Here is a 144,179-nt window from a genome sequence, read left to right on the forward strand (position 1 = left end):
TAAGAGCCCTAAAAACGTTTCTGATTTGCATTGTTGCCTGCTTTTAACTCTCTCTGACAGGCCCAGGGACAACATTACTTTGTGGCGCAAATTAAATGGCCATTCCAGTGGGGGGAGCTCTGCTGGTTAGAGCCGGATTAACCAAGTCTTAACCCCGCTTCTGCTAAATGGTTTAAGATGGTGCAGGTGAAGCCCAGTGGCTACTTGCTGGTGGTAAGCGAAACAAAGAGCACAACTAAGTACTCAACTAAGTAATGCATGTCATTAAGCAGTGAATTTCAAAGTTTTGGCAGGAACTGGCTTGTTTGATTATAATAAGCTTGACAGACTAGTTTGCCTTCGATCCTTTTTGCATACCCAGGTGTGAAACTAAAGTTAAATTTACTGTCGTATGCGTAAGGACATTATGTGTGAGTGGAGTCAGAAACTTACTCGCAGCAGCATTTCAGGCGCATACCGTAAACGGAATTCAAAAGACACATCAAGTATGAATTCAACGTAATTTCTACAGGAGAAAACAGATAGCAGGAAAAAGACGAAGGGTCTCGGCCTGAAACGTCGACTGCACCTCTTCCTATAGATGCTGCTTGGCCTGCTGCGTTCACCAGCAACTTTGATGTATGTTGCTTGAATTTCCAGCATCTACAGAATTCCTGTTGTTTGAGCAGGAAAAAGAGGTTGATTTTAGTGCAAAATTAACAAAGTGGTCAGAGTGTTGCCATGGTAACGTAGTGGGTAGTGTGACGCTATTACAGCTCGAGGTATTGGAGTTTGGAGTTCAGCTCTGATGCCACCTGTAAGGAGTTTGTACGCTCCTCACCGTGAATGTGTGGGCTTTCCTCCAGGTGCTCCCGTTTCCTTCCGCATTCTAAAGGTTTGCCAGTCAGAAGGCTAGCTGATCATTGTAGATCGTCCTGTGATGAGGCTAGGGTTAAGCCGGTGGGTTGCTGGGTGGTGAGGCTCACTGGGCCGGAAGGGCCTGTTCTGCATTGTACCTCTAAATGAAATAAGTAAATAAAAGCAAATGTAGTGATTGCTTCTGTGCTGGCTGGTTCAAAACCTGAATGGCTGAAGGGAAGTAGACGTTCATGAACCTTGTAGAATCAGGTTTATCATCATGGACATGTTAGAGTGAGTTTTTTTTGGGTAGATGATTTGTTTACACTTAAATGACTTTGGCCACCAGACTTCTATTTGACCAAGTGCTGTGGATTGAGTCCACAACAATGCGCTTCCTAAAAAGGTGTGAATACCAGATGCTTCAGGCGCCGTAGTTCGACCTGATGCTGTACTTTCAAAGATGTATTATCTATACATTATAAATATTAATTGTCTTCTATGTTAGCACGGAAAATGCCAAATAAGTGTATCGTAGACTTAACTTGCATTCCTCAAGGCTGTGGATACCAACCCAGACATGTTGGCATCGGGAGGAAAGGATGAAGTCCGAAGGTGTGATGTTTTGTATGTAGCTTCAACAGGAAGCATTGTCTATAACTTTTTAAGTAGCGATTGCCTTTATGTTTAGCATATAAACATCGAGCCCACATTGAGCTAGCAGACCTTTCTCCCGAAAGCGTCTCCATCCGTATGATGCCTGCTTGTTGTGTTGAATAAAGAAGCTGCTTTGTATCTACTAATGACTCTGTCTCTCCGGTGATTTCGTCCATGCAACAACAGACACATATCATGGAATTGGTTGTTTTGTGGTAGCAGTACAGTATGAACAACACAAACACCACTGCAAGTTACAATAATAACTAAATAGTGCAAAGGAGGAATATTTTGTAAGTTAAGTTGAGTTTCGCACGGGAATTATGGGAACTGAGAGACAAAGGATATGAGGAACATTCTGCAAATTTCCCTTGAAGGGATAGACGTTGGAATAAGCTAGTCAGAAGGGATGGTGCCTGAACAAAAACCCAACAAAATAGACTGGCAATGCAGTAAAGAAGGACGTACAAATGATTTGCATTTACACAAAAATACAGGAAAATGGGAGCATGAATGAACCACTTGACTTGAGTTTATGGGTACTCTATGCTGGTCTGATCTGGCACCCTTGGGAGCATAAAATTCCAGAAATTCGCTACCCCCTAGAAAGAAATTTCTACCCATCTCAGTTTTAAATGAGTATATTTGTAGTTACGTTCCTTTGTTTGTGACTCTGCCAATAGTGGAAGCATCTCAACATTTACCTCGTCAAACCCCCTTCAGATCTTATATGTTTAAATTGGGTCACCCTTTATGCTTTTAAACTCCCAGGAACACAAACTTAAAGTGTCCAGCATCTCTTAGCAGCTTCTCCTGGGAATTAGACTGGTGGATCTTCTTTGGAGATCCTCGAATACACCACTATCCTCTTCTAGGGAAGAGGACTAAACTGTGCATAATGCTCCAGTTCTGTCCTCACCAACACCCTGTAAAAATGTATCAAAGCCTCCTTGTAATGAACTAACAATCCTGCGTGGCATTGGCAGCTTAAATTTCATTAAAAGAGCATTTTCTATAAAAGCGAATTATGCACGGTTCAGCTACTACAAGTGTAGCTGTGTCATTTGTTTTGTGTACCAATCTGTTGCAACATGAATTAATTTGAGTTTTCCTTTTTCAAAGCAGGAATACTCGTGGTAGTGCAACATGACTTGGCGAGGGACAAGATTACAACTGAAGCAATGGATTGGAACATGACTGTAAACAAGGAAATAATGAGTCACGGGCATCTGTAACCACGGATTCCCTAGCCAGGATTCATGTTGTGTTTGTGTAATATATCTCATTCTGTTTGGAAACTGGACCCGGGAGCTCTGTCTGGGGAAATGAAGTGAGAGCAGGGACAAGGGGAACAGCAAGTTATCAATTAAGGGCTCCAACCACAATGATACAGGGGTAAATGAAGTTCAGAAAAAAAGGGAAAATTTTGGAGAATCTGCATGCAAACGCATTATTGGAGCATATGTAATGGAAATGGAAGATCTGGCAGAACGGAATGGACTCCCTACAGGAGGCCCACAGAAAGGATGGATAACTGAACAAGTCTGTGGGTTTATAATGAATGTTTGTGGATACAGTGTTGGCGCGTGGCCAAGTGGTTAAGGTGTCGGTCTAGTGATCTGAAGGTCGCTAGTTTGAGCCTCAGCTGAGGTAGAGTGTTGTGTCCTTGAGCAAGGCACTTAACCACACATTGCTCTGCGATGACACTGGTGCAAAGCTGTAGGGGTCCTAATGCCCTTCCCTTGGACAACATTGGTGGCATGGAGAGGGGAGGCTTGGAGCATGGGCAACTGCTGGTCTTCCATACAACCCTGCCCAGGCCCACACCCTGGAAACCTTCCAAGGCTGCAAATACATGGTCTCACGAGACTAACGGATGCCTATATTGTGTATACATTGTCCTGACTAGGAGATGGAGAGATTCAGAAAGGGAAGGCTCAGAGATGAATCATTCAAAAATGAAGATTAGCAGGAAAAAGTAATGAAGTTCACAGATACTGTATGAGCGAAACAACAAATTTCATAACATATGTCAGTGATAATAAAACCTGATTCTGATTCAAGGTGCTAGAAAGAGTCAACAAAGTGCAAGAATGGAAAATCTTATTTGCAAGATTCAGGAAAGTCCTGAATCCTGTGGTTCAGTCCAGCCCATCACAGGCAAAGCCCTCCCCACCATTGAGCACATCTACAAGGAGCACTGCAACAAGAAAGCAGCATCCACTATCAAGGACACTGACAAATTCAGGTCACACTCTCTTCTCACTGCTGCCATCAGGAGGAGGTACAGGAGCCTCAGGACTCACCACCAAGTTCAGGAACAGTTATTTACCCCTCAGCCACCATGTTCTTGAACCTATCCCATATCCTACAGACACACTTTCAATGACTCTCAAACTTATGTTCTCAGTATTATTTAATACTTATTGTTATTATTTTTTTCTATTTGCTCAATTTGTCTGATTTTGCACATTGGTTGTTTGTTTTTGCTTGTGTGTAGCTTTACAATAATTATATTATATTTATTTGTATCTTCTATAAATGGCCAGAGAAAATTAATCTCTGAGTAGTATATGGTGAAAATTTCACACTTCGATAATTAATTTACTTTGAACTTTGAATTTTGAAGTTGGCAATACATTTCAAAAGGAGTTGATTACATTGTCTTGTGTGGGTCTTAAGTAACCACTTGCTCCAATCATTGAGAAAAAGTGTAGCTTCTCAAACACTGGTAGAAGGAAATGTTATTTCAATAAGACTGATTATCAGACTGGATTACTTATTAAACCGAGGAGGAAATAGAATTCGAAAAATACTCGATTCACCTTGGAAAGCTATAGTCCAGATACCCGATAATGTTTTGCATAATTGTAGTGTGCTTTTATTTTGCAACCTACAGTACCTATAAAAAATATTCACCCCCTTGGAAGTTCTCATGTTTATTGTTTTACAACATTGAATCACAGTGAATTTAATTTGGCTTTTTTGACATTGATCAACAGGAAAAGACTCTTAGATTTTAGATTATGAGGACACTCAGTCCTCGTTTATTGTCATTTAGAAACGCACGCATTAAAAAATGATGCAATATTCCTCCAGAAAGATATCACAGAAACACAGGACAAACCAAGACTAAAACTGACAAAACCATATAATTATAACATACAGTTACAACAGTGCAAAGCAATACCGTAATTTGATAAAGAGCAGACCATGGGCACGCTAAAAAAAAGTCTCAAGTCCCGATAGCCCCATCATCTCGCGCAGGCGGTAGAAGGGAGAAACCCTCCCTGCCATGAACTCCAAGCGCCGCAAACTTGCCGATGCATTGGAAGCACCCGACTGCAGTGGACTCTGAGTCCGTCCGAAAACTCTGAGCCTCCGACCAGCCCTCCGACACCGAGCACCGAGCACCATCCTCTGCTGAGCGCTTCGACCCCACCCCAGCTGCCGAGCAACAAGCAAAGCCGAGGACTCGAGGCCTTCCCCTCCGGAGATTCTGGATCACATAGTGGCAGCAGTAGCAAAGCAGGCATTTCAGAAGTTTCACAGATGTTCCTTCATACTCTCACGTCTGTCTCCATCAAATAAGGATTGTGCACGGCACCCTACTTGACAGATAACAGATATCATTCACCGGAGTGGGCGCTGCGAGCTGTGTCGCACCGCCATCTTCTCCTCCAGCCTCAAAATGCCAAAATGAAAACATATCTCTACAAAGTGATATAAACATATTACAAATATAAAACAAATAATAATTGAATGCTTAAGTATTCAAACCCCTTTAATATGACACACCAGCTCATCAGTGGCACAGCCAATTGGTGTTAGAAGTCACATAATTAGTTAAGTGGAGATCTGTTTTGGAAACCTATTTTTGGAGACGTGTACAGTCAAGGTGTTTCAATTGATTGTAGTAAAAGTACACCCGTATCTGGAAGGTCCAACTGCTGGTGAGTCAGTATCCCGGCAAAAACTACACTATGAAGACAAAAGAACACTCCAAGCAACTCTGTGAAAAGGTTGTTGAAAAGCACAAGTCAGGAGATGGACACAAGAACATTTCCAAGTCACTGAATATACTTGGAGCACAGTTAAGTCAATCATCAAAAAATAGAACCAATATGGCTCAGCCGTAAATCTGCCTAGAGCAGACCATCCTCAAAAACTGAGTGACCGTGCAAGAATGGGACTAGTGAGAGAGGCCACCAAGAGACCTATGACAATTCTGGAGGAGTTACAAGCTTCAGAGGCTGAGATGGGGGAGACCGTGCATACATCAACGGTTGCCTGGGTGTTTCACCAGTCACAGCTTTATGGGAAAGTGGCAAAGAGAAAGCCACTGTTGAGAAAAACTCACATGAAATCTGGGGGAGAGTTTGCCAGGCGGCATGTGGGAGACTCTGAAGTCAGCTGGAAGGAGGTTCTATGGTCTGGTGGCCATCAGACTAAACACTATGTTTGGCATAAGTCAAACACTGCACCTCATCAAAAACAAACCATCCCTACCGTGAAGCATGGTGGTGGCTGCATCATGCTGTGGGGATGCTTCACTGCAGCAGGCCCTGGAAGGCTTGTGAAGGTAGAGAGTAAAATGAATGCAGCAAAATACAGGGATATCCTGGAGGAAAACCTGATGCAGTTTGCAAATCCAATTCCATTTTTCAATATACTACTTCACAAACTTTAATTCTTGTTTAAAATTCTTCATTATCATAAATGTTATTTCAAAGAAATACCATCATAATTGTAAATTATTTACTTCCCTCTACAGGTGAGCACCACGTTCTCAAAGGAACCTGAAAGTGGAGTTATAGTCACCTCTCAGGTGGGTGCAAAGAGCAGTGAGCGGAGGTAGCCCCTCGCTTTTAAAACGATGGATAAGTAGATCTAGATAAGTGAATAGTTAGGGGGAGTTAGCAGGCTATGGACCAATTACAGGCAGAAGGGACAAACAGGCTGGGCAACAATGAAGCAAAGTCAAAGCAAATTTATTGTCAAACTACGAATATGTCACCATATACTACCTTGAGATTCATTTTCTTGCAGGTGTTTGGAGGAAAATAAAGGAATACAATGGAATTTTTGAAAAACTATGCATAAACAGAGACTAACAAACAACTAATGTGCAAAACAAGGCGCGCAAATAATAAACAAACAAGTAAATAAATACTGTGAACAAGATTTATAAAATCCTTCAAAGTGAGTCCATAGGTTGTGGAATCAGTTGTGTTGAGGTGAGTGAAGTTGTCCACTATGGTTCAGGAGCCTGATGGTTGACGGGTAATAACTATTCCTGAACCTGGTGTTGTGGGAGCTAAGGCTTCTGTACCTCCTACCCAACAGTAGTAGTGAGAAGAGGGCATGGCCTGGAGCCTTGTTAAGGGGTCATCAAAGATCAAGGATCAAGAATCAATTTTATTTGCCGTATACATTTCCATGTATTACGAATTTGTTGTGGATGACTTGCATGGATGAGATGGGCCAAAGGGCCAGCTTCTATGCTCTATGACTGAATATAGTGCTATATAAAAACCTCCAAAGCTGATAAAATATATGATGTGTGGACAGATTTTTGGTTGCAGTGTTATCAGCGTTAATTGGCTCAGGGTGTCATGAAAGCTTGTTGAGAACAAACATCAATATACATATATTTTCTGCTTTTGAGTCACTGGAGAGCTCAATGAGAATTTTTTTCACCATATTAACTGATCGTTTACTGGTATTGCCAGCAAGCCCAACACTTGTACAAGTGTTAGGTCTTGAAGAAAGGTCTCGGCCCAAAACGTCGACTTTTTATCCATTTCCGTACCCACTGCCTGACCTGCTGAGTTCCTCCAGCATTTTGTGTGCACTGCCTTGGATTGCCAGCATCTGCTGACTTTCGAGTGTTTATAACTTGTTGTACATCCCAAGTTGCTTTTGAGAAGGTAGCAATGAGCTTCATTTGTTGGCCAGTGCAGTTCACTCGGTGAAGATGTTTCCTACAGCACTCGTAGGAGGCTATGCTGGGACTTCAAACCTATAACCCCAACATATGGCTAAGCTGATGGTGTACAGCAGAGAGAAACTCATAAGTAGCAATGTTCCTGTGCTACTGCCCTTGCCCTTCTGAGTGGCAGCCGCAAATATAGAAGGCATTGCCAAGAAGTCCTGGTGGCCTGGTGCTATTAGCTATATGTTGTTGGGGTGGGTGTGAAGTTCAATCATGTAAATGAGTAGCAGATCAAATGCATAAATATACATCTATGATTGCACACTGTAGCACAGTAAATAGATAAATGTTTCTTCGCTGGGAGAAACTTCTACTGAGTGGCAGTAAGGCAGTTGGTGTTGAGAAAGGACTTCAGAGGGGAGAGAATTAGCATGGTGAAGGTTGTGGGGGAGGAAATTTCAGAAAGGTATGGAGCTGAAGGATAAGACAGATCAACTGAAATCAAGGTGGACTGAGTCCCAGAAAGCAAAGACCATAATTTGTAGGAGCAGAATTAGGCTAGTTGGACCATCAAACCTGCTCCACCATTCTATCTCTCAGTCCCACTCTCCTGCCTTCTCCCTGAGCTGAACACCTGATTAATCAACAGCCCGTGAACTTCCACTTTAAATATGAAAGAAAATAAGGAAATAGGAAAGGATATTGAATCAGTTGTCCACGCCAGATTTTTTTTGAAGTTGTATGAATTCAACCAATAACAATTGCTGTTAGTTCCATCACATAACAGGCAGCCAATGAAACTGATGAAAATATTTCACCTAGTCATTAGCTACTGACTAATTACAGGCTGTTGCTTGTCCCAATTTTGTATGTTCCATTTCTACTTTTCATCTTTGAAGTCCCACACTCAGAATCATCAACTGCCTTCCAGTCTTTAACCTGAAGAAAATTCAAAAGAACTGTATGTTCCATTCCTAAACTCAAACATCCACATCCAGGGCTGTAGATATATGGAAGAGCTATACTGTATGTCATATTCCAAAACTCAAGTTTCTACGCCCAAGGACTAAAAATAACACTTACTTATAACCTTTACAATAGCTTAATGAAATAGCAGAATATATCAATATGCAGTCATTTGGCATCCCCCATTCATATACATTGCACGCCTTGTGAAAATTTAAATAGCATCAAGTGGGCAGATGGGATTTGTTCCTTTAAGCCTTGCAGTTGCTGTTCCTCTCTGCGCCTTCTGGCACAACGGGCAGCAACCTTGCTGTTTCTGTAGCATTTGTCTGTTTTTTTTAAACAAGGCTCAGTCGCTAGCTCGATGCTCAACACAGCATGGAATTAAAGCATGCAAGGAACCAGCTGGATTTGAACCTGGGACCACTCACCTGGAAGTCCAGTGCAGATGCCACTACACCACCGGTCAGCTCAAGCCTTTCAACGATTGGTGTTTAATACTCAACACCAATTGCTCTTCAGAGGAACAACTTGCTAGGACATTTCAAAGAGTGGTTCAGTCGATCACATTGCAATGGGACCAAAGTCACATGCAAAGCAGATCAAGTAATGGTACCTTTCTATCCTAAAGGAGAATAGTGAACCAGGTAGATTTTTTACCATGATCTAGCAGTTTCATTATCACTTATTGATACACTTTTTTCATTCTGGATTTGTTGACTATGGCAAGACGGCAGCACACTCAGACACAGCAGCTTTATTGTGATCACAAGACCGTTGAATGCTAGGAACATTAAGTGCTGTGGGTCTACCCCGTCAATGAGCTGATCAATAGCAATGGAACTGGATTTACTGAGTACCATTGCTCCTTTGTTGTCTGGACCTGAGTATCGCTGTTATGCCGAGGCGGTGTGCGGTCCAACAAACGATGCGAGTGATCATCTTGTACGGTTTTCTTGCAATCGCAAGACCCTGATGGACATTGGCAATGTAGAATACTGCAAGTCCAGTTCGCTGGTTCATTGGTGAGGCTGACGGCAGGGGAGCTGCATTGCCTCAGTTGTGGCGAGTATTAGGCTTTCATGCCATGGGTTGCCTGTTGCAGCTGCCCGGAGGTAGTGTGGGAGCAGAGGCTGGAATCCATATAGGGCTGGTGGCTGGCCGTTCCCATCGGTGTGCTCGCCATGTTCACTCAGTGCTGCCCTCTAGTATTCGCTCAGTGGGAGAACAAGCTGGACCAGGACAACATCTGATGCACCATCAGTCTACAGGCCATGCCATTCATATTATTTTTAGTGACTGTATGTTTTTCTGCTTTCATAACCATGTGTGTTATTTGTGCTAGGTGCTCTGCATTTTACACCTTGGCTGCAGAAGAGCACCATTTCACTTGCAGTATTCATGATGGTTGAATAATAATTAAACTTGGATGTAACATCAGTAAAGGTCATTAGCTGTGTCATTCATCACTGCAGGACTTGTCCGGGACAAAGAAGCTGGCAGGAAAAATCATTGTGGACACTACCTACCCTGCAGACTACCTTTTCCAAATCTTTCATTCTGAAAAAGCTATAGGGCTATTAAAAAAATTCATGCCATCTAAAAAGTTTCTTCCACCAGGCAGCTAATTGGATTAACTTTTGTGATTTTCCCCCAACACTCCCTCTGTCTATCACCTCAGTCACTGCACTGCACTCTAAACACTTTAGACCATTTTTTATAATGCTGTTGACATTGTAAATACATACTGGCATTTATGCACGTTTTACTCCATATCCTTCCTTCTACCATTATTTTATATAATTCTATATTTTTTTATAATCGTTGAATGTTTAATATCACATGTTGTGCCGACACACTGCAGCAAATTCCTAATATGTGTCAATGTACCCTCAGTGGCCACTTTATTAGGTACACCTGTGCACCGGCTTGTTGATGCAAATATCTAATCAGCCAATCATGCTGCAGCAACCCAATGCAGAAAAGCATGCGGACATGGTCAAGAGGTTCAGCTGTAGTTCAGAACAAACATCAGAATGGGGAAAGAAATGTGACATGGTGGTTTGAGTATCTCAGAAACTGCTGATTTCCTAGGATTTTCACACTCAACAGTCTCTAGAACTTATAGAGAATGGTGCAAGAAACAAACAAAAATCCAGTGAGTGGCAGGTCAGTGGGCGAAAACTGCTTGTTAATGAGAGCAGTCAGTGGATGAGTTAATGAGAGCCCAGTTGGTTCAAACTGGCAGGAAAGCGATAGGAACTAAAATAAGAAGAGGTACAGTCGACGTTTCGGGCTGAGACCCTTCGTCAGTACTAACTGAAAGAAGAGCTAGTAAGAGAATTGAAAGTGGGAGGGGAGGGGGAGATCTGAAATGATAGGAGAAGACATAAATAATGGATGGGGTACAAGGGGAAGGTGGGGCATTAGCGGAAGTTTGAGAAGATCTCCTCGTGTTTGCGAGGAACTAAAATAATCAGGTATTAGAACATGGTGTGAAAAACTTGAAAAGCATCTGGTGGCAGTTCTGAAGGTGAAAGCACCTTGGTAATGAGAGAGGATAGAGGAGTTTGGACAGAGCGGTTCAAGCTGACAGTAACTCAAATAACCACATGTTACAACAGTAGTAGTGTGCAGAACAGCATCTCTGAATGCACAACATATCAAACCTTGAAGTGGATGGGCTACAGCAGCAGAAGACCGTAATATATAAATATACAGGAGGTGCCTAATAAGGGCCACTGCGTGAATAAAGTTGATGTGTGATCCTTGAGCCTTTATGTAATTGAATTTAAGTTTGCCAGCTACATTGCAGTATTTAGGAAGGGGAAAAAAGATTATGAGAGAAAACTGGCAGGGAACATAAAAACAGACTGTAAAAGCTTTTATAGATATGTAAAAAGCAAGGACATGGCAGACCAATTGAATAATTACTTTGGTTCTGTCTTCACTAAGGAGGACATAAATAATCTTCCAGAAATAGCAGGGGACAGAGGGTCCAGTGAGATGGAGGAACTGAGCGAAATACATGTTAGTAGGGAAGTGGTGTTAGGTAAATTGAAGGGATTGAAGGCAGATAAATCCCCAGGGCCAGATGGTCTGCATCCTAGAGTGCTTAAGGAAGTAGCCCAAGAAATGGTGGATGCATTAGTGATAATTTTTCAAAACTCGTTAGATTCTGGACTAGTTCCTGAGGATTGGAGGGTGGCTAATGTAACTCCACTTTTAAAAAAAGGCGGGAGAGAGAAACCGGGGAATTATAGACCGGTTAGCCTAACGTCGGTGGTGGGGAAACTGCTGGAGTCAGTTATCAAGGATGTGATAATAGCACATTTGCAAAGCGGTGAAATGATCGGACAAAGTCAGCATGGATTTGTGAAAGGAAAATCATGTCTGACAAATCTCATAGAATCTTTTGAGGATGTAACTAGTAGAGTGGATAGGGGAGAACCAGTGGATGTGGTATATTTGGATTTTCAAAAGGCTTTTGACAACGTCCCACACAGGAGATTAGTGTGCAAACTTAAAGCACACGGTATTGGGGGTAAGGTATTGGTGTGGGTGGAGAATTGGTTAGCAGACAGGAAGCAAAGAGTGGGAATAAACGGGACCTTTTCAGAATGGCAGGCGGTGACTAGTGGGGTACCGCAAGGCTCAGTGCTGGGACCCCAGTTGTTTACAATATATATTAATGACTTGGATGAGGGAATTAAATGCAGCATCTCCAAGTTTGCGGATGACACGAAGCTAGGTGGCAGTGTTAGCTGTGAGGAGGTTGCTAAGAGGATGCAGGGTGACTTGGATAGGTTGGGTGAGTGGGCAAATTCATGGCAGATGCAATTTAATGTGGATAAATGTGAAGTTATCCACTTTGGTGGCAAAAATAGGAAAACAGATTATTATCTGAATGGTGGCCGATTAGGAAAAGGGGAGGTGCAACGAGACCTGGGTGTCATTATACACCAGTCATTGAAAGTGGGCGTGCAGGTACAGCAGGCGGTGAAAAAGGCAAATGGTATGCTGGCATTTATAGTGAGAGGATTCGAGTACAGGAGCAGGGAGGTACTACTGCAGTTGTACAAGGCCGTGGTGAGACCACACCTGGAGTATTGTGTGCAGTTTGGTCCCCTAATCTGAGGAAAGACATCCTTGCCTTAGAGGGAGTACAAAGAAGATTCACCAGATTGATTCCTGGGATGGCAGGACTTCCATATGAAGAAAGACTGGATGAACTGGGCTTGTACTCGTTGGAATTTAGAAGATTGAGGGGGGATCTGATTGAAACGTATAAGATCCTAAAGAGATTGGACAGGCTAGATGCAGGAAGATTGTTCCCGATGTTGGGGAAGTCCAGAATGAGGGGCCACGGTTTGAGAATAGAGCAGAAGCCTTTTAGGACCGAGATTAGGAAAAACTTCTTCACACAGAGAGTGGTGAATCTGTGGAATTTTCTGCCACAGGAAACAGTTGAGGCTAGTTCATTGGCTATATTTAAGAGGGAGTTAGATATGGCCCTTGTGGCTACGGGGGTCGGGGGGTGTGGAGGGAAGGCTGGGGCGGGGTTCTGAGTTGGATGATCAGCCATGATCATAATAAATGGCGGTGCAGGCTCGAAGGGCTGAATGGCCTACTCCTGCACCTATTTTCTATGTTTCTATGTTTCTATTTAAATTCAAGTTTCCAAATTATTATTCTAGGCTGGCAATACAATCACAAACATAGTCAGACTGCTGAGGTGGTTATGAGTCACCAAACACTTCAGGATTACACCATCCAAGCAGCAGTGAAATGTTGTTCCAGCAGTCTTTATATCTTTAGTGGGAAACTCCAACTATGCAAACTTTTCACTGAGATCCAGACACTCACGTCAAGAAAATCTTGTTTTGATGATTCAATGGCTTGAATTTACATTCTTTCTCACAGGCAAATGTAGATGACACAAAGTGGAACAAATGACAAGAAAGCAATTTCCAATTTTATTTGATGAAAATTTAGACCATTTCCTTAATGAAAATAAAAAGGAAACGGAAGCACCCAAAGGAAACCCACACAGTCATGGGGAGAACGTAGAAACTTCTTACAGTGAGTGGCAGGAATTGAACACTGATCGCTGACTGCTCGCACTGTAAAGCATTGCACTAACAGCTACTCTTAATAGTATTGTAAAAAATCATGACAGTAAATATTTTACAATTATTTAATCTACATTAGAATGCTGTGAGTGATAATAAGAAGTCTTCAAGTTACAGAAAATTAGGAAAGCTAATTTTCGAATTCTTTGAATACTTGAATGAAAGCCCAAAAAGTGAAAGATTTAACTTCTTCCAGATGGTCATTTATTTCTTTGCAAGATTCTGTAAAGATAGAGATTCCATCATTTATATATTTATCTATTGAGATACAGCAAGGAATGGGCCCTTCCAGCTCTACAAGACACGCTGCCTGGCAATCTCTCAATCTAATCCAAGCCTACTCACGAGACAATTTACAATGAACAATTAACCTACCAAAAGCAAGTCTTTAGACTGTGGGAGAGAACTGTAGCACCCAGAGGAAACCCACGCACTCACAGGGAGAACAGACAAACTCCTTACAGGCAGTGGCAGGAATTGACCCAGATTGTCTGTGCTGTAAAGCGTTGTGCTGACCACTACGCTATTGTTCCGCCCTCTGTATTGGTTAAGGGAATCATACTTCTCCCATACGAATAACATCCTAATGCCGTTGCATGTTTAATGTGTACGCGACCATGCCATAAGTGACCCTGGGTTTAGCATGTCAATATTGAAGTTTTACTAACCATCTCTGAAGAACAACAAGTATTACTTGGTTCAAGAATGAAATGGAAATGTTTATATCTTGGCAGCTGATCTTAGCAGACAAATAATGACCATAAATTGTATTTATTGTGTAACGTTTGCAGCAATAGAAAATGCCAGTTGCCAGTTTACAGAAAGCATACTGCCATTATGCCCTTATATTGATGCTGGCTGAGGAACGAGCATTGAATAAGACACCAGGAAATCTCTTCTGTTGTATTTCAGAATGGTGGCATGAGACCTTTTAACATCATGAAGGAAGGCTAACAGCCTGTGCTGAAAGGCACTTCCTCTGACCACGGCAATACTCTGCAAGTGTTAGTCTGCAAACTGTGAGACCATTACTGCAGATATGAAAATGGCATTTAATAGGCTTTAAGATAGGAATATACATACACAGGGAATGGAGGGATATAGATCAAGAGCAGGCATAAAGATAAAGACTAACCTTATTTGTCATGTGTATTTGACACATGCAGTGACTGTGCTGTTTGCATCAAATCAAATCAGTGAGGTTTGTGCGGGGCAGCCCACAAGTGTCGCCATGCTTCCGGCGCCAACATAGTATGCCCACGTCTTACTAACCCTAAGCCATACGTCTTTGGAAAGTGGGAGGGAACTGGAGTAGCTGGAAGAAGCCTATTCGGTCACAGGGAGAACGTACAAATTCCTGACGGATAGCGGTGTGAATCAAACCCCATTCTTACAGTTGGTGCAGTAAAGTGTAATGTTAACTGCTGTGCTGCCATGCTGCCCTGTAAGAGGCACGCACGGTAGGGTAGTGGTCAGTATAACACTTTACAGTACAGGTTCAATTCCCGCCGCTGCCCGTAAGGAGTTTGTACGTTCTCCCTGTGACCGAATGGGTTTCCTCCAGGCGCTCCAGTTTCCTCCCACAGTCCAATGGTATACCGGTTGGTAGGTTAATCAGTCATTGTCCTGTGATTAGGCTCGTATTAAATCGGGGGGGGGGGGTTGCTAGGCGACGTGGCTCGAACAGCCAGAGGGGTCTGCCCTGCGCTGTTTCCCAATAAGTGAAAATAAAGCGCAAGAGATAAGTTTAATCAGGCACTGTGCTCAGCACAGGCATCATCGGCTGAAGGGCCTGTCCACGTGCTCTACTCTTCTATGTTCCCTTTGGTTTGAGGAAGCACTTACATAAAAAAAAATGATGTTGCACCTTTAAGGAAGCCATTACCAAGAGAACACCGAATCCTTGTAAAAGAGTATAACTAGAAACTGGCTATTTGTTCATGAAACTTAATAATATAATGAATGTCAGCATTAATCACTGTCCATCATTTTTAATTATGAAAATTCAAAGAAGGCACAACAAGTAATACTAGCAGGCGTCAATTATCAAAGTCACCCATTAAGGTGGTTGCTACATAACCGATAAGCTGAAAATAAGCCAAACAATAGCTCAAAAGCTTTTATTGTACTCCATTTCCAGGCACCGTTTCCATAAAAGACTTAGGGCACATTTGTCTCGGCACAAAATGAACTTCCATATATAATACACAGACATGCCAATCTCATAATCTGTAAAGCAAAGAACAGTTTACAGTCATAGAAGGAAGAAATGACTGCCAAAAATAGCAAGAATTTGCCTTTGCGTAATTTTTCTTTCCAGAAATGTAAGGTGAAACAATTCTTGTTGTTTACAGTACAGTACGCAATGATCTTTGTTTCTGAAGCACACAAAAATGCAGATGCTGGAATCTGGAGCAGCAAGCGATCTGCCGGAGGAACTCAGGAGGCCAACCGGCATCTGTTGGGGAACTGGAAATGTCGATGCTTCAAGTTGAAGCCCTGCATCAGGACTCAGAGAAGGGTCCCATTCGAAATACTGATCTTTCCTTCCCTCCCACCCACTCTGCAGATGCTGCCTGAACACTGAGTCCCTACTGCACACTGCCACTTTTTAATTGTATTTTCTGCCAAGCAACCGGAATTTCACAGGTTTCCTCAAAATTTTAGCATGTGGAATGGATATCAGTGAAGAGCATTTGTAACTAACAACAGGTTACCTACTGGGAGGACTTGGTGGATCTGTTGGGAGAAAAGAACTGTAGACAACTTCTAGGTAGTCTCCAGCCCCCTTGGTATGAACATAGAATTCTCCAACTTCGGGTAATTCTTTCCCCCTCCCTTCCCCTATCCCTATTTCACTCTGCCCCCTCCCCCAGCTGCCTATCACCTCCCTCATGGTTCCGCCTCCTTCTACTACCCATTGTTTTCCTGCCTATGATGTCGATGCTTCCCCTCCCCCACTCCTTTGTCTTTCAAATTACTGGCCTTTCAACCGAACCTACATGCCTTCTTCAAATCCTTCCCCATTCTTCATTCTTCAGTCCTGACGAAGGGTTCCGGCCTGAAACGTCGACTCATCGTTTCCACGGATGCTGCCCGACCTGCTGAGTTCCTCCAGCGTACCGTAAGAGTTGCTTTGATCCCAGCATCTGCAGATTATTTTGTGTTTACTTCCCCATTCCCTCCCTTCACAGATGCTCCTTGACCCACTAAGTCTCTCCAGCAGATTGTGTGTTGTTCCAGATTCCAGCATCTGCAGTCTTCTTTTTTTTGTCAGAATTTACAACAAATTTTACATCGGTTAATAAATTTTCAAGAAATATAGCATGTGACCGTGCGCATTGTACATTGCTAGAGACTGTAAGCCCACTGCTCTACACCCATGACTGTGTGGGTAGGTGTAGAACCAATGCCATCAATCAATTTGCTGATGACGCAACTGTTGTCAGCAGAAATTCGACGTGGCGACAAGGAGGCATACAGGAGTGAGGTAGATCAGCTGGTTGAGTGATGTTGCAACAACAACGTCACACATGAGGTCAGTAAGACCAAGGAGTTGATTGTGGACTTCAGGATAACACACGGCAGCCCTCAAAAAGGGACCCACAATGGGAAGGGTGAGCAGCTTCAAGCTCCTGGGAGACAACATCTCTGAGGATCCATCCCTGGGTCCATCATACTGATGCAATTACGAAGAAGGCACAACAGCCCTACATTTCATTAGGAGTTTGAGGAGGCTCTGTCAAATTTCTACAGACGTAGTCTAACTGGTTGCTTTGCCATCTGGTATGGAGAGACAACTGCACAGGACCAGAAAAAGCTGCTTCATGGGCACTTAGCTCCCCACCATAGAGGACACCTTCAAAAAGGCGATGCCTCAGAAAGATGGCATCCGTCACTATGGATGATCATTATCCAGGACATGCCCTCTTCTCATTACTACCATCAGGGAGGAGGCAGAGGAGCCTGAAGACACATACTCAATGTTTCAGAAACAGCATCTTCTCCTGTACTATAAGATTTCTGAACAGACAATGAACCTATGAACATTACCTCACTATTTCTGCTCTCTTTTTGAACTATTTATTTAATTTGTTATACACCTGTATATTTTTACTGTAATTTACAGTATATTTTATGTATACTGGGGTATACATAAGATATACCAGGGATGGAGATACATCTCTATCAAAGGAGGTGTGAGGTGCTCCTTTCCTCTGCTAGCCTGCAGGTCACCCTTGGGCAAGGTGTAGCACTTGCTTAGCCCAACCCCCCCCCAGGCCAGCTGGTGGCGCAGTGGTATCAGTGCCGGACTCCGGAGCGAAGGTTCCCGAGTTCCAAATCCAAGTTGGGCGCCCCCCCCCACCCCCGAGCACGCTTCCCATCCGTGCCAGGTTGAGCGTCGAGCTAGCCTCTTGGCCTTGTAAAAAACAGGGGTTGAGTCAGGAACGTTCATATCGTGACCCGGTTAATCCGAAAGGAGACCAATCCTGACACCACGCGCCAGACAAGAATGGCTGACTGTCTGGAGCGACGCGTTAAGAAGGAAGCCCCCTCCCCTCACCACCCCCGGATCAGGGTCACGTGAAACCATGGGAGCAGGTGGTGGATGGTCGTAAGAGCAGCTGGTGCATATCACAAGTCCTGGTTACACGACCACTGACACCAGACAGACAATTTCTGAAGAGAATCTTGTAAAGACAGAAGAAGGCAATGGCAAACCACTTCTGTGGATAAATTTGCCAAGAACAATCATGGTCATGGAAAGACCAGGATTGCCCATGTCCTACAACTCGACACATAATGATGATGAAGATGAAGATGATAATATGTATTGCTCTGTACTACAACAAATTTCACGACGTATGTCAAAGATAATAAACCTGATTCTGATTCTGCCAAAGCTTCCTGAAGGGGTCTTTCTGTGTAAAGAAAACCACGAGAAGAATTGCTGCCTCACTTTTTGCAAGTTCTTTTATAAAGTACTTCTGTGAAATTACCAGCTATTTTCCAATATCTTCGAGAGTGAATGAGGGAGGGAAGCTACTGAAAACACTTTGAGACGTGAGGAGATTGTGAAATTTGAAATCTGGGTGCAACTCCACGCAGCTGAACAATCGGGTGTGCCCTGATAAAGAAAGAAGTAACTTTATTTCACTTCAGATAGTACTCCGTGGAGCAAGCCACTCGGGCTGCTGGGTTTCCAGTCATGCAGAGAATGGAGACGTTGTCTGGAGAGTTCACAGCCTGTACCTAACTGGAATTTGTTGATGAATGAGACAAAGTGAAAGCAAAGATATTAATGATTTCATAAAGGGCAGTCAAAAGTCCTGAGCTGAAGCCCTGGTGCACTACATGTGCACGCAGAGGCCACTTTATTAGGTACACCTATGCACCTGGTCATTAATGCAACTATTTAACCAGCCAATCATGTAGCAGCAACTCAATACATAAAAGCATCGAGAGATAGCCAAGAAGTTCAGTTGCTGTTCAGATAAGACATCAGAATGAGGAAGAAACATAATCTAAGTGACTTTGACTGTGGAATGATTGTTGGTGCCAGATGGGGTGGTTTGAGTATCTCAGTAACTGCTGACCTCCTGGGATTTTGATCCACAATGATCTCTGGAGTTCACGGGGAATGGTGCGAGAAACAGAAAAACTAACATCCAGTAGGCAGCAGTTCTATGGGCAAAAATGGATTGTTAATGAGACAGGCCAGACTGCTTTAGGCTGACGGTAACTCAAATGATCACACACTACAACAATGGTGTGTAGAAGAACACATCTGAACGCAGAACACATCAAACCTTGAAGTGATTGGGCTACTGCAGCAGAAGACCGTGAACATACACTCAGTGGCCACTTTATTAGGTACAGGAGGTATCTAATAAAGTGGCTACTGAGTATATATTGTACCCCGGCTATAAGTGACCTTCATGGATTCCTTGCACACAACCAGATGACTCTTTAGATACAGTACTGTGCAAAAATCTTAGACACACATATATATAGCCAGAATGGCAAAGACTTTTGCATAGTACCATAGTAATTTTATGTACTGCACCATACTACTGCCACAAAAATAAAAACATTTCATGACCGATGTGAGTGATGATAAACCTGATACTGATCTGGGTCTCCATTGTGGACTGAGAGTGGGAGAATGGGTAAGGGAGAGAGGAATCATGGCTGGGAAAAGGGGAAGGGAGAGGGGAGGGAGTGGAAAGCACCAGAGAGATATTCTGTATTGATCAATAAACCAATTGTTTGGGATCAATGACTTTGCCTGGGTGTCTGAGGGCTGGGTGTGTCTACACTCTTGCCAAAACCCCTGCACCTGGCGCTCCTTATATAAGAGCTTAAGACTTTTTCTGAAGAACCTGAAGAATGAAAGGGCAGAAAAGGGAAAATGCTGATGAGGTTGCTAAGGCAATGCAAGTGCATGGATGGTAACACAAGGAGTTAGATAACAAACCTCTCGTGTCAGAGGAAAATGCTCGATGTGGGTTCAACAATCATTTCTACTGTGCACAATGAAGAGGGCATCAAAATCAAATGGTGAGGATGAGATAGAGTCCTGGAATGACAGAGATAGGGTCAGCTTCTGAGCACCAGATGGGCACTATGTTAGCATAGTGGTTAGCACAACGCTAATACAGCCCGGGGCGCCGGAGTTTGGAGTCCAATTTCACCGCCGTCTGTATGGAGTTTGTACATTCCCCCGTGACCTCGTCGGATTCCTCAGAGCGCCCTGGTTTGCTCTCACTGCCCAAAGCTGTACCGGTTAGTAGGTTCATTGGTCATTGTAAATTGTTCTGGGTTAAATCTGGGGTTGCTGGACAGCATGGCACATTTGGGCCAGAAGGGCCTGTTCTGCTCTGTATCTCAAAATAAATCAATAAAGAAATAAACCTGATTCTGCCAAATGGGAGAAGGGAGAATGTCTAGGGTGGGTGTGCTCTTTGATTATGTCGGCTACTTTACGGAGGCAGTGAGAAGAGTAGACAGAGGAAGGCCTGAATCATTAAAGATCTCCCAATCATGAGGTCAACTTTGAGATGTCAACCTCACATTGCCGTCGGTGAGTTGTCTTCCTCTCGCAGTCCAAGGACGTGCCGGTAAGAAGGTTAATTAGTAATTGTAAATTATCCTGTGATTAGGCCAAGGTTAAGTCAAAATCAGGTTTAATACCACCGGCATATGTCGTGAAATTTGTTGTTGGGCAGCGCGTCTCATGGGCTGGAACGGCTGTTCCGCACTGGATCTGTAAATAAATAAATAAACACATGGTACTGGTGTCAATTGAGATCTGTTCTGTGGAAGGAACACTCATTAGATACATCAATGTACTGTAGTGTAGGGATTAGTGATCGTCGATCGGAGTTCAATTTCTGTGGCTGCACATAAGGAGCTTATACCTTCACCTCATGACAAAATGGGTTTCCTCTGCATGCTCTGCCTTCCTCCCACTTTTCAAAAACAGATGGGTTAGAGTTAGTAAGTTGATGGTGCTGGAGGGCTGCCCCCAGAACAATCCTTGCTGACTTGATTTGACACAAAAGCAAGACATTTCACAGTGCGTTTCAATGTGCATGTAACAAATAAAGCTAACTTTTAAAAGACCTTTAATTCTTTACACAAAGATCTTGGTGCAAGGGAGACCAGTGACATTCAGGAACAATGTGTAATGTCCTGCCAAAGTCAGCTACGGGTTTTCAGATGCTGCAGTTAAAACAAATTAATTGTAAATTGTTGCTGACAAAGGAAGACTAATTGAATTTGACTCCAAGGTGCTCTTTGTAGGTGGTGAACCTGAAGAATCAAAAGAACTATGGGGAGGTCTTCATTGCAATAGATCAAGTTTAAGTTCAAGTTTATTGTCATTTCAATCATATACATGTATACCGCCAAATGAAACAACATTCACCGGACTAAAGTGCACACCGCAATATGTATAACTCACACACAACATATAAAGTAATATCACCACAAATAATTTAACAAATAATAACGTGCATTTAGGACACAAGTTAAAAAATAAACAGTATAATGCTACTGGCGGTTCATACGTGATGAGACATGGTTGGTGGCAGGGAGATGAGTAGTCTCACGGACTGGGGGAGGAAGCTGTTCCCATCCTAACAATCCTTGTCCTAATGCTTAGGTACCTCTTGCCTGATGGTAGAGGGTTAAAGAGATTGTTGGATGGATAGTGTTATGCTCTGTAACTTCAAGACATTAAACTAATTCAAAGGAAGACACAGGAGTCCAAAATGTGCGTCTAACTCCGAGTTTGTTTTAAGCAAGGTGTGCACGTATCATGTGGTAGAGTGATGACATATGCAATTCACGTATTTTTACATATAAATCGTAATGAGTTATTTAAATGAACCAGGATACAGGTTTCCTCCGCCATCCAAAGGTACAGCGTTCCTATGAAATGGTTCATAAGCCGGAATGTCGTAAAGTGAAGAAGAAATTACCATTTATTTATATGGGAAAAATTTGTGCGTGTTCGCAGACCCAAAAAATAACCTACCAAATCATGCCAAATAACACATAAAACCTAAAATAACAGTAACATATAGTAAAAGCAGGAATGATATGATGAATACACAGCCTATATAAAGTAGAAATACTTTTCTACAATTGCCGCACTGTTCTCCGTAGCGAAAATCTCACGCAAGCGCTCTCGGTAGAAACTCTTAAGCTATGAAGCTGCCAAATCATACCAAATAACACATAAAAATACACAGTCTATATAAAATAGAAATAATTTATGTACAGTGTCGTATCACTTACGGGAATCGGGAAGACAAGCTTGCCGAGCACACTGATGATGGTGTGTTAGGCTGAGTCGTCGGAGGTTGGGGTGGTGCAGTGGCCCCCACCCTCTGGGCAGCAACCCAATAACGATCCACGAAGCATGCAGGGGTACAGCAGTGGCCGGGGCGCACCCAGCACATCTTTAAGAAAAAAGCCGAAATAAGCAAGCTAATTAATTAGGTGCCACCCGACACGTAAATGTTGGTCAAGATCAGAGGCGACACAATTGAAATCTGGAGGAGAAGCTTAGGAGGATTAATGGCGCCTAACGACAACTCCTTTGCTTGCATCTTCGGAAATAGCTCTATTTCCATCTTTAATATCTCTATATTTCCAATTTCAGGGTTCTTTTGAAACCCTAACCTGGAGTTACACGCTGACTACGGTTCTTTGCAGGTATGGCGCCAGCTTACGGGGGTTTCACAACTGGCTGTTATTCAGCACACCAAGGGCTCAGCCCAAGAACTTAGTTTGCCTTCAGAGGGCCGAGATCTTGTGGCCCTAGAGACTGGTGGATCGAAGGTCGGCGTCCCGGCAGATCGGTGTGTTGTGGGAGATGGAACATCTAAGGCTGTGTGCCCAGAGACCAGAGATCTTTGGGCATAGAGCTTGAAAAAGATGATGCAATGGACTTTTAACATCGTAAGCCAGCGAGTTGCTTGTTATGTCTCCCCTCTCGCTGTGAAACGGAGACACCTCTTCCTTCCTTATTAGGGAGAGAGAGCCTGTGGTATGTCGAATACCGGGTGAACAAGTGGCTTTGCTCACGTTTGAGTGCTTGGTGGCGGGTGCCAATGCTTTTTTTTGCCGGTGGGGGGAGGGGGGCTTGTTCCTTGCTGCCACTTATGTGCAGGAAGCAGGGGAGCTGGGGGGAGCTTTGGGGTTCTAACATTTAACTGTCATTCATTCTTTGGGAGCATTTTGTGGATGGTTGTGAAGAAAAAGCATTTCAGGATGTAAATTGTACACATTTCTCTGACATTAAATGTACCTTTGAAACCTTTGAGTATTAAATACACAACTAATGAGAAGGATCATTGACAATGCTAAGGGCCCAGTGTATACAGCAGTCCGGGTAAGTATACAGGTGGAAGAGAGACCCCATAGTCCTTCTAGCAGTCCTCACAATCCTTTTTTAGGGGGTTGTGGTCAGATACCTTGCAATTCCTGTACCAGATGGTGATACAGCTGGTCAGGACACTGTCACTGGCGCATATGTAAAACTGGTTAGAATGGGGGTGGGGGGGGGCTCGCTCACCTCAATCTCCTCAGGAAGTGGCTATGCCTCTCTATGCTTTCTTGACTAAAAAGATGCTGTTGAAGAACCAGGTGAGATCGCCCATTACGTTCACTCCCAGAAACTTGGTGCTCCTAATTCTCTCCACAGAGGTTCTGTTTATAAGCAGTACGGAGTGCTCAGCCAGCACCTTCCTGGAGTCCACAATCTCTTCTTTACTCCTGGTCCACATTGATGCGCTTTCAACATTCTACCAGTCAATAAATTGTCGCATCTATACTTACCACTGGAGTACAGCTGATCACGAGAGGATCATTAAGATTCTATTGTATTTCTGTATTTTTCCTGTAAATGCATGAAAAAAAATGAATCTCATGGAAGTATATGGTGACCGGCATCCGGTGCTCCCAATGCATATTGTGTCCAGTGATCCTGAAGCAACCTCCTCGACGTTGGTGAGACCTGTCGTAAACTGGGGGACAGCTTCGTCGAGCGCCTCCACTCTATCCACCGAAAGTGTAACTTCCTGATGGTCAAACATTTGAATTCCCATTTCCGTTCCTGTTGTGACATGTCAGTCCATGGCCTCCTCTTGTGGCATGATGCATCTACTCTAAGGCAGAAGAACATCACCTATATTCCATCTGGGTAGGCTCCAACCTGATGGCATGAACATTGATTGCTCCTTCTGGTTAAAAAAAAAATTCCCTCCTTGTCCCCTCTTCTTCTATTCCCCATCCTAGCCTCTTACCTCTTCTCACCTGTCTATCACTTCTCCCTTGGGTCGTCTCTACTCTCCTTTCAGATTCTTCTCCAGCCCTTTACCTTTCTCATCCACCTGGCTTCACCACCTCTCCTCATTCCTCTCCCCCCACCTTTTTATCCCTCTTCCTTTCCAGTCCTGAAGAAGGGTCTCGGCCTGAAGCATTGACTGTTTACTCACTTCCATACATACTACCTGATGTGCCGAGTGCCTCCAGTATTTTGTGTGTGTTGCATATGGTGACAGATGCAAACTTTGACAATAAATTTTACTTTAAACTTAAGATTGGTTCAATGCAAACTATCACTTCCATTTCAAATTTACGGATGATATGCAGAAATCTTTCAAGGAACTGAGAAAATGGAAGGCATATACGATATAGCTTTACACCCAGTGGCCACTTTATTAGGTATCTCATGTACCTAATAAAATGTCCATTGAGCATACATTCATGATCTTCTGCTGCCGTAGCCCAACCACTTCAAGGTTCAATGTGTTTTGTGCTCAGAGTTGCTCTTCTGCACACTACTGTTGTAACGTCAAGTTATTTGAGTTACTGTTGTTCTCTTGAACCAGTCTGGTCATTCTCCTCTGACCTCTCTCATTAACAATGTATTTTTGCCCATACTGCCCCTCACTTGATGTCTTTTTGTTTGTTTTTTGCACCAATCTCTGCAAATCCTAGAGACTGTCGTGTGTGAAAATCCCAGGAGATCAGCAGTTTCTGAGATACTCAAACCACCCCATCTAGCACCAGCAATCATTCCATAGTCAGTCACTTAGATCACTTTTCTTTCTTATTCTGATGTTTAGTCTGAATAACAACTGAACCTCTTGACCATGTCTGCATGCTTTTATGCATTGAGTTGCAGCCAGATGATTGGCTGATTAGATACTTGCATTAATGAGCAAGTGCACCTAATAAAGCGGCCACAGAGAGTATTCCTGTCACTATGATTCCATTCTCTTTTCAAGATTCGATATTCATTATTGTTTATTGTCATTCTTCAGTACACAAGTGAACGAAATGATTGTTATTGTGGATCTGACACAGTATAAAAAACACAATTAGCTCAAAGAACTTAATAAAAAAACAAAAATAAACACAAATGGAAAAGCAATCCTATAAAACACAATGTCCAAATAACTGTTATATACACAGATTGTATGTACATGAAGTGACACTAGGTGATGTGACAGTGGTGGTGATGAGGGGTTTTGGGGTGGGTTATTGTGAAGGTGTTGATCACCCTGATGGCTTGGGAGTAGTAACTGTTTTTCAGTCTGGTAGTCTCTTTCCGATGGCAGTGGGACAAACGGTCCATAAGCATGTGTGGGTGGGATCCTTCCTGATACCACTGCCCATTGATCTCCCTCCTGGCACTTATCCTTGTAAGCGGAACAAGTGCTACACATGCCCTTACACTTCCTCCCTTACCACCATTCAGGGCCCCAGACAGTCCTTCCAGGTGAGGCGACACTTCACCTGTGAGTTGGCTGGGGTGATATACTGCGTCCGGTGCTCCCGATGTGGTCTTTTATATATTGGCGAGACCCGACGCAGACTGGGAGACCGCTTTGCTGAACACCTACGCTCTGTGTCCGTCAGAGAAAGCAGGATCTCCCAGTGGCCACACATTTTAATTCCACGTCCCATTCCCATTCTGACATGTCTATCCATGGCCTCCTCTACTGTAAAGATGAAGCCACACTCAGGTTGGAGGAACAACACCTTATATTCCGTCTGGGTAGCCTCCAATCTGATGGCATGAACATCGACTTCTCTAACTTCCGCTAATGCTCCACCTCCCCCTTGTACCCCATCCGTTATTTATTTTTATACACACATTCTTTCTCTCACTCTCCTTTTTCTCCCTCTGTCCCTCTGACTATACCCCTTGCCCATCCTCTGGGCTTCCCCCCCACCTTGTCTTTCTCCCTAGGCCTCCTGTCCCATAATCCTCTCATATCCCTTTTGCCAATCACCTGTCCAGCTCTTGGCTCCATTCCTCCCCCTCCTGTCTTCTCCTATCATTTTGGATCTCCTCCTCCCACTCCCACTTTCAAATCTCTTACTAGCTCTTCTTTCAGTTAGTCCTGACGAAGGGTCTCGGCCTGAAACGTCGACTGTACCTCTTCCTAGAGATGCTGCCTGGCCTGCTGCGTTCACCAGCAACTTTGATGTGTGTTGATACTGCTGGGCTTTTTTCAGCGCCTTTCTGTATATACTGTGTGTCCTTGAAGGCGGGCAGGCTGGCTCCAGTGACACGTTGAGCACCGTTGTAGAGCCTGCCTGTCCGCCGCGGCACAGTTTCCGTACCATGCAGCGATGCAGCGTGTTCGGATACTGTCAGCTCCGCTTCTGTTCAAGGTCGTGAAATGCTCACGAGAAGATCGTGAGCAGGATGTGCACCCACACGCTAAATATATCCCTCACTTACACTTCCTGCAGAAATTCCAAGAAGTGGAAACAAGCTGTCTGAATAAGTCCATCCTATCATACTAAGAAATCATTCAATAGTCTGCAGGGGATAACACCTCTCCTCTCATATTCTCTGATAAAAGAAGAAGAATGACCCTTAACTCGGCAGTGGAGTTATCGGGGCACCATCTTTTGATGGTGTTCCTGTAGCAAGCTATTTTTGTTTTACGAGGCCGAGTTGCTAGCTCGACGCTCAACCCAACTTGGGTTCGAACTCGGGAACCTTCGCTCCGGAATCCAGCGCTGATATTATTGCGCCACCGAGCGGGACATATTCTCTGATACCTCAGGTGTTAACGTGCATAGAAGGAACACATTAGCTGGCCGGTGGTGTAGTGGCATCAGCACCGGACTTCGGGGAGAGTGGTCCCAGGTTCGAGCCTGGCTGGCTCCCTGTACGCTTTCCATCCGTGCTGGGTTGAGCGTTGAGCTTAATTAAAAACAGACCCAAAAAATGTTAAAGAAACAGCCGGGTTGCCGTCCGACATGCAGACAGGAACAACAACAAGTAGGAACACATTCCAAAGAGGCATCTTCAAAGCAGCAACAAATACCATGTGATGAGCTCATTATTCAAAACAACAGTAAGGTCTCCAAACACTATCTTATAAAGGCAAGTGCCGGAAAAAGAGCCTGAAGATCTTAACCTACTGGGTGCAACAGTAGCTTAATATAGGCATCTGCTAGTCTCGTGAGACCATGGATTTGTGCCTTGGAAGGTTTCCAGGGCGCAGGCCTGGGCAAGGTTGTATGGAAGACCGGCAGTTGCCCATGCTGCAAGTCTCCCCTCTGCACACCACCGATGTTGTCTAAGAGAAGGGCACTAGGGCTGATACAGCTTGGCACTGGTGTTGTCGCAATATGTGGTTAAGTGCCTTGCTCAAGGACACAACATGCTGCCTCAGCTGAAGCTCGAACTAGTGACCTTCAGATCACTAGACTAACGCCTTAACCACTTGGCCACGCGCCAACTTAGCAACTAGTTTAACACTATTACAGTACCAGCAATCAGTGATCTAGGTTCAATTCCCGTCACTGTCTGTAAGAAATTTGTACATTCTCCCCATGACTACATGGGTTTCCTCCAGGTACTCTGGTTTCCTCCCACATTCCAAACACGTATGGGTAGTGTTAGTAAGTTGTGGACATGCTATGTTGGCCCCAGCACATATTTGGACTGTGTTGTTTGTTGATTCAAATAACGCATTTCACTATATATTTCAATGTATATGTGACAAATAAAGCTAATCTTTAATCTTTATATCTTTAACTGTTAAGACAACTAAAGTTTGTCCTTCCCTCGGAAATCACTGATTGGAACGAAAATCATAATGCTGGAGGAATAGCAGGTCAACAATATCTGTGGTGGGGGGGATGGTGTGGAATTGTCAATATTTCCGGCTGTGACCTTGCATTAAAGGTTCAAAGGTTTAAGGTTCATTTTATTATCAAAGTATGCATGCAGTATACAACTCTGAGATTCATCTTCTCCAGATGACCACAAAACAAAGAAAAGCAATACCCTCCCCCCAACTCTCCCCACAAAAAGCTAACAAACCGCAGATAAGAAAGGCAACATGGTCATCGAGCCACATCCCCCGCCCATGCAAGAAGAAAAAAAATTGCGCAACAGCAACGAGCAACAAACACCCCCTTTGCAGAAAAACAAATCGTGTAAACTGCAAGAACATCGGACCCCAACCGCCCTCCACACAAAAAAACCTACAAATCACGCCAAATTAAATCTCAACAAGAAAGAACGGATGAAAAACCCAGGATATAAAAAACATAAAAAATGAAAAGAGTCCAGTCTGTTCCATAAGTTGCAGAACTTCGGTAACAGACTCGAGAGAGGAAGACCACTCAAACACAGAGGCATAGCAGCATGAGAGATAAGCCATTACACACAGACGCCTTATCTGGTACCAGTGAGTGACAGGCGGCCACTCACAGACACCTTATCTGGCAGAGATCTATCACAGCACAGCAACAGACTGAATATTTGCTTGCTTTCTGCATTCGCCTCAATGTTTCAATCTTCCTCAACGCTTCGATTGGCGATTAATGGATGCTTTATTCAGCGAAATGGAGTCAATCATGGGCTCAAGCCCCATCTCTAAGCTTCGCCTCGAGGTCCATGCTCATCTCCTGGAATTTTCTCAGAGACAGCAGAGCTCTAGATCACTCACTTCATCTCCAAACTATAAATTACAGCCTATAACAGTTCCAGAAACATATTTAAGATAAAAATAAGATGTACAGGAAGTGGAATAAACAGCTCTGTGGACTATCTGGAAGATGTCACCCAAAGACTCATTGTTCACTGGCACTATCTTGACTGGAAATATTGACTGGTACCCCGTGCAAGGCTTATTGAGAAAGTAAGGAGGCATAGGATCCAAGGGAACATTGCTTTGTGGATCCAGAACTGGCTTGCCCACAGAAGGCAAAGTGTGGTTGCAGATGGGTCATATTCTGCATGGAGGTCAGTGACCAGTGGTGTACCTCAGGGATCTGTTCTGGGACCCCCTTCTCTTTGTGATTTTTATAAATGACCTGGATGAGGAAGTGGAGGGATGGGTTAGTAAGTTTGCTGATGACACAAAAGTTGGGGGCGTTGTGGATAGTCTGGAGGGCTGTCAGAGGTTACAGCGGGACATCAAGAGGATGCAAAACTGGGCTGAAAAGTTGCAGACAGACTTCAGCCCAGATAAGTGTGAGGTGGTTCATTTTGGTAAGTCAAATATGATGGCAGACTATAATATTAATGGTAAGACCCTTGGCAGTGTGGAGGATCACAGGGATCTTGGGGTCTGAGTCCACAGGACACTCAAAGCGGCTGCACAGGTTGACTCTGTGGTTAAGAAGGCATATGGTGCATTGGCCTTCATCAACCGTGGGATTGAGTTCAGAGCCGAAAGGTAATATTACAGCTTTATAGGACCCTGGTCACACCCTACTTGGAGTACTGTGCTCATTTCTGGTCCCCTCACTACAGGAAGGATGTGGAAACTATAGAAAGGGTGCAGAGGAGATTTACAAGGATGTTGCCTGGATTGGGGAGCATGACTTACGAGAATAGGTTGAGTGAACTTGGTCTTTTCTCCTTGGAGCGATAGAGGATGAGAGGTGACCTGATAAAGGTGTATAAGATGATGAGAGGCATTGATCATGTGGATAGTCAAAGGCTTTTTCCCAGGGCTGAAAGGGTTAACATGAAATGACACAGTTTTAAGGTGCTTGGAAGTAGGTACAGAGAAGATGTTAGGGGTAAGTTTTTTATGCAGAGGGTGGTGAGTGTGTGGAATGGGCTGCCTGCAATGGAGGTGGGGGCAGATACGATAGGGTCTTTTAAGAAACTCCTGGATAGGTACATGGAGCTTAGAAAAATAGAGGGCTATGGGTAACCCTAGGTAATTTATGAACTAAGTACTTGTTCGGCACAGCACCGTGGGCCGAAGGGCCTGTATTGTGCTGTAGGTTTTCTATGTTTCTATTAAGTACTGACACAGGATCTCGACTAGCGACATCAACAATTCCTTTCCCTTCAACAGATGGTGCTCGACTTGCTTTTTTCTCCCCCTCAGATTCCAGCTTCAGCAGTCTCTTGGGTCTCCATTGATTTAGCATTTCATGAAGTCAAAGGTTTGATTTACCACCAGAAAAATTCTTGTTGTCATGGTTATTTGCAAACCAAATCCAGAGAGAGTGGTTAACATGTTCATATATTGTTATCATTGATTGCGGTTTTATGAACGCTAACTGATAAATTTGCTGATGAGAATGATTGTGCGCCTTCATGAGATGAAATGGTAAATATTTACAATCTTCTGCTGCTGGAGTTATGAAATCTGGTATTGAAATATTTTCTGTTAATAATAGCTAGTGGGAATTCTTGAAAAGTCCATCAAAGCCAGAAGAGAGTAAAAGCTAATGAATCAAGTTATAGGAGTTTCCCAAATTAGACTATATCATATTTACCTCTGTTATGAACAGTGATAAGTGTTTGTGAAGTAATTTAATATAGGTTAAGACTGATGATCTTAATGATGAGATGGCTTACAGAATGAGACCTCTTCCTTAATGTCAACGAGACAAAGGAGACAGGTGTCGACTTCAGGAGAACTTGTAGCACTCACACTCTCCTTTCCATTAGCAGCACAGCAGTGAAAACCGAAGCCGGTTCAAACTCCTGGGAGTGCACCTCACACATAACCTCTCACGGTGCCAGATCACATCCTACACAATCAAGGATGCTCACTAACATTCCTACTTTCTGAGGAGAGCTGGACTTTGCACATCCTTATTCAGGTCCTTCTACAGATGTGCATTGGAGAGCATCCTAACAAACTGCATCACTGCTTGGTACGGGAACTGCACGGTGGAGGACAGAAAGGCTCTACAACGGGTGGTCAAAACTGCCCAATGTGTCACCGGCTCCAGCCTACTCACCATCAAGGACATATATAGAGAAAGGTGCCAGAAAAGGGTTAATAACGTCTTGAAGGATCCTAGACACCCTGCTCGTGGACTGTTTATCCCACTCCCCTCGGGGAGGAGGCTAAGTAGTATCCATGCCAGGACCACTAGACTCAAAAACAGTTACTTTCCCTAAGCAGTAAGGCTGATCAACACCTCCAACCATTAACTCTGCCAGTACTTTATTTCCTGTCAGTCACCTTATGTACAGCCTCCCATCACTTTATAGACTTATAATCAACCTATATATATAAGCTATCTTATGTATTTATATTTATTGTGTTTTTTATTATTATTGTGTTCTTTAGGAGGGTTAATGACACCTAACAGCGACTCTTTTGCTTATATCTTCAGAAACAGCTCTATTTCCGTCTTTAATATCTCTATTTTTCCCTTTCAGGGTTCTTTTGAAGATCTGTGTGTCGTCGGGGGAGTCGTAAAACCCTACGGCTGTGTGCCCAGAGACCCGAGACCTTTGGGCACAGAGCTCAACAAAAAGCGACGCAATGGACTTTTAACATCGTAAACCAGTGAGTTATTTGTTATGTTTCCCCTCTCGCTGTGAAACGGAGACACCTCTTTCTCCCTTATTAGGGAGAGAGAGAGCCTGTGGTATGTCGAATACCAGGTGAACAAGTAGTCTTTGGGGTACTGCAAGTCTATGTCTTTGCTGTTGCTTTTCTCACGTTTGAGTGCTCGGTGGCGGGAGCCGATACTTCTTTTGCCCGTGGGGGGAGGGGAGATTGTTGCTTGCTGCTGCTTACGCAGGGGAGGGAGGGAGGGGAGCTGGGGGGGGGGTACTTTGGAGTTCTAACATTTAACTGTTGTTCGTTCTCTGGGGGCACGCCTTTGTTTTTGTGGATGGTTGTGAAGAAAAAGCATTTCAGGATGTATATTGTATACATTTCTCTGACATTAAATGTATCTTTGAAACCTTTGAAACCTTTATCTTTTGTGCTGCATTAGATCTGGAGTAACAGTTATTTGGTTCTCCTTTACACTTGTGTATAGGGAATGACATTAAACAATCTTCAATCTTGAATTACTTGGCCATCATATATGTTTTGCAAATTCATATGCAAACTAAAAGGAAGTTTTACATGAGTCAAATTAACTACATCTTACTTATACAATTTAAAGGATATTAATTTAAGAATTACATTATTGAAGGGTGTGCAATGCAACCACATACGACAAACAGCTTGAAAGGTGTTATTCATTTAACATAATCTTCAGATACTGAATGTTCTAATGATTCATTAAGAGTACGGAGGACACTGTTAGCCAAATGTAATCTGGAAGGCATAATGCCTAGAAAAACAAACCCAATACGAAAAATTTGATTAAGATTCCTTTACATGGCAGTCCTCTGTACTCTTAACGAATCATTGAAACATTCAGTATCAGAAGATTATACAGCACAGCAGCAGGCCCATCATTCAGTCCATGCTGACCAAGATGTCCCATCCAAGCTAGTGCAATTTGCCAGCATCTGACCTAAATCTTCCAAACATTTCCAATCCACGTACCGGTCCAACTGTCTTCTAAAAGTTGTTATTGTACATGCCTCAACCAGATTCTCTGGCAGCTCATTCCACCTCACTACCCTTTTTGTAAAAAAAGTTGCCCCTCAAGCCCCTATTAAGTCTTTCCCACTCACCTTAAAATTCTAGTACTTGACTTGCTAACCTTAGGTGTTGTGTATTTAATGTTTAAGCAATATTCAAGTAATCTTGTAGACATATTGGTTCATTAAGCTTAAATACATGAATTGCACCTGTTATCACACTACCACATGATACATGTGGGCCTCACTTAAAGTAAACACAAAGTTCGACCCACATTCCGGACTCCCGTGTCTTCCTTTGCATCAGTTTAATGTTTTCAAGTTACAAAACATAACACTATGAAAAAGACTGAGTGCATTCACCCTATCTATGCCCTCATGAATTTATACACCTTAATAAACAAGGTTTATTTGTTTGTTTCTCACAAACAAGAGAAAATCTGCAGATGCTGGAAATCCAAGCAACACACACAAAATGCTGGAGGAACTCAGCAGGCCAGGCAGCACCTACGGAAAAAAGTACAGTCGACGTTTCAGGCCGAAACTCTTCAACAGGACTGGAGGAAAGAAGGCTGAGGAGTAGATTTGAAAAGTTGGGGGGGGGGGGAGGGAGAGAGAAACACCAAGCGATAGGTGAAACTTGGAGGGGGAGGGATGAAGCAAAGAGCTAGGAAGTTGATTGGTGAAAGAGACAGAAGGCCATGGAAGAAAGGAAAAAAGGGGGATGGGTGGAGCAGCACCAGAGGGAGGTGATGGGTGGGCAAGGAGATAACATGAGAGGGGGACAAGGGGATGGGAAACGGTGAAGGGGTGGGGGGAAATTATGCCTCCACAGTGGCTCTACACCCTCACCATTCCCAACATCCTTTGCTCCCACCAGATTTGCAAACTCATTCTCTTCTCCACACTGACAAATACATCACCTTGCAAAAGTCTTAGGCACTCTAGCTATATATACAGTATGTTCCTAAGACTTTTGTACAGTACTGTAGTTGAGAGAAGATTCCTGGACTGATTCTTGGACTGGTTGGGTTGTTCTAGATTGGACAAGCTAGGCTTATGGAGTATGGCAGGTCAATGGGCGAATTGATAGGATCCTGGAGTATTTCAACAGGAAGGATATTTCTTCTTGGAGTGGATCTAGAATTTGGGATCACTGCACTATAAAGTTCAATATATTGCAATGCTTGTTCTTTCTACCAGTCTTGGACTGGTAACCTGGAGGGAGTGAATGTTGTGTCGTTATTTAAGAAAGGTGGCAAAATACCTGGGTGGCATGGTAGCACAGCAGCGACAGTAACGCTTTACAGCGCGAGCGGTTGGGATTCAATCCCAAGGAGCTTGTGCTCTCCCCGTGACCCTGTGGGTTTCCTCTGAGTGTTCTGATTTCATCCCAACGTTCCAAAGACATACAAAGGAGGAGGAGAAGATGGCGGCACGACGCAGCTCGCGCGGCCACTCCGGTGAATGATATCTGTAATCTGTCAAGTAGGGTGCCGTGCACAATCCTGATTTGATGGAGACAGACATGACAGAACGGAGGAACATCTGGAGAAACTTCTGAAATGCCTTTTTTGCTGCCGCTGTTACTGTGTGATCCAGGATCTCCAGAGGGGAAGGCCCGAAGTCCTCGGCTTTGCTTGTTGCTCGGTTGCCGGGACGGGGTCAAAGCGTTCGGCAGAAATGGTGCTCTGTGCTCGGTGCTCGGTGTCGAAGGGCTGGTCGGAGGCTCGAAGTTTTCGGACGGACTCAGAGTCGGTTGTGGTCGAGTGCTTCCAATGCATCGACAGTTGTCGGTGCCTGGAGGTTTATGGCAGAGAGAGTTTCTCCCTTCTGCCACCTGCTATTGGGGACTATCAGGAGTCGATCGGAACTTTGAGACTTTTTTTTACTGTTCCCATGGTCTGCTCTTTATTAAACTATGGTATTGCTTTGCACTGCTGTAACTATATGTTATAATTATGTGGTCTTGTCAGTGTTAGTCTTTGGTTTGTCCTGTTTTTTTTGTGATTATCACTCTGGAGGAATATTGTATCATTTCTTAATGCATGCATGCATTTCTAAATGACAATAAACGAGGACTGAGTGTCCTCATAATCTAATCTAATCTAATCTAATCTAATTAGTCAGGGATAGTAAATTATGGGCATGCTACATTGGCATTGAAAGCATGGCAATGCTTGCGGGCTACCCCCAGCAGATATTCGGACTGTTTCGGTCATTAAAGGAAAGTACGCAGTTCACTGTATGTTTCAATGTGCATTAAGTTGGTTGGTTGAATTCCCTTTGCACTGTCCTCCTCAGAGGGCTGTGGTAGCAATATTTTTTTAACTGTTTTTATGGTGGACTTTCGTAGAAAGTTGTTTGGCATGAGGGTGAATGGTAACTGACAGCAAACAGAAGAGTGTGATTGAGGTTACCTAAAAATGGTTAATCGCCACGTCTTGTGCTTTAGCCTGTGTGGGATGGAGAAGTGCATAATAACTGGCCTGTCAGTAGCGTCGGGTGGCAGGGTGGAGATACGTCTCTGTCAAAGGAGGTGTAAGGTGCTCCTTCCCTTGGCTAGCCTGATCATCTTTGTACAAGGTGTAGCACTTGTTTATCCTCCCTCACATCCGAATCAGGGTCACGTGAAGCCACGGGAGCAGGTGGTGGATGGCTGTACGAGCAGCTGGTGTATATCACATCCTGGTTATGCGACCACTGACGCCAGGCAGACAATCTCTGAAGAGAATGGCTGGGGGTCACCTGTCTTGTAAAGGCACTGCCCGGAAGAAGGCAATGGCAAACCACTTCCGAAGAAAAATTTGCCAAGAACGATCATGGTCATGGAAAGACCGTGATCGTCTACATCATATGACACATCACATATTGAACAAACGATCTGTAGAGTGGATACAAGAGACTGAGTGGCCTACTCTCGCTTGTTATTTCTGTGCTCTATGAAGTATTCTGTGTGATGCATTCCTGTCAGTAGAGTGTACACGTGTGGGTGGGACGGAGACACGAAGCTTGTTTTGCTGCTGTCGTTTCGCTGTTTGTTGTGTTCTGTGTCGTTCTGCTCACCTTTGTGGGCATGCTACGTTTGCACCAGAATGTGTGGTGATACTTATGACGGGTTGGTTGTTAGTGCAAACAAAGTGTTTCCCTGTATGTACGTGTGATCAATAAATCTGAATCTCAAATCTTGAAAATTTTTGGATCTAGAATCTCTAATCTTACACCATCTTAAATGCATGCACTCATATAAGAAAAAATGTATTCTAATTACTTTTCATTTAAACTTCCAGCTGAACTTGCTACTATTGGCAGTGAATTCTTTCCCGTATATTCCCCCAGCATTCCTGGTGCTCTGTATTGTTAAAAATATTTATTATATTATCGAATGTATTTCCCAGCCAAATGGCAGAAGTGAGCTGATAGATCCAGAATGTAAATCCAATGAAATGAGAAAAATATAATCTAATCTTCCAATCTCCACTCTGGCTCTTCCATTCCCCATTCTGACTCCCCTCTTACCCCTTCTCTTCTTCTCACCTGCCCGTCACCTCCCACTGTTGCCCATCCCCCTTCCCTTTCTTCCACTCTCCTATCAGATTCCTTCTTCAGTTCTTTCAACTTTTCCACCTATCACATCTCAGCTTCTTACTTCATCTTCCCGCCTCCCTCCCACCTACCTCCCTCCTCACCTTCTAGCTTGTAGTCCTTCCCCCCCACCCCCCACATACCTTGTTATTCTGGCTTCTTCCTCCTGCCTTCCGAGTCCTGATAGCAGGGTCTTTGCCCCAAACGTCAGCTCTTTATTCCTCTCCATAGATGCTGCCTGATCTGCTGTGTTCTTCCAGCTTTTAATATGTGTTACTCTGGATTAGAAGCATCTGCGGAATCTCTCATTTTTTTAATCTGATCAAGCCCGACTCAAAACCAGTGCTTAATGTGTGGCGCGTGGCCAAGTGGTTGGGGCATTGGACTGACAATCTGAAGGTCGTGAGTTCGAGCCTCAGCCGAGACAGCGTGTTGTGTCTTTGAGCAAGGCACTTAACCACACACTGCTCCAGTCTACCAAGCTGAAAATGGGTACCAGCAAAAAAGTGTTAGGGGTTAACCTCGCGATAGACTGGTGTCCTATCCGAGGGGGACTCTCGTACTCTCAGTCACTTCACACCATGGGAACTGGCATAAGCACCGGCCTGATGAGCCTATAAGGCTCGGGACAGACTTTAACTTTAATGTTACCACTGTAGATGCAGGAATCTGGAACAACAATCTGCTGGAGGATCTCAGCATCTGTGGTGGGTCGATGGAAACTTTGAGAAACCTCTATAGATGCAGAGTGAAGAGTATCCTAACTGATTGCATCATGACCTGGTATGGAAACACCAATGCCTGGGTACAGAAAAGTCTTCAGAAAGTGGGGGTCTACAGTCTACAGTCAATCACAGGCAAAGCACTTCTCACCATAAAGCATATTTACATGGGACATTGCCACAAGAAAGCAGCATCCATCATCAAGGACACCTCCACCCCCACCATCCAAGCCACCTTCACTTCTCGCTATTACCATCGGGCAGGAGGTACAGGAGTCTACAACCTTAGGTACCTTCAACCATTAGGCTCCTGAATCGGCGTAGATGAAGATAAGATGGCGGCGCAACGCAGCGCGCAGCGGCCACTCCGGAATGAATATCTGGTATTTGTTAAGTAGGATGCCGTGCACAATCCTGATTTGATGGTGATGGACTTGAAAAGCGTGGAGGAACATCTGGTGAAACATCTGAAATGCCTGTTTCGCTGCCGCTGCTACTGTGCGATCCAGAATCTCCGGAGGGGAAGGCCCCGAATCCTTGGCTTTGCCGGGGTGGGGTTGAAGCGCTCGGCAGAGATGGTGCTCAGTGCTCGGTGTCGGAGGGCTGGTCGGAGGCTCGAAGTTTTCGGACGGACTCAGAGTCGGCTGTGGCCGGGTGCTTCCAGGGTGCTGCATCAGCAAGTTTGCAGCGCTGGAGGTTCATGGCAGGGAGAGTTTTTCTTCCTTCTACCGTCTGTGTGAGATGATGAGGCTATCGGGACTTCGAGACTTTTTTTTTACCATGCCCATGGTCTGCTCTTTATCAAATTACGGTATTGCTTTGCACTGTTGAAACTATATGTTATAATTATGTGGTTTTTGTCAGTTTTAGTCTTGGTCTGTCTTGTGTTTCTGTGATATCACTCTGGAGGAACATTGTATCATTTCTTAATGCATGCATTACTAAATAACAATAAATGAGGACTGAGTGCCCTCATAATCTAATCTAATAACTTCAATCATCACTACTCTGAAACGATTCCACAACCTGCAGACTCACTTTCAAGGACTCTACAATACACGTTCTCAGTAATAAATCAATACTTATCTATTTATTTATTTATTGATTAGTACAATGTGTCTTCTTGTGCACACTGGTTGTTTGTCAATCTTTGTTTATGCATAGCTTTTCATAAATTATACTGTATTTCTTTATTTTCTCGTAAACGCCTGGAAGAAAATGAATTGCAAGGTAGTATTTAGTAACAGATATGTACTTTGATAATAATAAATTTAATTTGACTTTGATGCAGAATTTCAACCAGAAGCATCGACAATTCCTTTCCCCTCACAGATGCTGCTTGGCCTGCTGGGTTCTTCTGGCAGACTGCTTACTACTTGTGCTTTATATTACCACATTATATTCACTTTATCATCAATGGAACCAGAGGGTCTGACATACTAGCACAAGTTACTACACAATTAATAACATTCCCATCAACGCACACTATACTAATGATGGGAAATGCATCAACCAGAACATCTTATAGAAACACAGAAATCAGGACTAGGATTAGGGGACTTGGTCTCAGATGCAGCTACAAATTTCAGTATACAAGGCCAGAAGACGCTAAGACATGAGAGCAGAATTAGTCCATTCGGCCCATTGAGTCTACCCTGCCATTTGATCATGGATGTGCCCTCTGGTCCTAGACCCCCCCCCCCTTATAGGAAACATCCTCTCCACATCCACTCTATCTAGGCCTTTCTAACCCCTGGTCTAGGCCTTTCAACATTTCAACAACGCTCTGTCCGCCAGAGAAAGCAGGATCTCCCAGTGGCCACACATTTTAATTCCCCATCCTATTCCTATTCTGATATGTCTATCCGTGGCCTCCTCCATTGTAAAGATGAAGCCACATTCAGGTTGGAGGAACAACACCTTATATTCTGTCTGGGTAGCCTCCAACCTGATGGCATGAACATTGACTTCTCTAACTTCCGCTAATGCCCCACCTCCCCCTCGTACCCCATTCGTTATTTATTTATATACACACATTCTTTCTCTCTCTCTCCTTTTTCTCCCTCTGTCCCTCTGACTATACCCCTTGCCTATCCTCTGGGTATTTCCCCCCTCCCCCTTTTCCTTCTCCCTGGGCCTCTTGTCCCATGATCCTCTCACATCCCTTTTGCCAATCACCTGTCCAGCTCTTGGCTCCATCCCTCCCCCTCCTGTCTTCTCCTATCATTTCGGATCTCCCCCTCCCCCTCCCACTTTCAAATCTCTTACTAACTCTTCCTTCAGTTAGTCCTGACGAAGGGTCTCGGCCTGAAACGTCGACTGTACCTCTTCCTAGAGATGCTGCCTGGCCTGCTGTGTTCACCAGCAACTTTGATGTGTGTTCCTTTCAACATTTGTTGGGTTTCAATGAGATCCCCCTTCATTTTTCTAAATTTCAATGAGTACAGGCTCAGAATCATCCAGTGCTCCTCATATAATAAGCCTTTCATTCCTGGAATCATTTAGGCATGTAATAATTAATTTCCTTTTATGTAACATGGATACTTAAGTAAGATTATGCAAATGTTAATTTATGAATTTATTCATTCGTTTCAAATCTTATTATGCTTAATGTACAGTATGACTGCTGACAGCAGCAAATAATATTGACTGACAAGTTCTAAAAGTATTGGCTGTCGAAGATAAAGAGCTGGTTACAGTGCAACTTCCCCATCAATCACAGGCTGAAAACTTGGCAACCAAACATCTTCAGTGTTGTAAGAGGCTTGTTGTGTTTCACAAGAGATTAGATTAGATAGCAATCTGTTTTACAAGAAGTTGTAAAAGATGCACACATCTTACTTCTTGTTCATGACTTGCAGGGACTGAGGAGAACCTATTTCCATTTCCTGTTGGGCAGGCTGTGAGGTAGACAATGAGACCAATGTGAAGCTTCTTCTGTCATTTGGTGCCTTGGTGTACTTCAATGCATGCACTCAAGGTGCTGCTGTCTGTAAGGAGTTTGTATGTTCTCCCCATGGCTGCGTGGGTTTCTATAAGACCATAAGACCATAGGGCATCAAGTCTGCTCCTCTTTTGATCATGGCTGATCCAGTTCCCTCTCAACTCCGTTCCCCTGCCTTTTCCCCTGACTTATCACGAATCCATCAACCTCTGCCCTAAATACTCCCAGGTTTCCTCCACGTGTTCCAGTTTCCTCCCACATTCCAAAGATGCATGGGGTAGAGTTATTCAGATGTGGGCATGCTATGTTGCATTGGAAGTGTGGCGACACTCATGGGCTGCCAGCAACACAGTTCGGGCCGATTTGACACAAATAACACATGTTTCAATGTGCATGTGACAAACAAAGCTAATAGTCATCACGGCATGGTAGTGTAGCTGCTAGCTCAATGCTTTTCCGTACAGATATTCTGTGTTCAATTCCCACTGCTGCCTGTAAGGAATTTGTACGTTCTCCCCCTGACCACATGGGTTTCCTTTGGGTGCTCCGGTTTCCTCCTGCAGTCAAGGATATATCAACTGGTAGGTTACTTGGTCATTATAAACTGTCCTGTGATTAGGCTAGATTTAAATTGGGGAATTGCTGGGCGGTGTGGCTCAGAGGGCAGGAAGGGCCTACTCCATGCTGTATCTCAAAAAATTATTTAATAGATTAATTAATAGATAGATAAATTTATCACAGGTACATCGAAGCATACAGCGGATTCCATCATTTGCTTTAACAGCCATCAGCCTGCAAGTGCCACTACACGTTCCAGTGCCAACATAGTGCAGCATGCCCACAACGTTCAGCAAAACAACACAAGCAGCAACAACAACAAGTCAACAGCAGCAAATCAAGCCTCTTTCCAACCCTCCCGTACAGATAGGCCTCCAGCCTCAGGACAGGCCACCTCCAGGCCTCCAGTCCTTAGCCCCGTACTTTCAACCTCGAAGGAATCGGGCCTCCAACCTCCAGTTCATTGCCTGGACTTACAACCATTGGGCCTCTGATGTCTTCTTTGCCTTCTGGACTGTGCCAACCTGAGTTTGCAAACTGAGTTGATATTTTCCGACCAACCTCTCCTTCAATCAGAATACTCTGGGAAGGTTCCCAAAGCCAGTAAGTATCCTTCTCCTTCTTAGGCAGTCTCTTGGATAGAGAATAACCTGCTTTCTCTCCAGTTTTGTGGGTTTGGAAGAAACTGATAAGGCCAACATAGAATTAGCAGACTTTTCCACAGAGGTGCAGAGTAGGTGTTTTGTCCTTTACTCCCACCATTCACACTATGCTTCTGTGTGCCACCCTGAATGTTTCTTCCCCACTCTAAGAAGCTGTATACTAGTAAAAAGTAATGTTAACTGCCCATAGGGTTGCCAACTTTCTCACTTCCAAATAAGGTACGAAAGTAGCAGTCAAATATGGGACACTTGTGTTTACCCTGAGAAAGACTACCATGACCATGAAGCCTTGCACTAGCACCTGTGTGCGCAAGCGTGACGTATGCAAACATGATGTGCACATGCGCGTATGTGCCAATTTTTTTTTTCTACAAATCCGTTTTGGCTTAATCTTCCTGATTCTGTTCAGTGAAACAACACTGTACATACATTATTTCTACTTTATATAGGCTGTGTATTTATCATATCATTCCTGCTTTTACTATATGTTGCAACACACATCAAAGTTGCTGGTGAACGCAGCAGGCCAGGCAGCATCTCTAGGAAGAGGTACAGTCGACGTTTCAGGCCGAGACCCTTCGTCAGTCCTGATGAAGGGTCTCGGCCCGAAACGTCGACTGTACCTCTTCCTAGAGATGCTGCCTGGCCTGCTGCGTTCACCAGCAACTTTGATGTGTGTTACTTGAATTTCCAGCATCCGCAGAATTCCTCGTGTTTACTATATGCTAGTGTTATTTTAGGTTTATGTGTTATTTGGTATGATTTGGTAGGTTATTTTTTGGGTCTGGGAATGCTCAAAAATTTTTCCCATATAAATTAATGGTAATCGCTTCTTCGCTTTATGCCATTTAGGCACGAAAGGTTTCATAGGAACCCTCTACCTTAGCAGGGGAAATACGGGACAAGGGCAATCCCGTATGGGACAAACCAATTTAGCCCAATATACGGGATGTCCCAGCTAATACGGGACAGTTGGCAACCCTAACTGCCCAGTCCATCACGGGCAAAGCCTTCCCCATCATTGAGCACATCTACACGAAACATCACACACCCTGGTTTGAACTTGTCATAAAATTTGCCCTTCCCTTATCCTCCTTGTAGCTTTACAAGCCTCTTCTCTCTCCTAAACGCCGGCCCAGAGAGACCGGCAAGTCTGAGTTCGCTCGCTCACTCGCTCATGATGTTCATTCTTCTCTGGGGCGCTGAGGCTGTGAACTGATCCGGCGGCTGTCGTCTCTGCAAGTTGCGCCGTGTTTTTTGCCCCACTAATACGATGAACTGATAGCGAGGCTTGGGCCTGCTCCGGCGAGCAGACCTGAAGACTCAGTTTGGTTTGGAATGCTGTCATTTGCACCTCTGCTGTGATGTGTGTGCGAATCTCTCCAATTTTGTTGAAGGTGTCAACCTGAAACATCAAATCTCTTTCACTTCCTACAGATGCTGCCTGACATGCTGAACATTCCTAGAATTTTCCTTTTTTATTTATGTGAATGACGTGGCCTTCCAAAGACACAACCCCCAGAATGTAACTAGGGTGCCACATGCTGAATATGTTGTCCCGGGCTAGAACATCTGGTTCCTTCTTCTTTCCAATAATTGAAGAAGCATTTTCCTGTGCTTTGAGATGCCTTGTATAGTTGGTCCAGATCTCTGGGAAACCATGGTTCCGCCCGAGGTCTCGTTCCTCCGGGCGCCCTATTGCACAATTTCCCAAACTGGCACATGGAAGTGGTGAATTTCATCATCAATGACTACCCTCTTGAAATAGGAGAAGTAAAAGTCAGAGGAAATTAGGTATGCCCCAGAGACTCTGGCAACTTTCTACAGAAGTACTGTGGAGAGCATTCTATCCGATTGCATCACCATCTGGTTCAGAAGGGCCAATGCAGAAGGTCAGAAAAAGCCGCAGAGGGCTGTAAACTCAGCAGGCTCCACCAAGGTCACTTGCCTCTCCAGCCTTTAAAAAGCAATGCCTCAAGAAGGCAGCATCCAACAATGAAGACCCTCGCTACCCAGCAAATGGCCTCTTCTCATTGCTATCATCAGAGGGGAAGTACAGGAGCCTGAAGCCACACACTCAATATCTTAGAAACAGCTTCTTCCCTCCCTGCCATCATATTTCTGAAAGGTCCATGAACCCACGAGCACTACCTTACTGTTGCTTTGAGGCCTCCATCAGTCAGGGTCGACCATGGATATTGTGTCCCTGCTGACTAGATACGCAAGCCTGGGCAGTACGATACAGAGAGCAAGCTGTTGCCAACGTAGCAAGCTCCCTCTCTCCATGCAGCCGATGAACCCAAAGGAGCGGCAGAGACCGAGACAGTTTGGTACCAGAAGCATTGCAGGAGTTGCCAGTCTGCATTGAACTCAATGTTCAATGTTAGGGGCTCCAGCTCTGGATTTTTCCCTCAGGATTTACTCCCAGAGGCTTCCCCATGAATGGGTATAGCTGCAAGGCAGCAGATGTTTGAGATCAGAGTTTTCCTTCTCGTAGATGAGCTACCAAGCCCCACCTGCCCAAAGTGACTAGTTTTAAGGCGCCGGTGCCCCTTCTCCTGTCAGTATAAATGGTTCCACCAGGCTTAGTAGCTAAGACACACATGAAGGAGCTGGACTTGGCTGTCAGAGGCTACTTGAGGCATACGCCATTGGGAGCATTTAATAGGTAGTGGGAGCTTGTCTCCATTACCACCCCTGGCTATAACAGCCTTAAGCAACCTTACAAGTGCTATCTTTTAGTTATAGATACTTTATACTTTATTGTCGCCAAACAATTGGTACTAGAACGTACAATCATCACAGCGATATTTGATTGTGTGCTTCACACTCCCTGGATTACAAATATTAAATATTAAAAATAGTAAAAATTGGTAAATATTAAAAATTTAAATTATAAATCATAAATAGAAAATAGAAAAATGGAAAGTAAGGTAGTGCAAAAAAACCGAGAGGCAGGTCCGAATATTTGGAGAGTATGGCCCAGATCCGGGTCAGGATCGGTTCAGCAGATTTATATTTGTATAAAGTACTGTGTTAAATTCTTAGGCACCTTAGCTCTATATATATAGGTTCAAAGGTTCATTTATTATCAAAGTATTATGCAGTATACAACTCTGAGATTCGTCTTCTCCAGATAGCCATGAAACAAAGAAAACCATTGATGTTATTCAAAGCAGAACATCATCACATCACCCAAACAACACCCCCACCACACACACGCACACACACACACACACAAAACAAAAGTAACAAAACACACCAACTGGCAACAAGAAGGAATGACAACATGACCACTTTCAAGTACATTTTATGTATTGCACTGTACTGCTGCCACAGAACAAAAAATCATTAACTTATGTCTGATAATAAACCTAATTCTGGTTCAATTTTCTTGAGTCTTGCTGTAAAGCTTTATTATTTCAGGACAGTGTTGCACAGTGGAGGCAGGTTAGTACAGACCTTTTAACTTGAGGGGTTTAAGATTAAGGTTCATCCTTTTAGCCTCAGTAAATGGGTGGACAGTAGCTGGAGACCAGCATTTGAGAATTTACAGATGCAGCTCTGCTGCTGACCTTCGGGTGACCTTGGTTTTGCAATGTAGTTTCAGATTAGTTTTTAAAATTAATTATACAGCTATTGAGTCAGAGAGCTATAAAGCAAGGAAATAAGCTTTTTAACTTAACTTGTCTGTGCCAACCAAGTTACCTGTCTGAGCTTACCTCATTTAGAACATAGAACATAGTACAGTACAGGCCCTTCGGTCCACAAGGTTGTGCCGACCCTCAAACCCTGCCTCCCATATAAGCCCCCACCTTAAATTCCTCCATATACCTGTCTAGTAGTCTCTTAAACTTCACTAGTGTATCTGCCTCCACCACTGACTCAGGCAGTGCATTCCACGCACCAACCACTCTGAGTAAAAAACCTTCCTCTAATATCCCCCTTGAACTTCCCACTCCTTACTTTAAAGCCATGGCCTCTTGTATTGAGCAGTGGTGCCCTGCGGAAGAGGTGCTGGCTATCCACTCTATCTATTCCTCTTATTATCTTGTACACCTCTATCATGTCTCCTCTCATCCTCCTTCTCTCCAAAGAGTAAAGCCCTAGCTCTCTTAATCTCTGATCATTTGACTGTGCTTGGCTCATATTCCTCTAAAGCTTTCCATATAACTATCAAAATTACTTTTAAACATACCTGCCTCTACTATTTGCTCTGGCATTTCATTCTATCTAATCATCAGCTTCTGTGTGAAAAGGTTCTCTCTCTGGTTTGAATTAAATCTTTCCCCTCTCACCATACCCAACCATCCTCCTTCCACAGTCAGAAGTGGTGGAGCTTTTAGACTTCCTGCCCTTGAGAAAAGACTTTGGCAATGTACTTTATCTTTTACCCTTCTGGATTCATAATCTTCTATAAGGAGACCCTTGCCTCCTTTGCTCCTGAGAAAGCAGTCCAAGTGTTTTCAGCCTCTCCTTATAACCAAAGCCCTCTAGTCCTGGGAACATCTCCTTTGCAACCAAAGTCAAAGTTAAGAAAAGCTTTATTTATCAAAGTCATCATCATCAAATTCATTATGTGCCGTGTCATATGACATGGACAATCATGGTCTTTTTACCATGATTGCTCTTGATAAATTTTTCTACAGAAATGGTTTGCCATTGTCTTCTTCTGGGCAGTGTCTTTACAAGATGCGCGAGTCCAGCCATTATCAATACTCTTCTGAGATTGTCCGCCTGGTGTCAGTAGTCGCATAACCAGGACTTGCGATATGCACCACGGTAATAACTGCTCCTAATCCTGGTGGTGTGAGACCTAAGTACCTCCTGCCCGATGGTAACAGCAAGAAGAAAGCATAGCCTAGATGGTGGGGGTCTTTGATGATAGATGCTACTTTCTTGTAGCAACCTCTCCAGTCCCACCCCACGTGGAATTTGTGGGAAGTGAGATGAAGCAGTGAGTTGAGAAAAATAGAAAACATGTTGGGTTGCAGCCTTGATTTACTCTGGCTTGGTACTGCTGTGGACCCATTGGTTAGGATGTTAGTTTGCATGGTGCCATGAGAAAAATATAAAGTGAGGGTGAATTTGATAAAGTTGCTCCACAGTCCTTTGCAGCTAAAGGGATGAATGAAAAGGCCATACGCACATTTCCCTTGATGACGATCACGTCTGCAGTGACTGTGGAAAGGCAGAACCCATCCTGTGATATGGAGAACAGCTTTTTGGCCACTGGGTGGAGACAGTCGAGCAGGACCCCGGAGATGCCTTTCCCTATGGCTGACAGGAGGGAGATGCTTCTTTAATACCACTCGGAATCTGCTCCCTTTCTTGAAGCTGATCACCACTGCGGAATCTGCCTCCTCGCTATTGACTCCCTCTACACTTTCCTGTTGCCTCGGGAAGACAATCAACATAATCAACCCCCCATTCCCTCTTGTCCCCTCTCTTGTTTAATAGATGATACAAAACTTGAGAAAACATATCACCAAAGTTAAGGACAATGACTTGGCTTCCACAGCTATCTGGGTCAATAAAATCCTCAGGTTAACTAGTCTCGGGCTAAAGAAATTCCTCTTCTCTGTTCTAAAAGGGACATCCTTGTATTCTGAGGCTGTGACCTCTGGTCATAAACATTGATCATATTAAAGAGGAGGACGGTATATAGCTATTGGTTTATTATTGTTAAGTGTACTGAAATACAATGAAAAGCTTTTGTTTTTGTGCCATCCAGACAGATCATTCCATACATAATTACACTGAGGTGGTAAAAAGAAAACACAAAATAGAATATGGGTATATTTAAAGTGGAGGTTGATAGGTTCTTGATTAGCAAGGGCATTAAAGATTACAGGGAGGATGAGGTTGAGAGGGAATATAAATCAGCTATGATGGAATGGTGCACGGTCTCAATGGGCCAAATGGCCTATTTCTGCTCCAATCTCTTATGGTCTTATCGTCTGGTTACAGACACAGTAAAAGTGCAGTGCAGACAGCCAAGTAAAGTGCAAAAGTCATGAAGAGTAGACTGGGAGATCAAGAACTCATCTGTTAACATACAAAAGGTCCCTTTAAGAGCCTTAGAATACAAGGATGTTTGAACTGAAATGTATTAACTTTATTTCTTACATCCTTCACATACGTGAGGAGTAAAAATCTTTATAAATCTTTAAGTTACGTCTCCATCTAAATGTGCCATGTGCAATCAAAGTAATTTATAATAAATAGAACAGTCAATGTAACATAGAAATACACTCAAATCAGCATGAGTTCATCAGTCTGATGGCCTGGTGGAAGAAGCTGACCCAGAGCCTGTTGGTCCTGGCTTTTGTGCTGCGGTACCGTTTGCTGGATGGTAGCAGCTGGAATAGATTGTGGTTAGGGTGACTCGTGTCCCCAATGATCCTTTGGGCCCTTTTCTCACACCTGTCTTTTTGAACGTCCTGAATCATGGGAAGTTCACATCTACAGATGTGCTGGGCTGTCCACACCACTCTCTGCAGAGTCCTGCAATTGAGGGAAGTACAGTTCCCATACCAGGCAGTGATGCAGCCGGTCAGGATGCTCTCAATTGTGCCCCTGTAGAAATTTTTTAGGATCTGGGGGCCCATATCAAACTTCCTCAACCGTCTGAGGTGAAAGAGGCACTGTTGTGCCTTTTTCACCACACAACTGGTGTGCACAGATCACGTGAGGTCCTCGGTGATGTGGATGCCGAGGAACTTAAAACTGTTCAGTTTGGGTGGCAGCAAGCTGCAGATGTCATTCTTGACCATCCTCTCAAAGTATTTGCTTATTATTGTGGTGAGTGCAATAGGGCGCCAGTCGTTCAGACATGTTACCTTGGTTTTTTTGGACAGGGATAATGTTGGATAATTTGAAGCAGGAGGGCACTCTGCACTGGGAGAGAGAGAGATTAAAAATGTCAGTAGACACACCTTTAGACGTCCCTTTAGAACAGAGATAAGGATGAATTTCTTTAGCCAGAGAGCAGTAAGTCTGTGGAAATTATTGCCACAGATGGTTATGGAAGCCAAGTCATTGGTATATTTAAAGTGGAGGGTGATAGGTACTTGATTAGTTAGAGGGTCAAAAGGTGTGGGGAGAAGGCAGGAGAATGGGGTTGTGAGGGAAAAAATATCAGCCATTTTCAAACTGCGGAGCAGGCTCAATGGGCCAAATGGCCTATTTTTCCTATTTCTTTTTCTATTACATATGGTCTAATGATCTTATAGCCTTATGTGGTTAAGAACCCACCGACTCCTCATAATTGTGAGTTATCCCTTATTTTATCTTATAATGTATTATAGTGCTGGTAAAAAAAATCCATGTCACTTCGGCTTTGTGCCTGAGAAACAAATTTGCTTTTAAACACGTTGATAGTAGTTAAACAAATGCTCAAAGTGACTAAGGCACCTATTCAAGGGAGGCTTCACCAATGATGTTGCTCCAACAAATTTGAAATATTAAAACACAAATGAAAGATTATTAGAAATCGGGGTAGCAAATAAACTCTTTCAGCCTAACAAAGTGGTATTTCATAAACTGATGTGTCACAGATTAAGTACCTACACATTTAACTCCTGCGCTAATATGTGTAAGTGATAATAAATATGATTTGGAAGAAATTGCAAGGCATCTGACTGCAAAGCCCTACAAAGGATTGCAAGGACTACTGTGAGGGTCATCCGAACCTCCCTTCATCTGAGCAAGATATTTATCAGGAGCGCTGCGTACACAGGGCCATTAGCATGGTCAATTATCTCTCCCATCTGTCCCACAATCTCATTGACCCCCTACCATCAGGCAGCATTAAGACAAGGACTGTTAGGGTGAGAAGCAGCTTCTTGCTGCAGGCTGTGAGTCTACTGAACTCCCTGACACCACACAGGTCTCATCACGTATGAAGCTCCAGTAGCATTATACTGTTTACTTTTGAACTTATGACATAAATGACATAATTATTTGTTAATTTATTTGTAGTAATATTACTTCATGTATTGCCTGTGAGTTATATGTACTGTGTTGTGACTTGGTCCGGAGGAATGCTGTTTCGTTTGGCAGCAATAATGGGTATGTTTGACATGACAAGAACTTGATGTTGTGAAATGTTTTGTTACTTGATTTAAATACAGATGGACTGACTTTAGAACTGGGGCAGACTGTTGGGTTCTCCTTCCTTTCAGTAAGTGTTCCAACTTTAGTACACAGAAATAATCTATGGGCTTTTCAGGTTACAGATTGCCTAAATTACATAAGTTTCAATTTCTCCCGTGCAACTTTCAAACTAGTAGTAATAGTAAAACATTTCATGGTATTTAGTAATGATTAGATACAAATATAGTCCATTAGTTTAAATATTGGTAGAGTTAGTGTGATTATTCAATGAAATATAGTTATAACAGGTGCTTGTAGAGCAATACAATATGGGTTAGCGTAGAAAATCAATATTTCTTACTTACAGAAAAATTGGCTTATCGATAGTTCTCAGCAACAGAGAACGTAACCTTGGGACTGCCTGTGCTAGTATAACAGAATATTGCACATAGTCTAACCTCTAATAACTACAACAAATAAGAGTTATGTACTTATAAAATACACTTGAAGAAATTTAAGTAGAAACAAGACGACCATACCAAGTGCTGTGTCTGTTATCATTATCACTTCACTTAATTCCAAAACTGATTTACATTTGAGACTAAAAAGTCTGGTTTGTCTGCAGAGCTGTTAGAGATCCTGTGAAATTCACGAAGAGATTGCAGCATCTCAGGAATGCTTGAATGAGGAGCAAAATCCTTATTTACACAACAATTTTAAGGTTCCAAGATACATGAGTATTATCATTATCATCGTGTGCCATGTCGTATGACGTGGGCGATCATGGACTTTCCATGACCATGATTGTTCTCGGCAATTTTCTCTACAGAAGTGGTTTGCCATCGCCTTCGTCTGGGCAGTGTCTTTACAAGACGGGTGACCCCAGCCATTATCAATACTCTTCGGAGATAGTCTGCCTGGCGTCAGTGGTCACATAACCAGGACTTGTGATGTGCACCGGCTGCTCATACGACCGGCCATCGCCTGCTCCCCTGGCTTCATGGGACCCTGATCGGGGTGCAGCAGGTGCTACACTTTGCCCAAGGGTGACCTGCAGGCTTCCAGAAGGAATAAGCATCTTACACCTCCTTCAGTAGAGATGTATCTCCACCCTGCCATCCATACATGACTACAATGTTTCAGAGTTCAGCTTTGAAGGGTGTTTCTCCTGTAATAGTCAACCCAAAACTAATAAAGATGTGTAAAAATAATTAGAACCAAAGTTCTTACATGAAAGCAATATTTTAACATGAATATAGCGTGACACATCAAGGAGTTTCCACGTCTTTTGATCTATTATTATACAATGAGATCGTCAGCAAATAATATTAACAAATATTTTCCTTTTCCTCATGAAGTACAGTACTAGTTCTGGCACATTTCTTGCACCTTCAGAAACAGGAGGTGGTTAAAGGAGATAATTAGCAGAAAGTTCCTTGAGGGAAATATTAAAATAGAAATAGATATTCACACACATGAGGTACAATTTTCTGCTGGTTGATGGGAAGCCCTGCCTAATACAAATCTGTACATAAACAAGTTCGATAATAAAGCAATCACACAGAGCTTTAGTTCAACTGGCAGGTGTGTTTACAGACATTTGTTATCTCTCCGCCCTCCTGCTTCAAAATATCCACCATAGTTCCTGTACCTAAAAAGACAAAGGTAACATATCTGAATGACTGGCGTCCTGTCACACTCACCTCAATAATAAGCAAATGCTTTGAGAGGCTGGTCAAGGATTACATCTGCAGCATGCTACCACCCACACTGGAACCCCTACAATTCACCTACCGACACAACCGATCGACAGATGACCCAATAGCCACTGCTCTACATACCGCCCTTACACATCTGGAAAAAGAGGGATGCTGATGTGAGAATGCTGTTCTTGGACTACAGTTCAGCATTCAACACCATAATTCCCTCCACAGGAAGAAGCTCAGAGACCTTGGCCTTCTCCCTGCCTTGTGTAGCTGGATCCTGGACTTCCTGGCAGATCGCTGGCACGTGCTAAGAGTGGGTTCCCTCACCTCTGTCCCTCTGACCCTCAACACAGGTCCTAAGCATACTCCTTTACTCTCTGTATAGCCATGACTGTGTCGCCACCCACAGCTCCAATCTGCTAATTAAATTTGCTGACGATACTACATTGATTGGCCTAATCTCAAATAATAACAAAGCAGCCGACAGAAAAGAAGTCGTTACTCTGACACAGTGGTGTCAAGAAAACAACCACGACTTCAATGTTGCAAAAACAAAGGAGCTGGTTGTGAACTACAGAAGGAATGGAGACGGGCTAACCCCTATTGACACCAATGGATCTGGGGTTGAGAGGGTGAACAGCTTTAAGTTCCTCAGCATACACATCACTGAGGATCTCACGTGATCTGTCCATACCGGCTGTGTGGTGAAAAAGGCACAACAGCGCCTCTTTTACCTCAGACGGTTGAAGAAGTTTGGTATGGGCCCTCAAATCCTAAGAACTTTCTACAGGGACACAATTGAGAGCATCCTGACTGGCTGCATCACTGCCTGGTATGGGAACTGTACTTCCCTCAATCGCACGACTCTGCAGAGAGTGGTGAGGACAGCCCAGCGCATCTGTAGATGTCAACTTCCCACTATTCAGGACATTTACAAAGACAGGTGTGTAAAAAGGGCATGAAGGATCATTGGGGACCCGAGTCACCCCAACCACAAACTGCTACCATCTGGGAAATGGTACCACGGCATAAAAGCCAGGACCAACAGGCTCCAGGACAGCTTCTTCCACCAGGCCATCAGACTGATTAATTCATGCTGACACAACTGCATTTCTACGTTATATTGACTGTCCTGTTGTACATACTATTTATTATAAATTACTATAAATTGCACATTGCACATTTAGACAGAGACATAGCATAAAGATTTTTACTCCTCATGTATATGAAGGATGTAAGTAATAAAGCCAATTCAATTCAATTCAACTCCTGGAAAGACTTTAATCGGATTCTAAGCTATTTAGATAAATACTTACCTTTAGGCGAAGGTGACCATCCTTTCTACTTCTTAAAGTTCAAAGTAAATTTATTACCAAAATATGTATACATTACCATATACAACTTTGAGATTCATTTTCTTGAAGACACTTACAGTAGAGCAGACAAATACAATAGAATCAATGAAAACTACACACAAAGACTCCTTTCAATTCTAGTTGTGGTTCACTTATTTACACTCCAGCTTCTGAACCGCAAGGTTGTGGGTTCACGTACTACTCCATAAGGGTCAACTCAGTGATCTAGAGGTTACAAAATTAGCTCAGCATAATTTCTTACAGTTAAATGCCTGCATTATTCTTCTCTAACTTCATAGCCTTTAGAGTTGTCCCCATCTTAATTGTTTTGAAGATGCATTTTCCTTTAGTTTTAGTTTTACTTATTGTCTTTATTCAACCGTGATCTTTTATAATTAGCTAGCATTCTTCCAACCCATCCATCCTTGTCATCCCTCAGACAAATATTCCAATTAAACTCTTAGATATTCTTTCAATTCTTTCCCCTACTGATCTACCACACTCACCTCTTGTATTCTCCACGCAATGAATTTCATTTTCATCATACATCTCACATTGCCTTTCGGGTTTTGCTCACCCCATCAGTTGGGCGCCATGGCAGCATAATGGTCAGCATGCCGTTCTTACAGCTCTGGGCGTTGGAGTTTAGAGTTCAATCCCAGCGTCCTCTGTAAGCAGTCTCTGGACCTCCTCCCCTACGGAATGTGTGGGTTTCCTCTGAGTCCTCTGGTTTCCTCCCAGAGTCTAAAGAAATACCGGGTAGGTTAATCGGTCATTGTAAAATTGTCCCATGATTGGTTTAGGCTAAATCGAGGTTGATGGGGGTTGCTGGGCATTGCAGCTTGAAGGGCCAGAAGGACCTCTACCACACTGCATCACTAAATAAAATAGATAAAGTCAGTAAGTGATTCCATTTGTAAATCAAAATTTGGTTCTTAACTTCTATTATTCATAGAACATAGAACATTACTATCTGAATGGTGTCAAGTTAGGAAAAGGGGAAGTACAGCGAGATCTGGGTGTCCTTGTTCATCGGTCACTGAAAGTAAGCATACAGGTACAGCAGGCGGTGAAGAAAGCTAATGGCATGTTGGCCTTCAGAACAAGGGGAGTTGAGTATAGGAGCAAAGAGGTCCTTCTGCAGTTGTACAAGGACCTGGTGAGACCCCACCTGGAGTATTGTGTGCAGTTTTGGTCTCCAAATTTGAGGAAGGACATTCTTGCTATGGGGAGAGTGCAGCATAGGTTCATTGGGTTAATTCTAGGAATGGCGGGAATGTCATATGTTGAAAGATTGGAGCGACTGGGCTTGTATACACTGGAATTTAGAAAGATGAGAGGGGATCTGATTGAAACGTATACGATTATTAAGGGATTGGACACGCTAGAAGCAGGAAACATGTTCCCGATGTTAGGGGTGTCCAGAATCAGAGGCCACAGTTTTAGAATAAGGGGTAGACCATTTAGAACGGAGCTGAGGAAAAACTTTTTCACACAGAGGGTTGTGGATCTGTGGAATGCTCTGCCTCAGAAGGCAGTGGAGGCCAATTCTCTGGATTCTTTCAGGAAAGAGTTAGATAGAGCTCTTAAAGATAGCGGGGTGAAGGGATATGGGGAGAAGGCAGGAATAGGGTACTGATTGTGGATGATCAGCCATGATCACAGTGAATGGCGGTGCTGGCTCAAAGGGCCGAATGGCCTACTCCTGTACCTATTGTCTATTGACTATTACAGCACATGATGTTGTTCATATCCTTTCACCTACTCTAAAATCAATCTAATGCTTCCTTCCTACTTTGTCTTCCATTTTCCTATCATCCAAGTGCCTATCTAAGAGTACCTTAAATGTTCCTAATGCATCTACTTCTATTACCACCCCTAGCAGTCCGCTCTGCCCATTCGCCACTCTCTGTGTAAACAGCTTACTTCGGACATCTCCCCTAAACTTTCCTCCAATCACCTTAAAATTATACCTTCTCCTATTACCAACTTCTTCCCTGAGAGAAAAGTCTCTAGCTGTCCACCTGATCTAGGGTTCTTATCATTTTTACACCTCTCTCTCACCACCTCTCATCTTCCTTCGCTCCAAAGAGAAAAGCGTTAGATTTCTCAACCCATCCTCATAAGACATGCTCTCCAATTCAGGCAGCAGTCTAGTAAATCTCCTCTGCACCTTCTCTAAAGTTTCCACGTTCGTCCTATAATGAGATGACCAGAAATGAGTCAAGTCATTCTTTAGTCGGACTCATATTTACCATGTGTCAGCATGGACCCTGACAACTGAACCTTCTTCCCCTTCTCATTTTAAATTCAAGGTTCAATGTAAATTTATTATCAAAATACCCATATGTCACCATATACAACCCTGAGATTCATTTTTTTTATCAATAATAGAATAATAACCATAAGACATTCAATGAAAGACCACATCATTTTAAATTTCAGCCTATTGTTCGGTTTCCAATTCAATTACAGAGAATTTCAATCATTTCTGTTACTCAATGTTGATTACACATTTTATTCATTTAAACACTCCATCTTTTCTTTCATCTACCTTCTACTGACATATAATCTGCAGGATTAACTCAGTTTCCTCAAACCAGGCATATTTTATTTTTAGTTTCGTACCAGACATGACTCAGTTGCTACTACCACAGCGTTATTATTTCTATTATAGTCCCATCTATCCACCCACTTTTTCTTTCCCATCATTTCCTGATACTTTCTTCTTTTCAATAGTTAACTGCTTGTTTTGTAATTTATGTAGATAAGTATCAGTTATCCCGACTGCATCTCACTCCTTCCTGTAATTTACTACCTTCAGGTCCCTGTTTTATCTGAATGGTGTGCACTAAAGATGTGAAGTGTCTAATATGGTAGTGCAGTGGGTAGGGCTTGTCGCTCTCACTTTCAGCTTCCACTGCAGACTTGCGGAAAGGAGAGCTGAATGTGTAAGTCTCTCCCTGCCAGTACACAGCCTCTCCAACAGCAAGCCTCATGTAGTGCCTCCTCGCCGGCGACACACGGGAACTGAACTCCTTTCGGACTCGGGCTGAACTACAGAGGACGGGGCGGAGGTCTGGCCCCTGCACACGTGGCATGCAGGTCTACCGCTGTGGAAACTTGCCCTGGTGCTCGTGAACCAGATCCACAGTTATGGCTAAATAGCTCCATTGCCTTGTGGGCAGCCTCGGAAGAGACGAAGGCTACGGGAGTAATCCCAGACAGCAAATCTGCAGTGGAGCCCCTAAGGCGGTTGGACGTCATTGAAATCCTTCCGGCAACTCCTGTAGCCACTGGAGCCAAACGTATTGCTTCATAAGCTTTCCTTTGGACTACACTGGTGAAGTCGAGAGGGGGATCGTGACGACTGGGCATCTCAGGATCTCCATACCTTCCGCCCAGGCTTGTGATGATGATCATCATCGCCCATTGTCCTTCGAGACAGATGGATGCCAATCTGTGCACATTAGTATAGTCAAGTTAATACAAGTTCAAGTTCAGGAATGTTGTCATTTCGATTACACAAGTATAAACGAGAATTAAATAGTTGTTACTTCAGATTGGATGCAGCATAAAAACAGATAATAAGATAAAGAACACAATAATAAAAGGCACAATTAATATAAATACATTAGCTAACTTATATCCATAGGTTGACTGTATGTCCATAAAGTGATGCTAGGCACAGGAGTGTCTGTACATAAGGTGAGTGACAGGAAATGATAAAGTAGTGGAGGTGGGGGTTATGCAGGGGTGGGTTTGTGGGAGGAGATGCTGATCAGCCTTACTGCTTGGGGAAAGCAACTGTTTTTGAGTCTGGTTGACTTCGAACTTTGTAATAAATTACTTTGAACTTTGGTGGCCCAGGATTGGATGCTAAGTAGTCGACTCCCTAATGGGAGTGGGACAAAGAGTCCCTGCGCAGGGCAGGTGGGATCCTTCATAATATTGCTGGCCTTTTTCCGGCTCCTCTCCGTATAATGACATGAAGGAAATCTGGAAGTCGAACCTGACCAGAGGGCTTAAAAAGAGGATTTTCATAGCAGTCATAGAGTCCATTCTCACGTACGGATGCGAGACGTGGACACTCACCAAGACGATGTGAAAGTCTCTAGATGGTTGCCATACATGAATGCTCCGGATGGCTCTGGACGTGAGTTGGCAACAGCACATGACGAACGTAGAGCTCTATAACAACCTACCGATGCTCACCACTAAAATCGAAGTAAGAAGATTGCAACTAGCAGGGCACTGTCTATGCCACCCCGAGCTACCTGCCAGCCTAGTCATCATATGGGAGCCCAAGCATGGGAGGATGAATCCTGGGTGCCCTCCCAAGACTATGGTCAACACGCTCCTAGAAGACAGTGGCGCGGCTAATGTAGATGAACTGAACACACCGATGAGGGAGAGGGAGAAGTGGAGAGTCCGTCATCGTGCCCGACACCGGCCCCCTAGGCCTGAGTCGACGTAGTAGTGGTAGTATTTTCTGTGTAAATGTCCCTGCTGATAGGTAGGTTAGTGCCAATGATGTGTTGGGCAGTTGTAGAGCCTTCATGCCTGCGGCAGTTCAGTTTTCATACCATACAATGATACAGTATGTTAAGATGCTCTCAACTACGCATTTATAGAATGATGTGAGTTTAGATGTGCATAGTCCACCTCCCTTCAGCTTTCTCAGAAAGTAGTGGCATTGATGGGCTTTCTTGATTGATTTATTTATTTATTTAGTTATTCTATCGATTACAGTGGTGGTCAAAAGTTTGTGAACCCTGTAGAATTTTCTTTATTTCTACATAAATATGACCTAAAATGTGATCAGATCTTCACATAAATCCTAAAACTAGATGAGGAGGCCCCAATTAAATAAATAACATTAAAAAAATTATATTTGTTCATTTATTTTATTGAGTAAAATGATCAAATATTACATGTATTTGTTAGAAGAAGTATGTGGACCTCTAGGATAAGCTATTTGGAGTCAGGTATTCCAGTGAAAGAGATGGGATTGGAGGTGTGGGTTGTGGTGCCCTGCCCTATGAAAAAGATGCACAAAACCAGATTACTGACAGAGCCTGCTCTTCTCAAGAAAGATCTGTTTATGTGCACCGTGCCTCAATCCAAACAACTTTCAGAGGACCTTAGAAGAAGAATTGTAGCGATGGAAAAGGCTGCAAAACCATTTCTGAAGGCCTGAGTGTTCATCAGCCCACCGTAAGAGAAATTGTCTACAAATGGAGGAAACTCAGTACTGTTGCTACTCTCCCTAGGAGTGGGCATTGTGCAAAGATCACACCAAGAGCACAATGTGCAATGTTGAAGGAGGTGAAAAAGAACCCAAGGGTCACAGCAAAAGACTGCAGAAATCTCTAGAACTTGTTAAAGTCTCTGTTCATCTGTTCACTGTAAGAAAAGCACCGAATAAGAATGGTGTTCATGGAAGGTCACCACGGAGGAAACCACTGCTGTCCAAAAAAAACCATTGCTGAACATCTCCTGTTTGCAAAAGTACACCTACAATCCTTCTGGGGCAATGTTCTTTGGACAGATGAGACAAAGGTTAAACTTTTTGGCAGAAATGCACATTGCTGTGCTTGGAAGGAAAAGAACACTGCACACCAAAACCAAAACCTCATCTCAACTGAGAGGCTTGGTGGAAAGAGCATCATGGTTTGGAGTTGCTTTGCTACTTCAGGGCCTGGACAGCTTGCAATCACTGAGGGAACAATGAATTCAAAATTCTATCAAGACATTTTATGGGAGAATGTCAAGGTACCAGTCTGTCACCTGAAGATTAATAGAAGTTGGATAATGCAACAAGATAATGATCCAAAAGACACGAGTAAATCAACAAACGAATAGTTTAAAAAGAAAGTGTGTTTTGGAATGGCCTGGTCAAAGTCCTAAACTTAATCCTATAGAAATGATGTGAAAGGACCTGAAGCAAATGGTCCATGCAAGGAAGCCCACCAACATCCCAGAGTTGAAGCAGTTTTGTAAGGAGGAATGGCCTAGAGTCCTTCCAAGCCGATTTACAGAACTGATCAACAGTTACCAGAAATGTCCGGTTGAAGTTATTGCTGTACAAGGGGGTCACACCAGTCACTGAAAGCAAAGGTTCACATACTTTTTCCAACAAATAAATGTAACATTGAATCATTTTTCTCAATAAATAACTGAACAATTAGGATTTTTTTGTGTTATTTATTTAATTGGGCTCTCTTTAGCTAGTTTTAGGACTTGCGTGAAGATCTAATCACATTTTAGGTTATAGTTATGCAGAAATAGAGAAAATTCTCAGGGTTCACAAACTTTCTAGCACCACTGTATGTTCTCCATGTTTTTTGTCCACTGTAATTACACTTCTGTTCTATCACAGTATTTGTTGCCAGTGAACCATGGCAATGTTCTGCGGTTTACGAACAATACTTCTAAACATATCTCTTTTGAATTACTCTCACTGCAACCTGCTGCACGTAATTTCCCTTTAAGCAATGTACTTTCAAATCAACTTGATGAACTACAGATTTCATGATTTTCTATGGCACCTTTAAGTGGATGAAGGTTCATCACCATGGCTGAGGCAGGACAAGTGGGGGGGGGGGGGGGAAATTCCAATTCAGGTTGAAAAACTGAGGAATGAGACCCCCACCCTACCCAGCATCTTGTTAGCAAATGTGCAGTCTCTGGAGAACAAAACTGAGGATCTGAAGTCAAGATTGCTGTATTGGAGGGAAATGAGAGATTGTTGTGTTCTATGTCTGATCGGGACATGGCTTACTCCCAGCATGCCAGATACAGCAATTAGACCTGAAGGTTTCTTGATTCACAGGGTGGACCAAACTGCTGATCCAGAAAAGGGAAAAGGCAGAGATGACTGTTCCTGAGAAACTCTCAGTGGTGCTCTGACGTGGTGGTTTTGTGAAATTTGTGTTCCTCTGACCTTGAACACCTGATGATCAAATGCTGTCCGTTCTACTTACCTAGGGAGTTGTCATCTATGATCCTCACCAGAGTTTACATACCACCACCAGCCAACTACAATCAAGTGCTTGAGACACTGCATGATGCAGTCTCCAAATAAGAAACAGTCCATCCCCAAGCATTTCAAACCATAGGTGGGGATTTCAGCCAGGCTTACTTGAAGAAATCCCTGCCTAATTACCATCAAAATATAACCTGTAGCACCAGAGGTCCCAACACACTAGACCATTGTTATATTAAGATAAGGAATGCCTACCATCCCATTCCCAGACCTCTCTCAAGCTACCTCTCATCTTCCTTCGCTCCAAAGAGAAAAGTGCTAGATTTATCAACCTATCCTCATAAGACATGCTCTCCAATTCAGGCAGCAGTCTGGTAAATCTCCTCTGCACCCTCTCTGAAGTTTCCGCATCCCTCCTATAATGAGATGACCAGAAATGAGTCAGTCAATCTTTAGTCAGACTTCTTGTATTTACTATCAGTGTCAGCATGGATCCTGACAACTGAACCTTATCTCCTTACCTGCCTGTCACCCAGTCCAAACGTGCACATGCGTTGGAGCTCATCTTGAAGTTATCTTTTTATGTACACGCTGGACCCACGGTCTGTGCGAAAACACGCATCACATTCCGAACATCACTCAAAATCCATCTCGAAGCATGGGCTCTCTCTCTCAGGAGTATTGGCCCTTCCTCCTTGGAGCCAATCATCTGCACAAAGCACTTCATGCAACAGGGATGTTTCTTCCCACGGCATCCTCAGCCATCTTCCTTCCTGCCCTCCCCGCAGCTCGTGCCAAAAATAAACCCGCGAACCACACTGCCTGTCACAAATCTCTCTCTGCCCAGCTTTCTCTAGAACCTTCTCCCAATTCCACCATCCTGATTGGCTGACACAACATTCCTAAGGTGAACGTTATAGCCCTTACCTTGCAGCCAAATCCAAAACATTCTAAAAGCAGAAAACACTGCTTTTACAGAACTGCTAAAATGTAATACCTACAGCATAGCAGTAGAAATCTTAACCAGGGGTTGTGTTAAAGGCCAGCTGCTCATATGACCCTTCACCTCCTGCTCCCATGGCTTCACGTGATCATGACTGGGGAGCTAAGCTTGTGCTACACCTTGTCCAAAGGTGACCTACATTCTAGTGGAGCGAAGGAGCACCTTACACCCCCTTTGGTAGAGACGTATCTCCACCCCTCCACTCAAATCCTGTAATAACAAAAAAAAAATCCTGGTCTACGCTTTTAAACTATTTTCTAGATGCAAAGAACACAAAGAGATATTTTATTTATGATGTATGATTTGGAAATAAATGCCTACCAGTGGGTGTTTGATGTGAATTGTTTCAACAACAATCAAGGCTAAGCAGGAAACCTCAGAGTAAAACATAAATGCCAAGAGACCCCAGAAAAAATCCTGTGTTTTTGGTAGGTTAATGTCATCACCTTATGGAAATGCAAGTCTTTTGTTTAACTTCCTAGTTTGGACATAGATTTCAAATACTGATTAAAGATAAGAGAAATTAAATTTATGGAAGGATTTCTGGAGTTATAGAGTCATAGGGCCCTACCGAACAGAAACAGGCCCTTTGGCCCATCTAGTCTGTGTCACACCATTAATCTCCCCAGTCCCATTGACTCGTATCCGGACTATAGACCTCTATACCCCTGCCATCCATGTATCCATCCAAATTTCTCTTAAATGTTGGAATTGACCCTGCATCCACCACTTGCTCTGGCAGCTCATTCAACACTCTCATCATCCTCTGAGAGAAGTTGTTCCCCCTAATGATTTCCTTAAACATTTCCCTTTTCACCCTTAACCCATGACCTCTAGTTGTCCTCACCCAACTTCAGTGGGAAAAGCCTGTTTGCATTTACCCTATATATGGCCCTCATAATTTTGTATATCCCTGTCAAACCTTCTATGTTTCAGGGAATACAGTCCTAACCTGTCCAACCTTTTCCTAGAACTTAGGTCATATAAGTCCTGGCAACACCTTTGTAAATTTTTTCTGCACTCTTTCAATCATATTGGTATTTTTCCTGTTGGTAGGTGAACAAATCTGCACACAACACTTCAAATTAGGCCTCACCAACATCTTATACCATTTCAACATCATATTCCAACTCGTGTTCTCAATACATTGATTTATGGAGGCCACTGTGCACAAGCTTTCTTTAGAATCTATGTGATGCCACCTTCAAGGAATTATGGACCTGTATTCCCAGATCCCTCTGTTCTACTGCACTCCTCAGTGCCCTACCATTCACTGTGTAAGACCCACCCTGGGTGGTCCTCCCAGAGTGCAACACCTTGCATTTGCCTGCATTAAATTTCATCTGTCATTTTTCAGCCCATTTTTCCACCTGGTCCAAATCCCACTCTAAACTTTGTTTCCTTTGCTATCCACTACACCCCTAATCTAGGTATCATCCGCAAACTTGCTGATCCAGTTTACCACATAATCATCCTAATCGTTGATGTAGATGACAAACAACAAGGGACCCAGCACCCATCCCTGTGGCACACCATTAGTGACAGGCCTCGAGTCAGAGAAGCAACCATCTCCAACCAACGTCTGGCTTCTTCTGTAAAGCCAATGTTTAATCCAATTTACTACTACATCTTGAATGCCAAGTGACTGAAGTTCTTGACCAATCTCCCATGTGGGACCTTGTCAAATGCCTTGCTAAAGTCCATGTAGACAACATCCACAGCCTTGCCTTCATCAGCTTTCCTGGTAACTTCTTCAAAAATCTCTGTAAGATGGGTTAGACACAACTTACCACACACAAAGCCATGTTGACTATCCCTATTCAGTGCCTGTCAATCCAAATACTTATATATCTGGGGTGTATAGGGTGTCAGGGAGGGGTAGCACCTCTGGTGGGGGAATAGGTTGCATCCTTTTCAAGGCGGTTAGTCCACCTTTGGTCCCCACCTGGCACTCATCTCTCACCTGTGGCTCCCCGTAGTTGTTTGCATGCAACAGTGGCCACACCAGGGGGCAATGGCTTCGACAAGGTGGCTAAACCAGGTGAGGGTAGCCGATGGGTCTCAAACCCTCGGTGAGATAGGGAGTTGTCTACCCCAGCATGTGAAGACAGACACCGGCGGACTGAGCGGACGAGACCAATGGAAGGTCCAATGGTCAAGAAGGTGGTCTCTGCAAGTGTCATGGAACGTGTAGAGCAGGACAAGACACAGAAGACGTCCTGGTCATCCACTGCACCTAGTCCCATCTCCAGCCGTCTCGACTCTGTCTTGCCACTCGATCCAGATGGAAATTGGGAAGAGAGAGTGAGGCTGACGCTGCGCAACTCTCCCTCACTTAAGTCCAAATCATGCGCTAGTCTTGACACCATCATAATGGTGTCGAGGTCCTCATCGACGTCGATGATGGACGAACACAACTTATATATCTGGTCCCTTAGAATACCTTCCAATAACTTTCCCACTACTGATGTCAGGCTTACCAGCCTGTAATTTCCTGGCTTATTCTTAGAGCTTTTCTTATACAACAGAATAACATTAGCTATCCTCCAATCCTCTGGCAACTCACCTGTGGCTAAAGATGTTTTAAGTATCTCCGTTAGGGCCCCTGCAATTTCTGCACTAATCTCCCACAGGTTCCAAGGGAATGCCTTGTCAGGCCCTGTGGATCTATCCAACTTAATTTGCCTCAAGACAGCAAAACCCTCCTCCTCTGTAACCTGTATCGGGTCCATAACCTCATGGCTGCATTTCCTCACATCTATAGACTCTGTATCCACCTTCTGAGTCAACATAGATGCAAAAAAAAACATTTAAGATCTCCTCCACCTCTTTCAGATCTCCCCTGTCTCTTTTGGGTTGTGTAAATACAGTGAGATTACAAATTTGTGGGGCAGTGAGAAATTTATTGCAAAGGAATACCTCAGCACAGGTGTGGCTGTGGATGTTATAATGGATAAATATTAACACCAGGTGTGTAACAAGAACTACAGCATGGAGAGTCAAAGATTGACACTGAAAATAAGTACAGAAATAAAATCTGTAACTTATTACAGTATAGGAAAATGCCATTTAATTCCAAGTTTGTTAGGTAGTCATTCACTGGCTAAAAGCAATGCTTTGCAGCTCCAGTGATCAGCAGTCGGGATTCAATTCCCATCTGTAAAGTATTTGTATGTTCTCTCCGTGACTGCATGGGTTTCCTCCGGGAGCTCCATGTTCCTTCCACATACAAATGACATACAGATTAGGGGGCATGCTATATTTGTGCTGGAAGCATGACAACACCTGCAGGCTGCCCCCACATATATTCAGACTGCGTTGGTTGTTGACTCAAACAATGCATGTCACTGCATGCTTTGATGTACATGTGACCAAACTAGTTTTTTGAACAAATCTTCCTTTGTTAAAATGCATAAGTATCACGCACCCAGATTTTTTGGAGATCTGCATCGCCAATTATGTAATATTTCCTGTGATTATACCTCTATGACTTTAAGCTCTTTGGTTTATCTTATGGGTCTTCTGGATAATTGGAGAAAAATGTTGATGTCCATGATCCTCTGTAAACCCTTCATTTCACCACTCAAAGTTCTGTTTTTTATTAGGTCTGTTCCCTTTTGTACATGGTACAGAGTTACAAAGATGGGGGAAAGTATGGGTGGAAAATCTTCATGGAATAATGCCTATGTACAACTGACAGAAACCCAACTTAGTCTTCTCTAAAGAGAGAGTGGTGCCTGTGGAAGAGTAACTTTACTATTAGTACGCTATGCAAACAGGGTTTGATGAAATTGCAAGATAATCAGAGGTCACAATTCTAAAAAGACAATTAAAACTTAAACAATTATACATCACATAAAAATCCGGTAAAAACAATTAGTGTACATTAGTAGTTCAACTATTCACTACTTCAATGTTTTCTCAGCTTTCGATGAAATGAGTGGGCTTGGTGCAGTGATATCAGCTTCTCAACATCAGGCTGAATGTCAGTCAGGAGTCTCAGATCCCCACGTTCAGTAATTTACAGTCTGTTTTGTTACCTTGAAGGAAGTTGGATGACTGCACCAAAACCACACCCCACTAACCATGTTGTTGGAAGAGCAATAAAGAACATCTTGACCTTTTTCCACAGTGCAAGATAGCATTCAGAGATGTCTTTCTGCGTCCAAAAGTCTGACACAATTTCTTTTTTGGAGCTCAAAGTCATTTTGTGGTGAGATCAGTTCTAACTCCATGCTTCCTGATAATTCCTCATTACAAGTGTTCAGGAAGGGAGTTATTACCCAAACTGGAATTTGGATCGAGAGAAGATCCTGAAATCTCCCTGACATGTCTTTATGCAGCTCATCCAGGTAGGCACCATATACTTGAAGATCATCATCTTGTGTTCTGTCTCTTTCAACTCAGAGAGGTTTGGCAAATGGCAAGGATCCTGAAGGCCAACGTTGCATTTAAATACAGTTAACTTGATTAGAAATATGGAGGTGACTGATTTGACTCTGGTAAGATTCACATCATTTTCTTGAAATTGAAGATTGAGTTCATTAAACAGTGCGAATAATTCTGACAAATAAGCAATGCCATGCATAATATTCTTGAGATGATTACTGAATGAAGAATTTGAGTCTTTGAAGAACTTTATCACTTTCAAAACTCACATCAAATATCTCAAGCAGTTTCCTTTTGAGAGCCATCTGACCTCATCACCCTTATACAAAGCTCTCAAAATAGTTGAGAGTTGACAGCATGATTTGTGCAGCCGATCACTTGGGTTTTTTGCAACAAGATGCTGTCTGTGAATGGTAAATATGTTAGATACAGCTTTTTTTCAAGAAAGTAATGACATGTGGTATCCTGTCACTGTGGTGTCCCATCTGTTGCACAAGCAAGATTGCTGGTAAGCGGAATGTCTTTCTCTTTGAAAAACTGCTTAACAACCAAAATATTGACTACTCTTCATATCTGTTTCTAGTTCCTTTTCAAACAACAACTCTTGAAACATGTTTTCATCTTTTATGAAGCAACCATAACCAAGGAGCAAGGGTTTGTCGCCTGACAAAGTTGACTCATCCAACCGCAGGGCAAATTCTGTTGTCCTAATTATGATGCTCAATGTTTTCCACATTCTCAGACATTTTATCTATTCATCTTTGAACAGAGTTGTCACTGCATGGAATCACAATAATTATTTGGTCTGGTAACCAATGCAAAACTGCACTCATAACCTCCCTTACTGCTGGCAGAATCAGTTCTTCTCCAATTGTATGGAAAGTTCTGGATTTAGCAATGAGCAATGAAATGTTATATGAAGCATGCAAACCTTCACTGTTTTGTTGTGAAGAGCTGGCAAACGTTTTGAAGTGTTTGCCGTTTCTGAAAGTTTTCACAAAGCAAGTGAAAATGAGCTAAATTATTGTTTTCTTTATCAGAGTGTATTCTCTTCAAATGCTCAAGGAGCCGGACAATTTCAGTGCCTCATTTAAAAAAAACCTTTTCACACAACAGGCACATTGGCTGCTGTTGGCTGCTTGGTGCTGAAATAAATCCGTATTTCAGATACTCCGCACTACACTGTCTGCACTTCTTTTTCATTTAGTCTGCATCTGCGATTTTGCTTATGGATTAATGACCACGGTCAATCACCTATTGTTTGGAAGTCCAACATCAAATGCTGCAACCAATAAAGGGGTTAAGTTATGATGTCATTATAGCTGAGGGAAAACTTGACCCTCTGCCTGAAGGTACTTAAGCAGGGCAACTATGTCTCGGTTGAGCCATGGACTAGAGAAACACAGTCAAGACCATTTGAAAGGGCAGATTCTGAACTTTACCCTGTTGAATGCCATACATAAATTCACAGGAACTGCGTCATTTTATCATTAGAGCATGGAAATTGTACTAGCTAACACAGTACTACTGTAGAGAACGATAATGCGCAGGCCAGACCCAGAAATAACACAATTTCTTCAGTCCAGATTTCCCATGATATGCCAGATACAGAAGTGTCACATTGCTTTTCAACAACTATAACGTGCTTCAAGCAAAGTCCTGGAGAATACCGAGTTATTTATTTAGAAATACAGCATAGAATAAGCCCTTCCAGCTCTTTGAACCACATCACCCAGCAACACCCACCATCCTACAACAGCCTTGATTTAACTCTAACCAAATCAAGGAACAATTTACAATGACCAATTACCCTACCCAGTACATCTCTGGATTGTGGGAGGAAACCAGAGCACCCGGAAAAAACCTACACATTCCATGGGAAGGATATGCATAGATTCCTCACAAAGGACGCTGGGATCGAACTCTGAACTCTGATGCCCCAAGCTGTAATAGCGCTACACTAACATGGCACGCAAATAATAACAGCATAGTAACAGGCCTATCTGGCCTAACAAACCCAATTATTCCCAGGCAGCCAATTAACCTACTAACCTGTATGCCCTTGAAACGTGGGAGGAAACTGGAGCACCCAGAGGAAACCCACGTGGTCACAGAGAGAATGTCAAATCACTTTACAGACAGTGGCAGTAATCAAACCCATGTTGTTGGTGATGTAATAGCATCACGCTACCGGATTAGCAACAGATGGGGTGATTATTGCTCCGCCTAAGAAGGCAGTGGAGGCCAATTCTCTGGATTCTTTCAAGAAAGAGTTGGATAGAGCTCTTAAAGATGGCGGAGTCAAGGGATATGGGGAGAAGGCAGGAAAAGGGTACTGATTGTGGATGATCAGCCATGATCACAGTGTATGACGGTGCTGGCTCAAAGGGCCGAATGGCCTACTCCTGCACCCATTGTCTATTATGAGGCACTGAGCACTAATTCCTTATAAGTAATTCATTTCTTAAATTAGCTCTGTCATCCCTTAGGTACACCCCCCCCTCCCCCCGGTTGATACCACCCATTTTGGAAACCACTGATCTAGAGGCACGGCAAGGGGATAGATCATTCAGCTCACAACAACCCGGCTGAGAAGTAAGGACCTGACCGGATTACTTACATCCTCCCGCACTTGGCCCATAGCCTACCGTGCTGAGGTGATACAAGTGTTTGTCTGCACGCTTCTCAAATTCTGTCAGTGTCTTTGTGACTCTCTGGCAGTGTATTCCAGAAACTCATCACTTTTAGGGTGTAAGAAAGGTCTCCCTCAGATCTCCTTTAAGTCTCTTACCCATTGTTGTTGTTGTTCCTCCCCGCACCTTGTGGCACCTCGGGCGGAAACCTTGCTATTTCTTTAGCATTTTACTGTTTTTTACGAGGCCGAGTTGCTCACTCGATGCTCAACCGAGCACAGATGGAAAGCATGCAAGGGGCCAGCCAGGCTCGAGCCCATTATTCTACATTTGTGCCCTTTCGTGTTTTCTACCTCTTATATGAGGTAATGTTTCTTGCAGTTTAACCTATAGTTTATACGAGGGGTGATTGATAAGTTTGTGGCCTAAGGTAGGAGTCAATTTTACAAAAACCTATCACATTTATTTTTCCTACATTTACACACTTAGTCCAGCGGTCGTGAAGCATACGGATCCCTTCGTTGTAGAAGTGGTCCACAGCAGGGGTGATTGATAAGTTCATGGCCTAAGTTAGAAGGAGATGAATTATTAACTTCAAACTTTCTGCATTTTCACTCAAAGAGTTGAACTACACGTGCATGTAACGAGAGCTGTGTAACTCATCGCCTTCTACCTTAGGCCACAAACTTATCAATCACCCCTTGTATATCTCAATCACAAGTCCTTTTGACCTCCTCCGCTCCAAGAAAAGTGGACCTAACCCTCCACCCCAGGCAATGCCGTGGGGAACTTCCTCTGCACCTTCGCCTTTCCTGTCACTTCTTGCCAACCATATGGTGATCACAGCCAGAACGCAGTTTCAACTGATGTCCCACCAAAGTTCTAAAGTTGAAGCATCACCTCTCTGCTTTTACATTCAGTGCTGTCTTATGAAGACCAGTATCCCCTATGCCCTCTTAACTGTGTTATCCACCTGTGCTGCAACCTTCAAGGACTTTAAGGCCTGCACACAAAATCTATTCAAAGTTCGAGACACAAATGATTCCTACAACAGTGCTGATTAAGGGTCTTGGCCCAAAACGTCATTTGATTACTTCCCTTCATAGATGCTGCCTGACCTGTTGAGTTCCTCCAGCCTTTTGTGTATGTAGATCTGTTCAAGGTTGCTTGGCTGCTTACTTAATCCGTCATAGGCAACTGCAGCTATACATTACACCTAGTGGTCCCTTTATTAGATATCTCCTGTACCTAATAAAGTGTCCACTGAATGGATGTTCATGGTCTTTGTTGTTGTAGCCCACACACTTCAAGGTTTGATGTGTTTTGCATTGAGAGATGCTCTTCTGTAACACGTGGTCGGCTTACCGTCACCTTCCTATCTGCTTGAAACAGTTTGGCCATTCTCCTCTAACCTCCTTTATTAGCAAGGCATTTTCAGCCAGAGAAATGCCACTCACCAGATGTTTTTTGTTTTTTTGCATTATTCTCTGTAAACTCTGGAGATTGCTGTGTGCAAAAATCCCAGGAGATCAGCAATTTCTGAAATACTGAAATCATCCCGTCTAGCTTCAACAATCATTCCACGGTCAAAGTCAGTTAGAACACATTTCTTCCCTATTCTGATATCTGGCCCGAACAACAGCTGAACCTCTTGACCATGTCTGCATGCTTTTATGCATAAAGTTGCTGCCACATGATTGGCTGATTAGACATCTGCATTAATGAACAGTTGTACCTAATAAAGTGGCCACTGAGTGTGTACTTTATGGCCAATCTCTCCCAAAGGATGACTATCGGGTGATTATCCTCTCCTACAATGGTTTCCCATTTTTCTGTGAGCTTATTGCTGGAGATGAGCACACTATAATGAAAGCCAGGCCAATACAAGGAGTTTACAATTGGCATCTTTAAAGTGAAATCTTACTGTTTGCACAGCTCTGGTATTTGAGATGGAGACACTAGGAGCTGCAGATGCTGGAATCTGGAGGAACTCAGTGGGTCAGGCTGCACCTGGGGAGAGAAATGGATGGTTAGACATTTTTTGGTTGGAGACCCTTCAGCCGGATTGAAAGATGAGGGGAGATAGCCAATATAAAAGGGTAGAGCAAGGGACGAGTTTTAAAAGGAACCTTGTGTGACAACATGAGCACAGTTTTATTGCCTGTGGTTTTAGGAAGCCTTTGATACTTACAAATTCCCAACACCTACACTGCCTCATTCTGCTTGGCTGAAGGAAAAGTAGGTCTGTCTAGGGTTAGAGAACTGCTTGTGTGTATGTGGGTCGGTGAGTGGGAGGGAGATACGCGGCTTGTTTTATTGTTACTGTTGCTCGAGTCTTCTGAGAACGTGATGGGTATGCTATATGTGGCAATGCTTGTAGGCTGCCCCCAGCACATCCTTATAGATTGTATTGGTTGTTAATGCAAACGATACATTTCACTGTGTGTTTTGGTGAGCTTGTGATAAATAACTGAATCTGAATTTAAATGTGAACAGATCACAGCAGTACTCACTGACTGACTCTCCATTGCCTTATATATGGTATCTATTCTTTTCAAAAAAAGTATTGTCCCCTTGTATGATCTGAGGGAAATGGCCAAAAATTTCTTTCAATTCAGAACTGTAGGTAAAAGAATGAAACTCTTCAATTAACCAATCATTTCTTTACTTCTGCATTCACCCAAGACAGAATGATAAATGGAGTCTTGCTAAACTTCATCAGACAACAGCAGAATGTTTATCATTGGGGTGGTGGCAAGATGGGTTAAGGCAGCAGTCAATTCTGGGATTATTGAAGAGTGTGTTCTTAACACTGGGATATTATTAACCAAGAAAACTTGAGGTCATGAATCATACTAGTTGATAATCTATCAGAAACTGTGTCCTCTGTTACTACTGACATTCCTTATCACCTGTCAGATTAAAGCAATCCAATATTTCTAATGACTCATCCTTCAACATGATCAGGTACTTCTGACTTGTACTCCGGTAGACAGCAGAGCTCACCAGTAAATGTGTGGATACATTGCTACCATCTTCTTAATCATTGCACTACACATGATAGTTGTTTATCTGTACCATTTGGTGGAAGTAGGGAGTTGCTTATGTCTATACAACCCTATCCAAGAAGGGACTGGACTTGAACGTATTTCTGTATGTCCAATCCCCTGGTAACATCTTTCAGTACCAATCACCCAGGGCAGGCAAGTTTCAGCTACGATGAATCACAACAGGAGGACAAATGGCACAACAGCAACATGCAATCTAGCCTAAAGATCTAAATGTTCATATCTACAAATGCCAAATTTACTCAGTATTATCTGTTTAATCCAAGTTCTTCGGCCATGGTTACTTACAAAAAAGGAAGAAAATCTGTGCTCTCCCTCCATGCCACACTATTGATTTATCTGAGACTTTGATGCCAAATATCACAAAAGTCTGAGAATATTTCCTCACCTAAAATTAAATCTATTTTCCTCCATTTAATATGAAACTTCTAAAAAAAAATTCTCAGTACTGGCTGGCACTGAATTATTATTGCACATATTCTTCATTACCAACTGTTGCGACACTTACTTCAGGTTGAACCAATGTCAACAGACTGTACAACTGTAAACAAAAGCCCAAATTTTAAAAAGGAGGTAGCTCTGCATAAACTACAATGGGAAGGCAGATAACTTTATCAGCTTTATCCATTTCTATGCACAAAAGCATGTTCTTCTCAGTTGCTAAGCGCATTTCTGTACCTCCGACATCCATGATAAGCGGGGAGTTCATAGAAAACTAGTAAACCTCATCCCTGAAACTAAATACCAATCCCCTTTACAGTTGGTTAACACTAAAATTCTTTGCAACACACTTATAATGCTGGAAAAACTCAGCAGGTCAGGCAGCATCTATGGAAAAGAGTAATCAGTTGCCGCTTTGGGCTGAGACCCTGCTTCAGGACTGGAAAGGAAGGGGAGAAGTCAGAGTAAGGTGGGGACAGGTTAGGAAGAAGTACAAGGTGGCAGGTGATAGGTGAAATCAGGAGAGGGGGAGGGGTGCACCTGCCACTTTGTACTTCTTCCTCTCCTCCCCTCACCTTCTTACTCCAGAAGGCGTTCGATAAGGTGCTGCATAAAAAACTTGGGATTGAACAGGCTAGATGCAGGAAGATTGTTCCCGATGTTGGGGAAGTACAGAACGAGGGGTCACAGTTTGAGGATAAAGGGGAAGCCTTTTAGGACCGAGATGAGGAAAAACTTCTTCACACAGAGAGTGGTGAATCTGTGGAATTCTCTGCCACAGGAAACAGTTGAGGCCAGTTCATTGGCTATATTTAAGAGGGAGTTAGATATGGCCCTTGTGGCCAAAGGGATTGGGGGGTATGGAGGGAAGGCTGGTGCAGGGTTCTGAGTTGGATGATCAGCCATGATCGTACTGAATGGCGGTGCAGCCTCAAAGGGCCGAATGGCCTACTCCTGCACCTATTTTCTATGTTTCTATGTTATCCATCAGATAATGTTGCATAGAGTTGGGGGTGATGTATTAGCATGGGTAGAAGATTGGTTAACTGATAGGAAGCAGGTTGTAGGTATACATGGGTGTTTCTCTGGTTGGCAATCAATGGTGAGCGGTTTGGTGCTGAGCCCACAACTGTTCACGACATACATTAACAATTTGGAAGAATGGACCAAATGTAGCGTACCTAAGTTTGCTGATGATACTACATTGAGCCAAAAAGCAAATTGTGCAGAAGATATGGAGAGTCTGCAGTGAGATATAGATAGGTTAATTGAGTGGGCAAGTGTCTGGCAGATGGAGTACAATGTTGGTAAATGCAAGGTCATCCACTTTGGAAGGAAAAGTGGAAGAGCTGATTATTGAAATGTTAAAAATATTGCCACTGCGCAGAGGAACTTGGGAGTGCTTCTGCATGAATCACAAAAGGTTGTTTTGCAGGCGCAGCAGGCTATAAAGAAGGCAAATGGAAAGTTGGCTTTCATTGCTGGAGGGATTGAATTTAAAAGCAGGGAGGTTATGCTGCAGCTGTGCAGGGTGAGGCTGCACCTGGAGTACTGCATACAGTTCTGGTCTCCTTACCTGAGGAAGGATATATTGGCTTTGGAGACAGTGCAGTGGAGGTTCATCAGGTTGATCCCAGAGATGAGGGGGAGTCGTCTGGGTCTGCACTCTCTGAAATTCAGAAGAATGAGACGAGATCTTATAGAAACATATAAAATTATGAAAGGGACAGGTAAGATAGAGAAAGGAAAGTTCTTTCCACTGGTAGGTGAGACTAGAACTAGGGGACATAGCCTCAGGATTTAGGGGAATAGATTTAGGATGGAGATGAAGAGGAACTGCTTTTCCCAAAGAGTAGTGAATCTGTGGAATTTTCTGCCCAATGGAGCAGTGGAGGCTACCTCAGTAAATATATTTAAGACAAGGTTAGATAGATGTTTGCATAGTAGGGGAATTAAGGTTATGGGGGAAAGGCAGGTAGGTGGAGATGAGTCCATGGTCAAATCAGCTAAAATCTTATTGAATGGCAGAGCAGGTTCAAAGGGCCAGATGGCATACTCCTGCTTCTATTTCATATGTTCTTATGTAGTCTGACTGCTCCCCTTCCTTTCAAGTCCTGAAGAAGGATCTCAGCCTGAAATGTTGACTGTTTACTCTTTTCCATAGATGCTACCTGACCTGCTGTGTTCCTCCAGTATTTTATGCGTGTTGCAAAAAAATTCCAGCATCAGCAGATTTCCTTGTGTTTGTGATTCTATTAAAATTCTTTCCACTGTATTATTAGAAACTACACCCGAGGCTCAAGACTGGTAAAACTGTCCCTACCTGAATTGCAAACTAATTACCTCCATTTTGAAAACGTTTTAAAGAAGGAATGAGAACTTTACCCAATTCCTGGTTATTTATCTTAAGATTTATACCATATTGAAATTTTATGCTGTATCACAATGGAAGCGAAATGAATAGGCATGATCACATGATAAATGCATAAGCATTAAGAGGAAGTAACTAACTTATTTGGGTAACAGTTTGAGCTGGTGAGCAGTATTGGACCAGCCCACACCCACACATCGGATCTCATGATATCTTGACACAACTAGTATATGATAAATATACACTTTTCAACTCAGCAAAGATTTTTTAAAATGCAGAACTAATTAGCTTTTAGCTACAGGAAACAAGGATCATCAAAGTAAAGAAAAAGACCAAAAAAAATCTGTTCAAAAAGTTTATCATAAAGTCATATTTCACGGCATGGAAGGAGGCCAGATAACTGTAGTTCTAATTGTGCAACTGTATCTCTAGTTGTAGTTGTAGGCTGCAGAGTGTGGCAGACCCAGCTTACTCCACCATGGGCACAAGCCATCCCACCATCAGGGGCATTTTCAAAAGGCAATGCCTCAAGAAGGTGGCATCCATTATTAGGTACCCTCGCCATCCGGGACATTACTACCAGCAAGGAGATGCAAGAGCCTGAACACTTTAGGAACAGCTTCTTCCCTTCCACCATCAGACTAATCCATAAACACCACCTTGCTATTATATCACTTTTTGCATTAATTATTTTTTGTAACTTGCAATTATTTTATGACTGGCACTATCTTCATCATCATTAGGTGCCATGTTGTATGACGCAGGCGATCATTGTCTTGACCGTGATTGCTCTTGGTATTTTTTTCTAAAGAAGTGGTTTGAGATTGCCTTCTTCTGGGCAGCGTCTGCCTGGCATCAGTGGTTTCATAACCAGGACTTTTGATATTCACCAGCTGCTCATACAACCATCCACCACCTGCTCCCATGGCTTCACGTGACCCTGATCAGGTGGGTTGGGAGCTAAGCAGGGGAGAGAAGGAGCACCTTGCACCTCCTTTGGTAGAGATGTATTTCCACCCTGTCAGGCACTATACCTCTGCCATAAAATAACAAATTTCACAATATACAGTACTGTGCAAAAATATTTGGTGCATACACTGTATATAGCTAGGGTGCCTAAGACTTTTGCACAGTAGTGTAGTAATTTTATGTATTGCACGGTACTGGTGCTGCAAAAAAAAACTAATTTCACGACATATGTGAGTGATGATAAACCTGATCTGATATGGGTCTCTATTGTGGACTGAGAGTGGGAAGGGGACAGGGAGAGGGGAATTGTGATTGGGAAGAGGGGAAGGGAGAGGGGAGGGAGCAGAAAGCACCAGAGAGACATTCTGTAATGATCAATAAACCCATTGTTTGGAACCAAATGACCTTGCCTGGTGTCTCTGAGCTGGGTGTGCCCTCCCCCACCCATGGCATTCCTTCTCTGCCACTTGTCCCACACCCCTCCCACTGCACTCCACCCTCACCACTGCACCCCTCCCACTGCACTCCACCCTCACCATTCTCAGTGTCCTTTATTTACAAACTAATATCCTAGATTTACAAACTCTCTTCTCCACTCCATGTTGACAAATACAGTACTGTGCAAAAGCCTTAGATATATATACATATATGTCCCTTAGACTATTGCACAGTACTGTAAGAGCTGGTGTTATCTACGAAATAGAGCTGTTCTAATAATATTTATACAATGTGGCAGGAATGGAAGCCCAATCTTATAGCTGGTGCTGTAAAGCAATTGTACCAATCGCTACGCTACAGTGTCATAACTGACAGAGATGCAGAGGTTTCAAACCAGGATCTCAGCAGCTCCAACACCATCCCATCCTCCGCTATCCCAGACTAAGAAAAAACAGAATCAGGATCTTTGCAGGCTGGTGAAATGCACCCTGCATTGTCAGTTGCAGGAGGAGTGGATGTGAACCCCAGGCGCCTGGTTTTAAAAGGATATTGACCCCAAATCTGATAGCTTCATGGTCGTACTGCACATTCACACACAGAGATACCTACTTTAAACAGCAAGGGTTGAAACGTCCCATTACAGCAGAATGAAATCCCACAGGAGCCCTTCAGTATCTGGTGCTGTAAATACTCATAGGTAATAAGGGACACTATTCCTTTAATTGCCACCCACATGCAAGGAAAGAAATGATTCCATATGACATAGGCAACCCATAGCAAAATAATTATTTGACTTTTCAATAAGCCATCCATGGGTAAGGTGAGACAATCTCCATTTAAATAGTCACACATATTCTCAGTATGTGATGAGAAAAAGAAGAACACTTTGTGATGCTTGGCATTCAATTATACAGATTGTCTTGTTAAATGGAAAGATTTCCACCTACTTGGGACATTGATGCTGCATAACATCCTGAGACATCTGTGGAGAAATATTCAGTATCACAACATGCTACAAAAAGGATATTAGGTGAGACAACCAAAAACACGGTCAAAGACGCAAAAATATCAGCAGATGTTGGAGATCCAAAGCAACACACATAAAATGTTGGAAGAACTCAACAGGTCAGGCAGCATCCATGGAAAAAAGTAAACAAACGATGTTTCCGGCTGAGACCCTTCATCAGGACTGGAGGAAAAAGATGAGAAGTCAGAATAAGAAGGTGGGGGGAGGGGAGGAAGAAGTACAAGGTGGTAGGTGATAGGTGAAACCAGGAGGGGGGAGGGGTGAAGTTAAGAGCTGGGAAGTCCATTGGTGAAAGAGGTAAAGGACTGGAGAAGGGGGATTCTGATATGAGATTCCATGCGAAGGCTATGGAAGAAAGGGAAGGGGAAGGACCACCAGGGGGAGGTGATGGACAGGTAAGGAGATTTGAGAGAGGGAAAAGGGGATGGGGAATGGTGATGGGTGGGGCATTACCAGAAGTTTGGGAAATTGATTTTCATGCTATCAGGTTGGTGGCTACCCAGATGGAATATAAGGTGTTACTCCTCTGACCTGAATATGGCCTCATCACGGCAGTAGAGGAGGCCATGGACTGACATGTTGGAATGAGAATGAAAAGTGGAATTAAAATGGGCAACCACTGGAAAATCCTGCTTTTTCTGGCTGATGCAGTGCAGGTGCTCGGCGAAGCGGTCTCCCAATCTACAGCAGGCCACACTGGGAGCACCAGATACAGTAGATGACCGCAACAATCTCACAGGTGAGGTACCGCCTCACCTGGAAGGACTGTGTGGGGTCCTGAATGGTAGTGAGGGAGAAAGTGTAGGGGCAGGTTCAGCAGTTGTTCCATTTGCAAGGATAAGTGCCAGGAGAAAGTTCAATGGAGAGGGATAAGTGGATAAGGGAGTCGCGTAGCGAGTGATCCCTGCGGAAAGCAGCAAGTTCGGGGTGGGGGGAGGGAAAGATGTGCTTGATGGTGGGATCCCGTTGGAGATGGCAGAATCTATGGAGAATTATGTGCTGCTGGATGCAGAGGCAGGTGGGGTGGTAGGTGAGGACAAGAGGAACCCTATCCCAGTTGGGATGACAGGAATATGGGGTGAAGGCAGACGTGCACGAAATGGAAGAGATGAGGTTGAAGGCAGCATGATTGTGGAGGAAGGAAAGCCCCTTTCTTTGAAGAAGGAACCCATCTCCTTAGTTCTAGAAATTGGAAGCGTACAGGTCCAGGAGGATTTATAAGGGGTAACTATAATAGAACAATCAAGATACTGCAAGTGGGTGCTCAGAAAGCAAACTGATAATCACTAAAATATTTTTGTACCTTTTGTGACATTGATTGAAGAATAGGTATTCGTGCTAGGACACTGGAGAATAACTTCCTAGCGCTTTTTCAAAATCAAGTTTGCCATGGAATCTCTCCATTCACCAGGCACCACTTCAATTTAATGTGCAAACAATGACTGGCACTTCTAACTCTATGGCATTCCTTCCACAATGCAGGACTCCTCACTAATACATAAAGACACAGACAATAAGCAAAGGCACCACAATTTGCAACACAGTATACACAACACACATGTACACAAATTTAACTCACTCATTAATATTGTTACTTGCATTTCCAATCTCCCTCTTGACGCCAACCCCCATATTACCATTGATAATTCCCATTGAGTGGGAGTAAAAGGAGCCTTTTCTGGTTGGCTGCCAGTGACCAGTGGTGCTCCACAGACGTCAGTGTTGGGAGCAATTTTGAGGAAGTGGAGAAGCTACAGAATGACTTGGATAGATAAGAAGAATGCGCAAAGAAGTGGTAGATGGAATACCGTGTCAGGAAGTGTATGGTTATGCACTTAGGTCGAAGAAATGAAAGGGTTGACTATTTTCTAAATGGAGAGAAAATACAAAATTCTGATTTGCAGGTTGAGTTTGTGATGAGGAAGGCAAATGTGATGTTAGCAGTCATTTCGAGAGGACTAGAATATAAAAGCAAGGATGTAATGTTGAGACTTTATAAAGCACTGGTGAGGCTTCACTTGAAGTATTGTGAGAAGTTTTGGGCCCCTTATCTTAGAAAGGATGTGCTGAAACTGGAGAGGGGTCAAAGGGGATTCATAGAAATGATTCCAGGTTTGAACGGCTTGTCATATGAAGAGCGCTTGATGACTCTGGGTCTGTATTCACTGGAATTCAGAAGAATGAGACGTGACCTCATTGAAACCTATCGAATGGTGAAAGGCCTTGATAGAGTAGAGACCATGTTTCCTATGGCAGGAAAGTCTAAGTCCAGGGAACACTGCTTCAGGATAAAGGGTCGTCCTTTTGGAATGGAGATGAGGAAGGATTTCCTCCTCACCAGAGGGTAGTAAATCTGTGGAGTTCTTTGCCACAGGCAGCTGTAGAGGCTAAGTCTGTATGTATAGTTAAGGTACGAGTTGATGGATTCTTGATTGGTCAGAGCATGAAGGAATACGGGGAGAGCGCAAGAGATTGGGGCTGAGAGGAAAAATGGATCAGCCACGATGAAATGGTGGAGCAGACTCGACAAGCTAAATGGCCTAATTCTGCTCCTATGTCTTATGTTCCCTATCCCTTACTGCTTCTTAGCTCCAGCCAGAGTGATACTACATCTTAAATTTCTGAGTCAATATCTTTTCACATCAGCTTTCATCCTAAAACCCATCAAAACCAAATCTCTGCAACACACACAAAATGCCGGAGGAACTCGGCAGGCCTACAGCATCTATGGAAAAGAGTACAGTTGACATTTTGGGCCATGATCCTTTATCAGGTCTAGAAAAAAAGATGAGGATACCTAACTCTCTTTTCTGTTGGTTAGCCACTCCCCATCCAAGCCCTACCCCCAATTTTGTGTGCTTATCTTGTGCTGTGTCTTCTTACATAACACTTTATCAAGTGGATTCTGAAAATCCACAAACTGACTCATTCCACTGGTTTTCCTTTATCCAAACTGTATGTTCCACCCTCAAAAAGCTCCCACAAGTTTCTCAACTAACACTTCTCTTTCGCAAAACTATGTTGACTTTGCTTGATTGAATTAAGACCTTTCCAACTGTCCTGTGATTACCTCCCAGGTAATATATTCCAGTATTTACCGAATGACAAATGCTAGATTAATTGGTCAACTTCGGTCCAATTGGTCCAATTGGTCCATGTCTCGTTCATTTCTTGTGATGAGCCAGTGTCGATTGCCACCTCACTGACGGGTTGAGTGCTTTGGCCACTGCTCTACTCTCCCTACACCCGTTGCTAGGCATAGCTCAAATGCCATCTATAAATTTGCTGATGATACAACCACTGTTGGCAGAATTTCAGATGGTAACGAAAGGGCATGCAGGAGCAAGATATACCAGTTATTTGAGCGGTGTGGCAACAATAAACTTGCACTCAACATCAGCAAACAAGAGCTGATTGTGGACTTCAGGCAGGGTGAGACAAGGGAACACAAACCAATCCTCAGAGCAATCAGAAGTGGAGAGAGTGAGCAATTTCAAGTTCCTGGTTGTCAATATCACTGAGGACCTAACTCAGCTTTTTTTCTCTACATTTATTTATCATGTATTTCATTGTACTGCTGCCATAAAGTCAATACTGTAAATATCATGACAGAAGCCACTGATATTAAATCTGATTCTGATTGAATAGAGATACAGATTCACATGAACAGTGCAAATGTGTACACGCACACACAAGCAGCCCAACTCAAGGACTCAAAAATTTACGTTAACATTGAAATATTGAGCAAAAGAATTTTTAACTTTTAGTCACAACTAATGGGAATTTGAACTTTAGAAGTTAATATTACACACAGACAACTACTAATTTCCATACAAGTGCAATCCTTTAAATATCAATGAAGGATTCCAATTCTGGTGGTATGACTGAATGTTGAATTTTGACTAGGTCAGCAACCAAACTTATACATGGCTCTAACCATGGATGATCCTGGTAAGTATATAACTTTAAAAAAACTGAGAAAGTGAAGTGCAAAGTTTTAATCTAGGATTAGCCGCTTTCAAGTAACCATGATGGAGATGAGGTGAAGTTTTAAATTAGCCAACTTTTTGGAATCTTCTGGCTCAAAGGGCAGCGTGAGAAGAGATTTTCAATATTCTTAAGGTGGAGGTAACTAGATTCTTGATAAGGAACAGGGTAAAATATTAACAGAGATAGATAAGACTGTGCATCTCATCAAGTCAGCCATAAACGTTTAAAATGGCAGAGCAGGCTCACGGGGCCCCAGCATCTGCAGATTTTCTCTTGTTTCTCATGGGGTCCCAGAACTTATTACTGCTTTAAATTGGTTTATACGTCTTGGTAAAGCAAGGGAAAACAACTGCATGCAAACTGTATGCAATAAAACAGGTTATTATTGTGGGAAATTAGCAGAATTTGATACTTTCAAAAAGACTGTACCATTCCCTGCACTGATCCACAAACCAAAATGTTCTAAACTTTAAAAAAATCGAAAAAGGAGAAAGATACGACACATTCTCAGTACAAGGTTGACTTTTTTTTCACTTTAGATCTCTGCTATTTTGTCTCACACAAATTATGCAAAAATTACATCATAAATGTACATACTTTTGAAATGGGGTGGAGGGTACTGGCCCTCCAGAAATGGTAGATTGCATATAAATACTCTTCAAAGAAAAAGTGAAGAGGACTTCAGTAAAGTAGAGTGTGTGACATTTAAAAATATATGGCACATTGCTTTTTATATAAATGGTACACAACATACCTCGTCTGTGATAAAATCAAGAGTTTATCCATTAGCTTATCTAATAAATCAACATGATTGACTGCCGTATATCTTGTACCTGTTTTATATTAAACATCTTTGGATGAATTCAGATGAATACACACTTCCTTTTATTACTGTACTTCAGATTAACAAGAGAAAATAACTTAAAGATACCACTGAATCTCGTATGTCTCCATTGAACCTCTTGCCAAGGTTAGAAGAGATCTGAAAACAAACTGCATTTTGGTGTGAACATGGATATCAGTTGTAACACCACAATTCAAAAAAAGTTGAAATACAAATATTCTAAACTGAAAATAAAAATTTATAAAATGCACCTCATTAATGTCTGAAACAGACTACATTCCAAGGCTGAATCATCTGTCCATTCCTCTATTTCACGTTTGTTCTCCATTTACATTCTTGTATGTTTACAGTGATAGAGTTCCTACTGATCTTGAGTGTTCAATGTTAAATAACTAATTGAATATTTAGGCACTGCATGCTATTAATTTTACACGTTTGGTACCCGCCAACATCTTGTCTTCCTCATTATTTTGCTTGTAGTGTGGGTCCTAGTCTTATTTTCTTTTGGTCTTCACTACTTCTGTTTCATATTTTTATACTGTAAAAATATAATGTATAAGATTAACCCAAATAAGGATTGAACCAAACAAAAACAATTTCTTCAGACACAAGAGACTGCAGATACATGGATCCAGAACAAAATTTCTGGAGGAGCTCAACGAGTCAAACAGCATCAATGGAGGTAAAAGGACGGTCTGCATTTCAGGTTGAGACCCTGTATCAGGGCATCCCCTTTAGAATGGAAATGAAGAGGAATTTCTTCAGCCAGAGAATGGTGATTCTGAGGAATTCTTTGCCACAAGAGCTGTGGAGCCCAAGTCTTTATGTATATTTAAGCCAGAAGTTGATAGATTCTTGATTGGTCAGGGCATGAAGGGATACAGGGAGAAGGCAGGAGATTGGGGCTGACAGGAATATTGGATCAGCCATGATGAAATGGTGGAGCAGATTTGATGGGCCAAATGGCCTAATTCCGCTCCTATACCTTATTTCCTTGATGCATGCAGAATTACCAAAAACACCATCTATCTCCATTTGTTGTCTAGGTAATACATTAATTTTCATGTCTTCAACTTTAGACAGTAAGCCATTATCAGAATCTTGTGCATAGGAAGTTATTCATAGCCCTGTTTTTTTGACATCACCTCTCAGCTTCTCACTTCATCTCATCTCCCCTGCTTTCACCTACCACTTGGCAGATCATACTCCTTCCATTCTCTCCCATCTTCTTCTGCCTTCCTTTCCAGTCCTGATGAAGGGCCTCGGGTTGAAATGTTGGCTGCTTATTCTGCTGCCTGACCTGCTGAGTTCCTCCAGTATTGTGTGTGTTGCTCTGAATTGCCAGCATCTGTAGAATCTCGTGTGTTTATTGGCTATACATTAGCCCAAATCTCTTAAGTTCTATTTTAGTCCAGATTTTGCAGTCTTTAACTTTCATCAATGCTGATTGCGCAATGAATTTATAGCATTTATGTACCTCACCGCTCTAGAAATCCAGCTTCCATCCTGAATTCAGATGCTGTGCGGAGTTTGCATGTTCTCCCTGTGACTGTGTGCATTTCCTTTGGTGGCTCTAGTTTCAATGTACATCTCAGCTTTGCTGATGGGTTAACTGCCTGCTGCAAATTGTCCCTGGAGTCGAGGGGTGGTAGGAGAATTGGGAAGGAGTTGCTGAGCAAGATGGTTATAGAGTATTGGTTACCTAGAAGTGGAGGATAGGATGGACAGAAAAGCTGGCAGACTTGATAGGCTGAATATTCTCCAATGAGAAATATGAACACATATAAACTGCTGGAGGAACTGAAAAAGCCAGGCAACATCTATAGAGGGGAATAATCAATCGAAATTTTGGACCAAGGCCCTTCATCAGGACTGGAAAGGAGTGGGGCAGAAGCCAGAATAAGGAATTGAATTGAATTTATTTAAATCTTACGTCCATCCCACAATGTGAGGGAGTAAAAAGATTCACGTTATGACGCCGTTGCAATGTACAGACAAGTGAGGGGAGGGGAAGGAGTACAAGCTAGCAGCTGATAGGTGGGACCTAGTGAATGGGAGGTGGTATTAATGAGAACTGCATCTCAATAAGCATTTGTTTCTAGCTTACATTTAATATATGTGTTGATAAAGAGACCAGACTTTCTGTGCTGGCACTGTGCCATGGTTATTCATCAATTAAATCATTATGCTAAATTAGCTGAAATGTGGCTGCCAGTGGCCAAACATTCCTCCTGAATCACGCCTTCTGTCTAAGCACCAAAATATTGGTACATCCAATCACCTGTTCTGCTGAGAAAACTTACTAAGCTGAGAGATCACTTGCGTGGGAGAGCTAATGTAAATATGGTGACTTTTTCTATTGAAATGAGGAAACGACCTGGAGTAACAACCTAAATGATTCATTTCTTGAATTCAATTTCCTTTAATAATTCTTTTAGTTTTAAACTAGCTATGGAAAAAGATAGTACTAGTACAGAAGTTCAAGTTCTAAACTGGGGCAAAGGTGAATTTTGATAGTATAAGACAGGAGCATGCAAGGGCTGATTGGAGTAGCGGCATGGGTCAGGTACAGTCAGTTGGGATTACGAGAGTCCCTGGAGGAGTACCAGGGTTGCCGGAGTGTACTCAGGAAGGAAATCAGGAAGGTAATAAAGGGGTCGTGAGGTATCTTTGGCTGAGAAGATCTATAAGAATCCAAAGATAAGCAGATTGAGGGGAAAAGAGTAACTTGAAAGAGAAAGTAGGATCCTTCGAAGACCAAAAGGGACATCCTTATGTGGAGCAGCAAGAAATGGTCAAAGTCCATAATGAATATTTCTGCTGTATTAAACATGGATAAAGACATGAATACCAGAACTAGGACAAGTAGATGAGGAGGTCATGGAGATAATTCACATTACAGTAAGAGGTGGTACTAGATGTCTTAAGAGATATGCAGACAGACAATTCTTCAGACTTAACCAAGTATATTCAAGAAGACTGTGGGAGATTATAGAAGAAGTTGCAGGAGCCCTGCCTGAGATATTTCAATTATTGTTAGCCACCGCTGAGGTGCCAGTAGACTAGAGGGTAGTGAATGTTGAGCCTTCATTAAACGAAACAAAACCTGGGAACTATAGACCAATAAATCCAACATCCATTGTAAGTTACCAGAGAGGATTCTGAAGGATTAAAAATATGTGCATCTGGAAATATAGGAGATGATGACGAATAGTCAGCATGACTTGTTCATGGGAGACCATGTCTTATGAACTGGATTCAAGTGTTTTTGCTTATGTGACTACGAAAGTGGACAAAGGCAGGGTAGTAGACATGTTTTATATGAACTTTAGTAAAAGTTTTGATAAGTTTCCACATGGTAGGCTGCTCTGGGAGGTTAGATCACATAGAATCCAAGGAGAGCTGACTAAATACACAATTGGATTGATGGTAGAAAGCAGCGGGTGATGGTGGAAGGTTGTTTCTCGGACTGGAGACCCGATACTAGTGGTGTGCCTTGGGTTCAGTGCTAAGCCTATAGCTGCCATCTGTAACAGCGATTTGGGTAGGAATGTACAAGACATGATTGGTAAGTCTTCAGGTATCTCTAAAATAGGACAATGAAGAAGGTTCTCAAACATTGCAGGGGATCATGACCAGGTGAGTAAGTGTGCTGAGCAAAGACAAAAAGAGGTCAACTCGGATAAGTGTGAGGTATTGCATATTGGGAAATCATATCAGAGTAGAACTTTCACAGTTCACAGCAGTGCCTGGGGAGTACTGTCAAACAGAATTAACTTGTAGTACAAATAAATGGAGTCAGGGGTAGACAGGGTGGTGAAGGCTTCTGACATGTTGGATTTCATAAGCCAGGACAGTAAATATAAAAATCCGGAAGTTATAATGAGGTTATACAAGATACTATTGAGACTGCTCTTGGAATATTTGTTCAGTTTTGGTTGCCCTGCTGTGGGAAAGATGTAATTAACTGATAAAAGTGCATAAGGATTTACAAAGATGTTGTCAGGACTTAAGGGACTGAGTTATAGTCCCTTATACTCCCCTATAGGGGAGAATGTTACGGCCACTGAGTTACTGGCACTGAGCATGGGTCCGTGGTGCAGAAGGGAAAGAGGGAGAAGAGGGAAGCGGTAGTGATAGGGGACTCAATAGTGAGGGGAACAGACAGAAGATTCTGTGGACGTGAATGGGACACCCGGATGGTATGTTCCCTCCCAGGTGCCAAGGTCAGGGATGCCTCAGATCACGTCCACAACATTTTGGAGAGGGAGGGGGTGCAGCCAGATGTCCTGGTATATATTGCTACCAATGACATGGGAAGAAAAAGCAATGAGGTCCTGAAAGGAGAATTGAGAGAGCTAGGTAGAAAGCTGAGAAGCAGGGCCTCTTGGGTGGTAATTTCTGGATTGCTGCCTGTGTCAACGCGCCAGTGAGGGTAGAAACAGGATAATTTGGCAGATAAATGCATGGCTGAGAAGCTGGTGCAAGGGGCAGGGCTTCAGGTTCTTGGATAATTGGGATCTCTTCTGGGGGAGGTATAACCTGTTCAAAAGTGACGGGTTGCACCTGAACCCGAGGGGGACCAATATTCTCACGGGCAGGATTGTTAGAGCTGTTGGGGAGGGTTTAAATTAATTTGGTGGGGGTAGGAACCAGAGTGAAGGGACTCAGGAAAGGAAGGATGATAAAAAAAATAAAGATAGCGTGCAGTCAGATTGTCAGGAAGAGCAGACAGGTGATGGGAACTAGTTGCAGCCAATAGGCAGAGTATCAAATCATTAGGGATGCAGAGTCAGAAAGGACAGCAAATACAGTACTCAAGGTGTTGTATCTAAATGCATGTAGTATAAGAAACAAAGTGAATGATCTTGTTGCAATATTACAGATTGCCAGGTATGATGTCGTGGCCATCACCGAATCGTGGCTGAAGGATGGCTGTAGTTGGGAACTGAATATCCAAGGTTACACGTTATATCGGAGGGATAGGAAGGTAGGCAGAGGGGGTGGTGTGGCTCTACTGGTAAAGAATAGCATCAAATCAGTAGAAAGATGTGACATAGGATCGGAAGATGGTGAATCCTTGTAGGCTGAGTTGAGAAACTGCAAGGGTAAAAGGACAGTGATGGCAGTCATATACAGGCCTCCCAACAGTGGCTGGAAGGTGGACCACAGGTTACAACAGGAAATAGAAAAGGCATGTCAAAAGGACAATGTTATAGTAGTCATGGGAGATTTTAACATGCAGGTCGATTGGGAAAATCAGGTTGGTAATTGATCTCGAGACTGAGTTTGTTGAATGCCGAAGAGATAGCTTTTTACAGCAGTTTGTCGTTGAGCCTACAACAGGATCAGCTAGACTGGATTGGGTGTTATGTAATGAATCAGAGGCGATTAGGGAGCTTAAGGTAAAAGAACCCTTAGGAACCAGTGATCACAATACGATTGTGTTCAACTTGAAATTTGATAGGGAGAAAATAAAGTCTGATATAGCAGTATTTCAGTGGAGTAAGGGAAATTACAGTGGTACGAGAGAGGAGTTGGCCAAAGTAAGTTGGAAGGAGCTGCTGGCAGGGATGTCAGCAGAGCAGCAATGGCGTATGTTTCTGGGAAAAATGAGGAAGGTGCCTGCATGTGCATTCTAAAAATGAAGAAATTCTCAAATGGTGAAATAGTACAACCGTGGCCAACAAAGCTATTGTAAAAGCAAAAGAAAGGGCATACAACAAAGCAAAAATTAGTGGGAAGATAGAGGATTGTGAAGTTTTTTAAAACCTACAGAGAGCAACTAAAAAAATCACTAGAAGGGAAAATATGAAATATGAAAGCAAGCTAGCAAATAATAACAACGTAGATAGTTAAAGTTTTTCAAGTATGTTAAAAATAAAAGGGAAATGAGAGTGGATATAGGACTGCTAGAAAATGAGGCAGGAGAGATAATAACGGGAGACAAGGAGATGGCTGATGAACTAAATGAGTATTTTGCGTCATTCTTCACTGTGGAAAACACTAGCAGTATACCTGATGTTGTAGTAGGTGCAAAAAGCTGAAAGATCTAAAGGTCACCCGCACCAGAGGACCTGCACCCTAGGGTTCTGAAAGAGGTAGCATTAGAGATTGTGGTGGCATTAAAAATGATCTTTCAAAAATCATTGGACTCTGGCATGGTGCCAGGGGACTGGAAAATTGCAAATGTTACGCCACTCTTTAAGAAGGGAGGAAGGCAGCAGAAAGGAAATTACAGACCAGTTAGCCTGACCTCAGTGGTTGGGAAGGTGTTCCAGTCTATTGTTGAGGATGAGGTGATGGAGTACTTAGTGATACAAGACAAGACAGGACAAAATCAACATAGCTTCCTTCAGGGAAAATCCTGCCGGACGAACCTGTTGGAATTCTTTGAGGAGATTACAAGTAGGATAGATAAAGGGGATGCCGTGGATGTTGTATATTTAGACTTTCAGAAGGCTTTTGACAAGGTGCCACACATGAGGCTGCTTACCAAGTTAAGAGCCCATGGTATTATAGGAAAGTTACTAACATGGTTACAGCATTGGCTTATTAGTAGGAGGCAGCGAGTGGGAATAAAAGGATCCTTTTCTGGTTGGCTGCCAGTGTCTAGTGGTGCTCCACAGGGGTCGGTGTTGGGACCACTTCTTTTTATGCTGTATGTAAATGATATAGATGATATGAAGATTGGTGGAGGGGCAGGTAGTGTTGAGGAAACAGGTAGGATGCAGAAGGACCTGCAGAGATTAGGAGAATGGGCAAGAAAGTGGCAAATGAAATACACTGTTGGAAAATGCATGGTCGTGCACTTTAGTCGTAGAAATAAATGTGCGGACTATTTTCTAAACGGGGCGAAAATCCAGAATCTGAGATGCAGAGGGACTTGGGAGTCCTTGTGCAGAACACCCTGAAGGTTAACTTGCAGGTTGAGTCAGTGGTGAGGAAGGCAAATGCTAGGTTAGCATTAATTTCAAGAGGTCTAGAATACAAGAGCAAGGATGTGATGCTGATGTGATGTGATTTATAAATCACTGGTGAGGTCTTACCTTGAGTATTATGAACAGTTTTAGGCCCCTCATCTTAGAATGGATGTGCTGGCATTGGAGGAGGTTCACAAGGATGATTCCAGGAATGAAAGTGTTATCATACGAAGAACGTTTGATGGCTCTGGGTCTGTACTTGCTGGAATTCAGAAGGATGAGGAGGGAATCTCATTGAAACTTTTCTAATGTTGAAAGGCCTAGACAGAGTAGACGTGGAAAGGATGTTTCCCATAGTGGGAGGGTCTGGGACAAGAGGGCACAGCCTCAGGATAGAGGGTCACCCTTTCAAAACAGAGATGGGGAGAAGTTTCTTTAGCCAAAGGATGGTGAATTTGTGGAATTTGTTGCCACGTGCAGCTGTGCAGGCCAGGTCACTGGGTGTATTTAAGGCAGAGATTGATAGGTTCCTGATTGGACATGGCATCAAGGGTTATGGGGAGAAGACCGGGAACTAGGGTTGAGGAGGAGATTAAAAAAAGGATCAGCCATGATTGAATGGTAGAGCAGATTCGAAGGGCCAGATGGCCTAACTCTGCTCCTATGTCTTATAGGGAGAGATTGGACAGGCCTGGACTTTATTCCTTGTAGTGTAGAAAACTGAGAGTTGATCTTATAAAGGTATAAAAAAAATCATGCGAGGCATAGATAGGATGAATGCAGTCTTTTTTCCAGGGTTATGGAATTAAGAACTAGGGCACAGATGTTTAATGGGAGAGGAGAAAGATTTAATAGGAACTTGAGGAGCAACTTTTTGTTTTACATGAAAGATGGCATGTATGTGGAATGAACTGCCTGTGGAAGTGGTTGAGGGAGAAGCAAGAACATCTTTAAAAAGGCAGTTGGACAGGCACATGGATTATAAATATTTGTAAGGTTACGGGACAAACAATGGTTAATGAGATTAGCTTGAATGGGACATCAAGGTCAGCATGAGCCAGCTGGGCCAAAGAACCTGCTCCACAAAATACTCTTCAGATGCTGGGGTCAAAGCAACACTCACAACACGCTGGAGGAACTCAGCAGGTCGGGCAGCAACCGTGGAAACGATCAATCAACGTTTCGGGCCAGAACCCTTCATCAGGACCCAACCTACCACAGCTTGTGATTGCGATCAGAGCCTTGATATCGGGTACATTGACCTGGGAGTAGATGCTAACATTTGTTCATTGCACTGCTAGTGGATATGGAGGATATTATAAAAATAGTGCCAGTGATACTTCTCCAGTGCTTTGCAGTAGATGTAATGTTACTAATGTATACAGAAATATAGGGATCACTCTTGCTCAGAAGACCATTTCGGATACTGGCAGAACTTTGAATGAACACATGTTTATGCAGTGGAAGATGCAAGGCCAGTTTGGAGTGCAATAAAAATGTAATGCCTCAGAAAATACGAATGAAACTTGCACATCTGTGGCACCTTGCATATCAGAACTCCCCAACAGCAAACTTGTTCTGATTAACACAGGAAAAGGGTCTCGGCTCGAAATGTCCACTTTTTATTCCTCGTCAAAGATGTTGCCTGACCTGTTGAGTTCCTCCAGCATTTTGCATGTGTTACTTAGGGGAAAAAAGGCAGCCAATTTATTTCCAGCAAAGTGATAATAACAAAAGGTTCATTATTGATGTGATCATCACCAAGTGATCATTACCCAGAATTCCCAAAGTTCTTACTATTGTATCTCAGGATCTTTTATATCCACCCAAGTAGTGATATTTATTTATCTATTGAGATACAATGCAGAAGAGGCTCCTCTGGCCCTTTGAGTCGCGCTGCCCAGCAATTCCCTGATTTAATCCTAGCCTAATTATAGGACAATATACAATGACCAATTAACCTACCAACCTGTACGTCTTTGGACTGAGGCAGGAAACTGGAGCACGCAGAGGAAACCCACGTGGTCACGGAGAGAACATACAAACTCCTTACAGGCAGCGGCAGGAATTGAACCCGGGCCTCTGGTACTGTAAGGCGTTGTGCTGACTGCTACGCTACTGTCCCTCCCCAATATAAAAGCTTATCCACCTCTGACAGTTTATCATTCACTTCATGATTGGGAGAGTATCAATAAATGAATGGGAGAGTATCAATTTACATGGTTTTACATGGTGAACTTCTTTGTATCAGAACAATCATCTTCAAGCTTTTTTTTTTGGGAGAACAGCCTTTCCTAAAAGATAATTTTAAAGTAACAATATGTTTTCTGAATTAGCCCTTGAATTGCTTCAAATAAGGTAATTTATGCCATTTATTTATATTATGGGAAGAGAAATAATAAAAGCTCAGGTAGTGAAATTCCAGCAGACATACAAAAAAAATGATAGATTTAATGAAGATTGCCTGTGAATTTGGATGACTAAGGGATTCAGGAAGGGAGAGCAGAGGCTTTACAAGGCATTGGTCAGACCACAACTGGAATTTGGTGAACAGCTTTGGGCCCCTTTTCTAAGAAAAGATGTGCTTGCACTGGAGAGGGTCCAGAAGAGCTTTACGAGAATATTCCCAGGAATGAAAAGGGTTAATGTACAAGGGGCATTTGATGACTCTGGGCCTGTACTTGCTGGAATCTAATCTCACTGAAACCTATCGAACATTGAAGGGCCAAGGTAGAATGAGTATGGAGAGGATGTTTCCTGTAGTGGAGGAGTCTAGGACCAGAGGGCATGGCCTCAGAATACAAGAATATACCTTTAGAACAGAGATGAGGAGGAATTAACTTATCCAGACAGTCATGGATCTGTGGAATTCATTGCCACAGCCAACTGTACAGACAAAATCATAGGGTATATTTAAAGCAGAGGTTGATAGGTTCTTGATTAGTAAGGCTATCAAAGGTGATGGGGAGAAGGCAGGAAAATAGGGTTAAGAGGGATAATAAATCAGCCATGATGGAATGGCGGAGCAGATTTAATGGTCCAAAAGGCCTAATTCTGCTCTTACGTCTCACGATCCTATAGAGACCTGGGGTTGGAGTGAAGAAATAATGCTTCTCAATTCTGATGGCACATGAGCTGGGAATTGTACAATCCAACAACACTCACTTTCAACAGAATCCAGTCAGCATCTTCAATTGCCCTTTTGATTATCTGCTGAATTCGTTCTGGATCATCTTCATCCGAATGAACCTTAAAATTCTGCAAGGTACAGAATGCCTGAGGTCATCCAACATTAACACCATTTTCAGAACTTGCACCAGTTACATAAATTCTGTGACTAAAAGGACAGTTGGGCAGGTTTATGAATGGGAAAGGTTCAGTAGAATATAAAAGAATACAAAAAAATTGTCATATGTACTTCAAAATATACTGTGAAATCTGGTATTTACGTTAAATCAAATCAGCGAGGACTAAGTGGGCAGTCCGCAAGTATCTCCACACTTCCAGTGGCAATATAGCACGTCCACAAAAATAACCCTAATTGTACATCTTTGGAATGTGGGAGGAAACTGGAGCTTCTGGAGGAAACCCACACGGTGAGAGGGAGAACATACAAACTCCTTACAGACTGCGGACAGGATTCGAACTCCAGTCGATAATGCCTGGCACTGCAGTGATTGTGCTAACCACTAAGCTACTGTGCCAATTATGGACCAAATGGGACTACCTTGGATGGGCATCGTGGTCAGCATGGACCAACTCAGCCAACTCTATCATTATATGATAAGAATAGTTCAAAAGTTCAAAGCAAATTTATCATCAAAGCACATATGTTACTATATACAATCCTGAAATTCATTTTCTTGCGGGCATACACAGTTAATCCAAGAAACGTAATAGGACCAATGAAAGACTGAGCCCAACACGACAGACAACCAATGTGCAAAAGATAATAAGCTGTGCAAATACAAAAGGAAAAAATAATAATAATAGATAATTAAGTAATAAATATCGAAAACTTGAGATGAACAGTCCTTGAAAGTGAGTCCATAGGTTGTGGGAACCGGTCAGAATAGGCCAAAGGTTGGTTATTCAGTGGCAAGTGACTTACGCTTTGATGTTCCAGGAAGCCATTCCATACTCTATAAAGTACAAGTATTGGAGAACTCGTGGCTGGATGGGCACAGCTCCAACAACACTCATGAAGCTTAACACCGTCCAAAACAGAGCAGACTGCGTTATTTGACACATCCTCCACCAGCAGTGCACCTAACTACAGTGTATACTGTCTACAAAAAGCACTGCTACAAAAGCTTGCCCCAAACCCATGATGTCTACCACTAAGAGGACAGGAGAATATATGTAGGGGAAGACTATCAATTGCAGACATCCTCCAAGTTAGCTGCCATACTGACCTGGAAATATATTCTCAAACACGAGGAAATCTGCTGATGCTGGAATTTCAAGCAACACACATCAAAGTTGCTGGTGAACGCAGCAGGCCAGGCAGCATCTCTAGGAAGAGGTACAATCGACGTTTCGGGCCGAGACCCTTCGTCAGGACTAACTGAAGGAAGAGCTAGTAAGAGATTTGAAAGTGGGAGGGGGAGAATGGAAATGATAGGAGAAGACAGGAAGTGGAGGGATGGAGCCAAGAGCTGGACAGTTGATTGGCAAAAGGGATATGAGAGGATCATGGGACAGGAGGCCCAGGGAGAAGGAAAAGGGTGAGGGGGGGGAAAACCCAGAGGATGGACAAGGGGTATAGTGAGAGGGACAGAGAGAGAAAAAGGAGAGAGAGAGAAAGAATGTGTGTATATAAATAAGTAACGGATGGGGTACGAGGGGGAGGTGAGGCATTAGCAGAAGTTTGAGAAGTCAATGTTCATGCCATCAGGTTGGAGGCTACCCAGACGGAATATAAGGTGTTGTTCCTCCAACCTGAGTGTGGCTTCATCTTTACAGAAGAGGAGGCCGTGGATAGACATGTCAGAATGGGAATGGGACGTGGAATTAAAATGTGTGGTGCCTAAATCCTGCTATTCCCTATCCAGCAGCACTGAAGTATCACCTTCACCAGAAGGACAGTAGTGGTTTAAGGGTATAAACAAAACACAATAAATGCTCACCTAAACATAGACACTCACATCCTACAAAATTAATTTAAAATAAGAACCATAATTCAGGTAACTAATAGATCTGAATTCTGAATCTACAATTCCTAATTGACTTCACCCAATCTGTCATGCCCGACAATAACATTTAAGTTCCACAGATACTAATCTCAATTGGACAGATGCCATTTTTAGCACGCATATCTTTAGAAAGGCTTGAACCAAACAGCTCATGTTATTTTAGAATTCCAGAAAACTTGGCTCTATTAGATCAAGATTGCTGGAGATAAAGTGTGCGGCTGCTTTCACCAACTTCCTTCCATGAAAGGATGAATTGAAAGCTTATCTATAAAATGCTTTGGGAAACAAATCTGAAGGTTGATTAAAATTAAAATTCAACTTGCACAAAATTATGAGGCAGTCTGAAACAAATACAGACAGGATTGCTGAAACTCTGGAGGAACACTCTGGGAAATTATTAACATCTGATGCAAGAAATTTTCTCAAATGTAAACACTTCCAGTAACTTAAAGTAGTATTTATAACTCAATCATTCAAAAACTTACCCTTCAAAGTAACAAAACTTTACATGTTAATAGGGTGTCACTGATGAAGTTAGAACAATTACTTACGCCAATTCTGAGTCATCCAAGTTTCATAGTGAAACTTGTTCAATACATTAATAATTTCACTGTGTTTAATTAATTCTGAGGCAATCATATTTACAAATTCAGCCAGTCTGATTCATCGCAATCAACTTAATTAGCTGCATCGTTATACACTCAATGATCACTTTATTAGATACATCCTGTAACTAATAAAGTGGCCACTGAGTATATGTCTGTGGTCTTCTGCTGCTGTAGCCCATTCATTTCAGGCTTCGGTTTAGAAATGCTCTTTGCACACCACATAGTTACATGTAATATGTGCTTATTTGAGCTATTACCGCCTTCCTGTCAACTGGAACCAGTCTGGCCATTCTCCTCTGATCCCTCTCATTAACCAGGCCTTTTCACCACAGAACTGCAACTCTCTGAATGTTTTTTTGTTGTTGCACCATTCTCTGTAGACACGAGCAACTGTTATATGTGAAAATACCAGAAGATCAGCAGTTTCTGAGATGCTAAAACCATCCCATCTGGCACCAACAATTATTCCACAGTCAAAGTCACTCAGATCACATTTCTTCTCTACTCTGATATTTGAGCTGAACAACAACTGAACATCTTGGCCACGTCTGCATGGTTTTATGCATTGGGTTGCTGCCACGATTGGCTGATTAGATATTTGCATTAACGAGCAGGTGTACATGTATACCTAATAAAGTGACCACTGAGTGTAGTTATATGTTCACTCTGTCTGAATGCCCTTCCGCCCAACCCACCTCTCCACTCCCAACTCACAGACGCACTCTCATCCTGCACCGGTCACTTTCCATCTTCCAATGCTGCTTTTTCACATATCTATACAAACTGCTTGTTTTATTATGACAGTGCCAGTAACATTATACTGTCTTACCTACACGTGCACCCACTTTTCAGGCCATGCCACTCAGAGCCTGAGTTCATATTACTTTGTGACTGTGTGTGCTGGATCGTAACTACATGTGTTGTGGGTGACCGTATACACTGTGTTTTACACCTTGGCCTCAGAAGAACAATGTTTCATTTAGCTACACACATAAAAAGTGCTGGTGAATGCAGCAGGCCAGGCAGCATCTATAGGAAGAGGTACAGTTGACGTTTCGGGCCGAGACCCTTCGTCAGGACCAACTGAAAGAAGAGATAGTAAGAGATTTGAAAGTGGAAGGGGGAGGGGGAGATCCGAAATGATAGGAGAAGACAGGAGGGGAATGGATGGAGCTAAGAGCTGGAAAGACCTCGCACTATACTCCTTGCCCATCCTCTGGGCTTCCCCCTTCCCCCTTTCTTTCTCCCTAGGCCTCCTGTCCCATGATCCTCTCGTATCCCTTTTGCCAATCAACTTTCCAGCTCTTAACTCCATCCCTCCCCCTCCTGTCTTCTCCTATCATTTCGGATCTCCCCTCCCCCCCCCAAATCTCTTACTAGCTCTTCTTTCAGTTAGTCCTGACGAAGGGTCTTGGCCCGAAACATCGACCGTACCTCATCCAATAGATGCTGCCTGGCGTGCTGCGTTCACCAGCAATTTTTATGTGTGTTGCTTGAAATTCCAGCATCTACAGATTTCCTCGTGTTTGCATTTCATTTAGCTGTGTGTGTGTGTGTGTGTGTGTGTGTGTGTGTGTGTGCGCGTGCGTGTGTGTGTGTACACGCGCGTGCGTGCGTAATGACAATAAATTTGAACTTGAATATCCAAACCAATCCATGCAACCTCCTTATGATTAAATCTTAAATCAGAACAGCTTAAGACATGCTTAAATTAATAGATGTGATTTTTAGGCTGCTTCACTCCATAGTGTAAAAATCCTGGTCTTTGGATACTGTCACTAAGTACTTTCTGATTTTTCCATTACAACATTGTTCTATTTGTGTTCCAAACACAACGCTGTTCCTTGCTTTAGCTTCCTCAGTCTATCAGATCCTTGTATTACACTGCTTCCAAACCTACAATTATTCTGTCACCTCTGGTCTTACTGGAAATGCTCATTAGTCATACCAATGCAAATGTTTCAAATTAAAATGCAAACATTAATGTGATTTAGTCTGTTATGATGTTCCTATTAATGGCGATTAAAAAAAACAATTTCAACAGGAACCAGCAACTCAAAAGTCACTTTTAAAAGAGGAAGGTTAAAAATAAATAAAATGATAAGTGATTGATATTACACGGACGAGAAACTTAGAACCTGTCAATTTAAAAAAATACTTCTTGTACAGCCCATCCTACAAGACATTCAGGTGCTATCAAGGATGAACATTCCTTCCCCGAGGGTATTTGAAAGAGAATGAAAACACAGTTGTATTCTGCCAAAATTAATTTGAACACAATCTCCAAAACTGAGGTGCAAGCAATATAGCTTTCAAATATTGACAACTACTCAGTTATCAGGTATTTAATTAAAAGAACATTGTATAATAAACTTCTTTCTTCCTGGGGAAATTCCTCAAATTCTATAATGACTTGCTTCCAATCCGGTTCAATGGATTCTGAGGCAGTCACTATGGGAATGGCAGACTCCGCTACCATTATGCAGGAGTGCTGGTTGGGGCACTTCAGCCACAGCTTGGGAGAAAGCGGTGGTGCGGGGGGGGGGGTTTCTTAATTCAAGTCAAATTCTTTGCTTATGAAAGCATACCATTGGAATAATAGTGGAGACCATCTTTATCAATCCATTAAAATAGCTACAGCACTTAAGCCAATCCTATTAGCATAAAGTGACTTTATGTAGCTCACTGAGCCAATAGGCTGGTCCTGGACTTATTTCCTGGCATAATTTACATATTATTATTTAATTATTTATGGTTTTATATTGCTATATTTATACTCTGTTCTTGGTTGGTGCAACTGTAACGAAACCAAATTTCCCTTGAGATCAATAAAGTATGACTATGACTATTAGCAAGAACATCAGAGTGAGAACACCATGAGCTAAGAATTTCCTGTACCAACAAAATGGAAATAAGTTTTGATCTTAAATCCACCGAAGTTCATGGTACAATGTCAAGACTGGGTAAGTAAGGCTACTGATTCATTGTCCAATTACTGCTACAAGTCTCAGTTAAGTTATTGTAGTTGGTTCTGAGTGCGCAATAATGGAAAAAATGTCAAAAATGAATACATTTACTGAGTTAAAATTCTTCAGATTTAGGTAGGTGCAGGATTCTTCATGAGTGGATAACTAGAAAAATTGTAGACTTCTGGTGTAGATTGTCAAAAGTCAAATTGTGGGTAAAAAGCAGCAAAATATTTCATTAATATCAATCAGCATCAAGGGTTAAGAACAACTGCTTGGAGTACTTTACATGTGAAAACCGTAACCAAATTATTATTTCCAGACAATGGTTCTGATGACAACTCATTAATGTAACATCATCTAGTTTTACTTTCATTAACGTTGGTACACATGACAATCATAAACAGATGCCAATACTAATTTTACCCAAATCCCTGACTACTTCCAATGACTAACTTCAATTCCACAGCATCCACAGACATTAGCTTCCATAATATGGCTCAAGATCACCAAAAATTTGGAATACAATTTAAAAAAGACAAAAGGTAATTTAGAATATAGAATGCCAGAAAGAGCTGTGGAAGCAAATGCAATTACAGTGTTTTCGTAGCTAACTATGCTACAAATCAGTTTTTAAACGGTGGGAAAAGATGATTGAAATAGAGTATGCACGATCCTGAGAGGCTTTGACAGAGTGAATGTAGAAAGTTAAACATAAGGAATTCTGCAGATACTGTGTATCTTGAGCAACACACACAAAATACTGGAGTAACTCAGCAAGTCAGGCAGCATTTATGGAGCAGCATAAAACAGTCGATGTTTTGGGCAGAAACCCTTCTTCCAGTATTTTGTGAATGTATGAAAGGATGTTTATTTTTTTGTGGGAAAATGTAGAAGTAGTGGTCACTGGTTATAAAAGGGTGGTCCGTTTGAAATAAAAGACATAGCTTTTTCTTTGAAAGCATTGTAAGTCTTTTAAACTCTCTTCCTTGAAGAGCTTGAAATATATAAGGCAAAGATAGGATAAATATTTGAAAGACAATGGGGGAGAAAGGTTATTATGGGTTACTGGGAATGTGGGGTTGAAATTGCAATCATATTATTAACGGTCTTATGAAACAGTGCAGCAGGCTTGAAAAACCAAATAGCCAACTCATTAGTGTTTTATTTGTGCTGAAATATTCTATGTGCCAAGATGAGGCCACCCTCAAGGTGGAGGAGCAACACCTTATATTCCATCTAAGTGGCCTCCAACCTGAAGGTATGAATATCAATTTCTCCTTCCAGAAAACAAACTACCCCCTCCCCAACTCTTCTTTTATACCCACTCTGACCTATTATCTCTTCTACCTGCCTATTACACCTGCCTGGGTTCCCTCCTCCTTCCAGTTCTCCAATGGTCCACTCTCCTCTCTTATCAATTTCCTCCTTCTCCAGGCTCTTGACTTTTCCCACCCACCCGGCTTGACCCGTCACCTTCCAGCTATCCTCCTTCCCCTCTTCTGGCATTTTCCACCTTCCTTTCCAGTCCTGAAGAAGGGTCTTGGCCTGAAACATCAACTGTTTATTCATTTCCATAGATACTGCCTGATTCGCTGAGTTTCTCCAGCATATTGTCTGTGGTGCTTTGGATTTCCAGCATCTGCAGACTTTCTCATGTTTAATATTCTATGATCCTCTTCCAATATTTTAATTGATTAATTTAGTATTTAAAAACATGCAGAAAAACAGTAACAAGCTCAAAGACTTACAGTAATAAGGAATCGCTGCAAAATATTTAAGCATTTTGGCTTTCAACATGACACAAACCTGTCTTATTGCATGCATGTAATGCTGCTGAATGCTTTCCGTGGGAAGCAGTCTACAACATCGAAAGAGATACCGATACAACTGGAGAGGTGTCCGCACTAGTTCTGCACCTGGCAAAGGGGCCATTTCATATATGTACAATCTCCTTCATCAGCCAATAACCAAACCTGAAATACACATTTAGATGTATTAACTTAGGAACCCAAAGATACCAAGCCAAATGTCTATCAGCAATTTTTTTTTACATCAGAAATCTTGTACAAGCTTAGTCTTATGTACAGTACATTATTGTAGTCAAACTTCTTTAAAGTTCAAGAATATCAATGTAATATATAATATACACTCAGTGGCCACTTTATTAGTACCTTGTGGTCTTCTGCTGCTGTAGCCCAACCACTTCAAGGTTCAATTGGTTCAGAGATTCTCTTCTGCACAGCACTGTTGTTACACATAGTTATTTGCGTTACTGTCACCTTCCTCCCAGCTTGAACAAATCTGGCCATTCTCCTCTGTCTTCTCTCATTAACGAGGCACTTCGCCCACAAAACTGCAACTCGCTGAACGTTGTTGTTTCTCACACCCTTCTCTGTAAACTCTAGAGACTGTTGTGTGTGAAAATCACAGGATATCAGCAGTTTCTGAGACACGCAAACCACCCCATCTGGCACCAACAATCTTTCCACAGCCAAATTCATTTAGATCACATTTCTTCCCCATTCTAATATTTGGTTTGAACAACTGAACCTCTTGACCATGTAGGCATGCTTTTATGTATTGAGTTGATGCAACATGATTGGCTGATTAAGTATTTGCACTAACAAGCAGGTATACAGATATACCTAATAAAGTGGCCACTGAGTGTATGTAAGTGTAACTATAACAATACAATAGAATCTTGCTGCACAAGTTGGTTAAGGCTGGCGAATGGTACATTGGCCTTCATTAGTCAGGAGATTGAGTTCAAGAGCTGTGAGGCAATGTTGCAGCTCTATAAAGCTCTGGTTAGACCACATTTGGAATATTGTCTTCAGTTCAGATCATGTCATTATAGGATGTGGAAGAGTCAGAGGGTGAAGAGATTTACCAGGATGCTACCTGGATTAGAGAGCATGCTTAATGAGAATAGGTTGAGCGAGCTAGGGCTTTTTTCTTTGGAGCAAAGGAAGGTGAGTTGATACAGGTGTACAAGACATTAAGCGGTATAGACTAAGTGAATAGACAGACTTTTTTTACCCAGGCAGAAATGGCCAATATCAAGGGGGGCATAATTTTAAGGAGTTTGGAGGGAAGTATAGAGGGGGTATCTTCGTTTCAAAGACGTCTGCAAGAGAGACATGAAGTCACTGAAAATGAATGTCGAGAGGAGGGAGGACAGCGCAAGCAATCGCTCTCACTGGAGGCTGGAACTATGCAGAGGTCTAAAAAGAGGAGAAGAGAAGCAGAGGCTTGCTGCTGAAGAAAAGCGCACTCGTCGGAAAAACAGCACCAAGACAATACTGGAGGATAACGCCTTCAAGTGCAGTCACTGCAGCCGAGACTGTCACTCCCGTGTGGGCCTCTACAGCCGCAACAGATGCTGCTCTAACACAGACTGAAGCAAGACTTTCCAGGCGCAGATCCATGGTCTCACGAGACTAACGGATGCCACCACCATAGAGGGGATATCAGTTAAGTTTCTCTTACAGCGTGTGACGAGTATGTGGAACATGCTGTCAGGGGTGGCGGTAGAAGTAGATACTTTATGGACATTTAAGTAACCCTTAGGAAAGCTGCTAGAGAAATTAAGGCCTATGTAGGAAGGAAGGATTTGATTGATCTTAAAGCGTAGGTTATAAGGTCAGCCCCACATCATAGGCCAAAGGAACCATACTGTGCTGTAGTGTTCTATGTTCTAAAATCTTAGTTTCTGCAACACCTAGTTTTGCAATTTCTATACTCCCCCACCCATTAATCGCTCAATTGAATGTACTGAAATCACACACCAGATGGCCAATGATACTTTCACTTTCAGATTTCATTTGCGTAAGCAACCTTCTACTTTTAGAAACCAAGGAAATGATTTACCATCAATGCTTCCAATTTAAAGAAACAATGCTAGAACCACAGGTTTTTGTTTGAATCGGCTAAGACACAACCAGCTGAGATGTGATGACAGATCATGGACCAGCAATATGAACCACTTCTCTCACCACACGTGGATGCTTCCTAGCCTGACGGGTATTTAGAATAAGTTCTGCAATGTGTCAGCATCCAGAATATTCACATTTGAAAGCAGCAAGTGTGGAAAATACATTGCTACTTAATTTCATTAACATGCAGAAGTGTTAGCGGTCCAAGTAATAACTTATTTACAGAACACTTTTCATACAGATAATGTACAAACCCCATTTCCAGAAAAGTTGGGATATTTTCCAAAATGCAATAAAAACAAAAATCTGTGATGTTAATTCACGTGAACCTTTATTTAACTGACAAAAGTACAAAGAAAAGATTTTCAATAGTTTTACTAGCCAACTTAATTGTATTTTGCAAACATACACAAATTTAGAATTTGATGGCTGCAACACACAACAAAAACTGGGACAGAGTTAAAATAAGATTGAAAAGTGCACAGAATATTCAAGTAACACCGGTTTGGAAGACTCCACATTAAGAAGGCTAATTGGTAGCAGGTGGGGTATCATGACTGGGTATAAAAGTAGTGTCCATCAAACGCTCAGTCTTTGCAAGCAAGGATTGGTCGTGGCTCACCCCTTTGTGCCAAAATTCATGACAGAATTGTTAGTCAGTTCAAAAGGAACATTTCTCAACGCAAGATTCCAGAGAATTTAGGTCTTTCAATGTCTACAGTACATAATATTGTGAAAAGATTCAGAGAATTCAGAGACATCTCAGTGCATAAAGGGCAAGGTCGGAAACCACTGTTGAATGCACGTGATCTTCAAGTCCTCAGGTGGCACTGCCTAAGAAACCATCACGCTACTGCAACAATTATAGCCACCTGGGCTCGGGAGTACTTCAGAAAACCATTGTCACTCAACACAGTCTGTTGCTGCATCCAGAAATGCAACTTGAAACTGTATTACGCAAGGAGGAAGCCATACATCAACTCTATGCAGAAACGCCGGCGAGTTCTCTGGGTCCGAGCTCATCTCAGATGGACCGAAAGACTGTGGAACCCTGTTCTGTGGTCAGATGAGTCCACATTTCAGCTAGTTTTCGGAAAAAACAGGCGTTGAGTTCTCCGTGCCAAAGATGAAAATGACCATCCAGATTGTTATCAGCGAAAGGTGCAAAAGCCAGCATCTGTGATGGTATGGGGGTGCATCAGTGCCCACGGCATGGGTAAGTTGCATGTATGTGAAGGTACCATTGACTCTGAGGCGTATATTAGGATTTTAGAGAGACATATGTTGCCACCAAGGCGACGACTCTTCCCGGGACCTCCATGCTTATTTCAGCAGGACAATGCCAGACCACATTCTACATGGGCTACAACAGCGTGGCTTTGTAGACACAGAGTGCGTGTGCTTGACTGGCCTGCTGCCAGTCCGGATCTATCTCCTATTGAAAATGTATGGAGCATCACGAAGAGGAGAATCAGACAACGGAGACCACGGACTGTTGAGCAGCTGAAGTCTTATATCAAGCAAGAATGGACAAAATTTCCAATTGCAAATCTACTACAATTAGTATCCTCAGTTCCAAAATGATTAAAAAGTGTTATTAAAAGGAAAGGTGATGTAACACAATGGTAAACATGCCTCTGCCCCAACTTTTGTTGAGTGTGTTGCAGCCATCAAATTCTAAATTTGTGTATGTTTACAAAATAAAATTAAGTTGGTTAGTAAAACTATTGAAAATCTTTTCTTTGTACTTTTGTCAGTTAAATAAAGGTTCACGTGAATTAACATCACAGATTTTTGTTTTTATTGCATTTTGGAAAATATCCCAACTTTTCTGGAAATGGGGTCTGTAGTTCAAAGTGCTTTAAAATGGAATAAAGTGCAAATGTATAAATAAAATAAAAAATAAATAAACATGAAAAGACAAAAGTTAGATAAAAGAAGGGTTGGTTTTGAGTTGGTGCTTAAAAGTGTCAACTGAATTTGCATCCCCTGTAGTTTTAGATATTGAGTTCCACAATTTTTAGGAACATAACTCAAAAAAGCTGACCTGCCAAATATCTTTTGAGAGAGATTGTTAAGAGACCAGCAGAAGACCTGAGAGCTTGAAACATAGAAACATAGAAAATAGGTGCAGGAGTAGGCCATTCGGCCCTTCGAGCCTGCACCGCCATTCAGTATGATCATGGCTGATCATCCAACTCAGAACCCTCTGCCTGCCTTCTCACCATACCCCCGATCCCTTTAGCCACAAGGGCCATATATAAATCCCTCTTAAATATAGCCAATAAACTGGCCTCAGCTGTTTCCTGTGGCAGAGAATTCCACAGATTCACCACTCTCTGTGTGAAGAAGTTTTTCCTAATCTCGGTCCTGAAAGGCTTCCCCTTTATCCTCAAACTGTGACCCCTCGTTCTGGACTACCCCAACATCGGGAACAATCTTCCTGCATCTAGCCTGCCCAATCCCTTTAGGATTTTATATGTTTCAATAACATCCCCCCTCAATCTTCTAAATTCCAATGAGTATAAGCCTAGTCGATCCAGTCTTTCATCATATGAAAGTCCTGCCATCCCAGGAATCAATCTGGTGAACATTCTTTGTACTCCCTCTATGGCAAGGATGTCTTTCCTCAGATTAGGGGACCAAAACTGCACACAATACTCCAGGTGTGGTCTCACCAACGCCTTGTACAACTGCAGTAGTACCTCCCTGCTCCTGTACTCGAATCCTCTTGCTATAAATGCCAGCATACCATTCGCCTTTTTCACCGCCTGATGTACCTGCATGCCCACTTTCAATGACTGGTGTATAATGACACCCAGGTCTCGTTTCACCTCCCCTTTTCCTAATCAGCCACCATTCAGATAATAATCTGTTTTCCTGTTTTTGTCACCAAAGTGGATAACCTCACATTTATCCACATTAAATTGCATCTGCTGTGAATTTGCCCACTCACCTAACCTATCCAAGTCACCCTGCACCCTCTTAGCATCCTCCTCACAGCTAACACTGCCGCCCAGCTTCGTGTCATCCGCAAACTTGGAGATGCTGCATTTAATTCCCTCATCTAAGTCATTAATATATATTGTAAACAACTGGGGTCCCAGCACTGAGCCTTGCGGTACCCCACTAGTCACTGCCTGCCATTCTGAAAAGGTCCCGTTTATTCCCACTTTCTGCTTCCTGTCTGCCAACCAATTCTCTACCCACATCAATACCTTACCCCCAATACCGTGTGCTTTAAGCTTGTACACTAATCTCCTGTGTGGAACCTTGTCAAAAGCCTTTTGAAAATCCAAATATACAACATCCACTGGTTCTCCCCTATCCACTCTACTAGTTACATCCTCAAAAAATTCTATGAGATTCGTCAGACATGATTTTCCTTTCACATATCCATGCTGACTTTGTCCGATGATTTCACCACTTTCCAAATGTGCTGTTATCACATCTTTGATAAATGACTCTAGAATTTTCCCCACCACCGATGTCAGGCTAACCGGTCTATAATTCCCCAGATTCTCCCTCCCTCCTTTTTTAAAAAGTGGGGTTACATTAGCTAGCCTCCAATCCTCAGGAACTAGTCCAGAATCTAAAGAGGTTTGAAAAATTATCACCAATGCATCCACTATTTCTTGGGCTACTTCCTTAAGCACTCTGGGATGTAGACCATCTGGCCCTGGGGATCTATCTGCCTTTAATCCCTTCAATTTACATAACACCACTTCCCTACTAACATGTATTTCCCTCAGTTCCTCCATCTCACTGGACCCTCTGTCCCCTACTATTTCCGGAAGATTATTTATGCCCTCCTTAGTGAAGACAGAACCAAAGTAGTTATTCAATTGGTCTGCCATGTCCTTGCTCCCCATAATCAATTCACCTGTTTCTGTCTGTAGGTGACCTACATTTATCTTAACCAATCTTTTTTTTTTCCACATATCTATAAAAGCTTTTACGGTCAGTTTTTATGTTCCCTGCCAGTTTTCTCTCATAATCTTTTTTCCCCTTCCTAATTAAGCCCTTTGTCCTCCTCTGCTGGACTCTGAATTTCTCCCAGTCCTCAGGTGAGCCACTTTTTCAGGCTAATTTGTATGCTTCTTCTTTGTAATTGATACTATCCCTAATTTCCCTTGTCAGCCATGGGTGCACTACCTTCCTTGATTTATTCTTTTGCCAAAATGGGATGAACAATTGTTGTAGTTCATCCATGCGATCTTTAAATGCTTGCCATTGCATATCCACCGTCAACCCTTTAAGTGTCATTTGCCAGTCTATCTTAGCTAATTCACGTCTCATACCTTCAAAGTTACCCTTCTTTAAATTCAGAACCTTTGTTTCTGAATTAACTATGTCACTCTCCATCTTAATGAAGAATTCCACCATATTATGGTCACTCTTACCCAAGGGGTCTCTCACGACAAGATTGCTAATTAACCCTTCCTCATTGCTCAATACCCAGTCTAGAATAGCCTGCTCTCTAGTTGGTTCCTCGACATGTTGGTTCAAAAAACCATCCCGCATACATTCCAAGAAATCCTCTTCCTCAGCACCCTTACCAATTTGGTTCACCCAATCTATATGTAGATTGAAGTCACCCATTATAACTGCTGTTCCTTTATTGCACACATTTCTAATTTCCTGTTTAATACCATCCCCAACCTCACTACTACTGTTAGGTGGCCTGTACACAACTCCCACCAGCGTTTTCTGCCCCTTAGTGTTATGCAGCTCTACCCATATCGATTCCACATCCTCCCGGCTAATGTCCTTCCTTTCTATTGCGTTAATCTCCTCTCTAACCAGCAATGCTACCAATGCAGGATAATAAACCAAAAAGGTTTTAAAACCAAAGATAGATCCAAACTTTTCTAACAGATTTATCTTTTTGGTGGCAAAAATCAGAATATGCTTCTTTCATGATCAATGGTGGGTTACATAGGGGGAAGTGGTAGATTGACCTTTTGAGTAGGTTAAAAGCCCAGCACAACATTGTGGGCTGAAAGGCCATAATGTTCTATATAAGTATTTACTTCAGATACTAGAACAAAAATGTAACCAAAGCTAGTGATGTCATATGAGAGGAGTCAGATTTCCGCTCAGATATTAAATCCAAGCTACCTACTCTCACGACATTATCATGAAGTGTTGAGAAATTGTCCTAATGGCCTGGCATTTTGTTTTTGTCTAAATTAATACATTAAGAGATCACCCCCATTAATGCTTGAGAAATTTGGCTACACATTAACTAACTGTAGTTCTGCTGAATTCCAGTAGTAACAATACTGTTAAAACAAGTCGTAGGATTATAGAAGACTGCAGAGAGGGCATTCATACCAGTGTCCACAATGGAAATTATTCCCACTTCCCTGCTCTTGACCCAAGTCCTTGTAGGTTACATCTCTAAGTACTCATTCCAGTATATTGTAACTGTGATGAAGGCTTCTGGCTCTATCGCCAAGGAGTTTGAGATTCTGGCTCTATCAGCAAAGTTTGAGATTCTTTAAGCTGCAAAGAAAAAATCCTCAACATCCCTCTGGTCCTTTCCCTAATTAACTAGGCCCCATGTCCCCAAGTTAAAGACATGTCTGCTGAGAGAAAGCCGTCTTTTCATCCGTCATTTTATAAAGCTCTGCCTGATCAATCCTCAATATCTGATCACAACATGATCAGATTTCCCCTTGTAAATGCAGTTCCCCATCCCAGGCAACATTTAATTAACACCTACAGCCCATTAAGAATTTCATTGCCTGTAAACAACTTGGTTTTAAAAGCACCTTTGAACACTTGAAACCATGATGTTGTAGAAATACAATAAAAATATATTGATGAAAATATATGCGCCATTGAAAAATCTCTTTAGGACTTAATGAGTGGAATGTGCAACTCAGACCCCACAGCTAGTACAAAAAAGACACCTTCCTTGCAAGAGATTGTTGTTTGGCCCATTGAATCCATGCAGCATTTCAGAGGGAACCCCCCACCCTCCCCATCATATTACCCCACTCATTTCCCTATACCTCTTTCTCTCTCACGTCTGTGCTCATTCTCTCCCCTAATTCTACTCTCCAGGGGCATCCAGGTGGCCAACCAGCACAGCAAACAGCACATTTATGGGATGTGAAAAGAATCTCACAGTCAAAGGGGGTACTAAACTGCACCAGAGACATGGATCAAAGCTGCTAAGCGCGAATATTTTCTGTGCCACCTCTAGTACCAACAAATTGCACTGACATAGCAATAACTAATAAGGAGGCTTTGGAGAGGTTTATCAAGATGCTTCCTGGGTTAGAGGTCATTTACTATCAGGAAAGGTCAGACAGATTTGGGTTGTCTCCTCTGGAGCAGCTGAGGAGAGATATGAAAAAAGTTTAGAAGATTATGGGAGGCATGGTAGACAAACAACCAATATCTTTTTCCCCAGGGTTCAAATGGCTAATGTGTTTCCGAGGAGAGATTAAGTTTATTTTAAAGTGCTGGGTACCTGGAATGTACTGCCACGAGTAATGAGTTCCACACTTAATTACTAGTTTGACATAACATCATGGTCTGTTGGGCCTGTCCCTGTGCTATAACGTTCTATGTCCTAGCACCGATATTAAGCCATTATAACAATTAGCAGCAATATTGGCCAAAGTGCAGACCAAGCTATTGGAAGTAATGGGTCCGATGCTCAAAAACCAGGGGTAGGTTTCAGGAGCACATTAACGAAGATGTTTAGGGAGGGTTTCCCATAGACGTTGCACCCGGTTGATGCCCCATAGTTAATGCCGCGGCGGGGCGGCCGGGCCTCGGCCACCGGGAGAACCCAGCCCCGCTGTACCAGGCCGAAGTCCCCCGATCTTTGGCACAATCCGCGCACACAGACCTGCCACCCCGCTCCATCTCTCCCCATCTCTCCCCGGCCTCGGATGGCGCTGAACTTTCGCTTCCCCGCACCCGGCCTCCCCTCACCTTTCCACAGCAGCGCCGGCGCATTCGCTGCAGATTTAAAGGAGCCGCGCCTCCACCGCTCCGCCAGAGAGCATTGAAAGCTGCGCATGCGCCTGCAATGTTGGCCCTCCTTCCCCAGCCAGTTCATTTGAGAATTTAAAATAAAAGTCCTCAATGGAGAGGGATAAAAAAAATTGACGTTTCAGGCTGAGACCCTTCATCAGAACCTGGATCAAAATCCTGATGGGGGCCTTGGCTGGAAACATCGACTCCTAATTCCTCTCCACAGTTGCTGCCCGATCTGCTGAGCACCTCCAGCATTTTGTTTGTGTTAGTCTGTATTTTCAGCATCTGTAGAGTGTCTTTATTTTTAATCTACATCCCACGGTCACCTCCTGTGCTGCAGGGATATTCCACCTCTATGCACTGTGTAATCATTAGATCGGTATGTACAGTATGCAAGACCCCAGCTTTGTACTGTACCTCGGGACATGTGACAATAGAAAACCAATTCCAATTCCTATCTCTAAAATATTGTTCTTTCTCTTGTTTCTCCCCGCCTATCACAGCTCCATGCCCTGAAAGTCATAGACAGATACACCATGAAAACTGGCTCTTCAGTCCTGACTCTGCAAAGACCGCTAAGCATCCATTTATACTAATTCCATTTTTATACTCCCCTCTTCCTTGGCAACTGTCCACAGATTCCATACTTCTCTACACACTAGGTGGAATTTAAAGAGGCCAATTAAACTAAGAACCTGCATGTTTTTGGCTGTGAGAGGAAACCAGAGCACGGGGGGGGGGGACGGGGGGACTATGCAGTCACATGGAGAACCTGCAGATTCCACACAGGCACCATTTCAGGTCAGGACTGAACTCTTGAATGACTGCAAAGGAGATTTACCAGGATATTGCCAGGACTGTGTTCTGAAGAGATGTTCAGGAGGTTGGAAATTCATTCATTGGAGCATCAGGGAAGGAGAGGTGTATAAAATCATGAAAGGCTGGATAGGGTGAATGTGCACAGTCTTTTTCCCAGGGGTGGGAAAACAAGAACTAGAGGATGTAGATTTAGGTTGAGAGGGCAGAGATTTAAAAGGAATCTGAAGGATAACTTCTCACCCAGAAGATGGTCCGTATTTGGAAGGAGCTGTCAGAAGAATTGAGGCAGTTACATTAACAAAGTATAACAGACAATAGGATAGACACATGGATAGAAGATATTTAGTGGGATATGGAACCACAGCGCCTTTACTTCCGTAGGAGCTTGCGAAGATTCAGCATGGCATCTAAAGCTTTGACAAACTTCTACGGATGTGAGGCGGGGAGTATATTGACTGGCTGCATCACAGCCTGGTATGGAAACATCAATGCCCTTGAACGGAAAATCCTTCAAAAAGTAGCGGATACGGCTCAGTTTTTCATGGGTAAAGGCTTCCCCAACATTGAGCATTTCTACTCGAAGCATTGATGCAGGAAAGCATCATCCATCATCAGGGACTCCCACCACCCGGGACATGCTCTCTTCTCGCTGCTGACATAGGAAGAAGGTCTAGGAGCCTCAGGGCTCACACCACCAAGTTCAAGAACAGTTCTTACCCCTCAATTATCAGGTTCTTGAACCAAAAGGGATAACTTCAGTCAACTTCACTTGTCCCTTTACTGAAATATTCCCACAACCTATGGACTCACGTTCAAGGACACTTCATCTCGTCTTCTCGGTATTTATTGTCTATTTATTATTATTCTTTCTTTCTTTTTCTATTTGCATAGTTTGTTGTCTTTTGCACATAGGTTGGAAACCCAAGTTGGTGTAGTTATTATTCTATTATGGATTTATTGATTATGCCCACAAGAAAATGAATATCAGGGATGTATATGGTGGCATATATTACTTTGAACTTTGAACTTTGAAGCACTGCCAAATGGGTCTAGCTAAGATGAAAATCTTGGTTGGAATGGACTAATTGGGCTAAAGGGTTAATTTCTGAGTTGTATGACATGATGACCCTGTGACTCTGGCACAATGAGAGAGTGCAGCTCTATCAGCTGTGCCACTGGGCCAGCCAAAGTACCTTTGCAATCCAGCTTGTGAGTCCCCCACTCCTGTGCAGGAAGAGCTGCAGGAGCGTAGTGCTTAGCACGATGTTATTACTGCTTTGGGGTGTTGGAGTCCAGAGTTCAACTCCGACGTCGTCTGTAAGCGTTTTGTATGTTCTCCTCATGACTGTGTGGCTTTCCTCCAGGTGACCCAGTTTCCTCTCACGGTCCAAATATGAACCAGTTAGGAGATTAATTGGTCATTGTAAATTGTCCTCTGTTTAAGCTAGGGTTAAATGGGTGGATGTGGTAGAAATGGTTAAAACTAGTATATGATGGGATACTTGACCATTCTGGAGCAGCTGGACTTAAGACTGCTCATGAGAGTTGAGAATAACCTTGGATGATAAGTGCAGTACCAGGAACTCCAATAAACAAGGTACTAGGTCCCTAGAACCAGGATGGAGGATGCGTCTGGGGTAAATTATAAGTCCTGAATACAGGGATCAGAAAGAACTGTTAGACTCGCATTCAGAGGTAAATCGTGAGTCCTGATAACAGGGAACAAAGAGAACGCAAACAACAGGAATACTGCAGATGCTGGAAATTCAAGCAACACACATCAAAGTTGCTGGTGAACGCAGCAGGCCAGGCAGCATCTCTAGGAAGAGGTACAGTCGACGTTTCAGGCCGAGACCCTTCGTCAGGACTAACTGAAGGAAGAGTTAGTAAGAGATTTGAAAGTGGGAGGGGGAGGGGGAGATCCAAAATGATAGGAGAAGACAGGAGGGGGAGGGATGGAGCCAAGAGCTGGACAGGTGATTGGCAAAAGGGATATGAGAGGATCATGGGACAGGAGGTCCGGGGAGAAAGACAAGGGGGGGTGGAACCAGAGAATGGGCAAGGGGTATAGTCAGAGGGACAGATTTTTATACACACATTCTTTCTCTCACTCTCCTTTTTCTCCCTCTGTCCCTCTGACTATACCCCTTGCCCATCCTCTGGTCCCCTCCCCCCCCCACTGTCTTTCTCCCCGGACCTCCTGTCCCATGATCCTCTCATATCCCTTTTGCCAATCACCTGTCCAGCTCTTGGCTCCATCCCTCCCTCTCCTGTCTTCTCCTATCATTTTGGATCTCCCCCTCCCCCTCCCACTTTCAAATCTCTTACTAACTCTTCCTTCAGTTAGTCCTGACGAAGGGTCTCGGCCTGAAACGTCGACTGTACCTCTTCCTAGAGATGCTGCCTGGCCTGCTGCGTTCACCAGCAACTTTGATGTGTGTTGCTTGAACAAAGAGAACTGTAAGACTCGCGCTGAGAGATAACTGACATGTCTTTTAAATGATTGATCATGTTCTGACTGTGGGATGCTAAACAAAGTTATGTGAAGTTGTTTGTCTTGCTGTATAAATATGACCTCTGTATAAGCTAAAAATCAGAGTTCTGGTGGTGGTGGAGACTGCTGCAGGTTCTCCACTATATCACGTTAATAAACTCTTAAAACAAAACTCAAGGTCACTCTGGTGTTCTTAGTTAGTGTTTCCATGACAGTGGGTGGTGTGGCTTGTTGAACCAGAGGGGTCTATTCCACGATGTATTACTAAATAAATAAATAAACAAACAAATAAGAGATGTGACAAATGCAGGAATGAGGAAATCTTATTACAATAATACAGGGTCTTTGTGAGACCAGACCTAGAATATTGTGGACAATTTTCTTTCCTTATCTCCGAAAGGATGCACTGCTCCTTGCGTGATTGCAGGGAAGATTCATATGCCAAGTTCCAAGAATGGTGGGTTTCCTGTTGGAGAAGAGATTGAGCATACAGGAACAGAATTTTTCTAAAGCTTAACAAAAATCAGATGAGTTTATGTTGAAACAAAGGAAATTGTTAAAAGCCTTGACGGGTTAACTTCAAGGAGGCTGTTTCTCTTGGCTGAGGAATGTAGGCCCTGAGGTAAGGAGAACTTCAATCACAGAGTGGGTGTTAAATTCTTTACTTCTCGAGGCCCTGGAGGGTCAGTCATAGTATTTGTTCAAAATACAGATTGCTAGATTTCTGGACATGAAGGAAACCTAAAGGTATGGAGATAGTGCAGAGAAATGACAGTCAGATGGAAATCAACAGGATCTTACTGAATGATGGAGCTGTCTCAAAGCGACATTGGCCAACTCTAATCATATTTTATCATATTTTTATGTAGAATTGTCTTCAGAAGTACAACAGTAGCATGTTAAATACACAAATAGGATTTCTCAAACTATTGCATTCATGATCCTTTTCTGAAAATTAGGCGGAACATCATGGGATCTTCTTACATCCACGTTGCTCAAGCGTTCAGTCACTTACTCTGATGACAGTTTCCAGTAATATCCTTATAAATATTATTAATCTGAGAAATTTGTGGTTACCTGTGCAGGAATTTTGTGTGTAATGCCCAATGGAACATTAAAGTTCTGGGAGTACTACTCAAAAATCTTCATTTCTGAGAGATGCCAGTAAAATAGTAGATAATTCCCTTTGAGCATTGAGTTCAGGTGTTGGTGGACAAGGGTAGGTCAATCATTGAGAAGCACTTGTGCAGAAGTGATCACCAACTCGAGAAAGAGCTGGAGGTGTGGACACTGGACTCTTATTTTGTATTCTGGAGGGTGAAATCAAATGGACTGATGGGCCTTCTCTGCATACTGAGATTTTTTAAGTTCAATGTTCAAAGTAAATTTATTATTGAAGTACATATATGCCACCATATACAACCCTGAGATTAATTTTCTTGCAGGCATACTCAATGAGTCCAATAACCATAACAGAATCAATGAAAGACCACACCAACAAGGGAGGCAACCAATGGGCAAAAGACAACAAACTGTGCAAATATAAAAAGAAAGAACAAAACAAATAATAATGATAACAACAATAGTAATAATAAAGCAATAAATATCTTAAGTATGATGAAGAGTCCTTGAAAGTAAGTCCATAGGTTGTGGGAACAGTTCAGTGAAGGGGCAAGTGAAGCTGGTTGAAGTTATCCCCTTTGGTTCAAGAGCCTGATGAAATGAAAGCAAGCAATACTGAAGACTCCAAGACTCTATAAGCCTAAAAGATTAGCAACTTATTTTACTAATCTTTGAATTGAGATGGTAGAAAGCCAATATTCCACATTGATTGTCTTCAATAATCACATCAATACAGAAAGCAGAATGGTTTCAGAATTATGAACACAAATATTCTGCAGATGCCTGAAATCCAAGGAACACATACAAGGCCACTTCCATGTTGGAGGAGCAACATCTTATTTTCCATCTGTGTCTCCTCCAATGTGATGGCATGAACATCAATTTCTCTAACGTCTTGTAATTTCTCCCCTCCTTCTTCTCTCTTTTTCCATTCCCTATTCTGACTCCCACCTACCCCTTCCCTTATCTTCAGCTGCCTGCCACATCCCTCTGGTGCCCTCCTCCTCTCCTTTCTCCCACAGTCCAGCTCCTCTCCTATCAGATTCTTTCATCTTCGGCCCTTTACATTTTTCACCTATCACCTCTCAGCTTCTCACTTCATTCCCCACCTCCTCCAGCCAAACTACCTTCTCCCTCTTTCATCTTTCCTCACCTAACACCTTCTATCTTGCTCTCCTTCTGCTGCCCCACCTTCTTATCCTGGCTTCAGCCCCCTTCCTTTTCAGTCCTAATGAAGGGTCTTGGCCCAAAATGTAGACGTTTTATTCCTTTACATAGATGCTGAACTGCTGAGTTCCTCCAGCATTTTGTGTGTGTTGCTCTCAAAGTTTCAGAGTTGTATTTACGAATTTGATGATGATGTCTGATTGGGTCTAAATGAGTTTCCTGTCCTTTTCAGAGAAAAAAACACACTTTCTATGCCATGTGGATAGGGTGAGTTGCCATTAAAGGGTATGGCTATCGTTGGCAGATGGCAATCTGAAGAAATCAGAACAATATGAATCAGACTTTCATATGAAATACATACCAAACATTAGTCATCCCATGAGATTTTTGACATAAAGGAGAAATTCATTCTACTCTGGAATGCTTCTGACACAGTGACTACTTCCTGATAGCTTAGACAAATGCTTACTGTTTAGTTGTCAGCCTTAGCAGAATGGAAAGGACATTCCATCTGTACCTGACCCTGCTGTCTGATTAACCCTTCTCTCCCAATCCCTAGTATGAAAGGGTTTGGGTACAAGTTATAAAGCCCTGTCTGTGGTCCTACGTGTTAAACTGATTAAACCCAGAGCAAGTGTTTGATCAGTTTACTAACTCTTTGGTAATGCTATTGGTTCATTATTGTCACACCTATCAAGATACCGTGAATAGCATGTCTTACATCTGTTTATACAAATCAAATCATTGCACAATGCATTGAGCTAGTACAAGGTTACAACGATGACAAAGCAGAACAAAATATAAAAGCCATCGAAAAAGAGCAATGCAGGTAAACAAAAAAGTGCAAGATCATAATGAGGTAAATCGAGGGTTCAAGTTTCATTTTATCATACAAGAGGTTTGTTCAAGAGTCTAATGATTGTGAGACAGAAGCTGTCCTTGTGCCTGGTGGAATGTGCTTTTAGGCTTTTGTTTCTTCTGCCCAATGGGAGAGGGGAGAAGAGAGAATGACCATGGGGGTTTGGTGATGCTGGTTGCTTTACTGAGGCGGTAGGAAGGAAAGACAGAGTCCATAGGGGAGGGCGGATCTTGTGATGTGCTGAGCACCAAGGAACTTGAAGCTCTTGTGCGTTTTTGCCAGTAAAAGCAGGATCTCCCGGTGGCCACCCACTTAAATTCTACTTAGCATGCCCATTCCAACATGTCAGTCCACGACCTCCTCTACTGCCGCAAGGAGACCACACTCAGGATGGAGGAGCTTGTGTTATATCTGGGTAGCCTCCAACACGATGGCTACATCGATTTCCCGAACTTCCGGTCACTGCCACTTCTTCACCATTCCCATTGCCGTTTCCTTCTCTCACCTCATCTCCTTACCTGCCCTTCTTCTGCCCCTACTTCTTCCTCCCCTCCCCTCCCCCCACCTTCTTGTTCTAACTTCTCATCTTGTTTCTCATCCTGATGTAGGGTCTCATTTTAGGGTTTTTTTGAGGATAATCGAGTATATATGGGGGGGGGGGGGTTCCAAAAAATGTTATGTATCTTTTCTCTTCACCCGCGCAGGGGGTAAAATTTATAGGTTAATGTGTAATACAAATTCATTTACTTTCCAATTTATTGAAGGTTGTCCTTATAACAGTATGAATAAAAATGTTGTCTTTCTTAAATTAATATTTGATTAATCATACGCAATTAGAGGTTTAAAGTTACAACTACTTGCCTAACACTTTGATATATATATATATATATATATATATATATAACTTATCTTGACTGAGAAGTGACCGGTAAATGAGAGAAGTAGAGGGTGGTACCAACTTGACTATGAGTCCCGGCCACAACTCTCCCGGGTTAGTGGAAGCATGATAAACCTATAAAATACTTAGAGAGCTGGAGATCTTGATACGATCAAGGGTTAGTATGCCACTAAAGGGAGCTAGAGGAAGAGGAGTTCTGGTGTGATTAAGGATGAGATGCGTGTCAAAAGAGTAAAATGTCATGTTTGAGCAATTAGTGGGGATAAACCAATGACTGTGCCCAAACCAAACAAAGGTGTCCTATATTAGGGTGATGGTGATTTCTTACCAACCCAGGAATCTTTGGATTATCGGTTGAGTGTGGAATGGTTGAATGGGATGTAATGGAATAGGGGAATGTCTACTAATGAGGATTGTAATGAAATAGGGGAATGAAGCTTTGACTGTTTACTCTTTTCCATAGATGCTGCCTGGGCTGCTGAGTTCCTCCAGCATTTTGTGTGTGTTGCTTTGCATTTCCAGCATCTGCAGACTTCCTTGTCTTTGTGCCTTACGATTGCTGCCTGTGCCATGTGACATTGAGGACAGGAATAGGATGAGGTGGCAGGTAAATGTGTGGCTGAAGAGTTAGAGTAGGGGGCAGGGGATTCAGATTTCTGGATAATTGGGACCTCTTCAGGGGCAAATGGGACCTGTATAAAAGGGATGGTTTGCACTTGAATATGAGGGGAACCAATATTCCTGCTAGCAGATTACTAGGGCTGTTGAGAATGGTTTAAGCTAATATGGCAGGGGGGTTTGGGAACCAGTATGATAGAGCTGAGGATGAGCCAGCAGGTTTACAAGTAGGTGATGGATATAACATGAATGTAAAGAAGGACAAGCCAATAATTGGGTACAAATGCAGACAGAGCAAAGAGATGGAATTTTGTCTTTAGAAAGAGGCGACATGGGGTCAGAGAATGTTGAATTTTTGTGGGTGGAGTTAAGAAATTGCAAGGGTAAAAAAATCATTGTGGGAATCATATATAGGCCTCCAAATAATACCCTACATGTGGGGTTGAGGTTGCAAAGGGAGCTGGAAAAGGCATGCAATAAAGATAATGACACAATTGTAATGGGAGACTTCAATATGCAAGGAGATTGGGAAAATCAGGTTGGTGTTGGATCACAAGAGAGGGAAATTGTAGAGTGCCTATGAGATGGCCTTTTAGAGCAGCTTGTGCTCGAGCCTACTCGGTGAGAGGCTATCTTAGATTGGATATTGTGTAATAACCTAGAACTTATTAGGGAGCTTAATGTAAAGGAACCCTTAGGAGACAATGATCATAATATGATAGTTCATAGTGCAATTTGAGAAGGAGAAGCATAACTCACATGTATCAGTATCGCAATGGAATAAAGGGAATTACAGAGCTATGAGAGCGGAGTTGCCCAGGTGGATTGGAGGTCGATACTGCTGGGATGACAGCAGAGATGGCTGAAGTTTCTGGGAATAGTTCACACGGCACAGGATAGATATGTCCCACAGAGGAAGAAATTCTCAAATGGCAGGGATAGGCAACCGTGGTTGACAAAGGAAGTTAAGGGCTGCAATGAAAGGGCATATAAGGTAGCAAAAGTGAGTGGGAAGTAGGATAATTAGGAAGCCTTTAAAATCCAACAAAAGGCAATTATAAGCTATAAGAAGGGAGAAGATTAAATATGAAGGCAGGTTAGCCAATAATAAAAAGCAGGACACCAAAAGTTTTTTTGGTTATATAAAGAGTAAAAGGGAGGTGAGAGTTGATATTGGACCACCGGAAAATGATGATGGTGAGGTAGTAATGCTGACGATGCTGGTGGGGGATAAAGAAATGGCAGATGAACTTAATAGGTACTGTGCATCTGTCTTCATTGTGGAGGACACTAGCTGTGTTGCAGAGGTCTGTGAGTGTCTGGGAGCAGGAGTGAGTGCCATTGCTATTACAAAGGAAAAAGTACAAGGCAAACTCAAAGGTCTTAAGGTGGATTAGTCACTTGGACCAGATGGACGACATCCCAGAGACCTGAGACAGGTTGCTGAAGAGGTAATGGATGCATTGGTCATGATCTTTCAAGAATCACTTAATTCTGGCATGGTCCTGGAGGACTGGAAGACTTCAAATGTCACTCCACTCTTTAAGGGAGGAAGGCAAAAGAAAGGAAATTATAGGCCAGTTAGCCTAACCTCAGTGGTTGGGAAAGTGTTGGAGTCTATTATTAAGGATCAGGTTTTAAGGTACTTGGAGATTAATAATAAAGTAAGTCAAAGTCAGCTTGGATTCTGTGAAGGAAAATCTGTCAGAGTTCTTTGAGGAAGTAACAAGCAGGTTGGACAAAGGAGAGGCAGTAGATGTCATTTACTTGAATTTTCAGAAGGCGTTTGATAAGGTGCCACACATGAGGCTGCTTAACAACATAAAATCCTGTGGCATTTCAGGAAAGATACTGCATAGATAGTGGAATGGCTGGCAGGCTGGAGACAGCGACTGGGAATAAAAAGGGCCTTTTCTGAGTGGCTGCTGGTAACTAGTTGTGTTCCTCAGGGGAGAGTATTGGAACCACTACACTTCACATTGTTTGTCAAAGATTTAGATAATGGAGTTGATGGCTTTGTGGCAAAGTTTGCAGATGAAACAAAGATAGATGAAGGGGTAGGTCATGCTGTAGAAGCAATGCGATTGCAGCAGGACTGGAAGAATGGGCAAAAAAAGTGGCAGATGGAATACAGTGTTGGGAAATGTATGATGGTGCATTTTGGTAAAAGGATTGATAGTGCAGACCTTTATCAAAATGGGGAGGAAGTTCAAACATCAGATGTGCAGAGGGACTTAGGAGCCCTTATGCAAGACTCACAGAAGGTTAATTTACAGGATGGGTCTGTGGTAAAGAAGGCAAAAGCAATGTTGGCATTTATTTCAGGGGGATAAGAATATAAAAACAAGGAGATAATGCTGAGCCTTTATAAGATACTAGTCAGGCCTCACTTGGAGTATTGTCAACAGTTTTGGGCCCCATATCTCAGAAAGGATGTGTTGCCATTGGATAGAGTCCAGAGGAGGTTCATGAGGATGATTTCAGGAATGAAGGTGTTAACATATGAGGAGTGTTTGGCAGTTTTGGGCCTGTACTCACTGGAATTTAGAAGAATGTAGGGGATCTCATTGAAATCCACCAGATGTTGAAAGGTCTAGATAGGTGGATGTGGAGGGGATGTTTCCTGCGGTGGGGGTATCCAGAACTAGAGGGCACAGCCTCAAAATTGAGGGGCGACCCTTCAGAAAAGAGGTAAGGAGGAATTTTTTTTTTTAGCCAGAGAGTAGTAAATCTGTGGAATGCTCTGCCACAGACTGTAGTGAAGGCCAAGTCCGTGTGTATATTTAAGGCTGAAGTTGATTATTTCTTGATCGGTCAAGGCATCAAAGGATATGGTGAAAAGGCAGGTATATGGGGTTGAGTGGGATCTGGGATCAGCCATGATGGAATGACGGAGTAGACTCGATGGGCTGAATGGCCTGATTCTGCTCCTGCGTCTTATGGTCTTGTTTGCTTACATTAGCAATTTTTAAAACAATGCCCTTCCTTACCTTTTAATTTCACATGAATCAGATTGAATTCAATGGAATCAAACTTCTTTCCACAGGTGAAGTGAGCCAGATACTGTCGGTGCATAAGCCCGCAAGTCACCATTTTGAAGAAGGTCAGAGGACTTAATCTTTAATGACTTCAGCTGATACTTTTCCCTAAATGAACACGGCCTGTTGTGTAGTGACATCAGCACTCGACTTTGAGGCGGATGGTCCTGATTTCCTCCGAGGAGGTGAGGTGAGAGAGGGAAACGAGAATGGGAATGGTGAAGAGGGGGCAATTACTGGAAGTTCAGCCAGGTCCCAACCTGGGCAGCAGGATATCTGCGCGAAAGAAAGACTGCCAAACTGCTTCCGTACCTTGCCATGAAAACCCTATGGATGATGACTCAAGGGCACTCAACAACAAATAAACTGAGCTAGCTGACTGTTGTCACAAGTGAAAAGAAAAGACAGGCACAGGGTGCACCTTTTATTAGCCTTATCTGTTTATCCACTCTCTTTATAACATGAAGGTGTCAAAATCTATGGGTTAAACTGAGTTCAAGTGTACAGTATGCAAACAACACTCTACAAATATTTCATGGTATCAAAAATCACTTGGTGTCAAAGTGGCACACCCATTGTCAAATTTTTAAAAAGTTTTGAGCTGTTAAGTCAGATCAGAGTAGTTATTAAATTAATTCTGACTCCCACCAACAACTCCCCCATCTTGTCTACTCCCCTCCCCTCACGTGTACTCCAAATTCAAGGGCTGGGCAGGGAATTTCTTCCCCAGCCCCTTCATAGTGGCTAGCATCACACTTTATGGCACCAGTGATCAGAGTTCGATTCTTGCCGCTGTCTATAAAGAGTTTGTAGGTCTCCCTGTGACTGCGTGGGTTTCGTTTGGGTGCTCCGGTTTCCTCCCACATTCCACAAGGCGTCTGCGTTTAGTAAGGGTTAGTAAGTTGTGGGCATGCCATGTAAGGATGGCAACACCTGCAGGCTGCCCCCAGCACATCCTCAGACTATATTGATCGTTGATGCAAATGACTCATTTCAATGTATGTTTCAATGTTTTGATGTACATGTGACAAATAAAGCTAACTTTTAACTTAATCCAAAGCATGCAAATGTCCATTCTATATGGTGTCTAAATTAGATTAGATTCAACTTTATTGTCATTGTGCTGAAAACAGATACAAAGCCAATGAAATGCATTTAGCATCTGACCAGAAATGCAAAGAATATTGTTATTTACAAAATAACTGCGAATAAAAAAGTGCTACAGCACACAAATATAAAAGTACTGAGACAGTACAATACTGATGCAATACTGCTTAGCGCTGTGATGTGAGGTTCAGCAGTGTCCCACCTCAGGGAAGAAGCTCTTCCTGTGCCTGCTGGTGCAGGAGCGGAGGCTCCTGTAGCGCCTACCGGATGGGAGGAGAGTAAAAAGTCCATGGTTAGGGTGAGATGCATCCCTGATAATGGTTTTTGCCCTGCCCAGGCAGCGTTTATAGTAGATGTTCTCAATGGTGGGCAATCGATAATCCGCTGGGCAGTTTTCACCACACGCTGGAGTGCTTTGCGGTCCGATACGGGACAATTGCCATACCACACTGAGATGCAGTTGGTGAGTATGCTCTCAATGGTACAGCGGTAAAAGTCCGTCAGTATCCTGGGACAGAGGTGAGCTTTCTTGATGCTCTGCAGGAAATAAAGGCACTGTTGCACCTTTTTGATCAGGATGGAGGAGTTCAGGGACCATGTGAGATCCTCGGAAATGTGGACACCAAGGAATTTGAAGCTTGATACACGCTCCGCTACAGCTCCGTTGATGTAGATGGGGACGTGAGTGTGACTCCGAGCATGCCTGAAGTCCACAATGATCTCCTTGGTCTTCTGGGTGTTAAGGGCCAGTTTGCTGTCGGCACACCACGCAGCCAGTTTAGGTTCCATGAGATCAACTCAGAGCTACAATAGGTACTGATAACAACTACTGTTTCTTGCACAAAGACATAGTCATACAATAAGGTAGCTTGGAAACAGGCCCTTTGGCCCAACATATCCATACAAAGGTGTTCACCTCAACTAGTCCCATTTGCCTGTGTTTGGCACATATCCCTTCAAACCTTTCCTTCCTATGTCCTTATCCATGTATTAGACAATAGACAATAGGTGCAGGAGTAGGCCATTTGGCCTTTCGAGGCAGCACCGCCATTCACTGTGATCATGGCTGATCATCCACTATCAGTACCCAGTTCATAGCACTGAACATCATAGATCTCTGTTTTCAATGAAAATTGTGAGACTGAGCAAAAAGCTTTGCTGATGTAGTTCCATCCTTAGTTCTCCAGCATTAGAGCAAATCATGGAATATTGGGAAAACCAAAGCCAGCTGCTTTGCTACCTATGATGAACTATATTTCAGAGCTGTCATCTCTCTTTCTCTCTCCAACTTTTCCTAGCTTCTGTCTGAAGCCGAAGAAAGTTTAGCACCATTTGTGTGGAGTTTTTCTTTCTTGTTCCATTCTGCTACTATTTTCTCTCTGCAGAATTTTCTTTCCTCACCTCAACTGACTACATCCATGCCTTTGTGACCTGCACACTTGGGTTTCCAAAATACCCCTGCCTAATGACACACAATATTAATAAAGTTATCCAGAATTCTGCTGCCTGTGCTAAGCTATTCACCTATCACATCACAGCTCACTGATTTACAAAGTTTCTTCCTAGGTTTCAGATCCATCTATGCCATCAGAAAGTCCTAAGCCTAAAACATAAAGTTGTGAGAGTAGATGATTTTAAGTTTCCACATATTGACTGGGACTCCCATACTAAAGAAGGTCTAGATGGGATGGAGTTTGTCAAGTATGCTTAGGAAAGTTTCCTTCAACAGTACATAGAAGTCCCAATGAGAGTGTATGTGATACTTGATCTGCTATTAGGGAATGAGACAGGGCAGGTGGTAGAAGTTGGTGTAGGGGAACGCTTTGCATCCAGTGACCACATGCCATTAGATCCAAAGTAAATATGCAAAAAGATAGGTCTAGTCCGCGGGTTGAAATTCTATATCGGAGACAGGCCAATTTTGATGATTTCAGAAAGGATCTGCCAAGTGTGGATTGGGACAGTCTGTTTTCTAGCAAAGGTGTACTTGGTAAGTAGGAGGCCTTCAAAAGTGAAATTTTGAGAGAACAAAGCTTGAATGTGCCTGTCAAAATAAAAGCAAAAAATAAAAGGTTTAGGGAACGCGAACACGAGGAAATCGGCAGATGCTGGAAATTCAAGCAACACACACAAAATGCTGGTGGAACGCAGCAGAGTCAGGCAGCATCTATAGGAAAAAGTACAGTCGACATTTACTTTGTTTTTAAAAGATATTGAGGCTCTGGTTAAGAAAGAAAAGGAAGTATGTAGCTGGTAGGAACAAATGAGGTACCTATAGAGTATAAGAAATGCAAGAGAACCCTTAAGAGAGAAATCAAGAGGGCATGAGATTGCCATAGCAGACAAAGTGAAGGAGAATCTGAGGAACTCTACAGATATGTTAAGGGCAAAAGGATTGCAAGGGACAAAGTGGTCCTCTGGAAGATCAGAATGTTAATCTAAGCATGGAGCCAAAAGAGATAGAGGAGATCTTAAATAGATTTTGCATCTGCATTTACTCAGGAGACAGACCCAGAGTCCATAGAAGTGAGGCAAAGCAGCACCGACTTTATGGACTCTATACAGATTACAGAGGAGGAGGTGTTTGCTGTCGAGGTAAATTAAGATGGATAAATCCTCAGGACCTGACAAGGTGTTCCCTTGGACCCGGTGGGAGGCAAGTGCAGAAACTGCAAGGGCCCTAGCAGAGATACTTAAATCATCCTTAGCAACAGCTGAGGTACCAGAGGACTGATGATAGCTAGTGTTGTCCCGTTGTTTAAAAAAGGCTGTAAAAATAAACTAGGAAATTATAGGCCAGTGAGCCTGATATCAGATGTGGGAAAGTTATTGGAAAGTATTCTAAGGGACCAGATGTATATGTATTTGGATAGACATGGACTGATTAGGTACAGTTAGCATGGCTTTGTGCGTGGAAGGTCATGTCTAACTAATCTTATAGAGTTTTTTCAGGAAGTTGATGAAGGCAAGGCATTGGATGTTGCCTACATGGACTTTAGCAAGGCACTTGACTAAGTTCTGTATTGGACGTTGGTCAAGAAATTTCAGTTGCTCGGCATTCAAAGATGAGGTAGTAAATTGGATAAGACATTGGCTTTGTGGGAGAATCCTGAAAGAGATAGTAGAAGGTGGCCTCTCTGACTGGAGGCTTGTGTCTAGTGGAGTGTCACGGGGATCAGTGCTGGTTCCATTGTTGCTTGTCATTTATATCAATGATCTGGACGACAATATGGCTAACTGGATCAGCAGATTTGCAGATGATGCCAAGATTAGGGATGTAGATGTAGTGGACAGCGAGGAAGACTATCAGAGCTTGCAGCAGGATCTGGACCATCTGGAAAATGGGATGAAATATGGCAGATGGAACTTCATGCAGACAAGTGCAAAGTTTTGCACTTCGATATGACCAACCTGGGTAGGTCTTACACACTGAAAGGTAGGGCTGTGGAACAAAGGGATCTGAGACTAAGGGTCCATAAATCATTGAAAGTTGCAGCATAGGTAAATATGGTCGTACAGAAAACCTTTGTCACATTGGCTTTCATTAATTAAAGTACTGAGTACAGGAGATGGTGTATTGTATACTATTTTGATCACCTACCTATAGGAAAGATGTAAATAAGGTTGAAAGAGTACAAAGAAAATTTACAAGGATGTTGCCAGGACTGGATACCTGAGTTATAAGGAACATCAAATAGGTTAGGACTTCAAACAACAGGAATTCTGCAGATGCTGGAAATTTACCCGTATGGGTCCTAGCTATGCCTGCCTTTTTGTTGGGTTTGTGGAACAATCTATGTTCCGTGCCTATTCTGGTATCTATCCCCCACTTTTCCTTCGCTACATCGACGACTGCATTGGCGCTGCTTCCTGCACGCATGCAGAACTCGTTGACTTTATTAACTTTGCCTCCAACTTTCACCCTGCCCTCAAGTTTACCTGGTCTATTTCCGACACCTCCCTCCCCTTTCTAGATCTTTCTGTCTCTGTCTCTGGAGACAGCTTATCCACTGATGTCTACTATAAGCCTACTGACTCTCACAGCTATCTGGACTATTCCTCTTCTCACCCTGTCTCTTGCAAAAACGCCATCCCCTTCTCGCAATTCCTCCGTCTCCGCCGCATCTGCTCTCAGGATGAGGCTTTTCATTCTAGGACGAGGGAGATGTTTTCCTTTTTTAAAGAAAGGGGCTTCTCTTCCTCCACTATCAACTCTGCTCTTAAACGCATCTCCCCCATTTCACGTACATCTGCTCTCACTCCATCCTCCCGCCACCCCACTAGGAATAGGGTTCCCCTGGTCCTCACCTACCACCCCACCAGCCTCCGGGTCCAACATATTATTCTCCGTAACTTCCGCCACCTCCAACGGGATCCCACCACTAAGCACATCTTTCCCTCTCCCCCTCTATCTGCATTCCGCAGGGATCGCTCCCTACGCAACTCCCTTGTCCATTCGTCCCCCCCATCCCTCCCCACTGCTCTCCCTCCTGGCACTTATCCGTGTAAGCGGAACAAGTGCTACACATGCCCTTACACTTCCTCCCTTACCACCATTCAGGGCCCCAAACAGTCCTTCCAGGTGAGGCAACACTTCACCTGTGAGTCGACTGGGGTGATATACTGCGTCCGGTGCTCCCGATGTGGCCTCTTATATATTGGCAAGACCCGATGCAGACTGGGAGACCGCTTTGCTGAACATCTATGCTCTGTCCGCCAGAGAAAGCAGGATCTTCCAGTGGCCACACATTTTAATTCCACATCCCATTCCCATTCTGACATGTCTATCCACGGCCTCCTCTACTGTAAAGATGAAGCCACACTCAGGTTGGAGGAACAACACCTTATATTCCGTGTGGGTAGCCTCCAACCTGATGGCATGAACATCGACTTCTCTAACTTGCGCTAAGGCCCCACCTCCCCCTCGTACCCCATCTGTTACTTATTTTTATGCACACATTCTTTCTCTCACTCTCCTTTTTCTCACTCTGTCCCTCTGAATATACCTCTTGCCCATCCTCTGGGTCCCCCCCGCCTTGTCTTTCTTCCCGGACCTCCTGTCCCATGATCCTCTCGTATCCCCTTTTGCCAATCACCTGTCCAGCTCTTGGCTCTATCCCTCCCCCTCCTGTCTTCTCCTATCATTTTGGATCTCCTCCTCCCACTCCCACTTTCAAATCTCTTACTAACTCTTCCTTCAGTTAGTCCTGACGAAGGGTCTCGGCCTGAAACGTCGACTGCACCTCTTCCTACAGATGCTGCCTGGCCTGCTGCGTTCACCAGCAACTTTGATGTAGGTTAGGACTTTATTCCTTGAAATGTAGAAGATTGAGAGGAGATTTGATACAGGTATACAAAACTTTGAGAGGTATAAATGGGGCAAATGCAAGCAGGTTTTTTCCACTGAGGTTGAGTTGGACTACAACTAGAGGTCAGGGGTTAAGGGTGGAAGATGAAATGTTTGAGGGGAACATGAGGGGAAACCTCTTCACTCAGGGGTGGTGAGAGTGTGGAATGAACTTCCAGTGCAAGTGGTGCATGCAAGCTCAATTTTAATGTTTAGGAGAAATTTGGATAGGTATTGTACATGAATGGGAGGGGTATGGAGGTCTATGATCCTGTTCAAGTCAATGGGAGTAGGCGGTTTAAATGGGTTGGCATGGACTAGATGGGCCAAAGGGCCTGTTTCAGTGGTGTATTTTTCTCTGACTCTATGACTCTATGACCCCCGCCCCCCCCATCCTATAACTTCCTCACCCAAACCCCACTCTGGGATTTCAATGCTTTACCAATTCTGTCCTCTCTTCCTGATCAACGTGACTCAGTTAATAGGGACTCTTTAACCACAACAAACAAGTAAATGAAAGATAAATGTTTCTGGTGACTAGTGGTGTGCCTCAGGAATCTGTACTGGGTCCAATGTTATTTGTCATATACATTAATGATCTGGATGATGAGGTGGTAAATTGGATGAGTAAGTATGTGGATGATACTAAGATAGGTGGAGTTGTGGATAATAAAGTAGGTTTTCAAAGCTTGCAGAGAGATTTAGGCCAGTCAGAAGAGTGGGCTGAAAGATGGCAGACAGAGTTTAATGCTGATTAATGTGAGGTGCTACATTTTGGTAGGACTAATCAAAATAGGACATACATGGTAAATGGTAGGGCATTGAAGAATGCAGTAGAACAGAGGGATCTGGGAATAATGGTGCATGGTTCCCTGAAGGTGGAATCTCATGTGGATAGTGTGGTGAAGAAAGCTTTTGGTATGCTGGCCTTTATAAATCAGAGCATTGAGTGTAGGAGTTGGGATGTAATATTGAAATTGTACAAGGCATTGGTGAGGCCAGATTTGGAGTATTGTGTACAATAAATTTGGTCACCGAATTATAGGAAAGATGTCAACAAAACAGAGAGAGTACAGAGAAGATTTACTAGAATGTTACCTGGGTTTCATCACCTAAGTTACAGAGAAAGGTTGAACAAGTTGGGTCTTTATTCTTTGGAACGTAGAAGGTTGAGGGGGGACTTGACAGAGGTATTTAAAATTATGAGGGGGATAGATAGAGTTGACATGGATAGGCTTTTTCCATTGTGAGTGGGGGAGATTCAAACAAGAGGACATGAGTTGAGAGTTAAAGGGCAAAAGTTTAGGGGTAACATGAGGGGGAACTTCTTTACTCAGAGAGTGGTAGCTGTGTGGAATGAGCTTCCAGCAGAAGTGGTTGAGGCAGGTTCGATGTTGTCGTTTAAAGCTAAATTGGACAGCTGTATGGACAGGAAAGGAATGGAGGGTTATGGGCTGAGTGCAGGTCAGTGGGACTAGATGAGAGTAACATTTTGGCACGAACTAGAAGGGCCGAGATGGCCTGTTTCCATGCTGTAATTGTTATATGGTTATAAATAGTTTAGGAGGAACCACAATTTACTAAGTGGATAATGGAAAGAGTTGGGTGATCATGCATCCAACAACTTGCACAGTAATGATGTTAGCAATGTTTGTGTAAACTTATTGTCTGTTCTACTCTAAAATGGCAGTAATTTCCCAACACCAAACAAGATGGCATTGTCTATAAACTTCATTTTAAAATATGGTTTAATGTACAAACTGAAACTAAATCACAATGTATAAGTCAGTGCATTAATGACATCTGAAATCACTTGTTCAAAAGTGAAACTAACCTACTGCATAAGACTTGAATTAGTCAACTCCGTGCAAACACGGTAGCCTGAAATGCTGTGGTTATGTCAAAACCACAGCTTCCAGCTACGATAAATTGGCACATGGATGATAGAAAAGGGAAGGGTGACATGGGAGGGAAGAAGTAGAATAATCTTAGACTGGGGCAGCATGGTAGTGTAGTGGTTAGCACAATACTTTACAGTAGCAGTGACATGGGTTCGATTCCTGTCACTGCCTGTAAGGAGTTTGCATGTTCTCTCTGTGACTGTGTGTGTTTCCTCCAGGTGCTCTGGTTTCCTCCCACAGTCCAAAGATGTACCAGTTGGTAGGCTAACTGGTCATTGTAACTTGTCCCGTGATTAGGCTAGGATTAAGTTGGGGGATTGCAGGGAGGTGTGTCTCGAAGGGTCAGGAGGGTTTATTCTGCACAGTATCTCAATAAATAAAATAAAAAGATCAGCACAACATTGTGGGCTGAAGGGCCTGTACTAAGTTCTTCATTCTATGTTAAATACACTGCAGAGTGTTAGACTACAGAATACCATTAAAATAGATTGTGCTTTGTAAAGACAAGTAGAACTCAGGTCTCATTTTTATTCTATTCAGGCATATTCAATCTGAATTCAGAAGGTGCGAAATGCACAGGAACACAATTATAAGCAAGAAAACGAACCAACATGAAGGAAAAACCTCATCTATGCTCTGATGCTCAGAAATGATTGCTGTTTGTAGAATTAAAAGCACAAAAAAGGGTTCAACTATCTGTGTTCCATAACTATTTTAAACCAAAACTTACCTGCATATCTAGTCCTTCACCTCATGTTGGTTACCTACCTCTCTTCATGTGGAAGTTGGTTCCACATTTGAACTTTTGTCTGGATAAACAAATTTTCTTTAAGTTCCTTTTGAAGTTAAAGGTGATGATGTTATATTTAGATTAGATTACATTAGATTCAACTTTATTGTCTTTGTGCAGAGTACAGATACAAAGCCAATGAAATGCAGTTAGCATCGAACCAAAAATGCAAAGAGTAGTGATATTTACCAAATAACTGCGAATAAAAAGTAAGTGCTACAGCACACAAATATAGAAGTACTGAGACAGTACAATATGGGTGCAATACTGCTTAGCGCTGTGATGTGAGGTTCAGCAGGGTCACAGCCTCAGGGAAGAAGCTCTTCCTGTGCCTGCTGGTGTGGGAGTGGAGGCTCCTGTAGCGCCTACTGGATGGGAGGAGAGTAAAAAGTCCATGGTTAGGGTGAGATGCATCTGTGATAATGCTTTTCGCCCTGCCCGGGCAGCGTTTATGGTAGATGTTCTCAATGGTCTCTATTTTCATATCCTCCTAAAATGGAAACGTTTTCACCATATGTTGCTGTTCCTTTCCATGGCGCATCGGACAGCAATGTTGCCATTTCTTAAGCATTTGTTTGTTTTTTTTATGAGGCTGAGTTGTTATTCGATGCTCAACCCAGCACGGATGGAAAGCATACAAAGATCTGGCCGGATTCGAACCCATGACCACACTCGCCAGTGTGGATGCCACTACACCACCGGCCGGCTTTTCACCATGTACACACCAATCAATTTAATGGTCCCTATTATATCGCCCCATCAATTCTTTGAACCTAAAACTTTGCCAAACTTCCATCGATGCACAGTGGAGAGTATCCTGACTGTCTGCATCACAGCCTAGTGTAAAACACCAATGCCCACGAACAGAAAAGCCTACAAAAATAAATTCTGTATACGCTGCATTTTGAAAGGACCAGTGATAAACTAGACCAATGAGTCTGTCGTATCTCTCCACCTGATTTATCGGAAAGCAAAACCAGAAACAAGCATCCACCTCACATTGTTGTGCAGGAGTATTTCATTATTATGCCAGTGGCATTAAATATTTGATGCGGTAAGTAAACAAATTATTCTAAAACTTTGTGTTCACTGTCACAGAGCATGACAGGTGGAATGGAAAAACAAACTACTTTTGTTTGGGAAAAGCTCTTGCAATTATCTGTTATAAAATACTTTGAAGTATTAGGTCATAATCTGTTTCACCCCCGCATCTGTTTTTGGAAAATACATTTCTCCTTCCTGCATTTATAAAGTGTATCTGTTTGTTTTGGGGTAATAGATGAGTTTAGTCCAGGTCTCATTAATCTAAAGCTATTGCAACAAATATTTTGCAGTCTGTTGTAGGAGGCAAGTAGAAGAGAAAAGGAAAACAAAAGGGAAGACATTGATACAAGAGATTCGTCAGAAGCTAGGAATCCAGAGTAACACACACAAAATGCTGGAGAAACTCAGCAGGTCAAGCAGTTTCTATGTCAAGGAATAAAGCGTCAATGTTTCAAGCTGGGACCTTTCATCAGGAGATCAGAAAAGGGAGAACGGAGGGGAAGAGGAAGGGACAATGGGAGAGAGTAGGGTTAATGGGAGGGAGAGGTAAAGCAGATAGATGGTGGGACAGGGAAATGGTGAAGGGACAGAGAATCAGGTGAAAAGATATTAAGGAGAAGTATTGTTGAGGGACTGGTGAGAGTGTGAAGGAGAAGTGGGAAGAAGTAGGGAGAACTGTGATGGGAGGAGGAGAGTGGCGGTTTACTATGTTGTAGATGGAGATGCGGAAGTTTGAGCATCTCAGAGACTGCTGATCTCCTGGGATGTGCACGCACAACTGTCACTAGAGTTTACAATGCATGGTGCAAAAACATGGTGCAGCAAGCAGTTTTTTATTTAGTTGGAGCATAAGAACCTAAGTGCTAGGCCCTGTTGGGCCTGCTCCATTGTTCAATAAGATCATGGCAGATGTGGCTGTGGACTCGGCTTCACCTGTCTTTTCCCCATAACCCTTAATTCCCCTGCTGGGCAAAAAAATCTCTCTGATTCTGTGTCTTTATATATATTTAGCGAGGTTTCCTCTAATGCAAGATTTCCTAACCTGGGGTCCTCGGACCCCTTGGTTAATGGCAGGGTTCCATGACATAAAAGAAGTTTGGAACCCCTGCTCTAATGCTTCCCTGGGAGGGGAAGACCACAGATTTGCTACTCTCTGGAAAATACAGTTTCTCCTCGTCTCTTTCCTAAATCTATCCCCCCAATCTTGAGGCTACGTCCCTTAGTTCCTGTCTGGCTGCTCTTCTTGATGGCAGGAGGAAACTAAAGGGAGGTGTAATTCAAAGTTCTGACAGGTTTTGAGGGGGTAATAACTTGTTCAAAATCCTGACGGTGGCACGCTGAACTTTCTGACCCTCACAGGGCAGTGATCTGCACAGAATGTCCTAAAGGTATCATGGATGAACTTTAAAACAAGCATCAAGATCTTGCCTGGCTTGAGGACAAAAGGTCCCTCACTGTCAAACATTTCATGTTCTAGTCAGAATCACTACCACAAGCTATCCTTGAGATGTCTGCACTTAGATGAGGTGGCCACACATCTTCTGGAGCATGCACTTATGAAGAAATTCTGAAAAGAAAAACATTAGTCTTTGTCAAGATTCATGCTGAATGAACTATGTCTTCCACCAGCTGTTCCCTGTGACAAGCAGTGAGACAAACATTGGCTGCGACTGAGAAGTTAGCAACTTGGTGAAAGATTAAAGATTAGGAGGGAGGAGAAGATGGCGGCATGACGCAGCGCGCACAGCCATTCCGAATAAATATCGATATGTGTAACTAGGGGGCCGTGCGTCAATCCGGATTTGATGGGGACAGCTGTGAAGCGCAGAGGAACATCTGGAGTAACTTCTGAAATGCCTGCTTCACTGCCGCTGCTACTGTGGGATCGAGAATCTCTGGAGACGAAGGCCCCAAATCTTCGGTTTTGCGTATCGCTTGTTGCCGGGGCTGGGGTCAAGGCGCTCGGCAGAGATGGTGCTCGGTGCATCGGTGTCAGAGAGTCAGATGCTTGGAGTTTTTCGGACGGACTCGGAGTCGGACTGTAGTCGGATGCTTCCGGGATGCTGCATCGGCAAGTTGGCGCCGCTGGAGGTTTACCGTCTGTGTGAGATGATGGGACTTTCCAGAGACTCTGAGATTTTTAATGTGCCATGGTCTGTTCTTATCAAATTACGGTATTGTTTTGCACTGTTGTAACTGTATGTTATAATTACGTGGTTTTTGTTAGTTTTTAAGTCGGTTTGTCATGTGTTTTCGTGATATCATTCTGGAAAAACATTTTTATCATTTCTTAATGCATGCATTACTAAATGACAATAAAAGGGGACTGCGTGTCCTCATAATCATAATCATAATCATATTTGTCACATGTACATCAGAACGTACAGTGAAACGTGTCATTTACTTCAACAACCAACACATCTGGGTATGTGCTGAGGATAGCCCACAAGAGTCGCCACACTTCTGGTGCCAACATAACATTGCCACAGCTTTCCAAGCCTCACACATGTGAGAAAACTGGAGCACCTGCAAGGAAGTCACGCGGTCACAGGGAGAAACACCTTACAGAAAGCAGTGGGAATTAAACCTGGATTGTCCAATCACTGGCCCTCTAAAACATAATGCCACCAAGCTGCCCCATGATGCAATTTGGTTTACCTGAAACTAGATGATCTTCTGAAGTTGAAGGTGTCCATAACCAAAATCTGGCACATTTCAAGGCCTGAGGATGACTTGCTGAGGGACGTGGCTTGGCCACTGCAAAGGCTCACAGTGTGAGGCCCTCCTGCCATTTGATTCTATGTGGTTGTGAGCAGGGTATAGACCTGAGGCCAATATAGTGGGCCTGCTCTGGCTGTACTGGGCTTCTGGTGTGAGGAACACACATAAAAATTGCTGGTGAATGCAACAGGCCAGGCAGCATCTCTAGGAAGAGGTACAGTCGACGTTTCGGGCCAAGACCCTTCGTCAGGACTAACTGAAAGAAGAGCTAGTAAGAGATTTGAAAGTGGGAGGGGGAGGGGGAGATCCGAAATGATAGGAGAAGACAGAAGGGGGAGGGATGGAGCCAAGAGCTGGACAGGTGATTGGCAAAAGGGATTTGAGAGGATCATGGGACAGGAGGGCCAGGGAGAAAGAAAGGGGGAGGGGGAAGCCCAGAGGATGGGCAAGGGGTATAGTGAGAGGGACAGCGAAGAGCTGGACAGTTGATTGTCACCCTAGGCCTCCTGTCCCATGATCCTCTCATATCCCTTTTGCATGATTGAGTTCACTGTGAAATTTCAAAAAGAGAAGCTGAAATCTGATGTATCGGTATTTCAGTGGAGTAAAGGAAATTACAGTGGCATGAGAGAGGAACTGGCCAAAGTTGACTGGAAAGGGACACTGGTGGGAAAGACGGCAGAGCAGCAGTGGCTGGAGTTTATGCGAGAAGTGAGGAAGGTGCAAGACGGGTATATTCCAAAAAAGAAGACATTTTCGAATGGAAAAAGGATGCAACCGTGTTTGACAAGAGAAGTCAAAGCCAAAGTTAAAGCAAAGGAGAGGGCATACAAGGAAGCAAAAATTAGTGAGAAGACAGAGGATTGGGAAGTTTTTAAAACCTTACAAAAGGAAACTAAGAAGGTCATTAAAAGGGAAAAGATTAACTATGAAAGGAAGCTAGCAAATAATATCAAAGAGGATACTAAAAGCTTTTTCAAGTATATAAAGAGTAAAAGACAGGTGAGAGTAGATATAGGACCGATAGAAAATGATGATGGAGAAATTGTAATGGAAGATAAGGAGATGGCAGAGGAACTGAACGAGTATTTTGCATCAGTCTTCACTGAGGAAGACATCAGCAGTATACCGGACACTCAAGGGTGGCAGGGAAGAGAAGAGTGCGCAGTCACAATTACGACAGAGAAAGTACTCAGGAAGCTGAATAGTCTAAAGCTAGATAAATCTCCTGGACCAGGTGGAATGCACTCGCATGTTCTAAAGGAAGTAGCTATGGAGATTGCGGAGGCATTAGCGACGATCTTTCAAAAGTCGATAGATTCTGGCATAGTTCCGGAGGACTGGAAGATTGCAAATGTCACTCCGCTATTTAAGAAGGGGGCAAGGAAGCAAAAAGGAAATTATAGACCTGTTAGCTTGACATCGGTGGTTGGGAAGTTGTTGGAAACACTCAGAACACTCAGAATTATTCAAGGAATTCCTGCCTACTATTAAGTTTCCAATTTCTTTTCATCAGATTGTAGGTGTCTTAAGCAAGGTAGGAATTTATGCCATTCCTGACTGCACATGAACTGGGTGGCTTTCTGGATCACAGGAGACGACAGCTTAGAGAACAGCATGTTTCTGGGGACTACAGTCATATTTAGGTAAACATTTGTAGCTCCCCTAACTTCACTGAAGAAGATTAGTCATGTTGGCCATAAATGAGATGGGGGTTTTTGCAGTAATCCATCGGTTTCATAATCACCATTGCTGACGCTAACATTACATTTCAGATTAGTTAACAATTTAAATTCTCCACCACCTGTGATAGAATCCTTGTGGGTGGAGTTAAGAATGTGCAAGGGTAAAAATACCCTGATGGGAGTAACCAAGGATGTGGGCTACAAATTGCAACAGCAGATAGAGAAGGCATGTAAAAAAAGTGCAATGATGCAAAAAACATGGGAGATTTCAACATGCAGGTAGATTGGGGAAAATCCAGTTGGTGCTGGATCCCAAGAGAGTGAATTTGTAGAATGCCTACAAGATGGCTTTTTAGAGCAGTATCTGGTTGGGTCCTCTAGGGGAACAGAAATTCTGGATTGTGGTTATGTAATGACCCATACTTAATTATGGAAGCTTAAGGTAAAGTTACCCTTAGGAGCCATAGATCATAATATGATAGAATTCACCTTACAGTTTGGGAAGGAGAAGCTAAAACTGGATGTATCAGTATTACAGTGGAGTAAAGGGAATTACAGAGGCATGGCTGAAGTCAATTGAAAGGGGACTCTAAGTGATGACAGAACAGCAGTAGCTGGTGTTTCTGGGGGGGTATTTGGAAGGTGCAGGGAAAAATACATCCCAGAGATGAAAAAATATTCTAAAGGGAGGATGAGGCAACTTCTGCTGGTAAGGGAAGTCAAAGACAGCATAAAAACAAAACAGAGGGCACACAATATAGCAATAATTAGTGGGAAGGTAGAGGATTGGGAAGCTTTTAAAAACCAGCAGAATGCAACTAAAAAAGCCATAAAGAATGAAGAGCTGAAATAGGAAGGGAAGCTAGCCAATAATATTAAAGAGGATACGAAAAGATTTTTTTCAGATATATAAAGAGTAAAAGAGAGATGAGAGTGAATATCGGACCACTGGAAAATGACACTGGAGAGGTAGTAATGGGGGACAAAGAAAGGGCGAACAAATTTAATAAGCATTTTCCATCAGTCTTCTTGTTGGAAGACTCTAGCAGAATGTTGAACAAGTTGGGTCTTTATTCTTTGGAGCGTAGAAGGTTGAGGGGGGACTTGATAGAGGTATTTAAAATTATGAGGGGGATAGATAGAGTTGACATAGATAGGATTTTTCCATTGAGAGTGGGGGAGATTCAAACCGGAGGACATGAGTTGAGAGTTAAAGGGCAAAAGTTTAGGGGTAACATGAGGGGGAACTTCTTTACTCAGAGAGTGGTAGCTGTGTGGAACGAACTTCCAGCAGAAGTGGTTGAGGCAGGTTCAATGTTGTCATTTAAAGTTAAATTGGATAGATATATGGACAGGAAAGGAATGGAGGGTTATGGGCTGAATGCAGGTTGGTGGGACTAGGTGAGAGTAAGAGTTTGGCACGGACTAGAAGGGCCGAGAAGGCCTGTTTCCGTGCTGTAATTGTTATATGGTTATATGGTTATATGGAATAGAGTGTCAAGGGGCAGAATTGGGTGTCATTACTGTTACTAGGGAGAAAGTGTTTAGGAAGCTGAAAGGTCTGAAGGTAAATAAGTCACCTGCACCAAATAGAACACATACTGGATAAGATGTAGCTGAAGAGATTAGTAATGATCTTTCAAGAATCACTAGATTTTGGTATGGTTCCAGGGGACTGGAAAATTGCAAATCTCACTCCACTCTTTAAGAATGGAGGGAGGCAGAAGAAAGGAAATTATAAGCCAGTTAGCTTGACTTCAGTGGTTGGAAAGGTATTGGAATCGATGGTTAAGGATGTGTTTTCAGGGAACATGGAAACACATGGTAAAATAGGCCAAAGTCAGCATGGTTTTCTAAAGGGGAAATCTTCCCTGACAAATATGTTGGTATTCTTTAAGGAAATAACAAGCAGGATAGACAAAGGAGAGTCAGTGGATGTTACTTATTTGGATTTTCAGAAAACCCTTGACTCGAGGCTGCACATGAAGCTGTTTATCAAAATGAGAGCCCATGGTATTGCAGGAAAGGTACTAGCATGGATAGAGGATTGCCTACTGGCAGGCGGCAAAGAGTGGAGATAAAGAGGGCCTTTCTGGTTGGCTGCTGGTGACTAGTGGTGTTCCACATGGGTCAGTATTGGGACCACTTATTTTTATATTTTACATTTTACTGCGCATGAGGGCAAGAAAAAGAGTGGCGGAGCTGTGGTGGTAGGGGATTCCATAGTAAGGGGAATAGAGAAGAACTTCTGTGGCCGCAAACGGGACTCCCGTATTGAGTGTTGCCTCCCGGCTGCAAGGGTCAGAGATGTCTCAGAGAAGCTGCAGGGCATTCTGAAAGGTGGGGGGTGAGCAGCCAGATGTTGTGGTGCATGTAGGTACTAACGAAGAAAGTGGGATGAGGTCCTTCCACTTATGCCCCACCTCCCCCTCGTACCCCATCCGTTATTTATTTATATACACACTTTCTTTTTCTCTCTCTCCTTTTTCTCCCTCTGTCCCTCTCACTATACCCCTTGCCCATCCTCTGGGTTTTCCCCCCTCCCCCTTTTCCTTCTCCCTGGGCCTCCTGTCCCATGATCCTCTCATATCCCTTTTGCCAATCACCTGTCCAGCTCTTGGCTCCATCCCTCCCCCTCCTGTCTTCTCCTATCATTTTGGATCACCCCCTCCCCCTCCCCTTTCAAATCTCTTACTAACTCTTCCTTCAGTTAGTCCTGACGAAGGGTCTCGGCCCGAAACGTTGACTGTACCTCTTCCTAGAGATGCTGCCTGGCCTGCTGCGTTCACCAGCAACCTTTGGTGTGTGTTGCTTGAGGTCCTACAAGCTGAATTTAGAGAGCTAGGAGATTAATTAAAGAGTAGGACCTCAAAGGTAATAATGTCAGGACTATTACCAGTGCTGCGTGCTAGGCAGAGTTGGAATAGCAGGATAGCTAGAATGAATATGTGGCTTGCGCGGTGGTGCAGGAGGGAGGGTTTCAGATTCTTGGGACTTTGGAACTGTTTTTAGGGGAGGTGGGACCAATACCGTCCGGACGGTCTCCATCTGGGCGGGGCGAGGATTGATGTCCTAGGGAGATTGTTTGCTAGTGCTGTTGAAGAGGTTTTAAACTAATATGGCAGGGGGATGGGAACCCACACAGAAATGAAGAGGGAAGTGATGCAGAGACCAAAGCTAGAGTTAGTGAAGAAAAAATGAAGAGCAGAGTGAATAAAAGTAAAAAGCAAAAATTGCATAGGTCACTAGATTCTAAAAGGACAATGAGTATAAGGGAACTTTATCTAAATGCCCGTAATATAAGAAACAAGGTTAGTGAATTTGTGGCACAGATCAGTAGCAAAGCATATGATTTAGCGGCCATTACAGAAAGCTGGTTGCAAGGTGGAGATGACTGGGAATTAAATATCCAAGGGTATCGGTTAATACAGAAAGATAGGCAGGAAGGCAGAGGAGGTGGGGTGGTGCTCTTGATTAGGGATGAGATTGGGGCGATTGTGAGAGACTATATAAGATCTATGGAGCAGAATATTGAGTCCATCTGGGTAGAGATTAAGAATAGTAAAGGGGAAAAAATCACTGGTGGGTGTTGTCTATAGGCCACCTAATAGAAATATTGCAGTGGCAGAGGCGATTAACCAAGAAATAACTGAGGCTTGTAAGAACAGAACGGCAGTTGTCATGGGGGATTTTAACTTCCACATACATTGGGTGAATCAGGTTGGTCAAGAGAGTCTTGAGGAGGACTTCATAGAATGCATCCGTGATGGCTTTCTTGAGCAGCATATCAGTGAACCTACAAGGGAAAATATTATCTTAGATCTAGTCCTGTGCAATGAGACAGGTAAGATTAATGATCTTGTAGTCAGGGATCCTCTTGGAAAGAGTGATCATAGTATGATTGAATTTCGCACACAGATGGAGGATGAAATAGTTAGACCTAAAGCTAGTGTATTATGCTTGAACAAGGGAGACTACAACGGGATGAAGGAAGAGTTGGCTAATGTGGATTGGGAGCACAGGCTATTTGGTAGGACAGTTGAGGAACAGTGGAATACTTTCAAAGAGATATTTCACAGTGCTCAACAAAAGTATATTCCAGTCAGAAGTAAGGACAGTAAATGTGGGGAGAGCCAGCCTTGGATAACTAAGGAAATAAAAGATAGTATCAAATTTAAAGCTCATGTGTACAAAGTCGCAAAGAGTAGTGGGAGACAGGAGGATTGGGAAAACTTTAAAAACAAACAAAGAACAACTAAACAAGAAATAAGGAAAGGGAAGATAGAGTATGAAGGTAAATTAGCACAAAATATTAAAACTGATAGCACAAGTTGGCTAAAGTCAACGTAGGTCTCCCTTGGAAGACGAGAAGGGGAAATTGATATTGGGTGATAAAGAAATGGCTGGGGCATTGAATAACTATTTTGTGTCGGTCTTCACAGTGGAGGACACGTCTAATATGCCAAAGAAGGATGTAATGGATGAAATGGGAGGTGAGGACCTTGATAAAATCACTGTCACTAAAGAGATAGTGATGAGCAAACTAGAGGGCCTGAAGGTAGATAAGGCCTTTGGTCCTGATGGGATGTATCCCAGGATGCTGAGGGAATTGGTGGAGGTTATAGAAGATGCATTGGTAAACATTTGTCAAAACTCTCCAGACTCTGGACAGGTCCCAGCCGATTGGAAGACAGCAAATGTCACGCCACTTTTTAAAAAAGGATGTAGGCAAAAGACGGGCAACTATAGGCCAGTTAACTTAACACCTGTAGTTGGTGTTACGAGAATACACATAAAATTAAGATGTTTGCTGGCCTGGGCTAGCATCAGTGGCATCAGCAGTTGGTCTGCCACCTGCCCTCAGGGGAAGGAGAGATAAGGAACAATGGAGCAGCGTCTGGAGATGTGTAATGAAGGGATGTGGGAGGAAGAGCTGTCTGGAGCGGCTCCCCCCTTTGAACCCTGAACTGTTTGAAGTGATGGACAGGCGATACCCCAGCAGGGGGATAAAAAGGGACAGGTTCGCTAAGACAGACACACACGCCACCCGAGGTAACGAGACCCTGGAAGCGGTGCGCTTCTCACGAGTGGGTGAGAAGTGCCAGACAACGACAAGGGTGGAAAGGTACGATCAGCGGGAACCCGGTGTGTGTCCGCCCTTGCCTGGGTGCCGGGTTCACTGCAGAGGATCGACCGCATCTGGAGGAGGGGTCACAGTCGGTGACCTCAGGTGACATCACCAAGGACCCGCCCAAATGCTGTTTGTGAGCCATCTCGCTGGTCTGTGAGTGAAGCTGTGCTGAATGATGAGTTGTTCCTATTCTATGTCTCTCTTCCCCCACGTTGTCCATCGCCATGGCAACGATTACTGCGAACTGAACTACAAACTGGACTGAACTTTGAGTCATTTTGAAATTGGTCATTTAACCCCTAGACAACGATAGAGCTTGATTGATGCTGTTATCTTAATTCTGTGCACATGTGTGGTTATCATTGTTGAATTGTTGCATTTATTATCCTTTCGATTACTGTGTTGCTTGTTTCTTTAATAAAACTTTCTTAGTTCTAGTACTCCAGACTCCAACTGAGTGATCCATTTCTGCTGGTTTGGCAACCCAGTTACGGGGTACGTAACATTGGGAAAATGCTTGAAACTGTGACTAAGGAAGAAATAGCGAAACATTTAGAAAGGAGTGGTCCATTAGACAGACGCAGCATGGATTCAAAAAGGGCAGGTCCTGTTTGACAGACTTACTGGAGATCTTTGAGGACATAATGAGTGCAGTGGATAGAGGGGAACAGGTGGATGTCGTATACTTGGATTTCCAGAAGGCAATAGACAATAGACAATAGACAAAAGACAATAGGTGCAGGAGTAGGCCATTCAGCCCTTCGAGCCAGCTCCACCATTCACTGTGATCATGGCTGATCATCCACAATCAGTACCCTTTTCCTGCCTTCTCCCCATATCCCTTGACTCCGCTATCTTTAAGAGCTCTAACTAACTCTTTCTTGAAAGAATCCAGAGAATTGGCCTCCACTGCCTTCTGAGGCAGAGCATTCCATAGAACCACAATCCTCTGTGTGAAAAAGTTTTTCCTCAATTCCGTTCTAAATTGTCTTCCCCTTATTCTTAAACTGTGGCCTGTGGTTCTGGACTCCTCCAACATCGGGAACATGCTTCCTGCCTCTAGCATGTCCAATCCCTAGGTGTTCGATAAGGTGCCGCATAAGAGACTTATAAATAAGATACGGATGCATGGAGTCGGAGGAAGTGTATTGGCATGGATAGTGGATTGGTTAACCAATAGAAGGCAGAGAGTTGGAATAAATGGGTGTTTCTCTGGTTGGCAGTCAGTGGTGAGTGGGGTGCCACAGGGGTTGTGCTGGGCCCACAGCTGTTTACCATTTACATTGATGATTTGGAAGAGGGGACTGAGTGTAGCGTAGCAAAATTTGCTGATGACACTAAACTGAGTGGAAAAGCAAATTATACAGAGGATGTGGAGAGTCTGCAGAGGGATATAGATAGGTTAAGTGAGTGGGCCAAGTTCTGGCAGATGGAATACAACGTTGGTAAGTGCAAGATCATCCACTTTGGAAGGAATAATAGAAGAGCAGATTATTATTTAAATGGTGAAAGATTGCAGCATGCTGTTGTGCAGAGGGACTTGGGAGTGCTTGTTCATGAATTGCAAAAAGTTGGCTTGCAGGTACAACAGGTTATTAAGAATGCAAACGGAATGTTGGCCTTCATTGCTAGAGGGACTGAATTCAAGAGCAGGGAGGTCATGCTGCAACTATACAGGGTACTGGTGAGGCCGCACCTGGAGTACTGTGTGCAGTTCTGGTCTCCATACTTGAGGAAGGATATACTGGCTTTGGAGGCAGTGCAGAGGAGGTTCACCAGGTTGATTCCAGGGATGAAGCAGTTACCTATGAGGAGAGATTGAGTCGCCTGGGACTATACTTTCTGGAATTCAGACGAATAAGAGGGGATCTTATAAAAACAAACAAAATTTTGAAGGGGATAGATAAGGTAGAAGTAGGAAAGTTGTTTCCATTGGTAAGTGAGACTAGAACTCGGGGACATTGTCTCAAGATTCAGGGGAGGAGATTCAGGGCGGAGATGAGGAGAAATTGTTTTCCCCAGAGAGTGGTGAATCTGTGGAATTCTCTGCCCAGGGAAGCAGGTGAGGCTTCTTCACTAAATATATTTAAGATACAGTTAGATAGATTTTTACATAGTAGGGGAATTAAGGGCTATGGGGAAAAGGCAGGTATATGGAGCTGAGTTTATGGACAGACCAGCCATGATCTTATTGAATGGCGGGGCAGGCTTGATGGGCCAGATGGCCTACTCCTGCTCCAATTTCTTATGTTCTTACATTGTATGTCAATGAATTAGATGATGGAATTGATGGTTTTGTGGCCAAGTTTGCAGATGGTATGAAGATAGGTGGAGGGGCAAGTAGTGTTGAGGAAGCAGGGTGCCTACAAAAGGATTTAGATAGATTGGGGGAATGGGCAAAGAAGTGGCAGATGGAATTTGATGTAGGGAAGTGTATGGTCATGCATACTGGTACAAGTAATAAAGACGAGGACTATTTTCTAAATGGGGAGAACATTCAAAAATCAGAGGAATAGATGGGCTTGGAAGTCCTTATGGAGGATTCCTTAAAGGTTAACTTGCAGTTGAGTTGAGTTGAATTGTAGGCCATATTTCAGGTATTGATGAGTTTGAGTACAGAGAGGAAATTAAGAACCTGGTGGCATGGTGCGAAGACAATAACCTATCCCTCAACATCAGCAAGATGAAGGAATTGGTTGTTGACTTCAGAAGGAGTAGCAGACCGCACGACCCCATTTATATCGGTGGTGCGCAAGTGGAACAGGTCAAAAGCTTTAAGTTCCTTGGGGTCAATATCACAAATGACCTGACTTGGTCCAACCAAGCAGAGTTCACTGCCAAGAAGGCCCACCAGTGCCTTTACTCCCTGAGAAAGCTAAAGAAATTTGGCCTGTCCCCTAAAACCTTCACTAATTTTTATAGATGCACCGTAGAAAGCGTTTTTCTAGGGTGCATCACAACCTGGTATGGAAGTTGTCCTGTCCAAGACCGGAAGAAGCTGCAGAAGATCGTGAACACAGCCCAGTACATCACACAAACCAATCTTCCGTTGCTGGACTCACTTTACACCGCACGCTGTCAGAGCAGTGCTGCCAGGATAATCAAGGACACGACCCACCCAGCCAACACACTTTTCGTCCCTCTTCCCTCCGGAAGAAGGCTCAGGAGCTTGAAGACTCGTACAGCCAGATTTGGGAACAGCTTCCTTCCAACTGTGATAAGACTGCTGATTGGATCCTGACCTGGATCTGGGCCATACCCTCCAAATATCCGGACCTGCCTCTTGGTTTTTTTTGCACTACCTTACTTTCCATTTTTCTATTTTCTATTTATGATTTATAATTTAAATTTTTAATATTTACTATCGATTTGTACTCCAGGGAGCGCGAAGCACAGAATCAAATATCGCTGTGATGATTGTATGCTCTAGGATCAATTGTTTGGTGACAATAAAGTAAAGTAAAGTAAAGTTGGTGGTAAGGAAGGAAAATGCAATGTTAGCATTCGTTTCGAGAGGACTTGAATATAAAAGCAAGGATGTAATGCTGAGGCTTTATAGGGCATTGATCGGACCACACTAGGAAGTATTGTGAGCAGTTTTGGGCCCCTTATCTAAGAAAGTAAGTGTTGGCATTGTAGAGGGTCCAGAAGAGATCCACGAAAATGATTCCGGGATTGAAAGGATTCAAATGTGAGGAGCGCTTGATGGTTCTGGGTCTGTACTCGCTGGAGTTTAGAAGAATAAGGGGAAATCTATTTAAAACCTATCGAATATTGAAAGGTCTGGACAGAGTGAACATGGAGAAGGTAGTTCCTATAGTGGGGAGTCTAGAACCAGAGGGTAGAGCCTCGGAATAGAGTGAGATTGATTTAGAACCGAGATGAGGAAAAAGTTCTTTAGTCAGAGGATGGTGAGTCTCTGGAATTCATTGCCACAGACAGCTGTGCAGGCTGTCATTTGGTATGTTTAAGGAGAAGGTTGATTGGTTCTTGATTAATCAAGGCATCAAAGGTTATGGGGAGAAGGCAGGAGAATGGAGTTGAGAGGGAAATGGATCTGCTGAAATGAAATAGCAAAGCAGACTCGATGGGCTGAATGGCCTAATTTTGCCCTATATCTTATGGTCTTATGATAGGACTTAAAAATGTAACTGGATCACTAGTTTAAGGCTCTGATATTTCCATTAACTTAACAACTAAGTAATCACATTCTTTATATTAAAAGACAGAAATGAGATTTCTTGAAAGATGCTAGTTCAAGCAATGTGCACAGAAGACTAATACAAACTGAATGACCGAGTTTGTTCCCAAAATGGATAACAAATACTACAGCACTGTTATTATATCAAAAAGTCACTCTGAAAATAATACAGATAGAAATGAATATATATAGTTAAGGAATATTTATCTGATAATAGATGAAAACTAATGATGTTACACATGGGAATTCAGAGAACATAGAACACAGAACAGTGCAGTACAAGTACAAGCCCTTCAGCCTGTGATGTTGTGCCGACTTTTTAAACCTATTCTGAAATCAATCTGACCCTTTCCTCCCACATAGCCCTCCATTTTTTCACATATGCCTATCTAAGAGTCTTTTAACTGCCCCTAATGTATCTGCCACGACTGGTCCCTGGCTGGTGATCCACGCACTGACTAGTCTCTGCAACTCTCTGTCTTAAAAAACTACCTCTGACATCCTCCCTATATTTTCCAACAATCGCCTTAAAATTATACCTTCCTTGTATTTTCCATTTCTGCCCTGGGGAAAAGTCTCTGGCTGTCCACTCTATCTATGCCTCTTATCTTGTACATCTCTATCAAGTCACCTCTCATCCTCTTTCTCTCCAAAGAGAAAAGCTTTAGCTCGTTCAACCTATTCTCATGAGGAGATATTGAGATCAATTGTGAAGGGATAATTTGACTGGACTGGACACAGACAATTTAATGTCTTTGTACCATGGCCTGATCTGATGGATTACAGTACCCCTGGCAGTAGTCACCAGCTCTGTCTCCTACCAGCCTGCACCAATCCAGTGCAGATGTGGATGGCTGATCTTTCTAGCTTTCTCCACCCCAGTAATGAGGACTGTGCAGCAACAGGAAATTGACAAAGCTCTCACTGAAGGTAGGGGCTTTGCCAGCTGTAAAAGAAATAGGTGACATTTATAAACATTTAAAAATCACTAAAACTGAGGAAAATACAGTGCCTGTAAAAAGTATTCACTCCCTTGTAAGTTTTCATGTTTTAGTGTTTTACAACATTGAATCACAGTGGATTTAATTTGGCTTTTTTTGACACTGATCAATAGAAAAAGACTCTTTTGTGTCAATGTGAAAACAAATCTCTACAAAGTTATCTAAATTATTTACAAACATAAAACACAAAATAATTGATTGCATAAGTATTCACCACCTTCAAGTCAGTATTTAGTTGATGCACATTTGGCAGCAATTACAGCCTTGGGTCTGTGTGGATAGGTCTCTATCAGCTTTACACATCTGGACACTGCAATTTTTCCCCATTCTTCTTTACAAAACTGCTGAAGCTCTGTCGGATTGCATGGGGATTGTGAGTGAACAGCACATTAGAAGTCCAGCCACAAATTCTCAATTAGATTGAGGTCTGGACTCTGACTTGGTCACTCCAGGACATTAACTTTGTTGTTTTTAAACCATTCATCTGTAGCCTTGGCTTTATGTTTGGGGTCATGGTTTTGCTGGAAAACAAATCTTCTCCAAGTCATGTTTCTCTTGCAGAATGCATCAGGTTTTCCTTCAGGATTTCCCTGTATTTTGCTGCATTCATTTTACCCTCTACCTTCACAAGCCTTCCAGAGCCTGTGAAGCTTCCCCACTGCATGATGCAGCCACCGCCATGCTTCATGGTAGGGTGATGCACCCGAGCAACAGTTGTTGTATGTGCAGTTTCCCCTATCTCAGCCACTGAAGCTTGTAACTCATCCAGAGTTGTCATAGGTCTGTTGGTGACCTCCCTCACTTGTCCCCTTCTTGCAGAGTCACTCAGTTTTTGAGGATGGCTTGCTCTAGGCAGCTTTACATCTGTGCCATATTCTTTCCACTTCTTGATGATTGACTTAACTGTACTCCAAGGGATATCCAGTGACCTGG

The 144,179-nt window shown here is 42.9% G+C and overlaps 1 protein-coding gene across 2 annotated transcripts; it reads right to left on the bottom strand.

The window, feature by feature from the left end:
- Window positions 1-53,310: 53,310 nt before the first annotated feature.
- Window positions 53,311-107,324, bottom strand: lyrm9 (LYR motif containing 9). 2 transcript variants are annotated; one of them, XM_063031002.1, is made up of 6 exons: window positions 98,176-98,307; window positions 80,926-81,212; window positions 77,144-77,331; window positions 72,612-72,704; window positions 69,451-69,536; window positions 53,311-55,973 (listed from the first exon to the last, which is right to left on the bottom strand). In XM_063031002.1, exons 3-6 carry the CDS (start codon window positions 77,153-77,155, stop codon window positions 55,571-55,573), a joined length of 594 nt encoding a protein of 197 aa, XP_062887072.1. In that variant the 5' UTR covers window positions 77,156-77,331; window positions 80,926-81,212; window positions 98,176-98,307; the 3' UTR covers window positions 53,311-55,570. The 2 variants fall into 2 exon arrangements, with proteins under 2 accessions (XP_062887072.1, XP_062887073.1); XM_063031003.1 differs by lacking the exons at window positions 53,311-55,973; window positions 69,451-69,536; window positions 72,612-72,704; window positions 77,144-77,331 and adding exons at window positions 90,763-90,855; window positions 107,259-107,324 and having other exon boundaries at window positions 77,472-81,212; window positions 98,176-98,342.
- Window positions 107,325-144,179: the final 36,855 nt, after the last annotated feature.

Source organism: Mobula hypostoma, chromosome 23, assembly GCF_963921235.1.
Source record: "Mobula hypostoma chromosome 23, sMobHyp1.1, whole genome shotgun sequence".
Classification (NCBI taxonomy): Eukaryota; Metazoa; Chordata; class Chondrichthyes; order Myliobatiformes; family Myliobatidae; genus Mobula; species Mobula hypostoma.

What these genes read in the sequence shown, in the direction of transcription:
- lyrm9 (XM_063031002.1), bottom strand. An exon ending in GCCAATATATCCTTCCTCAG is followed by an intron (nt 69,537 to 72,611) that starts GTAAGGAGACCA and finishes TTCTCTCCCCAG; the next exon opens with GTGCAGCCTGACCCACTGAG. An exon ending in ATACCAGAGCTGTGCAAACA is followed by an intron (nt 55,974 to 69,450) that starts GTAAGATTTCAC and finishes TAATGTGCACAG; the next exon opens with ATTGGCATCCATCTGTCTCG.